Here is a 140,401-nt window from a genome sequence, read left to right as displayed (position 1 = left end):
ATCTGGTTACTGTATGGCAGTTATTAAATGTTTATTATTGTTCACTTATGCATGACTGGTCACAGTAATTTTGTTTAGCTTGTTTTGCCCTAAAACAGCTGAAAGCCTGAAGCCCTGTCATGTGATCACCATTCTAAATCTGATCAGCAACCATGTCGGATGTTGCCATGTGCCGATCGCTGTACCTACAGAGGACACTCCTAAATGAAGAACTCGATTTTCAGGCTGTGTAATAGCAATGAGGAGAAGGAACCGGACAAGGAACGAAGTGAAAGAACCCGCCCGACATGAGTGGAACCAAAGAGGAACTTATCACGCATACCGAAACAGGACGCGTTGCGCCCCGTGAGCTTATGGTCAGGGCTCGCAGGTGCACGCCTGTGATTCTCACACAAGTTAGACAACCTTTATTTAGCATGGATAAAAGTCAGACTTCATCTGTGCTGACACACTGCAGCCTCCGCTAAGTCAGACTGCCATCTGGCATTGATATGATGCTCAGCAGTGGTACGGTGCACCAAACTATGACATTAGGCAAAAGAATGGAGTTGTGGAGTCCTTAGTAACACTCCTTTATTATGGGGTGTTTACTTGGTAAGGAATGCTGTATAAGACTTCAACTGCGACAAAGCCACACCGAAACCAGGACGCCAGAGTGAGATAGGATGAAAACAGGAAGTGCTGGTTGTACGATAACCAAGATAAGCCAGAAAGAGCCAAAACTAAACAGAAAAGGGGTTAAAGAGGGTTATAAACGGTGTACACACATCTTTTTTTTGTTTGTTTTTTTGTCACTCCATCTAGCGTGACGGGGTGGTGGGCCGGGGGTGCCGTACCTTCCTCATAGCTTCCAGCTGCTTCTGCTTGTTCTCATTGGCCAGCTGCAGGTCCCTCATCCTGTTCTCCATGAGGTCCTGCTCAGCCTGCAGCCGAGCACGCAGCTCCTTGCGTCGTTGGCGGGCCTCCCGGTGCGGTTCTGACAGGCCCTGCCGCAAGCGGTTAATGCAGTCCTGGATGGCTGGAACACAAACATACAGACAGTCCTGGATGTCTGGACCACAAACATACAGACAGTTCTGGATATCTGGACCACAAACATACAGACAGTTCTGGATGTCTGGACCACAAACATACAGACAGTTCTGGATATCTGGACCACAAATATACAGACAGTCCTGGATGTCTGGACCACAAATATACAGACAGTCCTGGATATCTGGACCACAAACATACAGACAGTCCTGGATATCTGGACCACAAACATACAGACAGTCCTGGATATCTGGAACACAAACATATAGACAGTCCTGGATATCTGGACCACAAACATACAGACAGTTCTGGATGTCTGGACCACAAACATACAGACAGTCCTGGATGGAACAGAAACATACAGACAGTTCTGGATATCTGGACCACAAATATACAGACAGTTCTAGATGGAGCACAAACATACAGACAGTCCTGGATGTCTGGACCACAAACATACAGACAGTCCTGGGTATCTGGACCACAAACATACAGACAGTCCTGGATGGAACAGAAACATACAGACAGTTCTGGATGTCTGGAACACACACACACACACACACACACACACACACACACACACACACACAAATGCAGTCAGGCGGGTGGGGGGTGTTGCTTGTGGTCAGAGGGCACCATGTGTCTGTGTAGTACATCACTACCTTGCATCCACTCTTGCCGCTTCTTTTTGTCTGAAGCGCTGATCTCAAAACTTTTTTCCGGGCACTTGATGATAAAGAGGTTTTTCTTCCCTTCTTTGTCCGACAAAGACTGTGAAGAGAGAGTGTGTTAACCAGCCAGGCGCCACTAGCTCAGCGTTAAGTTTTGGACACAACTAGGCGTGCTTGGGTAACCTCTCACCTCGACACAACAGTGGCGATCAAGTGCGATACTGCCCTTCCGCTCGGTGAGGTCCTCGCTCACATAGTACAGGACTGAATCAAGATTCAGCTGAAACCAGCGCTCAGTCCAGTTCTTCCTTTTGTGACCTTTTTTCATCATATAGCCCTTTACACACACACACACACACACACACACACACACACACACACACACATAAATATGAACGGGTCATGGTGGTTTGCTCTTCTAGTAGTGCCTCTCTCTGAGTCATGCAGGCGTCTGCTCTTGCCTGTTTGAGGATGCCCAGAATGAGCTCCTGGAACACCTCCTGCAGGCCCATGCTCACGGCCTGCCGGTCCAGGCCCTTGGTGAAGTAGCCCATGCCCACCAGCTCAATCAGCTCCCAGACGTTTAAGCAGTTCCTCTTCAAGCTCAGCTGGGTCTTGTAGTCCACAAACCTTCCCTCATTCCAGCTGCCTCCTGCAGCATCTATAAGCTTTCGCAGGAAATACTCAATCTGATAGATAGATAGATAGATAGATAGATAGATAGATAGATAGATAGATAGATAGATAGATAGATAGATAGATAGATAGATAGATTCGTTCATTCATTCATTCATTCATTCATTCATTCATTCATTCATAGGAGTAACTGCAGTGTAACAGCCACAGAAGATATTATATATCTACACTGAAACTTGCTGTCAGGAATCTTCTCCAGACACGTGTAGGAAACCCTTGCAGTGAATTTGGAGTATAGTGTAGGCCTCACCTCTTCTGCGACAATGACGAGAGGATAATTGTCCTCAGACAGGAAGTTGAAAACACACCAGACTTTAAAGGCATCAGAGTCTGAGATCAGCAGACGGTTGTCTGTGATGTTCTTCCGAGCACACAGCGTCCAGCACATATTATTCAGCTTCATGAAGTCCCAGTTATCTTTAGCCTGCATTTGAAATGCTGTCAGTTTAAACTAATACTGGATACACAAGACAGCCAGTAAGCAAAAAACAGCTGGGGATGATTATGAAATGAATTAAATAAAACTTAATATATAACACAAAATACATGAAAGTACTAAATCAAATGCCAGCAAATAATGTGCATGCTCACATATGTTTAAAGAACTGAGTATTAATCTTTATACAGAAAACACCGCTCAAGTCTGGCACAAGCACAACCAAGGACTGTTCGCATAAATCATCTATTACTACACTATAATGGGACACAAGATAAGGTCAAACGTGTGGGTCACTTGTGGGGTATCAGAACACATTCTCAAGGCTGGTACACACACACCCCTTCATCAATAGAATCATGTTAAATCTCATATCATCAACGCATGAACTGCTTTAAAATTATGCTCATGTAACAAAAACGGTTGTTTGATTCAAACATGGGCAAAGTTTTCAACAGTGTCATTCAAAATGAACCTCTTCTCCAGATGTAGGTCAAAGGTGAAGAGACCTGCTTAAAGAGGAACTATCTGATGTCTCTGCAAATGGGAAATTAATTTGTTTTTACACCATTTTCAAATCACATAATAATCCCATTTTTTAATTATTATTTTAAGTCACATTATAGTTCTTATTGCTGCTGATATAGCAGATGTCCCATATTATTCCACTGTCAACATCTGATGTCCTCAACACCATCAGCACATCATTCCCTGATGAAAGGAGGAGGAAGAGGAAGAGGACATGGGTCTCTACCTTGTCCAGGATGAAGGTGTTCAGGAACGGCATATACCCTTGAGAGGACACGGGTCCCTCATCATCCTCCCTGAAATGTTGGTCCAGATCAGATGCTGTATATGGGATATTCAGGACTGTGCACAGGTTGTGAGACAGCACCTTTGGAGAATAGCAGATGGTCATTGGTGAACCAGGACTCGAAACATCAAAGTTGAAATCTTGAAACCCACTTCAATCACATGGAAAAATCATTTCATTTTTCATCATGCAGTTTTATTATTTACATTTATTTTGTTACAATGCCTATGCATGTTGGAAAGAAAGAAAGAAAGAAAGAAAGAAAGAAAGAAAGAACCCACAGCTTCTACAATTATATAAAAGCTATTCATTAAAATGCTCAGAAAAGCAGGGGTCATTTTCATAGTTTCCCGTCATCTCTGCAAGACTGCCCAAGTGGAAATCACACCTCTATAAATAAGCCGTTTTAGTTTCATGCATTTCATACATGGCGTACATTTTAACATCTGATAAGTGGTATGCGGTCAAGTTATTAAAGACATGCAGTTTACCATGCCAGTTAATTAATACACATTAACACCTCATTATTTACAATGCAATATTACATTTTATTACCATGGTCAGGTATTCTCTCAGAAGATAAGATTCGGTAAACCAAGCGTTAAAGGCGGTGTGAGCTTGTTAATGTCGTGAATAAACGTTTGCCTTTCTTTGGACCGTGTGCTCATCTATAGTGGGAACACCGTAAACAGCCTCGATCATCTTCCTTTTACGAGCACCACAAACACACCAAGTTTATTTCCTGACATCGACTAACGATCTTTAAACACTCAGTAAACTGCAACAAGAAACAAAACTCGATTCACCGTAAAAGTGTCGCGTACGTCGCTTAAAACGACGTGACTTATTCCAAGACAAGGAAATAAAGATGGTAAGACTCGTTTATAAAGTCGGAACTGCAGTTGTAGGATGTAGATTTGTTTTACCTTCAGCTGTGATTTGGACACTTTCCCACTTCGGTCTGCATCCAAGGCAGCAAACGCGTGCCAGATCGGCTTCAACATTTCGTCTCGAAGTGCCATTATACGTCGGTTGACTGTCCGTCCTGTCCGTCCTGTCAGTTGTAGAGGTGTCCCCGTGTCCCCGTGTCCTGCCTTAACATCGATCGTGTCACGTGACGTGTCGCGCAGCTCGAGACTTCTCTCAGTGCGCTCGTGCATCTCGTCTGCACAGATGAATTGTCACAAAACACATATATAGACTACATATAGCAAATAATTACATGTAGTCTGTAGGGCAAATGCACACTTTTGTACATGGGGTTTAGAATCAAAGTATGTATTTGTTATATAAACTCGAATAAAGTGCAATTTATATTAAGCAGTGTAGCCTACAATTTGTTTTACCAGAATAAAATGAAAAGAATAATCGTCGATTTGATCAGCAACATGCCATTTTAAATATAATAATGTACTATTATAAATATTTGCGGTATATATGTATTACCTTTGTTTTAATTAAAGCAATTTTTGATGTAGGCTATTGGAAGCGTGTATCTCAGTCAGGATAGTGGTTGTTTAAGTTGCTGAAATATCTAGTTCTCTTTCAACAGCAAAATATTAGGTACCAGTTATAAAAAGTTATGATGTACTTGGTCTGATATCCATGTGAACCAGGGATGCAGAGTGGACGTGTCTTATGTTCTGTGTGATAAGCTCTGAGACCGTGCCCACATTACAGGACTCTTTCTGTATCAATGTGCTCATCCTCAGACCCTGCAGAGTGACCGTTGGGGGGCGCTGTCCCAATGTCACATGGGCGCGCACTTCCCGCAACGCGCTTTGTCTGTTTGAGGAAGCACATTTCAACCAGTCAAGTTTCTGTTTACAAAGCTCAATTATCATGGCATGCAGCCAGCTATGTAAAAAATTCACGAAGACCCCATCTGTCAAGTTGTGCTGGTCATACAAGTTTCAATAAATGAAATCTTTACTCGTTCACAGCTTCCTGGAGCACCTGTTGGCATTGATGGTGTGTGAACCAAGTCTCCTCACACACTTGAAAAGCTCTCCAAACCCTCCCCGAACTGATCTTCTCCAGTTCATAGAAGACATGTGACCACTCACACAGCTCTTTCACCACGGTGATGGTGATCTTCTCATTTGTGATACGGTTAGTTTTATACTGCCCGTGGGTTGAACTATTAGCCTACCGAAAGTCCAGACATTTAGTCTCCTGTGCCAGACAGTCTAACGACATGGTCTCTCACTCGTCTCCCCTTTCTAATAGCGGTCAATGAACTTCGTCGCAACACCCAGATTTCCATCTTCGTGAAACATTCCTCATGCTGGGTATGTGAGGAATAAAAATAATTGAGGATTCCTTCAAGATTTGTGCAATAGCTAACGTGCAAATCCCCTTTAACGAACATTAAAATTACACCAACGTTAGCCGGACGCTATTTCACACGTGTTCACACCTCACCACTAGAGGTCGCCACCAGTACAATATAATATATTATAGAACTATAATGTGTCTCATAAGCGAGTCACAGTAGGCGCTAGTTTAATAGACCAGACTAGGGTGTTACATGTAATCAATCTGCAAAGGAATACATTTCCAGCAGGTCATTGCCCTTTAAAATTGTGCATTAAATTTTGTCATACCCAACATCTCAAATATTAGTGAACTTATACATTTCCTGTTCAGGAAAAAAAAATTACCAAGTTCATTATACCACAGGCAATTATACTAAAATGCAACTTATTAACATGTCTACGATGAAAAAATTATTAGCCAGTGAGTGTTAAATCACACAAGAGCCCATTTAATAAAGACCTTTATTGTAGAAATTCACAGGCCAACACTCTTTTTTAACAGCTGTACACACATGAAAAAAATATGAATGTAAACAAGATCTAGGAAATATTATAGCCAATGTTTTAACCTCTGATCAATAATTTGAAAACACTATTTTATATCATGTATGTCCCTATTTTCCAAGTCTTTTAATTTCCAAGTCCTGCCGTGTCTCCTTGTTGTATACTTGATGCTATCCTCAGCGCTTCCTCCAGTGAGGTTTGGTCACTGAGCTAAAGGAAAGAACAAAACTAAATGAAAATGACCAAAGCCCCAAAGTATTATTCTAAACACACACCTCTAATGAGACGCTGCGTGTTTGGCAGCAGTCTGAGATGAAAAACAGGCCGCTTGTTGAAGTTCAAAGCCTTTGAATGATCATTTTTGATTAGGTGTGACATTTTAAGCAGCCGCTAATATAATTGAGAAATCATCAATATGCCATCACCCTCTTTTTCACTAAAGAAACCCTGCAGAATCCAGAACTTTCTACTAAATTTGGCTAATTTATAACAGGATATGCTAATAAGCTGTAGCAGATGTGATTGAGGTCCCATGATGATGATGATGTGTGTGCTGCATCTGCAAACAGTAATCGTACCTGAACAGCGATCTGTGTACCATTAGACGTGGCGAGAAGGGTTACTGGGTGTGGAAGCAGATCCTCCTGTTTGGTCTGTAATGAAGCTAAATCCTGTGACATAATCGTCATCTGCAGACAGAGCAACACAGACACTTAATTCACACATCTGCTTGACAAAGATCAAACTACAGTTAAATGAGCACGGTAACTCAAGGCCTGTGTGCGTGTGCCGAGTGTGTGAAGTATGACGAGGGCGGGATACGCCCAGGAGGCCTCAAACCTGTCCCTCTGTGCCGTCAGCGTTCACCATCGTGATCTCCCCAGACGTCAGCAGGGACTCGCTAGCTGGGAGGGTGATCATATTGCCATCTTGTGTTACCATGGTGATGGTATTACCAATCGTCTGTAAAACAACATATCTCGCTGACGTCTTGACACTTCAGACGTCGTATTCACAAAAAAAGACCATCTTTGTAATCATTAACTGAACGCAAACCTGATGAATTCCATCTTGCGCAATAAGAGTGATTTCCTCTTGTCCCGTGACCTCAGAGGTCACAGGGGTCATCTCTGGGCAGGCTACTACACTCTTCACAGAGGCGGCACCCATCGAGGGATCGTCAATGGCTTCTAGGTAAAGGGAGAACGTCATTTCACAGCACACAGTCCTCAGCACCCTATTCTGTCTCTGATATGTAGTCATGCTTTGGTTGGTTGTTTCGTTTGTTGTGGAGCCTCAGTGACATTTCAGTTGTGCTCCACCATTACCCCATATTTCAAATAACTTGCAAATTTAACAAAGTCAAATCCTGCATTTTATATATCCCGTACGAGTCACTACATCGTATCACACACTGCGAAACGCTACTGGATTCTACTAAAAACATCCAATTGGGATTCTCAAAGACTACCTCCCCAGAAGGGAGTGGGGGGGGGGGGAGAGAAAAAAAATGAACACCAATAACTTAATGATGTGAGAGTCCTGATTAAGGAGTAATGTGTAGCCAAGCAGACCCCCCAACTCCACAGTGAGACTGTATCGGACCCGGGTGTCCGCGTTCACGCCGGCTGGACCTGCGTGGCCCACCAAGCTACTACTAACCCGTGGGAGGTTCGAAATAGCCGCCCTGCTCCTCCTCGATGGGCTCAGAGTCGTTGTGTGCCGTGCGCTTGTGCATGGCCAGCGTGGAGATCTGCTTGTAGGTTTTCCCGCAGTGGTTACAGCGGTAGGGTTTACAGGGCGTGTGAACCACGTGGTGCTTGTACAGGCTGGAGTATTCGGTGAAGCGCTTCTCACAGCCAGGCACGGTGCACACGTACGGCCTCTCCCCTGCGGATGAGGAGAAATCCTGGATTATGCCTTGGGGAGGTGTAGGCGAGAGCATTGGGTTGGCCTGCAGATTTGGCGCTGAAGCCAGAATACCTGTGTGGATCCTTATGTGGTTCTTGTAATTGGTGGCACTGGCAAAAGCCCGGTTGCAGCCCGGTTCGGGGCAATGGTAGGGCCTCTCTCCCGTGTGCGTTCGCACGTGCACCTTGCAGATGTTCGAGGTAGTGAAGGATCGGCCGCAGCCTTGGTAGGGACAGATAAAGGGCTTCTCTCCTGCGGATCAGAGACCAGATGCAGCGCTCACTCCAGTATTGGAGAGGGGCTTTGCAGCAGCGAGGCTGTGGTTGCGGTGGGTTACCTGTGTGGATCCTGGTGTGCTTCTGCAGGTCCCCTGAGGTCTTGAAAGATTTTTTGCAGTTGACTTCTTGACAGCAGTACGGTTTTTCACCAGTGTGTGTTCTAATGTGGCTTTTTAAGCCATAGCCTAAATTATTCAAGCAAAATGTTAAAAGCCTTGTTGAAGCATTTTTACAGCCATTATCTTCAGTGTCAAAGTAAAATCCAAGCCCCCTTTATCCTGGGAGGGAAACAGATCTTTGAAGGGGGTGGACAGGACCACAGGACCAGCTCCTAGAAGCTCTTACCTGTAGCGAACTTCTTCCCACAGCCTGGTTTATCACAGCAGTAAGGCTTATCACCTGTGTGCGCCCGTTCATGCACCTGATTAAACCCAGAAATCATTTAAGAGATATCAGACTTCCTCAGGAATCTTAAGTAGAAAGTGTTTGTGATTTTCATATGCAGAATGCATGTCACTGTAATGTCATCTTTTCTGGTAGCCAAAGGACTAATTTGTTTAGTAGTCGTCATATGTTTCAAATAGACTCTTTCTGTTTTTCCAAGTGTATTTATGACATAAAAACTGACTTGGACTTTTTACATTAGGATATTTTACTGCCAATTAGTGGCTGTTTACTTATCTTGGAAGATTTCTCCTTTAGTGACAAACATGTTTTCATTTTAACAGTACATACAATTCCATTACAGTGAAGACATCAGTGCAGCTAAAAAAAAACGCTCTACAGAAGATTTCCTTTATTACGTCAGTTCCACACAAACCTTGAGATGATGTGCTGTGGTGTAAAGTTTGCCACATCCCTCGTAGCCGCACTGGAAGGACTTCTCAGCAGGCTGGGGCAGCGAACGGCGCCCCCCCTGGCCCCGGAGGACTATCTGCAATTCAGTGCACTCAGCTTAGCATTTGCACCACATTTGGTATTTTCGGCACATTTTTAAACGCGGGATGGGAGATACCTGCATTTGTACCACATTCTCCTGGTCATTTGTGATCAGCTCCGAGTTTGAATACGGTTCCATTTCTTCTACCTGCAAAGACCGGTGCACGTGCAAGTAATTAGCATCACACCTTTATCATCTCACACACCTGGATAGGTGAACCCAACTTAGCAGTGAACACCATGATGATGATGTCATGTTCATAAATCAGAGCTTGAACTACAACGGCTGTGTTTTTATTTATTTATAAAGAACACCTTAGCAGTGTATTGTTCCAGCACACTGACGGTCTCTGGATCAATTGAGCCCTCCATATGCAGGTCGGTCCCCTTCTCCTGGATGGCCAGAATGGTGCCGGATTGTGGCACGTGAACAGCATGCTGGATGTAGGCGGTGGAGCCGTCCTCCAACTGCACCGCCTGGAGTGCACCAGGATCACAGGTCTCTAAAAACCAGGCAGAGGATGGACTCTCAGTCACTGCAGCGTGGCCCTCTCGGTCGGTGGCCCAACACAGGGGGCAGGCTGGTACCTTTTGGAGTGTGGTGGATGTAGGCGGTGGTGCCGTCCTCCAGCTGCACCGCCTGCCCGTCCTCCAGACTCAGGCTCTCTGCGGCGAGGACGTCGGACACGCCCTGGCCGGCCCACCCGTTCGTCTCACCTGAGGACATTGACAGGTAAGCCAGGAAGCCAGGTGATTACAGAACCTGGCACTAATGACACAGACAGGTTCAAAACGCATCTTAAATAAGGTGTATAGATAAATTAATGTTTACTGACCCCCTTTTGGGACGGCAATGTGCTGGACGTAAGCAGTGGAGCCGTCTTCTAGCTGAATCACCTGTCCTTCCATGATGTTGCCATCTTAGACAAGGCAGAAAACCTGACTCAGTAAGTAAAACAATGCTAAGAGACACACGATTTTACTGAATCGTACGATGGAAGTGCTCTTTACGGCGACAGATACCTTGAGCGTTATGCTGAATGTATGCAGTTGATCCATCTGCAAGAGTGACAGCTTGCAAACTGACCGTGTCTATGTTCTGATCGCTATCTGTGGTTGGATGACATGACATAAGCAGGAAACATAAACAAAGCATCCAAAACACAGTCCTAGACCTCTTACTCAAAACGACATATTTTACTATTATTCATGTTCTTTTTTCAACTCGTGGTGGACAGCCTGACCTGAAAGTCCAGTGAGGCACAGTGTGACCTCCTGGGCATCACCACCATGCTGGAATTCTGTACCTCTCTGGTTTATCTGTGCCACTATCATGGTAAGCCTGTGTAGGAGGTGAAGAGCAACGAGTTATCTGGAACTTTAGGTAATTCTGTCTTTAGTCACATTCAATTGTTCGAGAGTTCTGCACACTAGAGGTCACATCAGGAGATACCATAGCTATATGCGAGCTATATTCAACCTTACAACACATTCCAAATTATTATGCAAAATATATTTCCATATCTCTGATTTACCTAAATGGCCAAAACAGTTGCCAGTCAGTGCAATCTTGAAGTCATTAACTATTAGAGTATAATTTTATTGGACCTCCCAATTAACAGAATTTATTTCAAAAATAAAACTACAAATGCACTGTTCCAAAAAATGCACAACAGTTTCAAAACATTCAAAATGGTCATTTGTTGAATTTGCTGCCATTTCTTAACAGGCCAAGTTAAAGGTTTACACATGACTCCATCACATTCTTGCGACCATTGAACTTGAGTTTTGAGGGTTTCTGCTTGAATTTCTCTGCAGGATGTTAGAACAGCCTCTCACTAATGCTGCTTTGATGTGAACTGCCTCCCACCCTCATATATATTTTGATTGAGAATACGGATGCTTTGCTATAGAAGGAACAGTTCTTTTGTACCATGAAAAAGAGGTCAGTCAGAAACTCTATATAGGCTACTTAGCTGAGGTCATTTTCACACCTTCAGGGACCTTAAAGGCGCCTACCAGCTCCTCCCCCCCCCCCCCCCCCCCCCCCCAATCAACCAGGCCAAATCATGACTCCACTACCACCACCTTGCTGACATTAGAGTCATGTTTTGACATGGTGACTATCCATCATCCATCCTCTACTCCATCTAGGGTTGTACGGCATTCATCATTAAACAAGACTTAAATTAGTCTTCATGCACGTCCGGGCCCACTGCAACCATTTCTGCTTGTGAGCATTGGTTAGGGCAGTGGTTCCCAAAGTGGGGGGCGCGCCCCCTAGGTGGGGCGCGGAGCTATTGCAGGGGGGGCGCGGAGCTTGAAAGTAAAACGTGCACATGTTTAGGGATGCACCGATTCCGATATTAATATCTGAAAAAATTCTAGATCGGGTATCGGGGACAATGTGACCGATCCATAAAAACAGATCTATTCACTCTAATTCTATGCTTGTATTGCTTGCTTTTCGGAGTTAGTTCAACCCTAATACTCGCGCTGGTGGTATTCCACTTAGTCCGTGTATTTGCTGGTTGACCAAAATAAACCTGGGCTCCAGCAATACTTCACTGTTCATACATGAACTGGTGAGTTGTCCAAAGCTCATTTAATGCGTTACTTACAGAAATAAATTAAAGAGTAGTGGTCTGACTCGGTCTACGGCGGAAAGCTAAAAAAACAATATTCCATACGCACGCTCAACTCGCTCCCTTAAAGAGACAGTACACATATTTCTGGCCGTTACATGCTTTGTGCTCTGCGTGATGTCTGCGCTTGCAAACTAGCCGCATATGTATTGCTGTTTCTCTTATTTCATCTCCTTATTTATTTTAAATTACATTTAGAATTCTTGAACCATTTAAAATGTTTCTTGCAGTTAATTTTTTTCATGTTTGACCAAAGTTGTGAACCTATTGTTTTTGTAAGTTTTCAACACATCCCTAGTCAATATGGGGGGGGGGGGGGGGGGGGGGGGTGTAGGGGGGGCGCAAAAATATTCTCATCTACTAAAGGGGGGCACGGCAGAAAAAGTTTGGGAACCACTGGGTTAGGGGTTATAATTATGTTTAGTAGAGTTATGCACAAACGCAGGCTCTGGAGGATCCGACACCTCGATGTTCACAGGACTGCTTTCTTAAGTGGATGAATCTGTCTGGCAGAAACCTCTCATTATGCCTTGAACTGCACAAACCCATCTGTGTTCTGAATGAGTCACCAGTCTCTTCATAATGATCATGCTTTTGTGAAATATCTAATGTTTTCATACCTTGTCCTTTCCCCTATCGCTCGAGACCTGTGGCCAGTTTGATAATGTGGAACAGAAGTATTGTTCCTTTAATTGGGCTCACCTGAGACACTAAGAGACTTTGGTGATCCAAAGAGCCCTGATACAACAACCCACCCATGAGTTCAATTTAAAAAACAAGAAAATCAATCTTGACAAATCCAATTTGAATAATAATTTGGAATGCACTGTAAAGATGACCAGACTATGAAATATGATAGCTAATACATACCAGGCCTGTGGAATTATAACGAAACACACACTTATAAATATAAACACACGAATCACATGGAAAGTCTCCAGTCATGGGAAGCAGCAATTTGAGCCTTTCTGTTACTTTCAAAACGACACGTTACATCATTTATCATTAGGCTAGCCGGCTAATTCAGACACAAGTTTAAAAGTAGTCAGGTTTATGCAGTAGTTTTGAAGTATTAGATGGTTTAACCCAGCAAGTTTAAATGGTGTGAATGTTGAACTAGTTCACAACTTAGCACAGTAGCTACAGCGTTACACGTCCATATAAACAGCACGGTTAGCCAAGCTAGCTACTCACATACTGTCAGGCTGGGCCATAGTGTAGCAAGTGCAAATAAAGAAAACGCGTGAAACTTTGCCCACTAACCTCTAACAATATCAGAAGTTCTTTCATCGAACACGAAGCATCGGGGTATTAAATCTTCCTTCTAAAATGTTCCTTAGACTTAAAATCTGTATCATGCACCATGAAAGTGTTTTGTACGGTTCTTCTTTATGATCGTTCGCGGTTTGTGGGCCGTCACAGCGCCCCCTACAGAAAGGGAGTAACGGCGACGACGCGCCACTGCAGATTTTGGGAAATGTTAGTGGAGTGTAAGCTAGTAAACCAGGATTTCTGGATATTTTTTTAATGACAGATTTATGATAATTTACATGATCATGAACTGCTATAAATCTACATTTCCTCCTTTAATTTAAAAAAGGCGAAGCTATGTGAAGTAGCGCTATTTAGAGTCAACGTTTATCACAAATGTAGTCTGTAAGGCAGGGGTGGGCAATACATTTTTACAAGGGGCCACATGAGAAACATGTGTTTTTTTTGTCAGAATTGTGTCAGAAAGCCACACAAACGATAATTTGAACCCAATTATACTCAACTTTATTCCATTGTAAAATGCACCAAATTATATATTTTGAATAGCTGGTACTGGTAAAACTATTCTGAAAATATGTATAATTAGTGGTGAAATTGTGGTGTAGAGAAGTAAACACAAACAATCATTAAATCAGTGCAAATAATTTTTAATGTACTCATCATTCATCTCCACAAACAATGGAAATACAACAAACAGCTGAACAAACAAGTTTATAGGAATACAACAAACAAGAACCCCTCAAAAACAGGGGAAGGAACATTTACCTGACGAATTTTAATGTTGCTTTTTGTTTCAGATTTGAAAAGTGCTAGAATTTAGGCTAAAGTACTTGAAAATGCTTGAAATTGTAACTACTTCGTTTCACAACAAATAGCTGTTTAACCCCCATATTGACTAGGGATGTGTTGAAAACTTACAAAAACAATAGGTTCACAACTTTGGTCAAACATGAAAAAAATTAACTGCAAGAAACATTTTAAATGGTTCAAGAATTCTAAATGTAATTTAAAATAAATAAGGAGATGAAATAAGAGAAACAGCAATACATATGCGGCTAGTTTGCAAGCGCAGACATCACGCAGAGCACAAAGCATGTAACGGCCAGAAATATGTGTACTGTCTCTTTAAGGGAGCGAGTTGAGCGTGCGTATGGAATATTGTTTTTTTAGCTTTCCGCCGTAGACCGAGTCAGACCACTACTCTTTAATTTATTTCTGTAAGTAACGCATTAAATGAGCTTTGGACAACTCACCAGTTCATGTATGAACAGTGAAGTATTGCTGGAGCCCAGGTTTATTTTGGTCAACCAGCAAATACACGGACTAAGTGGAATACCACCAGCGCGAGTATTAGGGTTGAACTAACTCCGAAAAGCAAGCAATACAAGCATAGAATTAGAGTGAATAGATCTGTTTTTATGGATCGGTCACATTGTCCCCGATACCCGATCTAGAATTTTTTCAGATATTAATATCGGAATCGGTGCATCCCTAAACATGTGCACGTTTTACTTTCAAGCTCCGCGCCCCCCCTGCAATAGCTCCGCGCCCCACCTAGGGGGCGCGCCCCCCACTTTGGGAACCACTGCATTAAAGTCACAGATCCAGTTGGCAGCTGTCAGAATGGGTGACCCCTATGCCACGGTCAGTCTGTCCACTCCATTCATGAATGTTTTTCTTTGGCTAACAGGTGTAGGGATAGTAAGTCACCTGAAAACATTTGGTTGGGTTTTAACTAGTTTGTATGGAGATGGACAGCAGTCACATATTTAGACAGCAGCCGTCAGAATCGGTGACCCCTATTCCAAAGTGCACTTGTCCATTCCATTCATAATTTTTTTTTCTGTCTAATAAGGTGAAGGGATGGTAGGTCACCAGGAAAGACATGGCTGTTTTCAAAATGATTATAGGTGGAAATTCAGTGGGGTCACATATTAAGAACTGGTGACCCCATACCAAGGTACATCTGTCACATCTACCATGGAAACACATCACCCACTGTGACTCCACAATAACAGAAAACAGTGATAGCAAAAACGTTTTAGTAGACTATATTTAAACATTTTATTCAGAAGTGTATAATTACCATTCGGAATGAGGTCCAAATGACAGCAGCTTACATAACTTACTTATGAAAAGTTTGCTATTGTCAGGCGTATGTATTGGCTGACTTTACTTCTGTCGTCACGTGTAAAAATGTTGTAATGAAACATTCTTGTTAACAGACGACATAAAATGTAAATACACGCATCTCTCATATTTTGGCTCGTGGACAGCAGCAAAACGAGAAAAGAAAGCGCGTCGGCGTAGCTTACGCAGCATTCGTAAAGCGCTCGTGCCTGTGAACTGAAACTAACTGAAACTGCGAAATAGCGCCCTCTGCGGTCGCAAAATTCGACGGTCGCAGAATTCGGTGTAACACCTGTTGGCAGGGGCGGACTGGCATACATTGCTACCGGGGATTTCCCCGGTGGGCCGATGGGTTAGTGGGCCGGTGGGCCGCCGGTGGTTTAACTCAGCTCGTGGAGGAGCCACTGCCGCGCACTGCGTCCCCGGCCCGTAGTCACGCTGCTGTTTAACGGTGTTTAACGCCGCTCCAGTCAGACTAACCTGCTCAGCGCGGCCGCGGACTGATCCTGTAAACACATGAACGAGTTGGACCGGGCCGCGGACTGGGCCAGCTGATGCGGGCTGACGGTATGCAGCGGAGATCAGAAAAAAAAACAACTTGTCCCAGAAAATCCGGGCCGGACTACGAAAACATACAGCAGTTTAAATTGTAGATAACATGTTATTTTAAATGTACTGCTGTCGCCTCTGCAACGTCTAAGGCACCATGTACAAATTACCTTAACACGATTAACACGGACGCAAGTGGCGGTCTTAAAGGTTCCAGAGCACTGCGCACTGCGTTTTTTTTAAAGCTATTGAAATTCTTAGATTAAAACTAACCACCACAAATAGGTAAGAGTTGTAGGTTGTTCTTTAGGATGCACTTTGCGTAAAACAACTTGTTTGGTGGTCTTATGATGGACTATTTAAAAGCCACTATGTGGCTTTGTAATCATATTATTGCTGGAATTAATATTGTCCATATGACAATAAACGCCATCATATACACTACGTGCCATGCATAGATTCATATACAGTATACACACATATATATATATATATATATATATATATATATATATATATATATATATATATATATATATATATATATATATATATATATGTATATACAGGGCCGGCGCCAGAACATATACAGTGAGGGGGCGTCAGAAATTTTCGGGGGGGGCGAACGTAAGTTGTTGAGCGGGGGGGGGGGGGGGGGGGCGGTGCGTGTAACGATTGTCGAGCGGCCGAGGGGGCACCATGTAGCGATTGTTGTAAAATAAATGGGTCTTATTTTTTACATTGAGGGGGCGGGACACCTCGCCTGAGGGGGCGGTCTTAAAGGTTCCAGAGCACTGCGCACTGCGTTTTTTTAAAGCTATTGAAATTCTTAGATTAAAACTAACCACCACAAATAGGTAAGAGTTGTAGGTTGTTCTTTAGGATGCACTTTGCGTAAAACAACTTGTTTGGTGGTCTTATGATGGACTATTTAAAAGCCACTATGTATATATATATATATATATATATATATATATATATATATATATATATATATATATATATATATATATATATATATATATGTGTGTGTGTGTGTGTGTATACTGTATATGAATTTCTGTATGTGTGTGTGTATATATATATATATATATATATATATATATATATATATATATATATATATATATATATATAATTTCTGTATGTGTGTGTAAATATATATATATATATATATATATCAGTGGGGAACCGTCAGGGCCCTCTACGCCCTCTCAGAGGGCCTAAAATATTCTTAAAGCATTATATATATAATTATCCAATTTTATTTTATCTACTTACAGTTTGACATTCGACATCTAAACAATTACAAAAATATAAGCAAATAAAATATTCACCCGTGTCTATTCAATCTGTGTTGGAAGGTGAGGGGTTGAGTGGAAGCCTGTGAGCCTGTGTCTCCCCCTATCAGGACTGTGATGCCCGCTGTTCGTTTACAGAGGGCCTGGCAGTTATAATTCAGCGCAATACCAGTTTCAAATGACAGCAAAATTGACCAATCATATCTTCTCTCTTAGTGGGCGGGCTTAACTGTATGATAATTTCCGCCCGCTGTGGCGACGCTAGCTGTCGTTAGCACCATCGCTAGCTAGTTTCGATTCGTCCCTTTGACGTCCTCGTGCGCGTTGTTTACATATTCCGCTTCCGAGAACCACGGAGCTGTGAACCTTATTTTGTTTGGAAACTTATTTTGCTTAAGATGTTATTTAGTACAGATATTATTGTTTATTGCGTTTTTAAAGCTGTACTGTCGTCTCAGTTTTTCTTTATTTAGTTTATTAAGAAAGGAAAAAAAAATTTCGGGGGGGAGGGGGGGGGGGGGTAGCGGGCCCAGGTTTAAAGGTCACGGTTCGCTACTGATAGATATAGATCAGAGGTAAATAAACTAGATTTTTTTTCGGCGTGAGATATCGGAACTGTGGCGTGAGAGCGTGTAAAAACGTTCAAATGCGTGTGTCTCAGAGCTGGCAACCCTGGCATGCTCTTTTGCACCCATGGCCGTATCTCGACAAAATGTTCCAGTTTTCTGAACGGATAAATCATTCCTATCGTTTTAAATGCATGCTTTGTTTGCCAAAAACAAACTATATCACTGCATACCAAAATTCACCGTCCCACCTGAGGAAGTATATTACGGTATGCAGCCTAAATGTTTTGTTAAGTGACTATGTAGTCAGAGGAGCTTTGCAGTAAGGCTAGTGAAATGACTTTGCCTGCTCACTCCACTGCTAGGTCTGCTAGGATCACTATAAATAATGTTAACATTATATTGGCAAGTAATTCAAACTACGGAAACATCAATAAGGGAAACCGTGTGGGTTAATCGAATCTTGTCAAATAATGTTTCCATTCTAATGTCAGTGTAGAATTAATGTCAATAATTCTAATGTGGCTGTGATTTCTAGTTTGAAAAGAGTTTGTTAGCATGTTGGGTGGCATGGAGTTGGTGGGCTTTAGCCATACTGCAAAAGGTTGTAGCAAGGTTAGACTACCAAGATGCCACACTGCTAATTTTACTTTGTCTTTGTTTATATTGACTGTAGCATAATGTTGTATTGGATGACTGAATACCTAGCAAAGACTAGCAAACTAGCATAGAGTGAAAACCGTCATTTTATTATTGACTTTTAATATGGTAACATAATTTGCTTAAACAGGTTAGGCTAGGCTAATCAGTGAATTGTGGTTTTAGAAAATGTTTTTGTTCCTTAAACTAAAGTGTAGGTTAAACTTTTCTGCTACCACTACCTGAATGATGTACATCATTGGAATATGCCTTATGGATTATTATCAAAGACTGTATGAATATTATGCCCAAAGTGGATTTGGTAGGATGTATAATACTTTTAAACTATAACTTTTTTACAAATGTGACGGAAGGTGTACTTTAATACTTAAGTATTTTTAAAAGCAAGTACTTCAGTACTTTCACTTAAGTAAGTAATTTTGAACATGCAACTTTCACTTGTATCGGGAGTAGCATTTGACCAGTGGTATCTGTACTTTGACTCAAGTAATGAAATTGAGTACTTCGTCCGCCTCTGCTCCCGGGCAACTTTTTCCTCCCCAGTCCGCCCCTGCCTGTTGGTCCAAGCTAAAAAAGCTTAACGCGATTACCGGGCGGTGCTCCGAAGTGAAGTCGCTTCAACACAGACGTGGCCAGGGTTGCCAGGTCCTACAAAAGTATCCCGCACAAAGTTAGTGTAAAACCCGCCATTTGGAAGCCTAAACCTGGCCTAAACTAGCCCAAAGTCCAAAATTGTTGACGGGGGGTGGCGAGTGTGTAAAATGGAGACAAATTAAGTATTATATCGCGATCGATTCTTAGTGTTGACTTGTAACTCCCGCGGTAGCCCAACTCAAAAGTAGCCCAAAAAACCGCACCCGCGACCCCAGAATCCTCGAATTTTTACCCGCAGCCCAAATTTGGCGTGAAAACCGCGAACCTGGCAACTCTGGACGTGGCACACTTTCATTTCGCTCCAACGTCACGTTACCACAAGACAGTACCCGTCAGTGCGGTTTTACTGGAGTTCGGGATTCAACGACGCACCGCTGTGTTTTGTGTTTCTAAAATTATAGCATATCAATTTGTAGGTAAAATAGACTAGAATCGGCATTCTGTTTTTTATTAATATCGAAAATAGTTATACATGGTCATCAGCCGTTTCGGTCGACACACGCATAGTATCCGAGACCTTCTTCCAACTTTTTGGGCTGACTAACAGAGCACCATGCACGGAACTCAGGTCAACAGGAACAGCCGGAAACCGAAACCTCACGATTTTCAGATATATACAGGGACTGCGTCAGAAATTGTGAGACTTTTACATGTCATAGGTAAGAACGGAGTGACCTGTTAGAACATCTGACTAACACTGACATTTGACTCACACCATCGACGTGTTCAGTGGATTCACCAAACCCATTTTGTTTGATGAGAGTCTTTATGTTTTAATTAACACTTCATGTTTTTAACACTACAGTTGTAATATTCATACAAATGCGCCTTCTGTTAACATCAAAAACGTTAAACCAGGGTTGCCAACTTGGAGTGAGATTTGAACGGGGGGGGGGCGGCGAACGTAAATTGCTACCGGGGGGCGGGATGTAAAATGGACACAAATTAGGCATTATATCGCGATCTATCGATCACCGGTGGTTGGCGCCAGAGCGAACTAGTAACTCACTGAATCATAGATATGGATCAGAGGTAAATAAGCTAGATTTTTTTTTCGTCGTGTGAAGACGGTCAAATGCGCGTGTCTCTGCTCAATGAGTAAGAGTTGGCAACCCTGCTAATGCACACTTATGAAAGTTCCTCGTAGCCTGAGATCGATCTATACAATTTATATATTTATATACGGTGGACTTTGTGAAGGGAAAACCCGGGGGAAAGTATGGAGTGTCAGTGGGTATGGGTGTGGACACAAAATCAAAGTCAAATTTATTTGTATACCCGTTGGCACAAGTCCGTGGTGCGCAGGGTGGTTCTGCAGTTGTAGTTAAGGTTCTTGTTCCCCGGCCAGTAGTCACAGTCCCTTCAGTGCAGATAGTGAGCCTCTGATAAGAGCTAGCATCCGCACAACCTCTTTTTCTTATAAAGCTCCACAACTGTGGAATAATCTTCCTGTCTCTATTCGGGACTCAGACACGGTCTCAATGTTTAAATCTCGACTAAAGACTTATCTGTTTACTTTGGCCTTTGATTAGTCTGTTACATGTTTACCACATCACATATCTTCATTCTACCGTAGTTCAGCTGGGGAGTAACACTGCAGTCGGAGCCTACAATACAGTATCATTGCTCCGACACGGAATGAAAACCTGGCGTTCATCACAAGACATTTACACTGACAATATCAACACCCAAAATTTTCATTCTAGTTACCTTATACTTAGTCTGATTGTGTGATTTGTGTATTCGTCTGTATAATTTGAATTTGACACAAAATGTGGTCTAATGGATAAAAAGGTTTCCAGAATGTAGCTATCATATACTGATCATTACATGTACAGTATTTATTTACTTTGGGAACCCTTTTTGTCTCCATACAGGTGTTTATGCTGTACTCGCACATGGACACAAATGTGGTGAGAGTGAATATGTGTCAGCATCCGGAGAATGTTGTCATATGTGTAATATAGGTATGGTACACGGCTGCATTACTAATCGACTGAATCATATAGACATGTTAGACATGATAGGGACCCACCCCAAATGAATATTCTCACAATTTATTGATTTATTATTATTATTTATTATTATTATTATTATTATTATTATTATTATTATTATTATTATTATTGGCCACATGGAGAGTGGTTTATGGCCTTTCAAGTAGATTGTGGTGTTGGACATTTTTTTAAATCATGCTTTTAGAGTCTGTTAACTTCTGCATATTTTTACTTATTACTTAATAGGTTATTAAATAATTGTTAATTGTAAATAAATCTTACAAGTGCCAATAAATGAATTCATATATTATATTACATATTCATGAAACAGTGCAGTCAAAAGGCTTGTGATGATCAAGGCAATTTGTAGATAATTGTGAATTGTTGTTATTTATGACATTACATTTACGACATTACAAATTGCCAAATGAATTCTGGATTAATCTCACAGAATTACTAAATCGAAAAGGAAATAAAGACAAATTAAATTCAGACCTACAGTAGATATTAAGGACTAAGCTTATCTGATGTGTATAAAAAGTAAAAGTAGCTAAAACATTAAATTATTATAATCTGTTGAGCTGCAGATGTCATGAAATTAAGTTAAAAACACGTCAGATGTTACATTTCAGAGCTATTATAGAGAAATAATTTTAATGAAAATGTCACAAATGTGTAGCATAAATTCCACAAGTAGCTCTATAAATTAAATCAAACCATTAATACATTTTAAGAAATGAAAATTTGTTGTCCGTAGTTTTGACCTCAGTCTCACAACACTTGTGTCGTTTAGGGTCGATGGTTTTGAAAGACTGCAAAGGTGATTCAGACACCACTTGTATTCCCTGCAGTCCTGCCACCTACATGAATAAAGCCAACAGTCTTCAGAAATGCCTTCCATGTAAAATCTGTGATCATGGTACGATCTTTATCTTTTGCTTGTTTTCTATTATACTGTGCATTTTGTATATTTAATATTTGCAAATGTCTTGCTGTAGGACAAGGACTTTCTGTTTCAAAAGTCTGCTCAACTATACAAAATACAGTCTGTGGAGTCCTGAATGGTTTCTACTGTAGGGATTACACAGTTGATGAATGTACATTTGCCCTGAAACACAAAAAATGTCAACCAGGGCAAGAAGTTAAAGTTCAAGGTGGGTAGTAATGTCTCAACCTTTCTTTCTTTTTCTTTCTTATTTTTTAACATTTAACCAAATTATTTAATTAAAATCTTTTTATTTTTATTGTAATGGTTGCTGTTATTTAACTAGGTTATTTCCTTTATTTGTAAAGAGTCCTTGTTTCAAGTGTCTTGAAAGGCACTTATAAATAAAACTATTATTATTATGATTCTGAGCATAACTACATGTGCATAGAGCTTTGTTGACCATTTAGAACAATTAATAATAAATACATTTGTGACGGGCAGGGTGAGCGAAACAAAAAGGAAGCGATCATGCCAAGTCTCAGGGAAAATGTATGTTATGTTAATAGAAAAGTGCGCAAACCAAAAACCCGTGACTTAGATCCAAATGAAGTATATAATGTCCAGCGGTCAACTGGTACAAAGACAAGACATATATATACAAACAAACGACCCTCAGGTGAGACGGATCGCGGGCTCCGCCCACCTGAGGGACAAACACAACACCACAACTACAGGACAGCTGCCACTGTAGATGGAGGTGACCAGTAGGGGGCCCGCCGTACCGTGACAACATTTAAATAGACCGCCAAATTCATGGTACTAGCCCTATGATCAGGTACGTCAGGCCGATCTCTGGTCAGGAGAGTTGTGAGTGTAATCTTCTCCATCCTTCAACATGGTTCTGACCAATAAGGACGTCTGATTGCCAGTGTAGGGGAAGCAGGTGGTTGGTGTCCTTCTCCAAGCGTGTTGAGCCATCCAGTGGTGTGTCAGCTGAATAAAATGTGTTAGCTTTACCCTCCGGGCCTGGTGGTGTCATTATAAAGGGGAAGACTTGGTTACCTCATGTGTAGAATTGGACACTGTTAACATTTGGAGAAAATGTTAATGGTGTAGAGTGCCCTACAACCAGCCTCTTAGCAAGGCCCTTAATCAAATTGTACTTTGTCGCAATTCCGTGTTGCTTTGGACAAAAGCGTCCTCTTAATGTCATAAATGTAAAATGTCTCGAATTTCTTTCTAATTTCAAACGTTTCTTTGGATGCAAAGACTAAATATTCCTGATGTAATTTTTACAGGCACAACAATCTCAGATACAGTGTGTGAAGTCTGTCCACATGGATTTTATTCTACACTGGGTGTCAACTGCACTAAATGGACAGAGTGAGTGAAGCTTTGATCATGGAAGTCGTGCCATTTCATTTGTATGTTTATTGTTCATTTTTCTGAAAGATGTTTTGATATATTTACAGTCATTAAACAGTTTAAATGTTTTTGTAGCTGTTCATCCAGGAATGAAGATGTGTCTGAAGAAGGCAGTTCTGTACAAGATGTTAAATGCAAACCCATAAGATACAGACATGGGCTCACAGCTTTTTGTGTGGTAGCAGCATTTTTATTGTGTTTTGTGGTATTCCAGAAGGCTAAATATCAACTGCATAAAGGTGGGTTCTTTCACTATTGAGAGGCTGTTAACACCATGAATTAATGTGTGTTTTTTGATAATTGGATCACATTTCATTTATAATTGTAAGAGGAAATCAGATCTTATCTGGTCGCACTTTGCATTTTAATGAGAAGTATAAACAGAATCCACTTATTTTGTGCCTAGCACAGCAGATGTGTAAGTTATGACAAATGTTTTAACTATATGGGCATGTGTTGTTTTGCAGAGAAATGGACAGAAGCAAAGTAAGTGGGTACCAACATATCAGTAATGAAGTGATTGGTTTAGTTAATCTTGCTCATATTTTCATTTTTCAGTGGTAACAATAGATATGGATGGGGTGTTAATTTCATTAAACAAGATTATAAAATTGTAGGATTACAATGTAAACATTAGTTGCAAACACAAATTATAAGTGCCATTTTGTGACGTAACTGTTGTAGATCCAGTACCTTTAGTAAACTGTGAAGTGATTTGTAATAAAGACATTTGTTTGGTTAGGGAAGGATTTTTTGTTTTGTTTTTTAAATCCCCACACTGAAATAACTTGATTTCAGGCTTCATTGTAGATTATATCAAGTCCAACACTCGATAACTAGATTGTCTACAGAACTGCAGTTCTGAAGATCTACCATCCTTCTAAGATTTGTTCCTTTCCTAACCTGGACCAATTCATCATGGCCTCCAGAAGCATCTAATATCGGATCCAAGTGTGTAGAAGTAAACCACAGGATGGTTGATCTCCAGGACTGCGGCCAGACACCTCTTATCAACAATGAACAATATTCTCACTGTTTTACCAACTGCAAGAAGAGAATAAATGAAATGCAAAACATGACAGGCAAAACATTTCTTGGCAATTACCCCCTTTTGATGCATTTAATAATGTGTTTATATGTGTCCTGTTGATGGTGGTTTTACAGACTCCTGTGGAAGAAACCAATATTACAGTTAATGCCCCGTAAGAGCAACATTTCTGTTTTATTCTGTTTTACTGATGAAGACATAATGGATGTTTGCTCATGTTATAGCCATCAATGTTTGTTTTATTGCTTCCCTTTAGAGAGGAAAACAAGGAGGGGCAGTGAGCACCAGACACATAAAGAAGGAAAGACTCCTGCATTTACTAATAACAAGAATCGTGTGGTACGGCAGTTCGATTGCGAAGGACCGTAAACGCCTGGAGATAGTGATAAAAACTGCTACAAAAATCACCAGGATGGCACAGCCCTCTCTCCAGAGCATCTACCATCAAAGAGTTCGCAGGAGAGCTGCCTCCATCATCAAAGACCACACCCATCCCCAACATGGACTATTCACACTTCTACCTACAGGCCGGAGATACAGAAGTGTGAAGTGCAGGACAACTAGATTAAAGACTTCTTTCTTTCCAACAGCTATCAGACTCTTAAACAGCTGATCCGATTAATCATAGACTCCTGCACACAATATTTGCACTAAATTGCACATGACTGTTTACAGGTAAACATACAACTGCACATGTATGTTTACACTTTGTTGGACATTTTGTTTATACCTGCCTAACTAACTGCACATTGTAAAAAATTTTATTTCGGGGTGTATATATATAATTAGTAGTAGTATTTATTTTCTTTTCTTTTTGTAACTTTGTACTTTGTTACATCCTGTGTAGACAGCAAAAAAAGAATTTCATTGTACAGAGAAACCCGTTTTCTACTGTACATATGACAAGCTTTGAATCTTGAATCAGATCCACTTGGGGGAGCTAATTTAAATATTTTTTATATTTTGGAAAAGGGGGAAAATGTGGTTCTCTTATGTACATTGATATGAGAATCAGCAAATCGTTATTACATTCCACAGGTTAGCTTACTGTCCTGGGCCTGCATTTAGGACCAGTTCTGGTGGAAGTTCTGCTGTGTTCTTGGGTGATTCACACATTCTCTTTGTGTCCTTCTGGAGCTGGGCCAGCAACATTACCTGACTTGTATAGCATTAGCATTCCTGGTGTTGGATGAACCTTGCAGAGAGAAAATAAACACATTGTTCTGTGGGTAATGATGTGGGCAGGACTGAAAAGACTACATAAGAAAAGCCCACAATCTGTCACACAGTAAAACGGAGAAGAATCAGCCAACTTCAGGCACGGAAGGGAATACCACTAGAGCAGGGGTGGGCAATTAATTTTTACCAGGGGCCACATGAGAAACCTGAATTGTGTCAGAGGGCCACACAAACGATAACTTGAACTTAATTCTACTCAACTTTATTCCATTGTAAAATGCACCAAATTATATGTTTTGAATAGCTGGTACTGGTAAAACTATTCTGAAAATATGTATAATTAGTGGTGAAATTGTGGTGTAGAGAAGAAAACACAATCATTAAATCAGTGCAAATAATTTTTAACTTACTCATCATTCATCTCCACAAACAATGGAAATACAACAAACAGCTGAACAAGTTTATAGGAATACAACAAACAAGAACCCCTCAAAAACATTTACCTGATGAATTTTAATGTTGCTTTTTGTTTCAGATTTGAAAAGTGCTGGAATTAGGCTAAAGTACTTGAAAATGCTTGAATTGGTAACTACTTCACAACAAATAGCTGTCTGACTGAACGGTCTTAGCTTCACTTCATTGGCTCCCTGTTGCTTTTAGAATAGATTTTAAAATTTTACTGTTTGTTTTTAAAGCTCTTAATGGCTTAGCTCCTCAATATTTGACAGAGCTCCTTCATATATACTCTCCCGCCAGATCACTGAGATCATCAAATCAGCGCCTACTGGTCCCCCCCTCTAACAAAACCTTCTTTAAAAATCTTCTTTAAAAACTCATTTATTCTCCATGGCTTTTAATTATAGTTAAATAAACTTTTTTGCTGATAACTTTGCTGAAAACTCCCTATGATGGTGGGGAATAGGAAGAAACCTTGGGAGGACCAAGACTCAAAAGGGAACCCATCCTCCATTGGGCAGCCCATTAACACACAAATTACACAAAAACAAATTATACAGACGAATACACAAGTCACAAACAAATCACACAATCAGGCTAAGTATAAGGTAACTAGAATGAAAGTTCTGAATTAATTAATAATAATAAATTAATGAATGAATAAATACAATACTAGCCAAGCATGCAGTCTGCCAGAAAAACAACACCACTAAAACAATATTTATGTTGTTTCAAACATTTGTCTTACAAACTATTTAACATTTGGATATCTTGCTGTAGGTTATACAGGTAGTTTATAAGTTCTGATCTGTTCATTAGTGAGAAAATTATGTAAACAATAAAAATCTAACACTAGCATTAATATTAAACAGGGAAAAGTTGTTAAAAGATACCGTTTTCCTTCTGATAAAAAATCTCCCTGTCCTTTACTGACACACAATGAGCCTCCATTAAGATCTTGTTTAAACAGGAGAGCAGACCATTAATAGCGCACCGGGAGGGATTAGTCATTTGAGGGATGACTGGTGCTGTATAAATGGGGAGAAACAACTGCCTGCAGTAGTGTGTGGATGAGTGGTAGTGAAGATGTTCAGACTCAGCCTCTCCACACTGCTGTTTGGGTTGGTCCTCAGTGCCACTGCCGTGTGCGGTGAAGAAGACCCAGAGGGTCTGTCCTGCCCTGAGCACCAGCAGGCCTTCGAGGGTTCCTGCTACGAGTTTGTGCACCTGCAGCAGAGTTTCCTCAGTTCTCAGAGCTGGTGTGAACGTGGCGGTGGACACCTGGCCTTCGTCCAGAACGACGAGACCCAGCAGTTCCTGCAGAGGCACCTGCAGCCCGAGCAGAACTGGTGGCTGGGACTGGCGCCTGCTTTCTTCAACCTTTCCCTGGATTTTATGGAGGGTAAGTTACTGTTCTGGTCACAGAGGTGGAGGAAAGTGAGTCCGAGGTTTGACGCCGGATCAAAAAAGTGAAATTAATCATGCTCCAGAAATGCTTATCTACACTTTTGCCACAGTATCCTTTTATTATTAATATTGTATTAGGACAGAACTTTCTGATATCTGACTCACTATTTATGTGGTGCCTGAGCAAAAATAATAACAAATATGATATAATACATTTATGGAATTAACATAGAAAATATGAAAATATATCACACATTAGATAAGAAAATTAAATTTGTTTAAAATAAAAAATGCAAAAACACTGAATATGCTTTGAAGGCAAAATGATGAACTCCAACTATGTGGAGAGTGGATAAGTATCACAAAGTACATTATACACGTTATTCAGAGAGTTCAGGTGTGTGTACATAATCAGAATGGATTTACCAAGACATAGGCTTAGCTGGAATATTTATTATTTTCACTATTCTGTTTGCAGCTCCCTTGTCCTGGTTGGATGGCTCCAATGTGAGTTACTCTAACTGGCTGGGTGATCCAGTACCAGATACAGACTGTGGCTACATTTCAGCGTCTGGATTTCAGTGGGTGACGACCACCAACTGCAGCCAGGAATTCTACTTCATCTGCCAGTTTGGTCGGTTCTATTCTTCTTAACTTTTCATAGGTTATAGCATACAGATTTATGGTTGTGGAATTACAAAACATGTATTTTGCACTTTTTTTTAGAGCTGGGACACTCCCTAGTCTGTCCGGATTACAATGTCACACTGCAGTGTGACTACGGTTATGTGATACAGATTGATCATAGCTTCTATGGCAGGAAGACACCTTATTACTGCCAGGTCAATGAATCTGTCTCTCCCACACCCTTCAAGGAGGAGTGCACCTGGGTGGACGTGGGGGATTTGATATCAGGTAGGAAAAATATACTGCGACAGTCAGCCATTTGCGGTTATGACATTATACTCAAAAGAAATGCATTCATTTTCTGTTGAATGGACCTGGTCACAACCAGTAGTGAGTTCAAAATAAACATAGCTGAAATACATAAGATGAAGATGCTTTATCAGTATTCATCAGATAAGCTGTCTTTCCACAAAAATGATAAGCAAATAAATCTGCTACCCTGTCAACACATTAATCCTTTTGTAGTCCAATGCTTTAGGGGGTAGATGAGTTGCACACATAATGTAAATATTTACCTATGCTATTTGGCTTTACATAATGCCTTTGTTTGAGCAACTGGAGTTTCGTGCTATATTGTATTCTGTAGAATCTATTGTGGTTATAATCCTATAAAGAAATGTAATATAATTCACATTTTTTAAAGGTCACCAAAAGCATAACCGTTGCCTATTTTACATTGTGACAGAAGAACATCTATATCTGCTCTAATAATTGCCTCTAATTCTAATATTTTGAGATGAGAATGTTTATTTTATTCACAGCCTTCTGTGGTGGGCTTGGAGTTTGTGAGGTGGCAACAAATACATCATTTGGAGAGCCTTGTCCAGTACTGGGAAGTTACCTGTCAATAAAGTATCACTGCACAAACGGTTAGACTTCTATTTTGTCTTAATTCAGCTTATTTAGGTTATGTCATTGGACATCATTTAGACAACAAATAGTGAGTTAACTTGTATTTAACATTTTGTCAGTATCTACCATGGTTATTAAGGCTGAGGTGAGGTTTCCATGAGAAAACTTTAATGATGATTGTGAAAGATATTGTACAAAACAAAGACTTGGAATCTTGGTTCACAGCAAACCCTCACTCCTTGGCCGAAATGGACATTTCAGGTTCAGAAAATAAGAGTCCCCCCTGGGGCATTTCCTCAAACAATTCCCCACAGGAGCATTTCCTCTGAAAATGTTCCCCACATGAGCACTTCCTTGAGCATACTTTTGCATACATACATTTTGACATTTTTTGTTCCATGGGATTGCTAAGACTGCAGAAAGAATTAACAGAGAAATCAATGACCTGATACAATGTCAATGGAGGAACATATGCCTTTTGATCCTGAACCTCTACACCTCTGATGTAATGTAAGAAATAACTTTAGATGTAGTGACACATTACTGTTCATGCATGTGCAAAACCTGTTGCTACGTGCTAAGCATAGCATCCCAGCAAATTATTTTTCTTCTTTCTTCATGGTTGGGCTAATGGGCGTGGTTGGGGCTAATGGGCGTGGTTGTGGCTAATGGGCGTGGTTGGGGCTAATGGGCATGGTTGGGGCTAATGGGCATGGTTGGGGCTAATGGGCGTGGTTGGGCTAATGGGCGTGGTTGTGGCTAATGGGCATGGTTAGGGCTAATGGGCGTGGTTGTGGCTAATGGGCGTGGTTGGGGCTAATGGGTGTGGTTAAATATATGGCAACGGGTGCAAAGTGACTGAAGTTATTAAAGTGATTTAAAAAATTTATTTTAAAATGTTTTCACAATAAGATTCATAATTAAGATATGTGTGCATTTCTGAGCACACATATTAATTACAGTGATATGTAATAACATATGATTTAGGATGTTACAAAATATGGCCCTAAGACCTGCCCATAGGTTGCCAAATACACAAACAGATTGTCTTTCTTCTAATACATCAAATGGATATTTCAAAGTGGCTGATGTTAATATCGGCTTTAACAACACAAAATGTGAAAGAAACTACTGAACTGTCACCAGTATCATCTGAATATATTAGACCAGAGGACGAAATAGCTAATCCAAGGCATAGAAGTGAACAAAAAAACTAAAGGAGAACCCTAATCCTAAATTATATGTAACTCAGGACTCAGCATCCTTGGCAGACCACTTAATTTATCTCTGTCTTCCCTTCTAAATTACAGTGACTGGCCATGGTAATAGTTCTACCACTGATGATAATTCTTCATGGACCCACCATGATCGTAGTTCTGCTTCTGACACCAGTTCCCCAAAGATCCAAGACCCCGGGGAAACACCAGGCTCTGCTTATCTTGAAAGGCAGCTCCATGAAAACCAAATTTCTCCCATTGACACCAATTCACCAAGGACCCCTGCACCCAGGACAACACCAAACGATATTAATCATGGTAGGGATTCTGAACATGACCACACCCCCTCTACTGACATCCATTCACCAAGGACCCCTGCACCCAAGACAACACCAAGCGATACTAATCATGGTAGAGATCATGAAAATGACCACACCCCCTCTACTGACCATTCACCAAAGACCCCTGCACCCAAGACAACACCAAGCGATACTAATCATGGTAGAGATCATGAACATGACCACACCCCCTCTACTGACCATTCACCAAAGACCCCTGCACCCAGGACAACTCCAAACGATATTAATCATGGTAGGGATTCTGAACATGACCACACCCCCTCTACTGACATCCATTCACCAAGGACCCCTGCACCCAAGACAACACCAAGCGATATTAATCATGGTAGGGATCATGAACATGACCACACCCCCTCTACTGACATCCATTCACCAAGGACCCCTGCACCCAGGACAACTCCAAGTCATACTAATCATGGTAGGGATCATGAACATGACCACACCCCCTCTAGTGACCATTCACCAAGGACCCCTGCACCCAGGACAACTCCAAACGATATTAATCATGGTAGGGATCATGAACATGACCACACCCCCTCTACTGACATCCATTCACCAAGGACCCCTGCACCCAGGACAACTCCAAGTCATACTAATCATGGTAGGGATCATGAACATGACCACACCCCCTCTAGTGACCATTCACCAAGGACCCCTGCACCCAGGACAACTCCAAACGATATTAATCATGGTAGGGATCATGAACATGACCACACCCCCTCTACTGACATCCATTCACCAAGGACCCCTGCACCCAGGACAACACCAAGTGATACTAATCATAGTAGGGATCATGAACATGACCACACCCCCTCTAGTGACCATTCACCAAGGACCCCTGCACCCAGGACAACTCCAAATAATATTAATCATGGTAGGGATCATGAACATGACCACACCCCCTCTACTGACATCCATTCACCAAGGAACCCTGCACCCAGGACAACACCAAACGATATTAATCATGGTAGAGATCATGAAAATGACCACACCCCCTCTACTGACCATTCACCAAAGACCCCTGCACCCAGGACTCCTGAAAATGGAAGTGGAGCCCACCATGGTCATACCTCTCCCACTACCAAATATGTATCCACTGCTCATCTCGTCATCCCAATACCAGACACCACTACAGCACAACTCAGCTGTGCCATTGACCCTCCCATGGGGGATGTCCTGACTCCCTTCCAAATCACCTGCACTACAGTCAAGCCTTTCTGCTGTTCTGGCTCCTGCTTGTTCTGCCTAGCCACCTTTGAAGGTGAGAGTGAACATTCCTACAGCCTTAGAGACCAGTTATTATGATTGTAAGAATTAATCATTGTCAGACCATCCCTCTCTGCAGGTGATTTTGTGCTTTGTGGCAGTGATCTTGGGATGAAGTTCCTGTTTCTCCCTCTTGGTAATAAAAGCAATCATTACAGTCTTGGGCTAAAAGTCACAGTTAAGAATGTGGATGGTCAGGCAATCAGCACTGCACTATTTACTCAGGTTAGTTAGTAGTATAAATAATAATTATTTTGTTATAAAAAGATTTTATATGGACTTACAGAGATTACCTTTAAACCTAATTACATATAAATGTATAATGGCCAGTGATGCCGGTAACGCGTTACTTAGTAACGCGTTACTGTAGTCGGACTACTTTTTTCAGTAACGAGTAGTCTAACGCAACTACTATTTAAAAACTAGTAGTCAGATTAAAGTTACTTATCTAAAGCATCGTGCGTTACTATTTCTGCATTTCGGGGGAACGTAGGTTATATTTATTCATTCTTATTTTTTGGCTACACGTTTCTTACGCGGTTACGTCATCTCTGCTCTGCGGCGCCAAAGTCAGACGTAAGGAGAGGTTCGCCTTTAGCAGCTGGAAATACAGGCATTATTTTGATTTTATTTCGGCTAAGGAAGACAACATTAAGGTCCGTTGTACACTCTGTCCTGGCGACAGAGTGCTGTCTACTTTCAAAAACACAACGTCAAACCTGAAATAAAAAACCGGGGCTTGGCGGCGAACGTAAATTGTTACTGGGCGGGGTGTAAAATGGACTAAATTCAGTATTATATCGCGATCGATCGATCGCCGGTGTTTGGCGCCAGATCGAACTAGTAACTCATTGAATCATAGATGTGGATCAGAGTTAAATAAACTAGATTTTTTTTCGGCGTGAGATATCGGAAGTGTGGCGTGTAAGCGTGTGAAGACAGTCAAATGCGTGTGTCTCAATGCGTGAGAGTTGGCAACCCTGTAAGTGGGCGGAGTTGAACAGAGACTGTCTTATTTATTTATTTAAAAAACATGTAAGCCTATTTCAAGAAAAAGTTTACAAATGCCAGTGTCATTTTTGATGTTCCGGTTAAAATACATGTCAATAAAGTGAGTATTGGCAGAACTGGTAGTCATTTTCATGTTATAGGGGCGGGGGATCAGCCTCTGCTGAAAGTAACTAAAAGTAATCTAACTTAGTTACTTTTAAAAGCAAGTAGTCAGTAACTTAACTGAATTACTTTTTAAAGAAGTAGTCAGTAGTCAGTAGTCGGATTACTGTTTCAAAGTAACTATGGCAACACTGATAATGGCCTTTGCAAGTGTGTATTATTCTTTTGAAATGCAAGATGTGCTCACTTTACACACTTATGTTACAGGTTATAGACATCAGCTGTGACTCCACTGTGCAGGATCTGCAGTCTGTCGTGTTAAATTACGTGACACAGCTGCAACACAACGGGCAGTTCTCAGCCACTGCACTAGCGCCATTGTTCCTCTCCGTTTCCAACAGTCTGAACAGAGATTTGAATGATGATCTGATGAAGAGTGCTAGGAGGAAGGTAACTCCTGCATTTAGAATAACAGGGATTGATATGTGGGACTTTTATTTTAGAAGATTGTGTTGTTAACTCCTTACCTTGGGAGGATATTTGTGTCCTTTTGTAGCTACGGGAGGTGTTGTTAGCAGATATGTGTGCAGCTTTGACCTACGGAGAGCCTCTCACATTTCTGACAGAGGTTCAGATGACTGCTAGCACTGTCTTGAGCCTCGTCACAGCGGGAGATGAATTGACCTACAATGCTCAGGTACCGAGGCAACGCAAAAAAAAAAAAAACAATATGCACCCAGTAATGGTTACCTCGGTACATCTGACAGCCAGTAACGGTTACCTCAGTATATCTGACACCCAGTAACGGTTACCTCGGTACATCTGACAGCATCATGGCTTCTTCTCAACAGGTCCAGGCATGTTGTGTTCTAATGAGCATTAGTAAATCCCAAATCTCCATGTTATCCGACGGGGAAAATGCTACTGTACAGATAATACAGACAGCCGCAACTATCGTCCAGGCAACCAGCAACATTCTCCAAGCTTCAACCAATACTGAGCAGGTGCTTTGCTCCGAGGTGTCAACACTGACTCCCTTAATCCCCCAAACGTAGAGACCCTTTCTAATCTTTATGTATTATCTTTCAGGATGGTATCACCAGTCTGGTATTCAGCATACTTGACAATGTACAGAGTTCCCTGCTGACCAATAAAGAACCAGACCAGGAGCCAATATTTTTCAGTTTTCCCCCAATTAGTCTGTATGTAAACAGGTAGGAACATAACATGAGAAATAAAAGACTGCAAAGTTTGAGCATCTATTATGGATTTTGTTCTTACACAAACAAAAGTATTTATTTGAATACTTCCTTGGATACTGCACAACTTTCCGTCGCCTTGTCCTGCAGAATATCAACATATGTATCACGTCAGATCAAACAGCAAGTGTGGCGTGGTTTTGAGGTGTTTCTTTGAGGTGTGTGTTCCGTTTCCTCTTGCAGGCTTTCACCAGGTGAGCTTCCCAATCAGACCTTCAGTTTTGGGAACAGAAGCCTAGCTGCCTTCACACTGCCACCGTTGATCTCCAATGTCCTACCTTCAGAGAAGGTCGTGGATGTGCGAGTAAGCCATGCTTTACATATCCTACAATGGCCACCTCATTTACTCTCCATTTATATATCCTGTGTTCTTTAAAGCTGTTTCCACATGTATAAAATGGCATCTTCAGTAAGTGCATTCATCAAGCAAAGAAAACTCAATGGCTCTCAAATGCTGTTCCTGATACTATCCCTTAAAATTCTGAGGTGAGTCCTGCTCATTTTATTTGGTTACAGATGCTGAGTTTTGAGCAAAACCCTTTCTCAACAAACAAAGGTTTGCCCATAAACGGCACAGTGGGATCTCTGTCCATCACCAGAGTCAACGGCTCAGTTATCCCAGTGTCGAACCTGAATGAAGAGATAGAGGTATAAGGCGTTGTGGAAACCACTTTAATGTCATGTTCTGGACATTAATTAATATTTGTCATGGTTTATGTGTTTTAGCATAGCTGGGCTAAGAACATCATGTCTGTTCTGTTCATAGATTCTCTTACCATTGGTGGTAGCTGTACATTTAAATAGTACACATCTGGACCTAAGAAACTACAGTACACTGGCTATCAACATGACTACTGGCAATACATCTCTAGTTTTGAAGCTGGACCCCTCAAGCAATATATCTTTGCAGTTACTATTGGGCTTTCAAATGTACCCAAACGACACCAATTACAAAGCTAAACTGCAGCTTCCTCAAGCAGGGAAGTCAACAGGTAACCCTTCTGATAACATAGAAGACCCTAGCGATGATAAAAATCTAAAACAGGTATGTATTTATACATGTATTTTCATGCAGAGGAGAGGTACACATGGGTTCTGGGCCCCAGGGATATTGCACTAGAAGAAGGGGTTTACTATCTTCTAGTGAGACCAGTTGTAGGAGCAGGTGTGAACTCCTCAAATGCTTCAGTGTTTGTCACATCAATTGCTGCCCATTGCTTGTACTGGGATGAAACTAAGACCAACTGGAGTGACTATGGCTGTAGGGTGAGTGACATTTAAGTGCCCTCATTTAAGAATGCACATTTAAGTACCCTCATTTAAGACCACTAATTTAAGTACCCTCATTTTGGAATTTAATAAGGCTGTATGAGAGTTCCTTCAACTGTGATTGTAAATTAGCTTATTATCAACTGTCAATTAATATTCTTTGTTAGAAGTGGTTGAGGTCAAGTCCTCACAATGCTGTTTAATCTTAAGGTGGGTTACGGGAATGTGTGTTTGCAGGTGGGTCCTCGCACCTCGGCGTCGGTCACTCAGTGCCTCTGCACACATCTGACATTTTTTGGGAGCTCTTTCTTTGTGATGCCCAACAAGGTGGACGTGTCCCGCACAGCCGAGCTCTTCGCCACGTTCTTCAACAACCCTGTGGTGGTGTGTTTCGTCGGTGCCGTATTCCTGGTCTACATTTTAGTAGTGATATGGGCACGCTGGAAGGACCTTCAGGACAAAATAAAGGCGAGTCGAATTCAAGTGCCTGAATGTAATAATATCTTTAGACTGGATCTGTGAAGCAAGAAGTGGAACAAAGTTAGCACAAAAAAGTGAAATATTATATACATTTTGTTCATATATTTAAAAGGTAAAGATCATGGTACTGGAGGATAACGATCCGCTCTCTGAATATCGCTACCTTTTGACTGTCAGCACTGGGCATCGTCATGGGGCCTCTACATCATCTCAGGTGAGTAATACCCAGCCCAGAACGCTCTTGCTAAGGAGAGCTCTGTGATTGTATTGTCATGGCACTTCTGCTGTGCTCTTTACAACTGCAGGTCACGGTGACACTTACAGGCTCAGTCTGGGAGACTGAACCCCATCATTTGACGGACCCAGACAAGCTGCTCTTTGAGAGGGGTGCTGTGGACATGTTCCTCCTCACCACTCCGTTCTCTCTCGGAGAGCTTCAGAGCATCAGGCTGTGGCATGACAACTCTGGGAAACATCCTGCTTGGTACTGTGTCCTGTCTGGTACTGTGTTCAGCCTGGCACTGTGAACAATGCATAGGTCTAAGTTTCAGACAGTAAATTCCAAATGCGCTTTTTTAATACAGTACAAATCTGTATGTATTTTGTACTACATTTAGTTTTGGGCTTGGCTCTTTTAGCCCAGGATTGTACACTGTATGAAATCTTATGTTCAGTAGATTCTGTACATTTATCAGGTACATTAACAAGGTGATGGTGCAGGACCTGGAGACTGGACAGAAGTGGCACTTCTTGTGTAGTTCATGGCTGGCCATCGATATAGGAGAGTGCACACTGGATAAAGTGTTCCCTGTGGCAACAGAGAAGGACTTAAAAGGGTTTAGGTGAGTAACCCAGGCAACAGAGAAAGACTTAAAAGGGTTTAGATGAGAAACTCTGCAAAAAAATTGGAACATTTTTGCTCCCCTAATAAAATAGGTGAATTTTATAATATTTGTTTTATGTTGAATGTTTTTTTTTTAAATAAATTTACTATCATATTTAAATAAGCAGGGCTATTACATTCTACATTATTATATATAATAATTAGGTGGTTATTACACTTAAAGTGTGAACAAACATACTTCTAAAAGCAAAGAAATTTGCTCCTATTTGGCCTCAGGTACATCCCAACATAGAGTGGATCCACTTTAACTAGTATTCCGCACTATACATATACAAAAAAATTTTATTCAGTGTTCAAACAAACATAACAAGCAAGATTGTTCTGGATTGTTGACCAGTGATTACACCTTCTGTATTTCTCCAGAAACCTGTTCTTCATGAAGACAGCAAAAGACCTGTGTGATGGTCACATCTGGTACTCTGTAGTTAGTCGGCCCCCCAGTAGCAACTTCACTTGTGTGCAGCGAGTTTCCTGCTGTTTCTCCCTGCTACTCTGCACCATGCTGACCAGTATCATGTTCTGGGGTATTCCTACAAACCCCTCCGAGCAGACCATGGAGATGGGTACTAATATAATACTAATCTACTGATATCTACTAACGCAGTAGACTTCCAATTCTAGTCTAGCAACATCGTCAAGATAATTGTGGAAATGTTGTTGAAGAAATGTATTTGAAGTCTCTATTTCTCCATTTGTAGGCAGCATCAAGTTCACCTGGCAGCAGGTGATGATCGGTATCCAGAGCTCCATCATCATGTTCCCCATCAACCTCCTCATCGTCAGCATCTTCAGGTTCACCCGCCCTCGAAAGAAGATCCAGGAGGAAGAATCAGATGAGCAGCATAAGCCTGAGACTCCACCGCAGGAGAAAGGTCCCTGCGACAGCTTCCCGCAATGGTGTCCGCAGACAGACATTACTGTGGCGCTTATCGTGAGAGTGAGTGCATTTGTAATAATTACCAATAGCTTAATCTTAGGAAGAAATTCTGCTATTGATTTCTGAGTACTGTCTGACTGTGCATTATACAGTGTATTCAAAATGATTGCTCCTCAGGACTTAAAAAGAATAGTTCGCTCACTTGCTAAGGCAACGAGGACGCCTATTCCAAAGGAAGTGTTGGGATCAGGCAAAACAGACATCAGCACCCTGTTGTCTCTGGTGGATGACATCATACGACAGCAGGACTTCTCGTCTGGCAGGTTCTGGGTTGGAGATGCCCAAAACGAACGCTTTTCATTGTACAGCGTCTACCAGCATTACCTCTACAAGCAGCTCCAGAATGTGGAAAAGGAGCTGAGGCTGCTGGGTCCTTCACGATTCTCCAGTCCAGAGGGCTACGGTCAGGCCGTGCAGCAGGTCCGGGGTATGAAGGGACTTCTAGAGCCCCACCTCCCCTCCAGCTCCACGAGGGACCAGTCGTCCTGCGGCTCCGGCCCTGCCGAGGACAGCGGAGGAGGCGGGAGGAAGTGCTGTCAGGGGGGCCTGCCCTGGTGGTTTGTGATCGTGGGCTGGATTCTTGTTGCAGCCACTAGCGGAGTGTCTGCATACTTCACCATGATGTATGGGCTGACCTATGGGAAAGATCGCTCCATTAGCTGGCTCATTTCTACAATGGTGTCCTTCTTTGAGAGTCTTCTCATCACTCAGCCTATAAAAGTAAGAGATGTTTAGCAAAACACCATGAGTTCCAGAAGATGTGTTGATCTTTTTTTAACTGTGAGGTTCCTTTGCTAGGTACTTGGATTCGCAATCTTTTTTGCTTTAGTGGTGAAGGCTGTTGATAATGACGATGATGATGATTATATTAACATGGCCAGAGACAAAGCACTTACATACTCAGGTAGGTCCAGTGCTCCTTTAATGCCTCATGACAGTTGTGTATGAATCATATAGCAGAAAAGGATATCGTGCTCCTGTCTAGATGATCCCGATGATGTGCGCATTTCGAGAAGGGACAGTACCTGCAGCTTCTACCAGCCCCCTCCCTCTTCTGATGTTGAGAAGATGATGGACAACATGATCAAAGAAAAGAAAGTTTTTGCATTAATCAAGGAGATTCTCAGTAAGGCAAAATGATCATTATAGTTTCTTCTAATAAATAATAAAAAGGGCAAATTCTAAAAATACATGTTTTCCTTGCAGTATATGTGGGGTTTCTATGTACGTTACTCATCACTGCGTATGGTCAGCGTGATCCAAACGCTTACTTCCTCACTCAGCACATAGAGCAGACCTTCAGCAGTGGCATCTCGGACAGCATGAGCATCAAAGATGTCCTTACATGGGCAAACTTCAATCTCCTTGACAACCTCTTTGGACAACGTCCAGGTCCTTCTTCAACCATGACACATGACTATCACATGCAGTGGAAGGAAAATAGAATAGAAACACTGAAGCTGATGATTCTGTGGTTGTTATCAGAGCCTGGGTTGAATCCCTGAAGAGGTCCGTTTCTGCCTTCTCAGGGTTCATCACAGACGGGAAGTCGAAGCTGGTGGGCAGCGCTCGTCTGCGGCAGGTCAGAGTGCAGAAGGGCTCCTGTCAGACGGCCGCTTGCATGCGCAGCTCTGTTCCCGACTGCAACGCTCCGTACTCTTGGGAGGCGGAGGACACGGGCTCCTACGGCCCAGGCTGGAGCCGCTCTACGTACAGCAGCGGGGCCGAGAGCCGGCTGACACCGTGGCAGTACCAAAGCCAGTCTAGTCTCAGAGCTCATCCTGTCTGGGGGAGTGTGGCCATGTACAGAGGTGGAGGCTTTGTGGTTGACCTAGGCTCCGACCTGCAAAATGCAAGCAGGTAACTATTTTGGTGAGATAGAAATTGCTATATTGACACAGGAACATTTCATACTTGTGTGTGTGTATTTATTATGGAATTGTAGTGATATTGGGCACTTATTTTGGAATTGTGGGTTATGTTCTAAGCCAGTGAAACTGAGGCAAAATTGTGTTTGTCCTGCTTTGCAACATGCATAAGCATCTTTATCTGGTGAGTGATAAATAAAAACTCCAAATGCTGCAATGCATGGGGTGTTTGAACATGCCCACCTTCTCTCTTTAGTGTGCTACAGGACCTGTTTGAATCCATGTGGTTGGATGTCTATACACGGGCAGTCTTCGTGGAGTTCACTGTATACAACGCCAACGTTAACCTGTTCTGTATTGTGACACTGATGTTGGAGACCTCTGCAGTAGGTGAGGAAAATGTTGCACTGTAGTTTTAAAGATGATTCAACAATCTTTGTCACAGGATGATGGGAATTCTCATTGTTCTCCATAGGTGCATTTCAGTATCGCAGTGAACTGCAGAATGTTCGTATTTATCAGACAACAGACAGCACTTATGTACTGGTCTTCGAGGTGTTTTATTTCCTTTTCATTCTCTACTATATGTTCTTGCAGGTAGGTCCTTTACAGGTGCTCCATTATGTTATCAGATTATAGCTTGCCTTAGACAATTATTGGCTAAAAACAATCAAGCTTTTGGCATTTTAACAGTGCAAGAGACTGAAGCAGCATAAATGGAAATACTTCAAGAGCAAAGGGAATCTTCTAGAATTGACCATCATTCTTTTAAGTTGGAGCGCCTTATCCATGTTCATCAAGAAGACAGTACAGGGAGAACAGGAACTGAAGTATTATCAGGGCCACAAAGACCAGTGAGTGGACAAAAAGTTTCACATGCACTACACACCATTTCAACAACTAAGCGACAATCCATCTGTAATGTTCTGCACCAGGTTCCCGAGCTTCTACGAGACTGCTTCAGCAGATGCCGTCCTGGGCTACATCGTAGCGTTCCTTGTTCTGCTGGCCTCCATAAAGTTGTGCCACCTTCTGCGCTTCAACTCCAGGCTGAAGTGGTTCACTTCGACGCTGTGGCGGGCGTGGAATGACATCGCCAACTTATTTGTGATCATAATAGTTGTACTGTTGGCCTATTCCCTTGCTGTAAGGGTCTATTCTGAGGGTTTGATCGCCGTAGCTCAATTTAATGGTGCATTCACTTTGTGATTATTATAACTGAACTAGCATTTATGACATCTTTTAAATCACTGCTTTTCTTATAGTGTAACTTACTCTTTGGTTGGAAGCTGTATACGTACAAGACTCTTATAGATGCCATTATGGCCATGGTCAGCTTACAGCTTGGAATGTTCAATTACGATGAGGTAGGTGACACTTATCAACTCTAAACTAACTCACTGCTGAACGACTCCATATAAACTTTGCTGTTGTGTCACTTTCTGCAGGTTTTGGATTTGAGCCCAGTGCTCGGCACTTTCATCATTGTCTCCTTTGTCACCTTCATGACCTTTATTGTGCTGAACATCTTCATCTCGGTCATCCTTAAAGCCTTCAGCCTGGAGCGACAGAACCATGAGGTACAATGAAATTTGCTGCATTTAGTTTTCCAACAGAACTTTTCACCGAGTGTAAATGCATGGAAAAGTAGCTTTTTGTTTTCCGAGTATGCTTCTAAATAAATTATCACAAACCATGATCCATTTAGATTTGTATTAAATTTTACAGTCAACTTTGTGTTGTCAAGAGAGGCTTTAAGAACTTACTGTCACAGTGATAAATCTCTCTCATCACCAGCCTTCTGAAGAGGAGGAAGTGGTGGACTTGATGCTAAAAAAGACCTCCAACTTTTTTGGGATCAAGACTCAGAAGAAATAATAACAATCATCAAGTATAAAACACTTGGCCTTATGGTACATGGTTAAGATTTTAACTGTTTAAAACATGAGTTTGTATGTAGGTCTAGAGTGGATCAGTGGAATCAATGCTGATAATCTGAACTAAGCTGCACTCTCCTGCAACACTCCTCTCACACTCCCAAAAAACATCAAGATTTTTACTGGGAAACGTCTGTCTTTAATTTCTACAAATAAAATACAAGTGTGAAGGAAAACAGTTCAATTACATGGTTTACTTGTGTTTTTTTGCATTTCTTGGAAATGTATTTTCAACCAATAGCCAAGACAAACGTTCTTTTGGGGCAAATCTTAATAGATGTTTAGTATAATGAGATTTTAGCAAAACTGCACAATTTAGTCAACATGTAGTGGAGAAAAAAATAGTCTGACTACACTTGGACCTTGCTTTGGGCTGTAACCTTGGACCGATGTATTTTGCTGGTCTTTTAACAGTGATACAATACAGATGCAAACAAGCAGAGCAAGTGTCAGTTCAGGACACAGAGACAAAAATCATCCTTTAAATGCCCTTCCTGCTTTCAATCAAATGCAAGATGAGAATACATTCTCTATATCAAAAAAGACACAGACAATGTCTGACTAAACCTGCAGGCTGAAACCCACTTTGGCCAAGATTATGTCAGTCCATGCCACAATTTACTGTTCATTTTTTCTCCTTTTTGTCATCTTTCTTTGCTGCTGCATCACCCTTGTCTTTGTCCTTGTCTTTTTCGTCCCTCTTCTCTTTCTTGCTGTCGTCCTTCTCCTGGCCTTCTTTCTTCTCTGCGTCACGATTGGCGATTTTGTTGTTGATGAGATTGTGGAGGGCCACAACTGAGCGGATGAGTGAGGCCAGATACACCACCAGCATCTGATCGTTGGTCTTGAGGTAGAAGGCCTTGATGAACTCCTGCAGGTTCACGTCAGGCAGCAGGTTGAACACATCCTGCAGCTGGTAGATGATCTGATGATTAATGGGCAGCTTGCCTGTGGCGACTTTCTCTAGGTAGTTCTTGATATCCAGCAGTTTTGAGTTTAGACCCTTCAGACCATGAACCTGATTGGTGATGCGCTGAGACAGCGTGCCTACAGTCGTGTCTTTGATATCCCTGTAAAACACCACAAGTCTCTCACTAAGCTAGACGTAAGGATTTAAAAGCTTTAAATCCGACCAAGTAGTAAATAACCAAGAATGTCAGGGCTTAAGATGTCTCACCGAAGCAAATGTTCAACACCAACTTCTTCCGCCTCCTCCGCTCCAATTTCACTAGTAACATGTTCAAATGTTTTAGATGTAGGAGTTCCATCCTATTGCAAGAAAGGGAGTCAACAGGGAAAAATACATCAATAGGCTTAAAACTACAAAAATAAGTGCAATGTTTGTTTAGCACCAAGGTAATGTTGGAAAACTACAGTTTTACTGTTTCAGACCTCAGGAATTTCACAACAGGTGTCCTACATGGTGAATTCACTCATTCTAGTAAGATACCACAGCTGCTTTTGGACTAAATTATTATCGAACACTCACATATTCCCACTTGTTGAAATAAATCACTGTATGTGCCTTACTAAGGCCAGAACTTACATCGTGCACCTCCTCCACAGAGATGTAGGCTTCTGTTGGTAGTCCCAAGTCTTTAGGTTTCACGTCAATAATGACTAAAACCTGGAAAATCAGAACAGGTACAGTCTCTGAATCATGTGAAAAACATGACTGCATGATATATGTTTAATATTCTGTATGTCAGTTTCAGAAACACTTTATTACATACCGAGTTTGCACAGTACTGCTTCATAAGTTCATTGATGGCGATATCATTTTTGTGCAGTTTTGGGCCAGTGTGATACCAGCCAACTATTCTTTCTCTGGCTGAAACACAACATGTAATACTACGTAAGGTATATGGGTAATTCAGTAATCTTAAAAAAATAAATAAATAAAATCGCCCAAAGTAGGAAAATGTTTAGTATAGAGCATTATTATTTTACAAATACATTACCATTGACTTTTTTGAACATGCCGTACATATTCTCCAAATAGTCGTGGTCCAGGAACCATACAGAATCATCCTTGTCATCCTCATCAAAGGGCACTGTCAAAACAGGTAGAATTTACTTTTTTTTATCTTTAAACAAAGAAGATGATACAACACACATGATGCAGCACACGCCAACTTGCCTGCAAAACTGTTGGACACATCAAGAACTTTCTTGTGCCAAGAGCCAAGTAGTACTCCCACAACGCGCTTCTGGCTTCCAACTTTTCCAATTCTACACGTCAAAAGTAGGTAAACATTTTTATTAAACAAACCCACACCTGTCAGTGTCAAACCCACTGTATTTTATGCTACAATAAACATATATCAGTGATATGCATCAGTTAGCTAGCTATATGAAATGTCTGTAGTCCTAGTCGTGATTAGGCTCTTAACTAGTTACAATTAATCCAGTTGAATTATTTCAAAAATACACTCAGTCAAACCACAATAATTCATGAATGAGAGGTGTATTGGTTTTGCTTAACCTGCTTTCACTAACCTAGCCTTAGCCAGCTAGGTAATTACCTAGATGAGACACCCAGACTAATATACTTATATACTTGGAACAAATACAGAACAAATGTTGCCAAACCTCTAATCCGGCTAGTGAGATTACACACGTTGAGCTAGAGAGAACTAACAGGCTGTACAACTGCTAGCCCACTGTTAGCCAGCTAGCCCACTCAGACCGTTAGCCTGCTAGCTTGCTAAGAGTGAGTTAACAAAAAAATGTCTTGATAACCAAAAGACAGCTGTAATTTACCTGTTAAAATGATCAACTACGCTCAGCAGCACCAGGGGATGGACGACGACCTTTTCTACAGCCAAATCCGGCATTGTGGCCACTGTGATTTAAAGCGCTTCTATAAAAGAAATAACAGGAGAGTTTCTCTAGTTGTGGACGTTGGGTTGATGTGAGCTGTTCGCCGACGCTCGTTCCGCTTCCTTATCCACGACTGGTAGTAGTTTGAGAACACGGAGCATCGCCACCTACCGTTCTGGAGTGTCAACGACAGTGAAAACAAAAACGGAATTAAAAGACACTAGAGGCCAGTGTTGACGGTATTATACTGCTGAAATATATTATTAAACAACCTATTATGAAATGATTCATCCCATTTAATATCCACTTTATGGTAATAATTCTGTAATTAATGGATTATATAGCTGATTATCAGCTAATACATAGACTGACCATGAAATAATCATGCTCAAAGGCAAGTTGGTAAATAGCAAACATTTTTGTCTGTTAATGTATCTTTATTAAGTTTCATTTTTATTGTGTGTGACACCATGACTGTGACACCATGACTGATCCATGTGCGACTAATCACACACACACACACACACACACACACACACACACACACACACACACACACACACACACACACACACACACACAGACCATTGTAATTTTTGCAACAGCTGAAAGAACACTTGTTCAATAACACAAGACTAAACTGACTGAGATGGTGTAAAATATGAAGCTATTTTAGGTGTCTGTGAAACTGTATCATTGTCCTAAATCTGGATATTTTTGTGTGGGTGGGACCAATCATGTTCACTGCCAAATAATAGTTAAAGAGTGCAACACTGAAACATTAACTTTTCTTTTGCCAAGAACAACAGTGAGAGGTCCAGTTACAGTTCTTAGAAAATATATAGCCTATTTTTCTCAGTATATGCTATATTAGGAAGTGAACAGGTGTGTGTGTGTGTGTGTGTGTGTGTGTGTGTGTGTGTGTGTGTGTGTGTGTGTGTGTGTGTGTGTGTGTGTGTGTGTGTGTGTGTGTGTGTGTGTGTGTGAGGGAGAGAGAGAGAGAGAGAGAGACAGAGAGACAGAGATGGATAAATAGAGATAGAGAGAGAGACAGAGAGAAAGCAGACACAATTGAGTCATGTCTTTGTTAAAGGAATGTAAACATTAATATATTAAACATAAATGAATGCAAACATTAATATATTTAAACATATTTTGACACTGCCTCTTTTCTTTAAGTAATTATCTGTGTTACATTCATTGTCCGAATAAAGCTGAGAGCTCAGTCAACCATTGTACTAATATAATACAAATATAATACCAATATAATATGAATATAATATGAATATAATATGAATATAATACGAATATAATGAAAGAAAAATTATGCAGGTGCATTACAATGTGATCAGTACATCAGGATTTACTTACTCTGTTTACTTTGAGACACTTTAAAATACAGTTGACAATATCAAACCGGTCATGCGAGTCATTTTCTGCTAACCTAAGTGAAAGCACTCAGCTGTTTAAACATACTTCTTGCAACAATATAATCTAGTCCTAAGATTACATCAGTGGTGACAGTCTACATATTGTGGCACATTTCTACTGTTACGTACAGAGCCTATGCTGGTCATTTGTGATGATAACATGTTTCTGTTGAATGAAATCCTGGATGCCTTATAAATCTGCATCTATCTGCACCTGAATCATCTCAGTGGACCATCATAGCGCTGTTGAAGCCTTGAATGAATGCAAGAGGAGTGGAAAATAGAGATAAAAAGATAACAAATATTACTAATGAAAGATACGGAGGTTGTGTAGGGCCCTCTGGATATTGTGCATTTCTCTAGTTCATAATTACTCTAATAATCTTTATGTGCACAACTGTGTGCCATTATCAGATTTAACTAGTAATAGAGGTTTTCACTGTATCTTTTCACAGTTGTACATAATGCTTTTATTATATTTATTATAGTATGCTAATTATATGAGAGGGAATACAGCACTGAACATGCTATATTAAAGTTGCTTGAAGAACATTCTTCTGTGAATAGTGCATTAACAGAATCTTTCCTAACAACTAATAGCATTTGATAAAAAATTAATAAATTCTTTAAAACATGTTTAGGCCTATATTTCGAACAGGGACGTTGTTATAACAAAAATAAACAATCATAGTAAACAATTGTCTCAATTAGTTCTCTTTCAAATACTCAGTGAGTTATCTGTCAAAAACTTATGCAATACCACTCGCAGCCAGCAGCGAAGAAATCTGTTAGTCGTGAGTTAACTGCCCCTAACCACCTAACAATGTTTCAACTGTCAGAGTGACGAACTATGTGCCTTTATGTTCCTCTCTGACATGGAATGTTGCTGTCAACACACACACACACACACACACACACACACACACACACACACACACACACACACACACACATACACACATCGAGAGAGAGAGAGAGAGAGAGAGAGAGAGAGAGAGAGAGAGAGAGTTGCTCTGGGAAAGTTTGTTTGCAATTAACAACAAACGTAGTACTAAATACATAAACCTTAGACACAGTGCATTGACAAGCCTTCGTCTTATTGGTTTTGTTAATAAAATCGATTATTTGAATGGACCGTGATCTTTTACGGACTCCTATTTCATCTCGCCACGTAGATCACGTGACTGGTGTCTGTCCCCCGGTCGTGCTCGCTGGCGCGCCTGCGTGAAGTGGGAGGGGCACACCGCACAAACTCAACACACTCTCGGCTCAGCCAAGTGACTAAAGTCGGAGACGCACCAACGCGAGGAGCCTTTTTTATCAATGATTAAGAACACTTCTCTCGTTTACTGCTGTTTTCCTGCTCGGTTTTTTCTTCGCCGAATAAAGAACGAGTGTTCCCTCCAGCGCAGAGAGGCACTGAGATGCCCTCTGATTTAATTTCGCTCTTCAGCACGGAGATCGACATCAGCTCCCCCAAGTGTGTTTACTCCAAAGGTAACTTTGTGCTCACTTTCAGCTGCACTCCGACACGGTAACACACGTTTAAGGGGTTATTAGTGCGCGTTTGTGGACTCGTGTCTCTGTTGTTGAGCTAGTTTGGCTGTTATGACATATTAATGAAGACACTAGTTAGCTAGATATATTTATTGTACATGAGAAATGGGGCAGGTAGACACCGGGCCGGTCGTTAGTGGGTATGAAGGGGGTATTTACGGTGAGAGTAACCGCTGTCATTCTTCGGTAGGTCGCTCCTACTTTATGCATCGCGTGGCTCGATTTGTTTGAGAACGGGGGGAGGAAGGGGAGGGGCGCAGAGAGGGGAGGGGGGCGGGATCGGGTAGAGGGGCGGGGTCGGGGGATTGGTTGTAGTTAGTCAACAAAACCAGCTATTTTCCCCCCTCTGGCCTCCGCGGGTTTCCTTGCTTGACAGGCCCAACAGCTTTCTGTAACTTTCTGTAACATGTTACAGCATTTTTTAGCGGCAGTGTACACGGGTTTAAGTGTACACGGGGTTAAGTGTACACGGGGTTAGTGTACGGGGTTAGTGTACCCCAGTTCCGTGTGTGTTGAAGGGCGAGCAAGAGCCACAGATAGATAGATGTCGACGCCAAATCCCTTCGGTGCTGGAGACGTTGCGCAGCTTTTTACATAATGGACCGGCTGGCTGCTGCCTGTCCAGCGGGGCGAACCTTTAGGTCAACCAGACAGTAATGTCCTGTGATATGGAAGTTCATACAATCTACAAAACCCTCTGCTGAAGTAGAGGAGGGTAGTGAAAGTTCCTTCCCTGTTTTAACGCATATTCATGTAAACTCGATGTACGTTGTCGTGGCTTAAAATGATATACACTAATATGAATTATATGTAGTTTCACCGATCCTGGGAGAAGATAGTGTGGTGAGACCTCGGTGCTCATAAATTCATGAAATACTTTAAATTCATGAAATATTGGGCACAATTTTGGCAATGTGAAAGTCATATTTAAACCTTGTCATCGAAATATTCTTAAATGCATGGACACTCTGAGCTAAATAGTGCCATTTATTTCAGTCATTCTGCAACAGTTGTCATAATTCTGGATTTTCTTTACCCAATGTAACCATGCAATACCTCCTAAAATCCATTTAGGAAAGTTCTTTATGCAATTTCAATTTCCTGTATATTAGTTGTTCTTTAACCAGCTTATAAAGACTTTATGGATGGAGGTCTACTGTAAGTTTTAGGGCAAGACTAGAACTTTACAATTAGTTCTTGTGTTTTTATAAAATGTTCAGCATTGGGTTTCAGACTTCTCTCGTTTACTTTTTAACTGTATCTGGGTGGGATAGAATCGTGGGTCAGTGTGATGTAGCATTGCAGTACTCAGATTACATAAGAAATAATCTTGTTGGTAATCCTAGTTCAGCTAGCTGGCTGGCCTCTGTTATCGCTGATGTTATTACTGGGTATTTCAAGCATAGCTTAGACTAAGCCTGACATTAAGCCGAATGGTACCCATATTCAGTTTCCATCTACCTTCTGTACATCTGCTTTATGTGTTGAAGCAGTTGTAGGTCTCGCAGGTTGAGGTGGGGCTCTCTTCCTCGCGTCCTATTGGCTACTTGAGCAGTGGTCTGTGAATATGCCTTTCTATGCAGAGTTTGCCATCCATTACCTGCCGCAGTGGTCCAAGGAATGAACAAACAAACGCCCGCTCTGTTTCCCCAGCAAGCTTCATCGCGGGATAAATGTCCGTATTTTGGAGGTTGGTGGCCAGGAGGCCAGAACGAGCCCCTCACTGGGGGTAACAAACTGCTTGTTGTTTGCCACTTCGTCAAAAAACGAAGTAAAGCAAAATGTCGTGAAAACTGACTGGACCTCTAAGGTTAATTTCACCTCTTCCTGATTCTATGAATCCTGTTGTTTATAGATGGGGTCCTGGGCAGTATTGGTCAGAATCATTTCACCATTGGGCCCTTCAAATACGGTGTAGATGTTTTCCTTGCTTTCTGGCCTGAATAGTTTAACCTGTTCCTCAGATCAAGGCAGAAATGTATTATACCTTGGACTGTTTTTGAAGTGTCAGATAAAGGTGAATTTTTGGCTTGTTTTGGAAATGTTATGGATCTGAAACTTGATCCACTGTAATTAAAGTATATTATTATAAGCAGGTGAGGAGTTTTTCAGGTACAATCCATTTGCTGTTGGAGGAAGTCTTCTTGGCTAGCCTAATGAGGTGGCATCAATTTATATAGCCATAAATGCTGGATAAACAATGCTCAGAGGAGCATTAATGTAATCTGCATTGCTTGGGCATCATTACAACATCTTTATTTTACAGGTCTTGGTTGTGTCATTCAGTGATGCAATTGAGAATTAGTTTGGATAGAATTTGAAAATATGGTAATGTGATGTAGTCCAGGTCACATAGCACATAACGGGACACGGCCTTGGACATCCTGCGCGTCTTGTTCAGATACTTTGTTCAGGACTTGGCCTTGGCACCTTTGATGTCTTTCACTGTAGAGGTGCTGCAATATGATTAGAATATGCATAACATTTCTTATATTGAGGCTTAAGGCAAACTTATTGGTCTACTTAATTACGTATAAGCCTATATGTATTTAACTGAACACTACAGGGCAAGTGAAACAAACTGCACCATATGAGAGTTAAGAAGCTAAACTGACCCTTATAAATTAGGTATGCTAAGTCCTGCACTGAGATTAGTTCTCAAAATCTGTATTGTTTTGTAAAAGGGAATCTAGGCACTAATCCCTTCTCCCTAACCTAAAATCCTGCATCATTCCAATATGTTTCTTTATACTGCTCTGACTTTTGTACCAGCTGTTTTGAGCGTCGCACTGAAGCCTGGAAATGAAGCAGCTTCAAATGAACACAATCTGACTTGGTTTCATCTCAGCTGAGCCTCTGTGGGTGTTGCCATGGTGCCATATACTGCCTGAAACTGGCAGGCTCGCTCGTGCCAATTTAGGGGATAGAGTGTGTGCAGGTCTTCAGGCATTATTTAGTGTTGTGTAACTTTTAAGTCTTGTAGTCTGACTACAGGTGTATGTCTCTCAGTGGAGTTTGGCCTTGAAGTTGGAATAAACATGGTTAGATGGTAGTGAGTAGAACTGAATTATGCTGTCAGCATTAAACAAAAGCCACTACATTTGTTGAAAAATTTTTGTGTCTGACCATTTACATAATCGTAATCCAGCAAATGTTGCAAAAGCCCTGAGAATCTCCTTCTGGACGTGGGCATAGACAGTCTGGGCACCTAAAGGAAGCCTCTGTCCAGAAAAGCTCGCTGTCCAAAATGTGCTTCAAAGAAGCCTGGGCTCCCCCTAAGGCAAAGTTGGAGCTGCTCATGTTAATTGGCTATATGCTGCTTTCCTCCATACTCCACTGTTCCAGACACAGCTGAGCTCCAGTGTCTCTCATTTTCCCAGGCAAGGGTTCAGCGTGCAGGTCTCCGAGGGCAGGGGAGCGCTAACGATGCCCGAGTGTCGTGTGACGGCCAGTGGAAACAGCAACGATGCGAGCATATGGTTGTGCGTTCCCAGAAGGATGGCAAAATGCCCTGGAAACGAGGCATGTGTGTGTATTTTTAGTGGAACTTAGCTTGGCGTGTGTGTGACAGAGAAATGCATTACTTTAAAAGCACATTGTGCAGACTAAGTGATGGCACTGCAATACGGCATTGATTTCTTATTTTGGACGCCCAGCTTTATTTATTCCGATATCATCTGTGGTTGGTTAATTCAGTAGTCCTGTCGAATAATGCTGTTCAGCATTAATGAAAGATTACACGTGCCCCATTGAAAGACCTGTTTCTTCTTGTAAAAGTTTGAAAGCCACCTTTGACCCAATTTCTCAAACTACATCCTCATTTTAAATGTCATCCCAAGACAAATAAACCGTTCACAGAAAAAGGATTCTCTTTTTCTGTCAACACTCTTAGCCTTTTGAAGATTGTAGTGTATGATCCCACAGGAACCCTACAAGACGAGTGAAATATGCTAGGGGAAGACACTTCTGATTTAGTGAATTTCAGTTAAACTTGAGTTAACCTAGCTGGATTTTTAGGTAATTTTCTGATCAAAACATACAGCTCTTGAATTTTTGAATAATTTTACTTAGGTAGTCTATATAATTAAGCATAATGAAGGTTTTTGGAGCTTACTGTAATGGGACAAGACTGGCTAAGACAGCATGCAGCAGACACAAGCAGCCTCAAGCAGGAATAAGAGTCAAGTTATGACTAGCATTTATTTGTAGACAAGATCAAGTGAAAATCAACTTGAAAATCAGCATGAGACTTTTGAACTTTGCTGAAGCATTTTTAGTTTAACACTAGGCATTAACATTAGGCTTTTGTTAATGACAGACGAGTAATATTTGCAAGAACACCGCTTTGTTTGGGACACCTCCCTCTGATCTTTCATATGAACCTACAACCACTTGAGCTGTTCCTTTGGTTTAATGGGTCTTTCTTTGACATGGGAGACCCAAAAATCTCAAACAAAAGTAGCTAAGATGTTTACAAATGTTATGCTCATTGCAAATGTTACGCAGAGTGAGTTGGTTTCCCTATAGGGATCATCATTCTTATCGTGTCATTCCTGCTTAGAAGTTGGTAAACAGTGTAAACTGTATGTTGTGACCACTGTACCCCTGTTTCATCTACCCTATCTAGGTTAAGAAATGCGAAATCACTTTGTCTCAGCCTGCAGTGCAGTTGTGTGGGCCTAGCCATTGTGAATTTACATGGTGTGAGCATTGCCTAGCCCAAACAACTTTCACGTTAAAACTCTGGGGTGGTTAATGGTTAATACTAGAGTAGCTGTTACCTCTTGGCATATTTGCTACGCGCTCACGCTCCCAGTGTACTGCATGAGTGGCTAAACCCTCAGCCCCTGGCAACTGTCAGACCAAACCATGCACATCAAGCAGGGGTGGAGAGTAACAAATGATAGTGTTATATTAAAGAAATGAAGCTTAGCCCATTTTAGGATAACCTAGATAGTATTTCTGGCAATGCCGAGCTATTTTAAAAGATCGTTTTCCAGTTTTGTAACATGCTTTCAATACCTGTAATACAGTCTTGTGCTGGTCTTTATTAAGATAAGTGGGACTTGTTCTGGGAGCAGTGAAAAAATGAACTTCAAAGTTCATGTAAACTGATCATCTCTATTAAAGCAAAGCATGTATGAGGAACAATTTTCAAGTTTGGATGTCTTTTATGCACACATATTTGTCATAATTGTCACAGGTCGTCTCTATTAATCCCCTCTGGCATAGCCTGAAAGAAGTGTGAGATTTGTAACGAAACTGTTGCTGCCTGTTTTATATTCCCATGTTTATTTTCAAAAATGTTTACCTAATTCAATCATTCCTGGCACATGAGCGTGTTTGTGGATTTGTGGATGCCTGGCTTTGACCTGCAGTGGCGTTGTTCTTTGTAGTAACACTACAATAGTGTTATAACATGGAAGAGGTGAGGAGTATTTCACTAGTGATGCAGCTGGATCATCGCTGTCAGACTCCCGCTTTAAATAATTTTTGCTAAACTTATTACCTATACGAGCCTAGACCTGAAGTCCTACATATTTAGGACTCTACAGTTTTGACATGTTAATATCACCAAGGCTCTCACAAACATAGTGAAAATAGATGACATTGGTACCACAACAGTTAATCATAATTTTACTGCTGCGTTCATCAGTACATTTTCCAGATGAGACTTATGACTGCTCACAGAATTAACTTCACTTGTTCCAAGTAAAGGAGAGAAATGAGTTGATCTCTTTCCATAGTGTGATGGAACACTGCATTTGCCAATAGAGTTTATTTTCCATTACAGTAAACACTGCTCATCCTTTATGGTGTCTTTCTTTTTATAACTGACCTTTAAGAGGGCCAGTCAAGGAAAACCCATTGTGCTCAGTCCATTATTACTGTAAGCATTCTTATCCTTTTGCTATTTTTGCTGCAGACTCTTAAAGCCTGGTTACAGTTATTGTTGCCATTATGACTGTTGCGCTAAGATTTTTTTCTTTTTCGTAGTTACAGGTGTTCTTCAGTGGAAGGGTGAAGGAAAGTGATGTAGGGTTGACACTCTTATGCCATGTGTCGGCTTCAGAAAGGCCCGATTTGTTACGGTGTTGTGTGAAAAGCCGGTCTCTGATATGTCGCCTCTCCTGCCCCGGAGGGAGCCGTCTGTGCCGAGACCCAGTTGTTAAATATTTAGGGATTTAATCAGAGCATCCAGCAGTTTGATCTGTGTTGGCTGTTGAAGAGCGCTCGGGTTACCGGTGTCAGCTTTCTGATTGAGCTGCAGCGTCTTCTGACAAGCCTACCTTCCAGCGTGTGGCTTTCTGATCCAGCTCACTGGTTCTGCCATGTTCAGTGTGCTGGTGCTTAGAAAGAGATTCTCAAGCAGCCATCTTGACCCCATAACACAGAGTTTAAAGCTCCAATCAACTTGGTATCACATGGTTAAATAAATCATATCAATACTAAATATATGCATTGGAATACGCATTTCGTTATATTCACGAAATATATACATAGTAATACAATTTAATAGTAAGAGCGTTGCCTATTTCAGATGCAGAACTGTTAGGTGTGCAAGATCGTGTGATGATTAACTGTTGCGTTTCCTTGGAAACATAAACAACCTGGCAATGGTGGCGGTGGTGAGTGAGACAGCCGGACCAGTGTGGTTTAGCAGTACGTTTGAGCCCTCTGAATATGAACGTCTACGGTGCAGCAAAGTAAAACACTACAAAACTTGTACAAGACCAGAATGCTAGCTGGTTTAACTACAATGTGAGGTTTGTTCAGTCATAATGAGAATTAGGTGCAGGAAAGCAGTCATTTTGTGAGAGGCTGCTTTCAGATGGGAGAGTGAAGTCATATAGTGAATCTGTGTAAAGCAGTGTACATGATGTCCGTGATGAATGTATATGTACTTTTGAACTGATGCAGTTGCAGTTTTGTGAATTGCAAAGCAAATTGTCACTCACATTTTTAGACCGCTATCTCATTAAAAGTGACACGTGATGAGTGCAGGTGCTTCTGGTAGTTAGACTGAGCAGACTCCCTGGAATACGTGAGCTAACCAAATACAGAGGGTAGCTGATGTAAACATTTGGCTCTGATTGGTGCTTTGGCAGACTTGACATCACAGTCACCAAAGTTAGCCCAGCCCAACTCAAATCCAACAGAACCAAACTAAAAAATGTCTCGGCAGAAAAAAAACATCATTATTCTTTGTCTACCGCTTTATCATTAATTACTCACCATTATTACATATTATGGTTAGAAGATAATCATCAAAACGAGTAGATGGGAACTTATTTATTTCAGCGGCTCACAGCGGTGACCCTTTGACTACCTCTGTAATAATGCCTTGGAATCCCAAAGCAAAAAAAAAAAAAAAAAAGAAGACTGTCTGTGCAATGTTAATTTCCTGTTACCATTTCTGCACTATGAGTCACCTGTGATTGTGGTGATGGTGGGCAGCCTGTCCCCAACTAGGAGGGTTGAGTGCAAATGTGAGCTGCATTCTTGTTGAATTAAGGACTTTGTATGGGTTCCCCAGGACCTGCTCTTTGGCAGTAATATCTTATTCACATAGAACTGCAGCATCCTCACTGAGACGTGATACCCAGTGACTATGCTCAGGTTGCCACGCAGTGCACCTCTGTGGACTCACCAGAAATTGTAATAAAACTTTAATGCAGTTGTTAACGTCTTAGTAAATTAGCAGAGCTGTCCAAAAGTTTGGTTTCTGAGAGACATATTTAATAGTTGGTCTAAACCTTATTTTAGCTATTCAGAGTGATTTATCTGTTATTATGTAAGAGCTGGGTCACTTAGCATAGAGACATCATCTGTGTAGAGTGGTAATCTAAGAGTTAGTGTTCGAGTGTTAATCTAAGGAGACAGAGTGTTAATATAAGGAGTTAGGGGGTTTGGAAGGCTAGTCACTCACCTGTGAATTAACTCCATTGACGTCTTCCTAAACTAGTGCTGGTGCATCAGTTTTGTCTCTTGAAAAGCGTACTGAGTGACGCTTCAGTAAACCTGCCAAATGATTGGATGGGCAGGACTGTGATGTTTTTGATTGGATGGGCAGGACTGTGATGTTTTTGATTGGATGGGCAGGACTGTGGTGTTTTTGATTGAATGGGTAGGACTGTGCTGTTTTTCATGAAACATGGACTTTATTAATCAGCCAGTGGGCTATGTTTAGTACTGACCTCATTGTTAAGTGCTGCTTTTGGGCAGGGCTCTTAATAACAAATACATTACCCATGCGCATCTCTAATTAATCAGCAGATGTTCCCAAGCCCTAATTAGATTACCTGTTGAGTCCACTTATGTGATTAATGTACTCAAGGTGCCACCTCAGTTGACAGAGGGGCTGACGACAAAGTGGCCGACAGTCATCAACACAGTTCTGTTTTCTGACTTTCACAATAATTAGGCAATTTTTTAGGAGCAAGCTTCGGCACACCAAAATGAAAATCTTTATGGTGTTGTTCTGAAATGATGAAACTTGAACTCATAATAATAATTTGTGCAGATGTATTTCATCATATAAGTTGCTGTTACATTTTCATTTTGACTAGCATGTATTTGATTGCTTGATTTCCACATTCCAGTGTCTGACTCGCAAAGCGTCATCCAAAAGCCCCATAATCCTGTGAGGTCAAGACCTGTAGTCCTGTGACCCCAGCAACTGTTTTCAAAACAACTCACTCTGAAGTTATAGACGGATGACTTCATTTGTGTCAGCGTGTGGACTAAAGGTGATGTTTAGTCATAATTTTCCTTCACTGATGGGCAAATGTCAAAGCTTTTTTTTATGTGTTCTACAAACACATCTAACACATGTTTTGGCTCATCAGATATTCACCTAGGGGAGAGATTCACTTTTATTTTTACCCTGATATTTTGAGTTCCTTGTGCACACGCAACAAACCACCACTGGGCCACCTTGATGATGTCACATTTTGAAGGCCTGCTTGGCCACAGTGGGTCTCTCTCATCTGACTTTCATTGCTGATGGGTATTTAAAACATGGCTGATTACACTGTCCGCCAAATGTGTATTTGTGACCTCATGCCTGTGAATGAGTGACTGTACAGTGGTCCTGTGATCTGTGAATCATCAAGTCTGTTTTTTTTTTTTTGTTGCATGTGTGAGCTTCTATACAAAGAAGCTCACACATGCAACAAAAAAAAAACAGACTTGATGATTCTGTATCTGTGTGTGTAGAAGTGTAAGTGTTTGCAAGAGAGTGTATGTGTGTGTGTGTGTGTGTTTGTTCAGTGGTGGGACTTGTAAATAGCTGGAATTCCACAGCGCTCTGAGGTCCCACTTTCATCTGAGCCCACTGTCTGTCCCTCTCCATGCTCCTCCTCTGTCTGAGTCTCCTACTAAACACGGAGGACATGAATGCAGCTCAGGACACACACACACACTGTCCACGTGCACGAGCCTGTACACATTCGTACAATAGTCAGAAACATTCTGATTGGTTTGAAAGATTTACATACTTGCATGGAACTCTGGTTGATGGAGTCTTTCGGAGTACCTTGGAGTTCACATCTTGGAGGACCGGTCTGGGTCCTGCCATACCACCTCCATGGCAAAGACATGACAGCAAAGAAGGCATGACGGGCATGTAGGCATAAGAGACTTCAGACTGCCCTCCAAGGTGTTGCAGAACCTCCACACCTGCATCATTGAGAGCATCTTCACGGGGAGCATAACAGCCTGTCTCGGGACGGAACCTTCTGACCTGCAGTCCATCTCATCGCAGTGCTGCCAGACCTGGGCCAGGAAGGTTGTGCAGGAACCCAGCCATCCCAACAATGGACTCTTCTCTCTCTTGAGGTCTGGGAAGAGCTTTCACTCCCCTGAAGGCCAACACAGAGGGAGGAGCTTCATCTCCAAGGACACTCCAACTCTAAACCAGGACAGCTGATGTGATGCGATCAGCTGACCAGAAGGTCTCAGGTCTCAGTGGACAAGCATTGCATGCAGGGATGCGGCCTGTGTTCTGATCTCTGATGTCATGACTTTCGCTTCCTGGATCCCAGGGGTGTTTTACGTCGTTTCCTTGCCTTCCACAAGGAAGTTGTTGCTGGAAATCCACTACTCATGTCAGTAATGTGTGGAATAGATTACACATAATAGCAAACGAAGAATGGCGTAAACGTACTCTCCGCTGCCACCCAGCTCTTGTTGGCCTGTTGGACAAAAGCTCTCCGCTTCCTTTACGTAGTGCAGTGTTGTCGGTTCATTGTTTATTTAGTGGACAGTGACACTAGGGTATCCCACCAGTGCCTGCTGACATGGAGTCCCTCCTGAGACAGCTTAAAAAAAAACAACACAAACCCTTTTCTGTCTTCTGTGTGAAGAGGCTTTCTGCTTCCCGAGTAGCTCCTGTGAAATACGTTTCCAGTTACCTCTATATTGAGAAATTTGCAGTTGTAGTTTTATAACATGCAGGTAAGACAAAACATCTGTGATTTCCTTATATGTTCTATTACTTGGAGAATGTAAGGTTTAATTAACTCTATTTATTTCAACAGTGTTAATGTACTAGTAATATATTATTAATATCAATAATATTAATTTATATGACTCATTGCACTTATTTCAAAAGTTAAAAATCACATTACATGAATTATCTCCCCTCATGCAGTCTGATCTTGAACGGGTTTTTTTTCTGTGTGCGCACACACGTTTTGCATGTTGTTTTTATTGCAAAGTATATACGGCACACCCTATTCTGGAATCTACGAAATTGCACATCTTTGATTTTGAAAGAATTTGTTCTATGTCTAATCACCCTCAGGATCTATTAACTAATATCGCTGCTGGACTTATATTTAAATTTATTTAAATTAGGTGTCCACAGTCATAAGCTGACTGTGTACCTGGGCAGCGTGTGGCATGATGGCTGCATCTGTCTTTGATGGTGTCACCCGAGTCGACAATGTACCACAGTTGTAATACGTCATTGTTGACTCCCTCAAGACTGCTGGCACTATGGTGTGATCATGTGACCACACATCCTTGAATAGGCAATTAAAGGTCACTGTGTGTGTATAGAGGTGCACCGTGAGTCTACCTTGTCCTGGTTTAGGGCATTTAGGACATAGTTATTTTATCAGAACTATGGGGGTAGTGTTTTGAAGGAGGGACAAGGTATTCACTAGTCTCTGAGAACAATGGGACACTGAAGACAACGGCCTTATTAATAACGGGAAAATACCGTTAGCTCTTAAGTATTCTGCATTTCCAGCTGAAACTGGAATATTTCTCATCTTTTAAACAGTTGACATTGCAAGGGGATGCTGTACTGATTCACATCTGAAAGACACTATGAATCTAGACAGTCTTTTAAGCTAAATGTGTTATTTTAACTGCAGCTAATCAAGGTGTTGGCGGCCCTTGCTTGGTTTGGCTTAACTCTTACTGTGGTTTAGCAGTAAATGCCATTAATGCAACTTCACAAAAGCCACCCAATCAGAGTTAACGCTGAACTTGAAATGCCTCATGCTGGAAGACATTGATTTCTCAGAGGTGAGTGAAGAATGGCCAAACCCGTCCCATTGGCTGAAGCCCAGCTGCTCCTGGGTATATGCCCACATCTCTAAAGAATCACTCTAAGAAAGTAAACCAACAGCTAAAACGTATTTTTACCTCCTTTAATTTGTTTAATCGATTTAGAAATTTGAGGAGTTTCAGTTCATGCAGTGAAGAAATCTGTTACACATTCCAGCTCTTAAAGTACAAATATTTATAGGCTAAATATTTGTACCGAGTCCACACAGGAAGAGTCTTGGTTTATTATCATTTTTTTGAGGATCAAAATATGGGACATCAGTTTCAACAATATTCCCCACCCAATTTTCTTCTTGGACCATAAGAACATCATAGCAGTGCCTCTAGCTCTTTTCCACTTAGTTAAATTTTGCTCTAATATCGACGAGGAGTAAAGCAACATACAATTTCAATGCGCTACGTATTAGGACTGACAAAAACGCTCTTCTCGCTGGCACTGTGTGTCTGGCTACAGGGGAAAGAAACCAGAGCTGAAGACTGAATGTGTGGTCGCTGACAGGGTTTGGGATGGCAGCGAGCGCTGTTGTTCTACGGGCCTTGTAAGGGGCTCTGCTTTTGAAAACTTCTTTCAGCCTGTTGGTGAAAGCCTAGCAGGCTAACAGATGCCTACTGCCCTTTCTTCTGTGTTGCTATGGTGTCTTCGGCTGCGCTTTCGCAGACGCAGCCCTAAACGTTTGGGCGGCAGCGCCATAAACGAGCGTTCCCTTCAGTCTCCACCGCTGTGTGAGCAGCGATCCCTTTCGCCCCACTAAACCCTTAAAGCCGCTGCCTGCATCGTTCCTGCTGTTTTTTCCACCCCCTTGTCTTGTCCAATATTGCGATTTATAAATCCTCAGTTGTCAGCCAGCGTTGCTGTACCGGTTTGTGTCACATAGGGGCCGTGGTTTGGACTGGTGATAGTGTTCGACTGGGTTCTGTTTGTGACAGCCTTTTATTTATCAACGGCACAAACCTCTCATGCAAGTTACCAAAGCCATAGGGGTCCACTAACATATGTAAAAAAAAAAAAAAACAATGAATGAGGTCGTGGGGTCAATGAAGCAAGGGGTTGACAGGACCTCGGGCACAAAATTGTACCACACCCCAGGTGCCAGGTTTAGTAAGAGGAAGCAGAAAGATGAAAATGACCTGTCACATGGTGACTGTGTTTTGGTAAACATCACCACCAATATCACCACCAACAACACCACCACCACCACCTTGCTACGCTTCAGGTAGTAATGCACTCTCTGTGAGGTTTTTTAAATCTGTACTCGTTATCTGGAATAGAAAAGAGGGATTTTCTGCTGCAGGGATGTTTGGGGGGTGGGATCTATGCTGGATTAATATTTTCACTGACCACGGGTGCATGAACCTGGTCAACACTGGGCAAAGAAAGAAATTTTAATTTGAAGCCATGTTTTGTAAAACCAATGAAATCTCCCTCTCTGCTTCAAGAATGACGTTTTGTTTTTATCCTGCTCGGTGCGAGACAGTCCTGCGACATGAACAGCAGCCGCTGTGTCTTGTTTGTGTTTGAGGAAAGTATGAAGCGAAATACGATTTTTGTTTTTCCGTCTCGCCTTAAAATGGGTGGGAACACTTAGAAACAGGCCAGGTACTGATCCAGTGTAGCCACAGCTGGAAAGCTGAGTGCATATTTTCTGTGTGTGTGGTTGGCAGCGTGGTTGCTGGACGGGTCCGGAGTTCTTTGCACGTTTTCTTGCATGTGCAGCTCAGACTGGGAAGTGAAGAGGTGAATAGGATTCTCCAATGGGATTTTTTTCCACTTGCCAAATATCTTTTTCGTTCAACTAGTTATTAAGGGCAAAGTATGTCTGCTAGACACAGCCTGATTGTAAGGAACAGGAATGGCAGAAAAGCATTTGGAATTCATACTACGGCAGAATTTATCACATAATAATCACATTATTAAATGAATAGGACTGTAAACTCGTAGCACCTTGACATAGTTGCTCTCCCATTTAAAGTCAGTCTGCAGAGGCATGGCTGACATAGAAACAACATGGAAGGCTTGTAATAGTTTCCTGAGCGCTCGAAATAAACAGGTCAGGTATATATATATGCATATATTACAGTAGACCGTACTGTTTCTGATGGTCTTTCCCTGTTAGATGAGGAATTCTAGGTATTTTCCTTTCCTTTAAGCGTTGGTGGCAGTGAAGGTGTGATGACTCATTCCTGTGTTGTTTTGGTTTGAGAAACAGTGCAACATGCAGATGATCCCTGGCCCAATCACAGTCAGGGTGAGGTTCTCATGCAGATGATCCCTGGCCCAATCACAGTCAGGGTGAGGTTCTCATGCAGATGATCCCTGGCCCAATCACAGTCAGGGTGAGGTGAACATACTGGTCTCTTACATCCTTGGTGATGGAAGCAGGTTTTCCAAGATACAATATTTCCAGACATATCACATCTGAAGAGTATAACAGTGTACATCAAGTGTGAATATTTTGTTCATAGCAATCAGCTCTATCATTAAATATTATTTAAAACATTTTTTCTTTTTAATTAGCTTCTTACAATTGGCACAGAATAACCCAGATGAGACATTCAGCACTCTGTAAAGATGATGCTAGCTCACCTCACTGGAGTGCATTTGTGTATATCTGATATTGCATTACTGAAAGCAAATTAGATTTTGGTAGCAAATAAGATTTTTTTGGTCACCTGAAAGCCACAGGAGCAGCATCATAACATCTGGGAACAGGAGTACGTATTTTTATGGGATCCTGCTGTGAGTAATTGCAGCTGGCAGCTGGTGGTCTGGGGACTGCAGCCTGTCGGCCATGAAGCTGTTCTCATGTATTTTCAGGATGTTCATGTCTCCTGTGTGGGTCCTGCTCACCCAGATGGGCACATGAACAGAAAGCACAGTTCAAACGGTGCTGACCCTTAACCTGCTGACCGTTAACACCATATGAAAGGTGGTTTTGTTTCTCAAATATATGACACAACAATGATCAGACTGAAATAATCAGACTGAAATACCTTGTTGAAGCTTAATGGAGGTGCATTAGCAAATTTGTTTTCTTAGGCAGTAGGACCAGTTCTTCAACTATAACAGACAAACTAACAGCCACATGTGGGACTTCAGAAGAAATAAACAAACAACAACAACAAAAAACCCTGAACACAAACCAACAATCAAAAGCCCACATTGTTGGCAATCCAAGAACTATGATCATCGGCCAAGGGGAATCGGGTTGATTAATTGAGCTTTCCAGGTAGCTGTTCCTGCCACAAACCCACTGAAACCACTAATTGGCTTTGCTTATATATTAAGAAGAGGAACTCATTAGTGTAGTCAGGTGTGGCTGTGTAAACACCAGACATACCTGTCCCATTCATTGCATGCACTTTCTCTAGTCAGGCACAGATCTGTGGTCTGGATAAATATGCTAATGCACTTCACAATACTGGCATGAGTGACATCAAGTGCTTCATGTAAACTTTACATCTTTACATCAAGGATTTCAAGCTTTATGTGTCTGAATATCCTCAAGCTCTCATGCAGTTGACGTTTTGAGCCCGTGTGCTCATCATTCTATGGCCTGTATCAGTCCAGGTCACATTGCCACTTCTACAACTACCACATGTGCACTTGTGTAGTCTGCTTCCACAGTGGAGATGGGGCTTCATATCACCACCTTCTGAAATGTGTCAAACTGACGATCACGCCAAAGTGTTGGTGTGATCGCCGAGAACGTTCTACCAATTTCCATTAGAAACAAAATGAAAACAGTGAACAGTGTGAATGATGTATCTCTCAATTAACAGCGCACATTTGCTGTTATTTGCATATTATTATTATTATTATTATTATTGTATTTATTGCTTGTTGCCTTTCTAGGCAGGACCATGCCAGTGCAGCATGTGCTACGTCTTGGGCACAGTGAGCGTTTGGAAGATTACATCTCAGGCATGGCTGATTGAAACTGACTGATGCAATATCCTGATAACTATCAGTGGAGTAGCTAGGTATACTGATCTAATTGTTGTGCTTCTAACGAGGACGCCCTGAAATGAGCAGCGTCACTGGCTAGATTCATGGCTTTTCTCGTGACACTAAGTGCGTAAAGCCGTCCTTTAAAATGGCAGCGTGGTGCTCAGGAGAACTCCCCCCGTCAGCAGCCTACACTTTAGAGCAGCATGCTCATTGGCATGCTAAACATGGCATGAGGGCATTGTGCTCTTGCCTGCTCAGAATAGTCTGCTGCCATCTCGGAGCAGGACACCACGCCTGCTGCCATCTCGGAGCAGGATACCATTTCTGCTGCCATCTCGGAGCAGGACACCACGCCTGCTGCCATCACAGAGCAGGGCTACAGGCTTGCAGTCTCAGTCTTCTGATTCTTTAAATATCAGTGCTCATTACTGCTTGCAAGGGATGTCTGTTTCCTGTTTGAACACGTGCTTTGGCACTGCACTGTGTCAGAGTTAACACTGTGTCTTAAATGGGTGTTCAGGGTTGACAAAACAGGCATGTCAGACTTGGACTCTTGAAATCAGGCAGTACTTGTTAATTCAGCAACTTGTAAAATTAGTCCTTCAGTTAGTGATGAAATGTTTTTATTGAAAAAGCAATACCTTAGAAAACTTTTGTAAAACTGTTTCTGTGTGTCAGAGCTATGTGTGAACAACTGCTATGCTTAAGAATCAAGCTCCAGAAGCCTCAGGGGAAAAAAATATTAGCTGATGCAGAACACTATATGATATTTTTAATTGGGGATGTTGATGTGTATTACCTGACTAAGTAATCTGTCTAGTAAAAACAATATAATGCACTTTCTGGTGACATGCAATTTCACATGACACAGTGAAATCACCATTGCCGGACAACCTGGTAACCGTCTTCTCTGGTTTCTCTTTCAGAATCAGTGTATGATCTTCTCCCCAGAGAGCTGCGTTTGCCACCCTATGCTGAGCAGAACAGTGCAGCGATGAGTCAGAAAAGTGGCGGAGAGACCGGGTCTTCTCCCCCAACGGCGCTTGCTTCAGGTAAAGCTCCAATCAGTTTCATGCCCCGCTTTCTCCACCTCGCCGGTGTTGTTCCAAAAATATTGGTGAGCAGTGCTGCCCCGGTGGCCTTTCGGGCTGGCCGTGAACATCAGGGCTTGGCTACAGAACATGTCGCCACGGTTCCCGTTTAATCATCAGGTGCCGGTTGCTCTCCCTTGACCTTGCCCCATGCGGTCGGTGCGGAACATCTCACCACATGCTTAATGTCAGCTTCAGCGGGCCCTCGAGAGGCGCGCAAACCGTTTAATGTTTATGTTGGTATTACTTGCTTCCAGAGTTATTTCTCCTGAGGTAACTGATAAACACGTTTTGTTTAGGTCTGACGCACCAGCTCCAGCTGCTCGGGCTTTTTGAGCTCTGAGAACAAGTAGAACATGACTGGAGGCTGTTTTTGTTTTTAAATATGGCTCAAAATGTTTGAAAACATTAGATCAGAAATAATCCAGGTCAGCGGTGGCCTAAAAATATAATTAGACATGAGAAAAAAATTATTTTCATCAAAAAACAGGAGCAATAAGAGAGTTAACCTTATTTCTCAAAATAATCCTTTCTTACACCTTGAGATATTTGTTGCTTTGAAATGTGTGAGGTAATCTAGTCCATAGATGATTCATTTTATTGAAATGCTTCCTCATTCTTCTTCAGACTGGTCTGCAGAAGCATTCAAACATGAGCACTTGGGTTAAGGTTCACTCTAGTTGACTCGTCCTAGGCTAAGATTCACTCTAGTTGATTCACTCTAGGCTAACACTTTTTTGTGTGTTGTTTGGTCTTTCGGGCCGCTCAGCTTTAGGGAGAGTTGCAGTGATCCAACTGTGTGTCTCCTTCGGACATCGCAGTGCCGGGTCAGAGCACACTCACTGCTGCTGTACGATTGCAGTAAATCCAGGATTAGAGCGCGTTTAAGATGGAATTAGCTGACAAAGTGGCCCTGCATCCTTCCTTCTGATTATTATTACAAATGTATTTGTTTTGCAAAATATTTGCAAAAAAAAAAAACAAAAAAACATGGCATTTATATCCACTGCTCGTGGTTCTCTAAGGAAGACCGTACTATGACAGAATGAGCTTACAGTATTGCAAGCACAGCGTTCCTCTCCCCTCCTTTCTGTCTTCTTGTTTTGACAGATTTGGTCACACAGTAGTGGTGAGTGTTGTCTGTCACTGAGTGTTCATTCACTCCCCCGCGGTGCACAGAGCCTACACAATGTGGCCCTGTTCTTTCTGCACAGCCGCTATCTCTGGAGCTGTGGTCCGGGTTGTAACCATGCTACGCTCTCTCAGCAGCACATGTGCTATATGCAGCTGCCCCCCCCCCCCCCCCTCCCGCATGGCCTCTCCCCCTGTGCTAATCCTAGCCCTGTTTGTCATCACATGCTTGTAGCCAGTGTCGGAGCTTGGCATGAACCACCCTGTATCTCTTGTGCCATGTGTAACTCGCCAACTTGACTCTAATCTTGGTCTCTCAGTGAGTTCTATTTGCTCTTTGCATGCTGCCAATCTTAATGGTTAGTTTAATGGGGGGGGGCGGATGAGTGGGATGGTTTTATGTGTGCCTGTGAGGCGACCCCTAGTCAGCACAAGCCATTGAAAGGATTTATTTTACTTTGTCTTGTATTACTGCAAACTCTTTCTATATGTTTCAGTAATTCAGCCTGCTAAGCAATGTTTATGGGAGGTGTGGATAAACTAGGTTCTTGAACTATGGAGTGATTCTTTCCCTCCCCTTACAGTTTGTCCATTTTAAGACTTAAGTGGAAAACATGTCAATATTTGGAGAGGTGGTTTGGTCAGGTGTAGGTCTGGCCAGAGGGGCACGGTGGGGTGTGGGATGCCCCCTAGTGGGCTGAATGGGAGGGTAAGTTAGTCTCTCCCCAACCCCCAAGATCTGCAGAAAAGGAATAGATCAGATTCAATATCAAAGACAAGCTGGACTTTTTTCATTGGTTCTGTAATTGCCAAGTTTGGAACTAAGTCAGTGGTGCACAGCTATAATGCTGTGCATTGTATGTGGAAATGTAAATAAAAAAGCTAATGGCTGATTAGAATCCCTAGCACAACAAGGGAAAATTCAGTGAGCAATCATGAATTTGACTTTTGCCAAACCATTACCAAATTTATTCAAATATTCAGAGATGGCACAAACACACCCATTTAAATCTGGCCTTAAGATGGCCTCAATGGGTTTGTAAGCACACTTGTTGATTTCTTAACTTTTAATATATTACTTTTTCAATATGTCTTGATTGTAATGCAATGTTTAGTATGCAACGTTGCTTATTGGAAAAATAATTTTACAACCATTTATTCTAACACACCAGTCTTTGCAAACTTGAGTGTACAGTCTAAATCCCCAAGTCAAACTGTGCAGACATTGAAGTCAGATGAGTGGATCATAGAAATACAGTTTTTGTACAGTTGTGATTGTGAGGTAATAGTGTTAATAATGCTGAAGGAACAAACTTACATATGCGTTTACAATCATGTAGCCCCCTACCTAGACTGTGATAAATTAAGGAAATATATTGGCCTGGAGTTACAGATTTATGTCATTTATAGATTAATGGCAGGACATACGATAGCAGTGCTTCTTCTTGTCGGACAGTCATCTATGAAATGAATGACTTCCTAAATGAAATTGTTTGTATATTGGAAACGTGCATTTCCTGTGTCTCTAAACTGCATAAATATATGTTGCATTTGTGATCAAAACTATTCTGCTGTAAGCTGACATTAAAAATGTAGATAAATCGTAGGTCAGAATACATGGACAGTGTCATGTGTCGGATTAAGTTTGCTCTGGCTGGACCAGATATATCAGATTTACTACTATGTATCCTTTAGGGCAAAGGTGTTTTGAGACTGGACCAAATCATCCTTGTGGGTATTTAGGATCAGTACGAATTAACGTTTGAAAATGTGTGAAAAATGTTTAAAATAAGTAACATCCAGATATGTGGTAAGCGCAGCCTACACAACATTTATCCTGTCCAGACATTTTTCCATCTCACTTTGAGTCACGAGTTTCTCGTCTCTCAGGTGGAAGTCTGAGTCAAGAGTCGAGTCTCCGGATAACAATCCATGTCGAGTCTGAAGTCACATGAACCAAAAAATAATGAGGTTGCTGGTTGTACAAGCGTGCACGTCAGAAGTGTGACTTGAGTTGCTGACGGTCCCCATCTCTGTCAATGGCAACCCTGGTTTCTTGCCATTTTCAGAAGTGATTTTGTTTTAGTACTGATGATGATGATGAACAATATTAAACAATATTAAAAACTATACCAAACTGTTTGTTCTTTCCTCATCTCGCTTCCGAAAGTATGTTTTGTTGTAACACAAGCACAGCCAACAATTCTGCCACAAAGTTTGCTATTAATGTTTTTCTTTGTTTGTTTGTTTAAAAACAAACAAATAGCATATACCCTCCTGTATAACCGTAGTAACAGTATTTCTATGTTGCAATACTGTTTGAGTACAGTCCTCCTACTCTGTGTTATATCAGGGCATTATCTCCACGTATTTGAGCATGTGGAATGGCTATGCCACACTGGGGGATGAACAGAATCTGGCTAGATTGGAGTGACTGGAATTCATTTACAGACAATGCGTTGCTTTGACATGCATTGTAAGTATGAAAAGTATCAGCAGGTTTGGTTTGTTGCTCATCCACCAGTTTTCTACAAAAGAACTTGCTTGTTTTCATCCATGTCCTCCCATGCTGGTGTGCGGAGCTCTGTCTGATCATTGGTGTTTTTAGGCAGTAGTAGTTTTTAAAAATGTTAATAAAAAAAAAAAAAAAGATGACCATGGATGTAGATGTATGTGTTTTATTCCATGGTTGCCAGATTTGCCAAGGCTGTCCTTACTAACGCAGGATGCCTCAAACCGCCATCAACCCCTGTACCTACAGGAATGCTCTCCAAATGTAATGTCATGTAGAGATTCACCACTGTGTTTACCTCGATCCTCGAATAGGGCCCAAGCTACACTCGAGGGTCATGGCAATTTCGATTTTGAAATCTCATTACTGATGAGTTCCATTTTTATAATTGATTTAAGCCTTTGAAACCAAATCCTTTCTTCTTTTAAAAGTAAATTTTTATGGTCAGCTTTTATTACTCATGCGTTGTCTCATTTTTATTACAGGAATTTCCCCTCTGAAGCAGGGAGTGTCTGCATATAAAAATGGTCTGCAGTTCTCTGCTTCATAGGTCAGAAGCTGGTTTATTATGTTTCTGAGGCTATGCACAGTCCCAACGCAATTGAATCTGACAAAAGAACCCAGCATTTGGAATGCATCATTTGACACATATTTCTAATTTGGCCTTAAAAACGTTTGCAATTAATCTTTATTTGGCTCAAATAGACAAGAATCATTGCATATCAGAAGTACTTAATGTAATACTACATGCTAATAATAATAATAATTATTATTATTAAAGAAGATCAGCTTTGTTATGAAAGCTGCTAATAGGTAAAAAGAGAGTAAAGATTTTCCAATTTCATAATGAAAGCCCAGATTTGCTTTTAGCAATATTTCCTAGCACATGTGATGGTATTTACCTCACACATTGGAGGAAATTGCTCCATACGAATACATTAGACAATATTGTTTTCCTTCTTGCACAATAACAACTAATTTCCTGGAATACACAATCTATCTTCATGACTATATACATCTATATATATATATCTATACATCTATATGCCTATATATGTAGATATATAGATATAGATAGATAGATATGCACACTCACACATATACACTTATAGACATGCTCCCACCATGATGCATAAATTGAAAACAAATTATAATTTGGAATTTGAACCATGAAAAAAAAGAGAAGCAGTCGTACTGAAATTTCGCTGCTTGACTGGGACTGCTAGCCAGTGTAGGTGGAGAAGCCTTTATTTACTGTCTAATTGTACACACTACAGATGCCTCCTCCGTCACCTCTGCTATGACCATGGGAAGTCCCAGCAGTGCTTTTCCCACCTCTTCCAGCTTCACCACCCACCCCTCCGCCGCCGAGCCGTCCCCGGTGCCCGAAAGCAGCGCTCCAGATGAAACAAGCGGCCGGTGGAAATCAGAAATGCTGGCCGTGGAAGGGAGGCCGTTGACCGGTGGTAGTGGGTGTGGCAGAGCATGTGGCGACAAGAGCGTCGGAGGCCCGCTGCAACACCACCACCAGATGGCGCACTCCAAACGGGCCGTCCTCAACATCTCGCCGCCTCCGGAGGACCTGTTTGACGACAGCCAGATGTCGGAATGCCAGGAGGACCTGAGCCTGGACCCAGAGCAGAGCGCCAGCATCTGGACGGAGAACTCGGCCTCCAACTTCAGCCTCGTGAGCTCTAGCTCGTACAACGACAACACGGAGGTCCCCCGTAAGGCACGCAAGCGCACGCCACGTCAGCGGCCCGGACCGAAGCCCGTGGCCGCAGAGGAGGCCAGCATGGACGTCTTCGATGCAGACAGTGCCAAAGGTCCCCACTTTGTGCTCTCACAGCTTGGCCTGGACAACAAGACCTGTTCCAAAGCCAGGTGAGCCATCCCACTGCACTGGTGTCTGGGTTTCACCACACACGTAGACACCTCCTGACCTTCGCCACACACATACACGCCTCTAACCTGAAGCGTCTGTGCTCAGGGTAGGAGTGTCAGGTGACAGATGGTCAGATGACAGTTACAAACATCTTCAAAACATGATGTAAGCTTTCCAACAATGCAGTGTATACAGAGTCTGCATCAGAATTGTGTGCACATTCATATCCAGAGTGACTTGCATGTTAATCAGAATAACAGCACATGTGCTCCCTGGGAATCGAACCCATAACCGTGGTGCTATTAGCACCTTGTGCCATCTGCTCTACTATGTGAGCTAAGGTTTTGTTTGCCTGTTCTGTCAGTTCAAAATATTTCAGTGTAATCACTGGTAAAATATGTGAAAATAATACTATCAACACTACACAATAAGAAACTTTGAATGGTAGCCAAAATCCTCTGTTCTCCTGTGGATAGGTGACAGGATCTAAACTTGGATGGGTCTGGGCTCGGCAATATAAATAATAGTTCTTCACTCTGAATCTCACTCAGCCTCTTCATGACAGTGAGTCACAGGTCTGTGAGCACGTCCGACATATCCAGGCCCTGATGAAAAGGTTACAATTGCTCCTGAAACAAATCGAGGACCATATGGAGTCTTTGCACATGCTCTTAACATTCTGATTGTTCTCCAAAGAGAAAACCTCATGCTAGCACTGTGCCATGGGGCCTCCCCTCTCGTGATGAACACACAAAGTCTTGCCATAGTTTAGAGGCCGCTTGAATGTTTGGTTACAGCCGGCTTGTGGCTGGCCCGTCCTCTGTGGCCCAGCTGGGCCCGGGACCTCATTCTGTGCATACTTTCTGTAGGAAGCCAAGGGCGTTCAGCCTGGTGTGGCTTCTTGTTACTACACTAGTCTCGCTTGTTATTTTCATCTTGTTTCAAGTTGCCAGATATTGAACGGAAGGCCGCAGTATGCGTAACCGGATAGCTATGACCCTGAAGTTTGATGCTCACTAGAACGATGCAACCACTGCTTTCTAGCTCTGAGGGAAACCAGGCATCCAGTCCAAAAGGCGGGATCTTGTCTGGCCAGTACCCGCACAAGAGTGAAGGAAAGGAGTTGAAGATCCTGGTCCAGCCTGAGAGTCAGCACCGAGCCCGGTACCTAACGGAGGGTAGTCGGGGCTCTGTAAAGGACCGCACCCAGCAAGGCTTTCCTACTGTCAAGGTGGGTTAAAAATAGTATTGGCATCCTGTTGTGCATTGTGGGTACTGCTGGGCTCTTTCAGGAATCACCAACAGCAGTTGACTCTGTGTATGTTGTAGCCTAGTTCAGCTTCCTGCTTAAGTAGTCCTCCATTCTTAGCCGGTGGCTGTTTAACCTGTGCTATGAAACATTACGTGGTTACGTACCTGCTGATCCAAGGCCCTTTGCTTCCACTGCATAGTAATGGATTCCTTTAATAAAGTCAAATGCAATTAACGGTTCTGTCGATTCTCTGGTTGGGCGTTCATATTCACCAGCTGTTCCTTTGCCTAATCCTCACAGCTCGAAGGAGTGAATGAACCCGTGGTCCTGCAGGTGTTTGTGGGTAACGATGCAGGCCGCGTGAAGCCTCATGGTTTTTACCAGGCCTGTAGGGTGACTGGCCGAAACACCACGGCCTGCAGAGAAGTGGATATTGAGGGCACGACTGTCATCGAAGTGTCTCTGGACCCCAGCAGTAATATGACCCTCGCGTATGTATTATTTGTGCCCTTGCACTGAAAAATCATTCATATGCAGTTCTAGATTCTACAGTTTCCCTTTATTTTAAATCAGATATTTGGTAATGGTTTGTCAATATCGATTCTGAAAGAGCAGTATTCATTGTTTTTGGGTTTTAACGTTGACCCAAAAATATTCTAGCCAAATGCATCAGATTTGATGCTGAACTGACAGATGATGACTATGGTGAGGAAGATGAGGTCTGACTGCTGGCTGTCATTGCAGAGTGGACTGCGTGGGCATCCTCAAACTCCGAAATGCCGACGTGGAAGCTCGTATCGGGCTAGCCGGATCCAAGAAGAAAAGCACTCGGGCCAGGCTGGTGTTCCGGGCGAACATCTCTCGGCCCGACGGGACAGTACTCACACTCCAGACGCCATCCTCTCCCATTCTCTGCAGTGAGTGGCTTTGGGTTATTCATAGCATCCGTCCACCAGAGAGTCCAGCTGGTGCCCTCTTTAGATAGGAGATGAAGGGATTAGTGAAGGAGGATGATGGTGATTCATATTATTAGGGCTAGCACACACAAAAACCACACCACACACACACACACACTAGAATCTAATCTAGTGTGTGAACGCTTGTGTCCCTCAATTGTGCATCACTTAGTTCTTGTTGCGGTATTTCAGCTCATTCACTTGTAAGGAATGAAGTAGTCACAGATGTTTGCAGGTGTGTAAAACAAGGTTTTATATAGAAAAGGACAAATCCAGTCTCAAAATTGCAGAACAAGCAGAGGTAACAAATATTTCTACACAAAGGTACATTAGGGTAATCTGACAACACGTGGTCACTAGAGAGTATCATATTCAAAACCAGAAACAGCAATGCACATTTAAACAGGCTTGGTATGCTTGAGGATAAACTGTGGCAATGCTTCACAATGTGCTGTGAGAATATATAGAGTCTAATTAACCATAGTCAGGTGGAAGTGATAAGAATTCTGGGGAGGCTGATGTGTTGAGCCTTTGCTGAGAATGCTGGGAAGTGTAGTTCTTGTGTGTGAGCGTCAGAGGGTATCCTGCCACCCAAGATGTCTCCACGGGTCCGTAGCCCTCCCAGTCCACTAGATAATGGAGTACCCCATTCCTTCGTCGTGAATCCATTAGTTACCTCACCGCATACACAGGAGAGCCCTCCAGCATCATCAGAGGCGGCAGTGGGGGTGGAGGTGGGTCAGCAGTAGAATGGTCATAGAGGAATCCTGAAACCACAGGCTTAAGCAGAGACACATGAAACGTATGTGACACACGATATTGGGGTGGAAAGTCCAATTGGTATGAAACCTCACTGATTTGTTTCAATACCTTAAAAGGGCCAATGTATTTTGGACCAAGCTTCTTGGAAAGAACCATGAAATCCTTGCTGGAGGGCCATACCCGATCATCTTGCTGGTACATCTGTGTGGGTCCCCAATGACGAAACTCCTGGTGACACTGCAGCATCGTCTCAGTCGTTAGATGAGTCTTCTCTCATGCACGTTCACTGTGGTTCATCCACTTGTCTTCCATCAGAATTCCTGAAATCTGGGCAGTCCATGGTGCCATGGGAGGTCGAGTTATCCCCGTTGTAGGGCTCCCCAAAGAATTATGAGCCTTTTCGGCCCAGAATAAAAACTGAAACCAATCTGAGGGGTTGTTGTGACAGATTTCTTTAAAACTTTCCAAGTTCTTGATTAGTCCGATTTGTTCAAAGAAGGCCTTTCGCACTTGGTACGTAAATTGTGGACCTCTGTCAGAGAAGATATCCTCTGGTAACCCAAACATTCTAAACACGTCAGCCATCTTTAATGTAGCAAAAGGAATTAATCTGACTCCCCCTTCACTGTCACTGATCCAGTGGTTACCTAGAGGGTTATTGTTCCTCCTGGTTCCTTCTCCATGTAGTCCTTCTCTTGACATTCTTGGATCCAGGATGGTATGTGATTTTGAAGACGAACCTGGAAAAGATTAATGACGCATCGTGCTAAAACCTTATATAAAGTGATAATAACATTCAGCAACACCCAGGAACCTCTGTAGGTCCTTTACAATTTTAGGCGTAGGCCAGTAACTTACTGCCTCCACCTTGTTGTCATGCATGGTAATCCCATTCGCACCGATATAGTATCTACTAAATAGTTTCACAATGAAATTAAAATTTCTCATCCTTCGTGTCCAATTTGTTCTCCAACAGCCTCCCCAAGACTCGCTTCACCTGATCCACGCATGATTCATAATCTGGAGAGTATATGAAAATGTCATTCATGTATGCTATGACAAATCGTCCGATCATATCTCCTAAGACGTCATTAACAAATGCCTGGAAAACAGATGATGCTATGTTGAGTCCATATGGCACAACGGTATACTCACCGTGCCCTCTAGTGGTCAAAATGCAGTTTTCCATTTGTCACCTTTTCAATTTCTAATATGATTGTATGGACCAACGTACTACTTCCTGTGTACTTAACCATGATATGTAAGTATAATTTTTTTTAAAGCCATGGCATATCCAACACTATTGGGTATCTAGCCTTGGACATTCTCAAGGAAAGGTCCCTTCTCACCACGTCACCAATCTCACTCCTTCCTCTGTCATCATTCTCTCTCTGCAGATTTGATAGTGGTACAATCACATTCCATAGGCTCATAGCTTTTTCTGGTTCCCCACATGGCTAGTTTATCTCCTGGTATCGAGCCTTCTTGGACTAGTACTCCCTCATGATTTTTTTTTTTTTGCGTTCTCAACTGATCCATATGGATATCAAACGATCTAGAGTCATTCCTTCATCTCTACATGCTAATTCAATAAGCCCTTCATCATTCAAATCATTATGAAAACCAATACCCGGAGAGCTTACTCGGTCCACCCGTAACTGGATGCTGGGGTTTTAAACTCTCTTGCGTAATCCTCTACTGATCTCTTGCCTGTAAAGTAACTCACAGCTGGCCTTTCCCTGACGTGGATGTTCAAACACCCGTTTAGAAGGCCTCTTCGGATTGCTCATATGACGGGAGATATACACGTTACCACACTGCCGTTGCATGTTCCGAGGCTTGGATCTGTGAGCCGAGACAGCAGGGAGGAAATCTTGGCTTGGATCCTGACTAGGAGGGGATTTTAAAAAATATATAGCACATTGTAGGAGAAAACCCTGATATAGTTACCGTCACACTTGTCTGGTTTGCTAACTGGGAATATTACCTCCTGTCTCTGAATGAACGGATACAGGGTTATTAGGTGCCAGTGACTGAAGTCTATTTTTTTTGTTGAAGTCTGAGTTTCTTCATATTAACTATTAGTTGTCATAGTAACTGACCTTGGTGAGATATACATTGTAAAGTGACCTTGGGTATCTTGAAAGGTGCTATATAAATTGAACATTCATTCATTCATTCATTCATATAACCATTGCCAGATAATAAGATTCTGCCATCTGCATATTGAGTCAAAGTATTTTGGAATGAAGGAATGAAGTAGTTACAGATGTTTGCAGGTATGTATAACAAGGTTTTATATAGAAAAGGACAAATTAGTTGTAGAACAGGCAGAGGTAATATTCAGTAGCAAATATTTCCACACAAAGGTACATTAGGGTAATCTGACAACACGTGGTCACTAGAGAGTATCATAGTCAAATCCAGAAACCAGAGTCAGTTGGAATTGATTAGAAATCTGGGGAGGCTGATCTGTTCAGCCTTTGCTGAGGATGCTGGGAAGTGTAGTCTTTGTTTGTGAGCATCACCTAGTGATGTCTAGGTATCCTGACATCACTATTCATCTTGTAATGCATCCAGCGCTGCTTTAATCTTTTCATCTTACGGTGAACTGGTCATCATCATTGTACCATAATTACCCAAATACTAACATGCCCACACAATAGAACATATGAGAAGAGGAACGGTATTGTGATGCACTGGCAGCTGACACGAGTGTTCGTTGTTGTGGTTGTACCGTTGGTAAATATGAGATGTGCAAAAGCATAAACCAAAGGGGGCAAAAGGTGAAGGCTGGATGCTTACTAAATGTTTCAGCCCGAGACTTAGATTTGTTAACTGAAATGCTTTGACATTTATTCTGTAGTGGTGAGATGACTACCATGACTGTGTTCCCCCTGGAGGTCCTCACTGGTTGTTTGGTTCTGTCTGCGTAGCCCAGCCGGCTGGAGTACCCGAGATCCTGAAGAAGAGTCTGCACAGCAGCTCGGTGCGAGGTGGCGAGGAGCTCTTCATCATTGGAAAGAACTTTCTCAAGGGAACCAAAGTCATATTTCAGGAGAATGTCTCAGGTGCATCGCCAGACACTCCGTCGCCCGTTCTCCTGTAATCTGAGTGTATTAATTCAAGCCGGAGCCTTTATACATAAGTGCATAGGCTAATTCTGACTGTGTCTTCCATGTAGATGATACTTGCTGGAAGGCAGAGGCGGAGATTGATATGGAGCTTTTCCACCAGGTACATATGAGAATGCTGGAGGTCACCAGTAAGGCCTGGTGTGTGCTGTCCTCTGACACCATTGTCTTCAATGTTTCCACTGCTGATGCTGGCCAAGCCTACACTTTACTGACCTGGTTACTCAAATAGAATGTGATAACAGGCCTGGGTATTTTGGGGAAAACTCTGTTCGCACCAGACTTGAGGTGTTGAAGACGGCATCTGTTTTCACCATGAATAACTTTCTGGTGTCAACATTGCTCAGATTTCTTGGACACCTTTCAATAGTTAAGCCCCATCACAGAAACATAGACATGCTCTAACTAGTACATGTGCACTCACGCTTTGTGTTTGCTGGAGTGGTTTTAAAGATATTAAATTCAATTTCAATTTAATTTATTTATAAAGCACATTTAAAGCCTTTGCTGACCAAAGTGCTGTACAGCAGAATAACAAATAGCAAAACTAGAACAGCAAGATATAAATAAAAGAACATATTACAATAAGAAGTGAATGATTACAAGGAATACAAGTAATTAAGGATCACTGGGTTAACTCCCTTCATAAGACAAAGAAAAAATTGAATTCCTCAATGGATGTTAACAACCTAATATCCATGGGGTAATGAATTCCACATATAGTGACAGAGAAGTTTATTTTCATACACTCTGTGGTGGTTTCATACACTTGCACTTGCATCTCTAAAGATAACTTTGTACCTACTCTCCTGCATTTATTGGGTACATCTTATAAATCTCCTGGTTGAATTTTATAGGTGCGGGTACAGAATGCAATGGTTGTATCTGTTATTATGTACAATTTGTCAGCCACACTATTCCCTGTTAAAGACCGAACAGTTCCTGACAATATCACAACTTCTGACCAGGTATTATTTGGATGACGGACCATGTGTATTATAGACACACCACTATATCTGAGGGTGTTTGTTCTTGGGGTTGTCATCAAAATAGATGATGGCTCACACATACAGTTGCACTAACAGCACATCAGCGAGGTGTTCACAACACCTCAATAAGTCACATGTACTCACACTCTTCTTTGTGCAGTTGGAACCCCTGTTTATAATCACATGTGCATAGATATCTATCTGCCATCTATAACATTTAGTGTGTATCTTTGTCCTTTTGTGTCTTTGAAGAATCATCTCATAGTGAAAGTTCCTCCATATCAAAACCTGGCCATCACCTCTCCTGTGTCTGCTGGGATCTACGTGGTCACTAATGCTGGACGTTCTCACGATGTGCAACAATTTACATACAATCCAGAGCCAGGTCTGTAAACTCATCTGATACTGGCCATAAGCCCCACACACTTACCTTTCCCTGACTTCCATTTTAAATATTGTGGTTCTTGTTTATTTGTGTCCTTGTACACAAATAGGTACAAATGAAGTTAAGACTTCTATAGAAAAAATCTTCTATATATAATATGTAGGGCAGCCCAAACTAACATCTTATTTAAAAATATTCATGTTTACAGTCATGGATGTGTCTGTGAAAAAAGAGATATCATCTACAGTCAAGCCCTGTTCCTTTGAACAGATAAAAGGTAAAAAAAAATATGTTATTAGAATATTATAAAATAAATATTAGCATTTCAGACTAATAAGACATAATTATGTCTTAATAACAAATGTTGATGAATCTAACTTGGATAAGACAAAGTAAGGTGTGAAACCAGTAAGATCTGAGGTTCACCAGAATATATGAACCTATGCTTCTTACCTGGAAATGTCACTGTTACTGGTGTCTTATAACAACTTATTGATGATTTTAAAGTTTGAATCTCCTTAATAACCATTATAACAATTTGTTATAACTTCTGAAACCTTTTAAATGGACTTATGATGCAATACCAAATAAATGCTATCAGCTGTCATAGATTTTGCAACTGTTGTTTTGAACAGCAATGGATAGTGCCTTGATGGTCCCAGTTTTACCTCTTGTTAAAAGTGAAGAAGTCACTCCAATGGAAGTCTCAAGTAACTCTACAACCTTTAAGGTTTGTACACAAAATTTTTTATTTTTTTTCCCCAAAGTATTTTCTAAGGAAAATAGTGAAGAATAATAATACTAATTAGTGCTGTCAATTCCAGGTGCCGCGATTAAAAGGCCTCACCAGGATTTTGCTCAGGCTTCCTGGATGGTGTTGATTCCACTCATTTTACCTGGATTGCTAATTAGAAAATCTAGCAAGCTTGAGCAAAATCCTGGTGAGGACTTTTAATCGCAGCACCTGGAATTGATAGCACTAATAATAATACGTTATGCAGTAATATGTAGTAAATGCAGTTCGGTATAATACCATAATTCATTCCCTGTATGATTGTTTTTTTTCCTCAGCAGACCTCTGATCTCATGAACTCACCCCCACAGACCTTAGAAATGAGCAACAGCATCTCGGCCAGTAGCCACACATTCCCTAGCGCCCTGACCCATCAGACAGGAGAGCTGGACGCACCTCAGGGTTCCGTCTTCTCCGGCGAAGAACCGCTCAACCCCGTTCAGAAGCTGGACGTAGCGCCCAGCCCGCCTTTCCACGTGCCTGCCAAACCTCTGCTCCAGCAAGCGGCTCAGCAGTTCTTGTCGGACGCTGACGGCCTGGCCCAGGAGCGGTCTGGCGGTGGGGGCGGCCCGTTGGCGAGGATGCCCCAGATGGACGACGGCTCACAGCACCAGCTCTCCCTCCTGCCTCCCGACGAGGTGGCTCAACTGGAGCAGGCCGTGCGGCAGCTGCAGGCAAAGGGTTTCTGCAGTCTCCCGCTCCCAGCGGAGGACTCGGTGGCCACGAAGCAACAGCAGCAGATTCAACAGCAGCAGCAGATTCAACAGCAGCAGCAGATTCAACAGCAGCAGCAGATTCAACAGCAGCAGCAGATTCAACAGCAGCAGCAGATTCAGCAACAGCAGCAGATTCAGCAACAGCAGCAGATTCAGCAACAGCAGCAGATTCAGCAACAACAGCAGATTCAGCAACAACAGCAGATTCAGCAACAACAACAGATTCAGCAGCAGCAGATTCAGCAGCAGCAGATTCAACAACAACAGATTCAGCAACAGCAACAGATTCAACAGCAGCAGATTCAGCAACAACAACAGCAGGTTCTGGAGAACCTGCAACACCAGCTTTTCCATCCCCAGGCTCAAATGCAGTGTGGCCCGGAGCAGCAGAACTCGGCCCAAAGCCTGGTAGAGAACAGCAGCGCCATGTTCCCGCAGACGTCAGCCCAGCCGTCACCAGCCCAGCAGCAGGCCGCTCTGTTTCAGCAAGCCAAAGAGCTCATCTCCATTCAGACTGGCTTCCTTCAGCAGACACCGTCCCACTCCTCTACGCTCCTCTTCCACACCTCCACTCCTCTGGCCGAAGGACGAGCCCAGCAGGAGGCGCTCTATCACGCTCAGAAGCCCTCGCCCACCCAGGAGCAGGTCCAAGCCTCCCTGTTCCAGGGCACCATGAACGTTCTCGATGGGTCCAGCTTGTCTACAGAGCCTCGGCCCTCAGCGACCAACATGTTCCTCACCCAGAACGTCTTGCCAGGCCAGCTCGCAGTAAACAACAACCACTCGCAGCAGTTGGCGTTCCTCAGTTCCATGCAGACGTCGTCTCTGGAGCCTCAGCCTGTGTTCCAGTCCTCCACACAGCTGCCTCCGGTTCAGCACAGCACACCCATGGAGCAGCAATCACCACCACCGCCGGCCTCCCAACCCCAACCAGGCTCTCTGTTTCAGGGCATCTCCCAGTCACCAAACAACAAGCTGACCTCTAATCAGCAACAAGCCGAGCTGCTCTTCAACTCCTTGAGCTCGGCACTGGCCCCAGATCAGCCCTCAGGGCTCTTGTTCACTGGGCAGGCTCAAATGCAATCAATAAACAACACCAGCCTTTTATCCCCTGAGCAGCAGAGTCCGTCTCTGCCCTTTGCCCAGGGAAGCATGGTCACGGTCAGACAGGAGGAACCATCTGAGCCCATGTCCTTCCAGGACCAGAGTACTGTCGCGGCTAACCGAGCTGCAAGCAAGCAAACCCTGTTCCATGAAGAGCAGCCCATGCAACTTGCCCCAAGTTCAAGCTCGGGCTCTCAGGGCGCCGTGGACCTCTTCATGGGCCCGGGCGGCATGCAGAGGAGCATGGCCTCTCAGGAGTCGCTTTTTGCCACACAGAACGGCGTGGCAGGACTTCAGACCACCACCTCCTCACCCGTTCAGCAGCCCGCCTCCCTGTTTCAGACCACAGTGAGCGGAAGCCACAGCCAACCCAGCCAGAACCAGCAGGCTAGCATCTTCCTTTATGACATGCAGAATGGTAAAGATGACCAACATGCTACATCCTGTTAGTGTTTCACCCCTGGTAGGAGGGTAAATGGTGGACTGTTTTGTGCTGAACGTATCCATTTTGTCCCCTTGTTCTAGAGTGCGGTCAGCTAATGAACCCTCAAAGAACCACGCTCTCTGATCAGATCATTGCCATCAGCCAGTCGAGTCAGAACCAGAGGGAGAATGATGGACAGATCCATTCCTTGATCACCCAGTCCATGTCTGAAACTGGTAATGCACTCACCGCATCCCAGAACATGGAGAAGATTGATGACCTCCTTGAGAGTCTCCAGGAACAAGGCAGTAGTCTTGCTCACTCCTACTAGCGACTTGCAGACTAAGGTAAATACCCATCACACTGTAACTGTTTAGTATTGAAGATGGAATGTAAAAATGTTTCATATGACAGAATTTAAAAAATATATTCTGAAAACTGTGGAGTAGCATGCAAAACATTTTCACCAGCAAACAGTCAATAAATAAAATAGCATAGATAGCCAGGATACATTCCATTAAACTGGGCTTAACTGAAATACCTCAGCGTGATGCTTTGAATTGGGTCTAATTGTCATTCATATTTACAGAATAGAAACAGCTTTTAAAATGAGCTTTCTTTTGGCAAGATTAATGTTGATTTGGCTTGTGAAAATTCTTCATTCTCCTTTATTTTCCTCGGACAGGCTTTGGGGCAGAGTCCTCATATTTGTGTCATGAGATGTATGAATGTATCGTTTTGAGAACATCCTGGGGTAAAAGACATAGATGTGGACATCAAGGAGTTCCACATATCGTAGTTGGACAGCATCACTACAAACAGAAGATTTCTATGAAATGTCTGTCAAAAGAAGGAGTCTTTTGCAGTTTGTCTTCAGCTGTGAATGAAACATATCATTAAAGATGGAATGTTCGCTATTTTGGTCAGTTCTCAATGCAGGCACTTTGCTGTGTGATTTTTATACGTTCGTATGAGTGAGCACACACAGTTCCCTGTTTTGTGTGCACTTGGGACTGAAGCATTGGTCATGTGTTTTTATTTTTATTTTACATTAGTCAAATCATAAAATAAAAGTTGAAATGATAACAAGGAAAGAAATGTGTAACACGTTGACATTTGGTCCTGTCAGTACTATTTGTTTAGGATTTTGCTTGTTTAGCACAGTTGTTTATCTCTCAATCCTTCCTTGTACTGTCAGTCTGATTCAATATGTAGATTAATGCTAAAATGAGATATATAATCTACGTTTTAATTTGGGTTATGTGTCCTCTGTAATGTCTAATTTTCTCTCTCATGCTTTTCTCTCCATCTTAATCCCCCCATCTCTGTATACACTCCCCAAAATGTGTATGTTGTTGTGAAAATGAATATGTTGTTCTGTGAATTCTCAAAATTTTGACATATCTTTCGAAGCCTCTGTGCTTGATTTTACTGTTGACTGGTATGCGTCTGGTACGCTGATACTGGGCTGTTATTGATGTGATTGGCACACGGAGCACGGCTCCAATTACCAGACAGTTTTTACAACATACTGCCCCTTTATCATCATTCTGTTTCTACCAGCGTATCTTGCCATGGTGCTATATGCCTTTTAACATGTCTTTAATCTTCTCATAATAACATTGTACATGAAATCATATTCCTGCTGCAGAATATTAACATTGTTGATAGTAGAGGACCAGTCCATGAGTCAGCACCACCTTTTCCAGACTTTGTGAAAAAAAAAGTGGCCAGTTTTATGGCTCAGGTGGTTTGGTAATGGTAGGTCAGGCGGTTTTGCTATGAACGGAAAAGCAGAATGTGAAGTGATTAGTGCAGTAGTGCTTGTTGTAAAGCTGCCAAACGTTCTTTATTTTGTGGTAGATTTCACACAGTATGAATATCTGGTTGGTGAGAGGTAGCTGGCAGATCGTTGTTGGTATGAATATATTTGCATACATTACAAGGGCTCTGCTCCTTGTAATATTAAAAGCAATAGCTCATTTGAGCTTTTATTGAGATAATTACCATCAGTTTAATTGTTTGCTTCCTTTGTGCCCATTTATGCCTAGTTTTGAATAGTGACTATTCTGACCTCTGTTAGGTGGAAGGGTGCTGTTTTAGATCTTTAAAGCAATGCCCTGCATTGGAATGAGCTGTGAACTCCAACTGGTGATAGAACTGTGTGATTGCCCTTTGTGTCTATACAATACTGAGTTTAATTTTGTGTGTTTCCATCTGTCATTTAATACTTATGTGAATATATACAAATATATTCGGTCTTGTCATTTTGCAGACTTTACTAGTACATAAACCAGTATGTAATTTATTTTTGTTGTGTCTCAAGAAATATTGTCTCAAAAAACATCAAATGAATTAACTGTGTTACATTACAGCTAAAAAAAAAAAACGAGGAATAAAATAATAGCTTCACATTGCGTGGTCATCCACGGTCACCGACATCTATACTGTATATTTGATGTGTACAAGTTTTGTAAAGAAAAAAAAAATCCCATATAAGGCTGTTCAGATTCCTGATCATTTACTTTTTGCTTTTTGTAACTTTGTGACTCTTAATGCACAAGATGTAAAGGTCCGAACTCATAGTTTAGATTTTATTGTAATTGGAAATGAAAAGCAATTATTATAAATAGGAGAGGTGGTATAGGACTTAGAAAGTTCATGTAAACAACCAAAACATAATCTATCAAAATATAGCATGACATAACCTCATCTGAATTTGGACCAATAATCATTGTTTTGTTAATTGTTTAATTGTTAATTTTGTTAATTGTTTAACCAATGTGTGTTAAAAATGATCCCATGAACCTCATAAGTAGTGTACTGGCCTATTTTTATTTTTGGGTCTCTGTATTGTCCTTATGAATGTGTACCTGTACACCTGTATGTACCTGTACACATGTATGTATCTAAATTCAGTAGACTGGGCCAGACTTTTGGAACCAAGGAGCCAATCCCAAAATATTTAAAGAAGTGGGCAACAGCATTTTTCACTCATGACAATAAATTGCCTTGTGGTTTTAGTCTCCACTCTATTTGTAATTTAATAGAAGCTCATCTTCTCAAAAAGTGTGTCTCAAAAGTTGATGTTTTAAAGTAAATGTTACTACAACAACTGACTGACAACATGACTGACAACTGTCATGAATAGCTCTTATTAACTTGTAAATGAATTAAAGTCATCAGTTGTGCTTTTGAATGGAAATTGTAATTGAAAGTTTATTTTCTAACTACTATTTTTTTTAAAAGACCAATGAGACTTAAGGCTGTGTTTCGGACTACCTGAAGGGTAAAAATGTCTAGTTTATCTTGTAAAGAAAATGTGCAATTTGGTTGTACATAATCAGATATATTTTAATAAAAATATATACTGTGTTTTTAACACTTTTTGTTCAATCGAGATATCAAGCTGCTATGCAGTCTGATTCATTTATTCTCATTATAAATGTTCCTGCTGCTTTGTCTTCATTTTTAACAAATGGGAACTTAATGTATAATTATTTTCCGTAGTTTTTAATTAATTCTTTGTGTCACCATAGTTATTGCAATATTGTAGTTCCTGGTCAACTGGAAAAAAAAACATGTATTTTCATTTATTTTTCTTTCATTTAACTGTTTTCTTGTTTGATTCACTCACACCCAAATGCAGTTGTTATAGTCTACTATAATAATCTTTTTGCTTTGTGGTTAAGCAACGGGCATCAGAAATGCACTGACAGGTAGTGTATTTGTTGTGGGGGAAAAGTGGGAACTTACAGGTTTGAGCATCTTTCAAATAACTCTGTAAAAGGTAGCCTAGACAGCATATGAATATTCTATGTTCCTCTAGGCATTTGTAGTCTTGCATATATTTTTCTGTAAACTTGCTGTTATCAATAAAAATGGATAATATATTTATTCTTTGAAATGTGTTATGTTCAGAATATATAAAAATTACAAGATTTATAAATAAGAATACATTATAAAACAGAAGAATATAAAGGCTCTGTTAACGCTTTTAAATTTGTCCTTGGTAAGTAGCCTATGGAGAGGAAACAGTGCCAATTCGAAATGTAATCGTTACTAGGCAAAAATGGAAATGCAATCCACAAAATGCATTGCTTTTCCATACAAACATGCAGAATACGTGCCAAAATGAAATGCAAAAGCACTATTACATTACATTTCAATGCACTTTATCTCTTTATTGAAAAACAATACACACGAATTTGCATTCAAAACCAAAACGCTGAATTTGTGCCAGAATTGCATATAATACAGCTCGAAATGTAATCACGGCACAGAAGTATTGCTTTTCACCGTACGGTATTTTAGACATAAATGTCTCCTTTAAATGTAATGATCACGAGATTGATTTAAACACTGATGTGATGAAAACATGCCACAATGAAAAGTAAAAGCTTGAGTGAGATGTTGTCGCAATTGTCGTCGTCAACCCCCCCCCCCCCCCCCCCCCCCCCCCCCCCCGTGACTTTCGTCCGTCTGTTCACCCCGGTCCCCGCTTTAGAGTTATCTTTGGTGCGGACCGCTCACACAAGTCAAGTTGCTCATGTGGACCCTTAATTTTCGACCCCTGAGTTATCACATCCCAGCTAGCTAGCTAACCGTTATAGCATTATGTGAAATATACATAGCAGAGACTTACTTTTGTTTGTGCAGCCTCAAATGTCAAGCAAAGTTTGAAGTGGTTGCATATCCATCTCTTATCCTGACTCCACATGTCTTGCATGTTGCAGTTCTTATTTTATTCACAACAGCATAATCTTTATAATTGAACAGGATCATTTTTGGGAGCATGTTGCTTGTCCTCTCCGCACAAATTCAACGCTGCTGCCCCCCTTTCCCCTCTCCCCCGATTGGTTATGGATAAACTGAGCTGAGCAGTTCACATTTTACGGCACCATTTAATACAAAATGATCCAGTTATGTGATGCTATATTACTTATTTATTATGTTAAAATAAGGATTTCAAGTCTTAAAGCTCAAGTCTGATTCCAAGTCCAAGTCAGTAAAGGTAAAGTCTAAGTCAAGTCGCAAGTCTTCAGTGATGTTGTCGAGTCAAGTCACAAGTCATCAGTTTAGTGACTCGAGTCCAAGTCATGTGACTCGAGTCCACACGTCTGGTGATTACTTTTCCAATTGGCACTGAATCCTCTCCATAGTTTCCTCTCCATAGATTTAAAGATGTTAATGTTAGAAAATTAATCTGAATTTCTCACCCCTTCCTGTCCCTCTAAATATATAAATGAACGTAATATATAACAGTTATAAAACAATCAAAGCATTAAACAGCAATGTGATCTAACATTAGCCTAAAGTTGGTCGCTATATGTTCACAATAATCCTCAAATCGCAGTTCTGTCTCTGTTTATGCGCTCAAATTAAACTTCCTGGAACTAATCACGTGACCATCAAGCGTTTTGAACAGAGCCTCTGGTTTTGAACTGCCCAGACCATGCGGATTCTCACGCATGCGTAGTACTGTGCGTGTGTAATACGTAATCCAAAACGTCGTGCACGTTCTTACATGCGCAGTTGGCGGAGACTCGGAGAAGATGGCAGACGGGGTCTTGGATGAGGAGAAACTCAGTAAAAAGTAGGCGAATTTTTCGTCCGGTATTTACAGAGATACATTTTTGACGGAGACATTATATTTACTGAGTCGTTTTTTTAAGCTTGTTTTGATAGAGTTGCCTGCTTTTCAGCAAGGGAAACTGCTTTTGGTTTTAGTCATTTGGAGAAGCGTGATGCAACGTGGTCAGGCTGGCCGTGGTCGAGACGCTGGGGAAGGGAAGCCTGGGGGGACATACTTGTACAATCAGATATAAACTATGGTGCAGAGTGCGCGGTGGACAGCTAGATAACTGCATGCATCGGGCAACATTTGCACGATGAAGATCACTACCTCATTCGTGTTGCGGAGTGTTTGACTGAGAAATATGACGTTAAACCCGGTGTTGTGTCGGTATTTTCTTACTTGTCCGAGGGCATCGCGTATTTGTAGACGTATCTCTGTAGAGTCTGTTTACCTTATGGAAAGGTCATAATGTAGCGCAAATCGGCGTTTAAAATGTAGGATAATCTTTAAAGTTTTATTTTGCGTATTAATGTATTGTTATTAATATTAATACAAGCAAATTGGATTGTTTACATCTTTGTATGAACATGTTTTTAGGCTGTGTGTCATAAACCAGCGTTAAGTTCATTAACACTATAGTTAGGAAATTTCGACAGCCTAAATGTCATTATAAAACATTATGCCACCAAAATCATGACGTAATGACTTGCGCATGCGCAGTAAGCCTAGGTAGGAATTTTCGACGGGTAGGAAAATTCGACAAAACACCTGTTGTTGGGTTTAACGTTGTGTTTTTGGTTTTAAGAGGAGCACATGCTGGTGCGGAAAAGCGACGGGAGACGCGTGTGACATGTCGTTTTCTTGGTTTATTAACTAGGACACACTCGACATGCTGACCTTGGTCAGGCATCAGGTGTGCCGCGCCGTTGGGTTGGGGGCTCCGCGAACCTTTCCCTTACTTTTTCAAGGATGTCGCTGGAGAGGTGACAAAAGGTTGGTGTCCTCGGCCTTCATCTAGCTCACCTTTGGTGGAAGCGCCCAACCTTTTGTCACCCCAATAGTTTTAACACCACGTCCTGTGGGTCTGTAGGTCTGTTGAACACGGGTCCCTCTTTCGTTCGCAGTGAGCTGAAGAGACGCCAGAAGGCGGAGAAGAAGGCCGCCGAGAAGGAAGCGAAGATCAAGGACCTGCAGTCAAACAAGGAGACCAACCACCAGCCTCAGCAGAACGTCTGCGGAGATGATGAGGAAACTCTTGATCCCACTGTAAGCCAAATGTTGCTGCCGTTGCTTTGCTGTTGTGCCGTCCAGGTCTAGGACGTCAACGGCGTACACTTTGGCTTTAGTCTGAATTGTGGTTTTATGCTTTGCATGCATTGTGTTTGTACTATTCTGTACGTTCTTGGACCATGTAGAGACTGCACATGTTCTAATATGCTGATGTCAATATAGCAATACTTCAAGATCCGCACACAAGCCATTCAGGCTCTGAAGGGAACCGCGGAAGACCCTTATCCTCACAAGTTTTGTGTGGATGTATCACTTTCTGAGTTCGTTGAAAAATACAGTCACCTAGAGGCTGGGGACCACTTAACAGATGTCATTAGTGTTTCAGGTATGTGTCTTGAGATTTTAAAAGAATTTTGACTAAGCTAAATGTGATTTGATAATGTTTTCATCCCTGTAAAGTCTTTTTAAACTTAAAACTTTAAAAATGTTCCTTGTTTATCAGGTCGTGTTCACGCTAAGAGGTCCTCAGGAGCTAAATTGCTTTTCTATGACCTACGAGGAGATGGGGTGAAGTTGCAGGTCATGGCAAACTCTAGGTCTGATTTACATACTATCCTTATAAAATAAACCCAATGAACTGGTCAAGCAAGTATATTTGCTTCACACTTGGTATCTCATATATGTGTGTGTGTGTGTGTGTGTGTGTGTGTGTGTGTGTATGCACGCGTGCCTTCTCAGGAACTACAAATCGGAGGCAGAGTTTGTTCACATCAACAATAAACTGAGACGCGGGGACATCGTTGGGGTCCGTGGTAACCCTGGGAAGACCAAGAAAGGGGAGTTAAGCATCATCCCCGTGGAGATGACCCTGCTGTCGCCCTGTCTGCACATGCTTCCCCACCTCCACTTTGGCCTGAAGGACAAGGTCAGGTCCTGCTCCCAGAATCCCCGTGGAACACACTTCCATCAGTCTGACACCAGGTTGCGGTTCAGCCTGAGGGGTTGCTCAAGTTTGGTTACTTCTGCTCTGGGGATGAAAGAGTTGCATCATCAGTGGTGTCAGATGCCTGTGGTTCCAGGCTCTCTTCACCATTCAGTAATCTGGGTGTGTCTTTGTGGTAGGAAACGCGGTTCCGTCAGAGATACCTGGACTTGATTCTCAACGACTACGTCCGGCAGAAGTTCGTCACTCGTGCCAAGATCATAACGTACCTGCGTAGCTTTTTAGACCAGCTTGGCTTCCTTGAGGTGAGCTGGCGGTCCGTGAGAGAAACGCAGAGTGCTCGTGAACACGATGCTCCAAATTCAAAGTCGTGGGTTGATTGTTGCATGAGGCGTTGCTGACTTTCTCTGCTTCAGATCGAAACACCGATGATGAACCAGATTGCTGGAGGGGCGGTGGCTAAGCCTTTCGTGACCTATCACAACGAACTAGATATGAACCTCTACATGAGGATCGCCCCTGAGCTTTACCACAAGGTACAGGGTCGTGCCCTCCGTACACAAAATGACCTTAAACTGCTAGAATGATGCTTATGGTGGCTGTTTCTTTAGATGTTGGTGGTCGGGGGAATCGACCGTGTCTATGAGATTGGTCGTCAGTTTAGAAATGAAGGCATTGACCTCACCCACAACCCCGAGTTCACCACGTGTGAGTTTTACATGGCCTATGCTGACTATCATGACCTCATGGAGATCACAGAGAAGCTCCTCTCAGGTTTGTTCTTTTGTTTTCTTCGCCCACCTTTCTTTCGTTGTGATTACCTTGAAATAAAAGTGGGTAATGCCTGCAATTATGTGAGCTTGTCATTCATGGACTTGTGTTTATGTGGCAGGGTGAAAGTCTTGTTTTTATGTTTGGCCAGGGTGGAGTAAAATTCCCATGTCTATATTTACAACAATTATTGATATTTCTTAAGACGGAGATGTGCGTGTTCTTGTTTTTCACGTTTGCCTTGTTTGCATCTTAATGAATTCTGTATATGCCAGAGTTCCTTTACACCAAAGCTGTGACGTATAGTTCGTCTACGTTTATTTATACATGTACTCGTCCTGTATCGGTGGAAACCTTGTGCGTGTGCTCACGCTCTCTTTTTTATATATATATATATATATATATATATCTTGTCATGTTCTTAAACTATTTTGTGTCTAAATTAGTAATAACGTAGCTGTTTGATTCCAAGCTTAAAACTCAGTGAACATTTGCTTTCCTCTTAGGCTCGTAACAGTTCTCTCCTTGTTTGTCAGGAATGGTGAAGCACATCACGGGGGGTTACAAGGTCAGCTACCACCCTGAAGGACCAGAAGGACAGGCCTATGACATCGACTTCACTCCTCCTTTCAGAAGACTCAGCATGACCCATGACCTAGAGAAGCAAATGGGAGTGAGGTTTCCCACCCCTGACACTTACGATACTGATGGTAAAACTGAAAGTCATACACACCATAGCATGCCACCTGTCAAAGTGACCCAAAAAAAATGTATTCTTGTCCACGATAAACAGCCTGTCATTTGTAATCCAAGCTCTAGGAAACTTGGTGATGAACTCTAGTATGTAATAGGCAACATCTGGTTAAGTAGCAAAATATCTATGTGGCTTCAGCTTAACATCTGTGTTAAACATTAACATTCTTTCTGCACAGAAACTCGCAAGTTCTTTGATGATCTGTGCGTCCAGAAAGGAGTGGAGTGCCCACCTCCTAGAACAACTGCACGTCTTCTTGATAAGGTAATCTTACCATGGTCTTGTGTAATCCAGCTTTTTTGCATAGAAATGTTGGTCATCATAAAGATCTCTGTCTAAGGACCTTTGTCTGCCACATTGGAAATGCATGTGAACTGAGCTTAGCTGTGTGTGTCTATGGTTGTCAGTTCTGAACAGGCATTTCTTGTCATATCTGTAGTGCTGTAGTCTTGATTGTCTGGTCTTCTGCTTTGTTACAGTTGGTTGGAGAGTTTTTGGAGGTCACGTGCATCAATCCAACGTTCATTTGTGACCATCCCCAGATCATGAGTCCACTAGCCAAATGGTTAGGACTTTGCCGACACACCAGACAACCCCGTCACTGCCTCTTTGGGTTTCTGTGCTGTTCTTTACTGAACTTGGTCGCAATTCTGATTCTCACCTTCTCACCTGCTTAGGCACCGATCACAGAAGGGGCTGACTGAACGCTTTGAGCTCTTTGTCATGAAGAAGGAGATATGCAACGCGTATACCGAGCTGAACGACCCCATTCGTCAGCGTGAGCTGTTTGAGCAGCAGGCTATGGTGAGATACTTCACGCTGCATCAGGAGTTTCGATGTGTACGTAAACCGGCTTGTGTGTGAATTGCTCTCCGTGTGTCATTCGCAGGCCAAAGCGGAAGGTGACGACGAGGCCATGGTCGTGGATGAGACATTTTGCACGGCGTTGGAATACGGCCTTCCTCCGACCGCAGGGTGGGGCATGGGTATCGACCGCCTCACCATGTTCCTCACCGACTCCAACAACATCAAGGTACTTGCTCCTGCCATGGCACTAGACTTCAACCGCTACGTTTATTACAGTTTCCTGAAACCGACTATCGCTAAAATTCAACTGCAGGGGCCATTACAGTTGTTTTTTTTACAATTTTGACTTTGGCTGACCGACGTCAGGAATTGTATTGCAAAGATCAATAATGATCAGTAAATAAACTGATGTGCAAAAATGGGCACTTGGTAATGGAAATGGTCAAGGCTCTCTGTTGTGAGGCACTGGGGAATACAGTGTCAGATTTCATACACTTGGGAGGATGTGTGTCAGATCATGGTTCTCCGTGCATCTTTTTTTAGACCACAGTACTGCAGAATTATTATAGTATCAAAAATAAGTCTACACATCAATAGGCCAGTGAACATTTGTTGCGCTCTGTTGCTGTGCAGACATGTATTCACATTAAACTTGCACCCCGGTACATTTCTCTTGTGATTGTGTTGCAGGAGGTCCTTCTCTTCCCTGCCATGAAGCCCGACGATAATAAAGCTCCCCGTCCAGCAGAGGGCACTTCAGTTTAACACTGTGACTTGATGTCATCCACTTAGAAATCCATGACTTGAAACACAGATGGTTGGGGTTGGTGTTAATACTGATGTTTAAATCTTGAAGGTGAAAGGCTTTGAAACTTGAGTAAAAGAGAAGAGTGGCACCAGGATTGGTTTTTATGTCTAGTGTAAAACTGTGCACCCCATTTATGGTTGTTTTTGCCTTTGGTATCTTCCTGACATCGATTTGAAGCCTGAATCAGTGAAGCAGAACGATTCAAATTCAGCTGTAATTTTGGTGTTATGCTGGTTTTAATAACTCCACTGCACTGTATTTTTAATAATACCAAAATTGACCACCGAAATAAATCTTTATGCCGGTAATTAATCCGGCGTGTTTCTGTGGTGGTGGGTGTGTTTATCAGTATTTTGGATTCACCGGTATGTTGCTACCTGTGTGGACAGTGACTGCATTTTTAAGGTTATAGTAATAGAACCGTGACCAGATTAGCCATGTCATTTTTGGTAATGAAGAAAATGGTTGAGAAGAAACCAGTAATCCGACTCCAACTGAAGCTGCCCCGTGTCTCCAGACAGGTCAATAAACGTACAAACGAGGCGAGTCCATATTACTACGTTTCTAAGGGTACCCTGGGCTCACCTGAGAACTCTTTCCCCCTACCTGCTTACCAGCTCATTCAGGATGTTGAGTGTGAGTGGAGAAACGGAGAGCACTTCACTTCAAATTTTTCGCAGTGAGGGCCAGATTTTGTGAGGTGAAAATGTGTGGGGGCCGACCATTCGGCCTGGGACTGCAGTACAGAATAGGTCTACTGCCATCTTCTGGTGAAATATAAAATAGCTTTTTTGGAGTCTACTGCCATCTTGTGGTGAAATATAAAATAGTTTTTTTGGAGTCTACTGCCATCTTGTGGTGAAATATAAAATGCTTTTGTGAACAGAGGCTGCGGGCAGGTGAAAATTTGAACGTGGGCCGCACTTTGGACACCCCAGCTCTACAGCTCTAAAGGAAAACGGTCTGAGCATTCATTTGAGGTTGCTGGTAACTTATAGTAACGACGGAGTCTCCAATTTACTTGACATGCGTTATTCGACCGAAGATCGCATTAATATGACCTTAAGCGCGTTTGAAATGACGCACAGGTCAGCATTACGAGTCTGTTTTCAAACCCGACTCGACTTTCTAACCGGTTCTTATTCTATTCGTCTTTCTTGTGTCATCCAGCAAGTTAAAAGTTCCTTGTCCCCGGTGTGAGTTGCTTTGTAAGCGATTATTTCTTTATTCATTGACCCATGCACTTAAGCACTGTTCTCGACTATCAAGCACGGGGATGCCCGCCGCCGCTTTTGTTCACCCGGGAGCGCGCGTTCTCGGCCGCGCGCGTTTCGCACGGTCAAGCGCACCAGCCTGTTACTTCATTCAAGCCGAAAATAATGAAGATGGCGATGTGCGCGGTGCTCCGCTTCACGTCCAACTTTCCATCAGTTTTGCCTTTGCTCGCAAGAACCGCGCAAAATTCTTCGTGCCAAATCCCGAGGAGGCCCAATATTTTAAGGACGTTCAGTACGGGGTCGCGACTCGCGGAAGGTAAAACGTTTTTACTCTAATTCAGTCCAGGAGCTTAACTGGACCCCGAACTCACCAACACGCCGAACCTGCAGGGACCGAACCCGCAGTCTGTCACTTTCATGCTGTTTCAACCCTTCTGGTATCGTTTGTAACCGAGTTTGGAGCTCTAAAACAAGATATTTTAAACTCTGGTAAACTTGTATTTGCTGATGTTGCCCCGGTACTCCAACATTATCTGTAGGTGACGTCACGGCAAATCACTTGTAGCCTGAACATTTTATTTGCCTTCCGTGTATCTGCTATAGATATGTTACTTTTAAAACGGATTTTTAATTGCCTGCGTTAAATTATGGATTTGCAGTCAATTGAAATGAATACGAAAACGGTTTGGACGCAATAAACTTTAGGCCAAGATAAAAAAAAACTTGAATAACGTTAACAGCGTGCAGCGTTTGCGTTAATTGCCTGCAAATATCCGATGCATTAAAATGAAGTTGACAGGTTGACGTTTCATTTCGTTTCCACTAAAATAAAGCCTTAGGCAAAAGGAAAAACTTAAAAATTCGTTGCATGTCGGTGTGAGACCGGCAGCCTATATCGGTATATTAAATAACTCGAACGGATATTGAGTTTAATCGTCTTGAAGGCATGCCTTAAAATAAGATTATGTAGGTGGGTTACGCTGTTTAGGGTAACTAACGTCTGTAAAATAAAAGAAAAGAAGAGTACAGTTGGGCTTAAAGGCATAAAAGGGCTGTTGGACAAAGGTTAGCCATGTCCCAGTCTGCTGCACAGTCCACAGTCTGGTTTAAACCTGAATGTTTCTGCATGGGTTGATGATGTTAGGGACTGTGGAGGCATTGAGTTGGTCCTCAGGGAACCCTAAACATGCCTTCAGTTGGTGTTTTTTCATGTCAGTAATATCTTATCATTGAGATATGGAAGAGGAAAGATTACACATCTAGTCTCTGGGCATTTTCTTCGTGTGACCCTTACTTGTACTAAGGAGATCAGAATGTTCAGTTTATTGTAAAATGTTTTTTTGGTAAATGCCATGACATTTACCTTGGGGAAGCACTTGTGCTTGCAGCAGCGCGTGGCTAATTCACCTGTAGCTTCTGGAAATCCAGTGAGATCACACCAAAAAACAGTTGTTTAGTTTTTTGGTGTGATCTCACTGGACACTGGAGAATGTGCTGCACTGTAAGCCGAGTTGCACAAGACCTTCTGACCTGCCGTTCAAAACAGTACATCAAGCTTTCTTTGAACTGTCATACACTTTGCTAGCACTTAATATGAGCAACATATTCAGCATTTCCTCAAACTCCCTTTTTTTGGTCTTTTGTCCTGGTTTGGTGGCACTGTAGTTTCAAAAGGTTGTGGAAAATCTGTTTATACAAGCAGCTTTCCAAGACCTCTGTGTTTCACCACAGCGAAGCATTTCTGTAGTAGTGACAGCCCACTAATGGCACCTGACTAATCGTGAAACTGTGGTGTTTGGTTAAAGCTCCGGTGTGTTTTAGATATCTGCTGGACAGGTGTTGTTTTTTTAACCAGCATCTGGCCAAAGGAATGTAAAAGCAAGCAAATGCAACTCTGTCCTCACTTGGGTTTCATCCCAAACCGAGGATCCACATTTTGTGGTATTTTGCACAATATAGGAGATTGATATTGTTTAAGTCTTGCCGTTGTAAGAGTATACAACAACAACAATAATAATGTTCTAGTTTAGTTCACAAACACCCGTGTGGTCTTTTTTCTGCAGCACTCAGATTTACAGACAAACACGAGTGGGTGCGAGTGGAGGGCCCGATGGGTACAGTGGGCATCAGCAGCTTTGCTCAGGTACGTTACCCCATCAATAATTACTCAACACTTACCAGGATACTTCTGGCTGTCTGGATTTCTTCTGTTCTGTGACCTCTCAGGCATGTGACCGTCTTTGTTCAAGTTCTTAAGTTTTGTTCTTCATCCCTGCCTCTGTGTACTGTGAGGACTGTAGATCAGCTAAAAACACCCCAGACCAGTATTGGTTTAAACCAAAAAAAAAAAAAAAAGGAAATTTCAAATTAATTAGGTTCAGTCCAGGTCTAGAAGAATTAGCTGTTTAAAACGGACCCTTAAATATGTCATAACAGTGACATCTTATAAAGTGCACATCTTTCATTAACCACAGGAAGCTTTAGGTGATGTTGTATACTGTGGGCTGCCAGAAGTCGGGAAAAAGCTTCAACCAATGGGTGAGTGCTGTTTAAAAGTCATTCCTGTTTTACCACTCTCTGTCATCACTAGACAACTCTCTCTCCTCCTCGCCTTTTAGACGAGTTTGGTGCTTTAGAAAGTGTGAAGGCAGCTAGTGAGTTGTATTCGCCGTTGACTGGAGAAGTAACTGAAATCAACACAGAGCTGACGGACAACCCTGGACTTATCAATTCATCCTGCTATGAACATGGTAAGTGTACCTTACAGTGGGCCACAACTAACAAAGCAACTAGCCACCTCAACCTGAGAGACCCTCATCTGATTACCTGAAGCACTCTTCATTTCCCTCTCCCGTCTTTTAGGGTGGTTGATTAAGATGACCATAGAAAACCCTGGAGAACTTGAAGCACTCATGGATGAAGCTGCTTATGAAAAATACATCAAATCACTTGAGTAATCTGTTGTATTTACTTTGCTTTATTAATCCTGAAGAAACATTAGTGCTCACCTGTATGTTTCTGACATTAGAGACTCTACCAATAAATCTCTTTGAAGTATATTTAACTTGATTTTGTAATAGTTTCATCAAAGTAGTAGTTATTTTGTTAGTGTGACAAATGTCTTGTAGCATCTTTTACTTTTGCTTACTATCTCTAATAAAACTGAGGGCCAATCTCAGGTTATTTGGCTCAGTTGCTAACGTTGCTAAATGCTTCTTAATGACGTGTTTTTTTTATCAAAACCATGATTGTATAGTAAAGATCTTCAGTTTTTCCAGTGGATCCAAATATGTTTCCAGAGAAGTCTTTTTCATTATTTTATTTTCAGGGTAAGACTCCAGGTAGCCTGTCGTTGTCATTGTCATTAGTTAGCTCCCCCTATAAAAAAAGGTGGTATTTATTTTAAATATTCATGTGTCCATCATTAACACCTTCTTAATGCAAAGGTCCTCTCTGGTTTAAACAGTTTGTTTAACAGGTCCATAAAGAAAATTTAAATGTGAAATAACATTGTGTAGATTTTTAGCACTTCAAGAGAAACAAATTCAAATGAAGCAAGAAAATGAACTGAAACATATCCGTACACAAGGAGCAGTGTGAGGAACACATGGATGAAGATGAGCAATATGGCTGATGTAGTGTCCCTTCTATGAAATAACTTTGCTGAAGTTGCTTTTCACAGTACTGCAGTGTCACCGTGCACTTAATAATCTAGCCTAATTGCATAACTGAATCTTCTGTCAGTCATTCACTAGGATTGTCAATGAATCAGGGATCTTAATTTTACTTAATTTAAACTAATAAATGTGTTACAACCAATTAAAAGTGTATGATTTGCAGGAGGGATCTTTTATTTGGATATGTACTGGTACATTTGATTCCAAATATTGCACATTAATTTCACCTGTGCTCTGAATTAGTTCAGAGTAGGTGGATTGGCATCTTGAAAATGGTATTGTATCTACATTTGTGTTAAAGATTAGAAGGGTCTAGGACCAACTTGCTTGTGTTTGAGACGGTTTGTACTCTCACTTCTACTGTAAAGGTTTATATGACCCTGAACATAGAAACTATGACCGCTCCTTCACTCAAGCACTATGCACTTTGACCTTTGCCCTTGGATTAAGACACAGATGAGTTGTAGTGTAAGTATTATCAATGATTAATGAAGCAGTGATCATAGTTGCAGTTTCAGTCCAAGAACATATTGCTAGTTATGTTCTTGCTAGTTTCTGAAACAGCACACTATAGAAAAAAACAAAGAAATAAACTTTAAAAGTATATAAAATGTGATATCAGAATGTTTCATCTGAAAATATACACTAGAGAAATGTTAGAAGTTTATATACCAATAAAATAAAATAAAAAATTATAAAAGTGCTGTTGTTGAGTCATCATATGTAACTCTCAGCTATCATAAGGGAGAACCAGATGATGCTGCTTGTTGGTCCTCAAATGTATACAATTGTAGTACAAGACTAAAATTTGTTGAAGCCTAAAATATTTCTTGTGAAAATAAACATTTTTGATACCTATACTAGTGATACCTATACTATATACCTATACTATACGATACCTATACTATATTGTGGGTATTGTTTGAAATATTGCTGTCATCAAGGAACTGAGATAGATTAAAGATGGTATAAATCAGTGCTTCATGCAGTCTTAAGGTGTTTATTTCCATTACACATGCTGAACTGTACAAACTTCACTAAGGTTGATTTTTAAAAGAAATAAAAAAATTGACATTAATTAATATTTAATTAACACTGACACTTCTCAGTGCTGGGATGTTTTTAATGTTCCCTAACAATCTCCCTTCAGCTTTTCTCAGTTGTCTACGTTTGTACATCCCTGTTACAAAATAGAAATTCAGAGAAAATAAACCCTGCTGAGGCACTGGAATATAGGATAGTGACAATAATTTAAATATTCGCTTTCCAGTGAATTAAGAAGTTTGAACATATAGGCCAGGAGTCATTAACCAACCTAATTCAATATTTTTTACTGTGTGCTGAGGAAAGAATGATATAAAGATATGTAGAAGTGCCAGAAAGATTGCTAAGCATTTTTAAAATGAGTAATTGAAGATATTAAGTATGCAACTAAATAAAAGTACTTTTTCGGCTCTATTTCAGTGTGGCTTCACATATCCGGCAAAAGATTGGACGTGCCGCTCGCCATTGGTCGGTCTCTTCATATCCCATAATGCACTAGTTTGCCGCTTCCTTTTTCTTTTCGGCCATATTCCGCCCAGGACGGTACGTGTATTTGTGTTTCCAAGTCATCGAGTTTATCCACTTGAATCCTCGTTACACGTTCATCAAATTGCGTTTGGATTTTCTCGAATGAGCAGCGAAACTTGCTGTTTATAAGAACTTGTGATTATTAATCCATGAGCTGTAAAAAGTACACCATTGATGTGTTTGGCTCGTTGACGACACGCATGCGTAGACATGTTCGCTGAGCTAATCGCATAATTCACTGTTCCCATAAAGTCGTTTTCGCCTTTCTCAGGGTTATAAGCAGACATGGCCCCCAGTCGGAATGGCATGATCCTGAACCCCCACTTCCACAAGGACTGGCAGAGGAGAGTCCGCACCTGGTTCAACCAGCCAGCCAGGAAGCTCCGCAGGTAAGTCCTGCCCACGTGAGATGCGCCTTATACACCGACGTGCCGCTCCAAGCGGCTCCACGTGTGTGTGGTGGTTCAACGCTGTTCGTCCCGCAGGCGCAAGGCTCGCCAGGCCAAGGCCCGTCGCATCGCTCCCCGGCCGGTGTCTGGACCCCTGCGCCCCGTGGTGCGGTGTCCGACCATCAGGTACCATAACAAGGTCCGTGCCGGACGCGGCTTCTCCCTGGAAGAGCTGAAGGTAAATACACGTTTGTGCAGTGATCTCACCATGACGTGCTCCAGGGTTCGTCCAGATCCGATATAGAGGAGAGAACAGCCTTGCGTGGAGCTGTAGATGTAGGTGTACGATATCCAGAGGTTCTAATGCTAATATCACAATCAGATATTGACACTTATCTGTACTGTGTGGGACCTTATAGTTGTTTAGCAGAAATATCTTGTACATTTTCTGGTGGTGTCTGTCTAAATGTTTGTGAAAAGTGCTTCAGACAGAATTCATGTGTTTTAATTATTTCCTATGGCCATCGTAGCTGTTGTCCATATGAAGACTCTTTGTCTCAAGAATGTAGCACCTTAGAGAGAAAAAGAGAACCCAGGACATGTGTGGAAAAACAGAATTTATTTCAAATAGCAGGGAATGGAAGCCTCAGTTTTCAAATTGTAAATTTGGATAGCAAAGAACCTGGTAGTTTTCAACTAAATAAATAGGTTATAAATAAACTGACATCTTGAAAAACGTATTCAGATCATGAGTAGGGGCTCGTTTGTTTGCTTTTGAAACACAATATTTAAATGTGGTCATTTGTGTGTTGAAGCAACAGTCAGATGATGACAAATTCTCCGGAATCTCTGCACATCTTTGATGACTCTCTTTGAACCTTTTTTGCTGATGACTGTTGCGCCTCGCTTAAATGGTCCCTGTGTGCTGAATCACTGTTCCCGGGCCCAAGTGTATTAACTCCCAAATTCGTGTGTATGCGTTTGTTTGCATCTCTCAGGCTGCCGGCATCAACAAGAGGGTGGCCCGCACCATCGGCATCGCTGTTGACCCTCGTCGCCGCAACAGATCCACAGAGTCGCTGCAGACCAACGTGCAGAGGCTGAAGGAGTATCGCTCCAAGCTCATCCTGTTCCCCAGGAAGGCCACCGCACCCAAGAAGGGAGACAGCACTGTGAGTAGCTCGCCGCGTGCTGCTCCGTGATTGGCCCGGCCTCCGTTTGGGCTCTCGAACCGATCGCTTGGTTAGTTTCTTCTGGCAAGTGCAGAGAGCTTTTAATTTAATGTGAGTCATGGCTCTCTGTTGCTGGGTGGACCTCGGTCCTGCCAGTGACTTGCTAGCTTCTGTTGCATAGAAACTGCCGGTGACTTGAACAGCACCGCGCCGAAGGGCCTGCATGTTTTCAGTCTGCTGTAAATTAAATCGGCCCATGCTGACGAGCGTTAAGGAACCTGAACCACCGTTGCTCACAACCCGAGCTGCCTGGTTCGTACGCGTGACCCGAGACGTCACCGTTGGCTCTGTGTAACAACTCAAAACGAACTCAAAAGAATAAATGAAATGGGTGAACCATGTGCTACACAGCATCTATAAGAACTTCTAGTTCGGTTTTTGCAGTCAGATGATGACAATTTCTCCGGAATCTCTGCACACCCTTGATGATCCTCCTTTGAACCCTTTTCCAGCTGATGACTGCACTAAATTATTTTAAATTCGTGCTTCGTTGTTGAGCATGTGCGTTTCCCAACATCTCACCCGGTTCTTCCTTTTCCAGGAGGAAGAGCTCAAGATGGCCACGCAGCTCACTGGACCAGTCATGCCCATTAAAAACGTACGTATTATTCAATGAAGACACTTAGCCTTCGGACTAGTGGGAAAGGATTTATCCGTAATCCATAATATCGGCGTTTTAGATTTGACAAAATAAAAGTCCTGTCAGAAAAGGCTAGTTAATTGTGATTAACATGAAAACTACATTCATGAATCATTCATTTATCAATATCGTAACACGCATGCACGTGTGCGTTAATCACGTTAACTAGCTGTTCTGATGGGGCTTTTAAATTGTCGTGTCTATTTGTCGGTTTCTGACAGATCCGTGATCTTGCTTGTCCTGTTGCTCCCACAGGTGTACAAGAAGGAGAAGGCCCGCATGATCTCGGAGGACGAGAAGAAGTTCAAGGCCTTTGCCAGCCTGCGCATGGCCCGTGCCAACGCTCGTCTCTTTGGCATTCGTGCCAAGAGGGCAAAGGAGGCTGCAGAACAGGAAGTAGAGAAGAAGAAATAGTGTATGAAACTCCAAATAAAGTCTCTAACACAATCTTGCGCATCAGTCTGTTTGATCAGATGCATCAATTTGCAGATTCAAAATACATTTCACCACCAGATGGCAGCATATAATAACATCTCTGAGGATTTGGATTTGGTCTTGGTTTGATTTCCATGATCGGTTTAAGGTTTTTGTATTTCTACGAATACTTTTGCAATATGTTTTAGATGTTAAAGGGGTGTGGAACATTTCTCCTCTGATAAAAGCCTGATGTGCTGCCTTGACCCCTTGTTAAGAACCCACCACTGGTTCTTCTGGTTCAGGTTCTTTCTGCTGTGAATGAATTTGGGGGCACCTGGAGGAAACCATGCATAGTAGAAACGCTCATGACCGTACAGGAGGCACCATACAATAGCTTCCAAAACACTGCAAATGATGCTGCTTTTGTGCTGTAAAATCCAGTGTATGTTTAATTTAATGCAAGGCTATAGATGAACCTACTGGACACCTGGGCGGAGGTTTGGGAAGCAGAGAGGATGGTGGGTGTGTTATGCAAACATTCCTCCCTCTCCACCCAGCCTCTCTATTTGTGGTGAGTTCATGTTGCCTGTAGGCCCGTGTTGGAGAATTAAAAGCAAGTATGTAGGCCTTGTGTGTCAAACCTGCATTATTTTTCCATATTATGAAATGGCTTCCATTTTGACATTCTTGTCTTACACACAAAGGGATTAAATGCGTTTGCGCGAGAGGACATGGTTGATTAAAACAGACTCTGGGATGTCAGCAGATCTTTTCTAAGGGGGACATCTGACAAGGATATGTAAATCACGTATGGATTTATTTTCTTTGTGGGGAGTAGTGGAGGTGCTATTACCACTAGGGGGAGCTTTGAGTCATATAGGCACCAAGACCTTTGCCTTCAAAATGCATGTAAATCCACGAGGCCAAGAATATCTCAATACAGGGGAGTGAAGCTGAGAATTAGCCTACATATGGGTTTATGTAAGTAGTCCAAAATAGGCTTTGATTCTCATGTTCACTCAAACGTTATGAATGGCTTCCGTCACGCTGTTCAATGATAATATTTTAACTCGTCACAATAATACAGTATCATGGGGAATTACAGGCCTTCGCTACAAGTAGCTTTAATTACAGGCTCTGTCGCTTTGGCAAATACCTTTCTTGTTGCGAAGTGGTATCTTGTCTATATGTACCAGTGAGTCGCTCTAATAATGGTCTTCTTGCAGCTTAAGCTGTGAATGTATTCTCACATACTGTCGACTGTAGTGTCTGCATCGCTCGTTGTGCACGCGGCAGCCAAGGGAACAGGAGCTCAGGTGTAGTCGCGCGAGCCCTGGTGCTCCTCGAGCGCGCGGAATCCCCACGTGAGATCCGCGGCTTCCAGTTGAACGTGAGACTTGACGGCGGCAAGTCTTTGACTAGTCTATTACGTATCCAGTTTTTTTGGCAAACGGACCGATGCCTGAGAGTTTAGTCTTTATAATAGCACTCAGCCTGACTCACGTCTAGTGGGGTAAGTAATCCAAGTAATATGAAACCTGCAAAACTCGAAGAGTTGTGAACTGACCAGAGACCTCTGAGAAACAGGTTTACGCACATGCTTGCAAATATTAGGATTATCACAATTTCCCCTCTTGGAAAGTAAATAAACAAAGATTGACTGAAATCAGCAACCGCATAGTAGCCTCAACAAACACCTCTCCTGTGCTGAGCAAACAGAACAGTTAAGCGAGGATGGAGGAAAGGTGCCCAGCAGCCTTGGGGGAGGAATGCATCGTTTTAACATCTTGTTATCTAAGAGAAGGATGTGGGCCGTGATGTGAAATACAGTAGTAAGGTACTTGAACAGGTCATGTACAAATGCACTTGACACGAGAAAGCGCACATACAACGGAGCGAGTGATGGTTACATAAGCACCGGATTACTCAGTGGGTAGTGTGTTTAAACCGGAGTTGTACGGTACCGAGCCGCACTTACAGTCCCGTGTGGCGCGTGACTGTGCAAGTGTGTCATTTGTTGATGTATTCGGGGTTGTTTTAGTGTTAAACGTTAATGTGTATTTATAATGCACGTGGACTGTTTAAATAAAACCGAAATGTTGACGCCTCCCACGCCTTTCTTGTCTTCTTCCGCATTACTCAGACCTTAACTAGCTCGCAGTGTGTCTCTCACAGTGCCCGAAGTGCTTGAAATCGTTTCCAACTGTCTCCTCTCCCAAATTTGACTCGTAACGAGATATCTTGGATGTTTCCCCCACAGTGCGGCGTGGTCCAGAAATGAAAACGAAGGCCTTTTACCGAGGCAACTTTTAGTGTGATAGATAAGCACGGTTTCCTCTTCATCTAACCTTCCCTTCTTCATAAGGAATGCATCTGACCTCGACGGGAAGATTTAGCATTTTAATAACAAATTTTATTCGTGCTACCTGCATATAGTGACATTGTACACTGCACTCAAAAGACCAAGCAATTAATTTACCACCGCAGCATGCAACGTTTGGCTTCAACCAGCCTTGTGGCTGTGATAACCCAGTACGTGGAGACTAAAACAACATATGCCGTGCTGAATTAACACCTACGTTGCTCATTTAAGTCCACAAATGTGCACTAGAAGAGTTAATTCATCATTTGAGATGTACATTCTGCTGTGTACATATAGGTACTGCAGGCATCTCACGCATGATTGTCTTTTTACGTGCACGCTCCTGTCGACTCCTCTAAATTGACGTCAGTTAGGGGAGTTTTTTTCTGTTCACGCGAAGGCTGTCAGATAAGTGGCAGTCAGACGCGCCTTTGTGGTCCTCGAGTGGAATATGACGGCACGACATCCTCCTCCTCCTCCTCATCAGCAGAAGCGCTTTGGGGCACATCTCACTCCCTCTCACACCCTCTCACTCCCTCTCACACCCTTCGTCCCCAGCGCCGCTCTCAACTGCGCCCGAGTTTCGGAAAATTTAACGGCGGTGGAGGAAAGATTTAAATAAATATAGAGCGTCAACAGGAGGTAAGAGCCATTTCCCATTAACATAATAGTAGATCTAATAGACAACAATTACTCGCCTTTTAAATTCTGTTTCGTTTGTTATATGTGTGTTGAGGAGGCAGTGAGCGCACTGGCTAAATGTTTGTTTAATAAATATTAGTGATTTAGGCTGCTGAGGTTTCGTGGCACCATAGTGCTGTTTAACTCACCGCTAAATTACTTTTCACTTGGCCACGAATAAGAAGCCAAGTTAAAAGAGGAACCAGACTCTAGGCTCAGACCCAGGCGTTCGTGGTTCCGAACCGTCACATAGGCTGGTGCCGCAGGGATTTTATTTCATTCCGTACCGGAGTTGCGGTTGTGAGTAGTGTTGAAGAAAGACCCAACACGAGTATGGTATGTGTGCATTGCCATCATTTGCTAATTAGCTATTACTGCCTTGACAGCTTCGCAAGGAATAAACGCGTGAATCCTTCAGCAGTTTGTTTTAAGGTGGCTATAAATGTTATATGTTAATTTTCGACGAATACACAAACTTTCAGAATACATACTGAATATCTAGTATTTATTTCTGTTGTGTTTGGTAATGAAATTTAAGGCGAATCTGAAATTTCTCGTGCTATTTCCCGCGGTTTTTCAAAACATCAAAACCCCGACAGATGAAAACTTGGATTACTGGATTTCTCGGTAACCCAAATGAACTCGCGCAACTCCAGCCGAGAAGCGAAAGTAGCTGTCCACGAGGCGTGGTGCTGAAAACTAATTATGCGCAATAGTGCGCGTTTTGTGGCTGTTTTATGGTTTTGTCTTTGCCACGACCGAATTGTTGACATTATCTGTAAGGAGACGCAACATTTAATGGTTAATCGTTAAGGTTGTTGTTTAGCAGACATGGCAACCAGCATTGTCAAGTGAAACAGCATTTTGGCATTTGTTGTCGGTACTAAACGGAGCCGCCCAGGCGACCAAGGGACTGGTTAAGACACTTTGCTTTTTCTTCTTTGAGACACCTCTATGTGGTCATACATTGAAATATAACGTAATCTGTCTGCAATCAAATTTTGTTTCCCCCAAAGTATCATTTTTACACGATTGAGTAGATATTATTAATATGACAGCATCTCATTAAACCATATCGTTTATATTTTACCTTTTAATCAAGAGTTTTGCGATGAGCTCTTTTGCATGCAAATGAGAACAAATATTTTATCTGAAAGAAACTGTTTTTTAATAGAAATAGTAGTTTAATATTGAATTATGAATTATTTGTCAAAGCAGAAAGCTCTGGTACTTTGAGATAGCATACAGTATGACACTTTTCTTCCTCCTTAGGGGTTCTCTGTGGAGGGTAGCTTTAGCTACCTCCCCATTCATCTCTGAGGTCCAAGACTCCATACGTGGTAGTTCTGAGTCCATTCATCTCAACCGCTGCAACTCTGAGAAAGAGATGACCTCACCTCTGGCTTGCTTACCAAGTGAAGATCTTTGAATTGGCTCCACAGCGGTTTCCTCTCAGAAGATCCATACAGCTGCATCTTCTCCTACTGATTGTACTCCATCCACGTGCAGCCACCATGAGCGAGTCTCAGGAAGCCACGTCTCCCGTGGCCGGCATCGGCGGACCCGTAGCCTGCGTTACCAAAGTGGAGCTGCGGGTGTCCTGCAAGTCCTTGCTGGACAGAGACACGCTCAACAAGTCTGACCCCTGTGTCGTCCTCATGGTCCAGGCCCAGGGGCAGTGGACTGAGGTGAGTGTGAGATCTTCCTCTTTGTGAAGAATGTATGGACAGCTCAAGGAAACTGAGGTCTTGATAAACTCATGCAGCCATAGGTTCTAGTTTTAATATCAGTTTAATTAGCCAAGGGTATAAGAAATTTCAACCCCTGATGTATGGGTCTCTAAAATGGCTAAAAGATGTGGTTTGCCTTAATAATTAATTCATGTAATGGATTTAGCTGCTCTACACAGCATGGTTCTTCTTAGTATGGTTTTTCTTCTGATCTTTTGAGTATTTCGAAGGCAGACTTCATGTGCATGGATGTGTGTGTGTGCGTGTGTGTGTGTGTGTGTGTGTGTGTGTGTGTGTGTGTGTACACGTTTTCTGTGAATGAACCTGGAGGGGGAACTGAGACTGCAGGAGCGGAACTGAGAGCCCCACCTCCTTCATGCATATCCACATAAGTTGGGTTAAGGAGAACATTATCGCCAACCACAGTCTCAGTTTGGAGACATCCCTGCGAGTTAAAGAGGGAGCTGTCTGCAGACGCACGTCAGGCTGAGGGATGACACCTTAATCCCGGCCCCATTATTCCAACAGCTGTGTCATGTAGCCCATCCAAGAGAGCTGCGTGACGGCCCTGGAAGACAGCAACCTGTTTTCACCCACAGCAGAACCGCTCTGTCTCCATTTCCATTCGATACCAATTCCATTTGGTGAAGTGCCTGTGTGAAACGTGGTCTGTGCAGCAGCAGATTGGCCACAACTATGTTTACTTGCGCCTCGATTTGTCTGACAGCATTTGTCTGCTGCGCTGCCGTTTTGAATTTGCCGTTCGTGTCAGTGAAATGTCACTAAGTGTCAAATCAAGCTGTCACTACGAGTCATGTCACTCGCCCCCATCGTGAGTGTGATGAGGACGTGCAGACAAGTTAAGGCTTGACCGGTGAAGAGGTCAGCTTGATTTTCTACGCAGTGTCCCTGTCCGGCCAGCAACACATGACATTCTCAGCGACTTCGCTCTCACTAGCACTTCAAATTTCGTTCCAGTGCCTAATGTATTTCAGTCATTCCAGTTCCAAGCTAATAAAACCGTATGGAACTGTGACTAAAATGGGAACAATGTTAATTGTGTAGAACAACTCCTTCTCGGCTTATAACTGAATTCATTATCTTCTCTCCACTGTATGAGGATGATTAATTATGACAGTGCCAACACAGTTGTTAAAAAGTGGTGGGTTGAAATCTTTTATAATGGATGCAAATTACCTCCCAGTAGAGTGCAGTGTTCTGCAGGAATATATGCGAGATATAACACAAAAAGTCCACGATAGCAACCTTTTATGTAATGACTTCCTATGGCTTCCAGGTTTTACATAGCAGAAGATAATGTTGATGGTTAACTAATGGGAACAGCCAATTATGCAGTTCCTTTGTGCAGGTCTAAAGTCTGACTATTGAAAAACCGTGAAGTAAAAGAGCACCAGTTGGCTAACCAGGTTTAGATGTACATCTACTTCACTCACAAATAACATTTTCTTTCTCTGGAAAGATGTTTGAATTACTGTCAATAATCCATTTTCAAACCTTTCATCTCCAATCATACTCTTACTAGATTCAAGAGACAGGTTTGCAATATTCATTGCACGAATATTGCACGAATATTTCCATAGGTAAACTTTTAACATTGGTACGTAAATGCTTTGTTGTATCACCCACTTAAAATACAGCGATGGCAAAGTAACAAGCCCATGTCATTATTTGGTCAGGACAACAACATGCCTTGTTAGACAGAAATCACAAACAGGGGAATAGCTTCAGCTAATTGTGCCACAGCAGAACAATAAGTGGCCAGCTAGCCAATATCCAATCTAGTAGACAAACTCTCCTGAACAAAAAATAACTCAGAAAGCCACGTGGGAATCGCTTGTGCAACAAATTATGTGGATACTGCACCATCATTTATAATTTAAGCGGCTCAGGCGTAATTGTGAGAGTGAAAAGTGTTTTGGGAAATTCTAGATTATTACTTCTTTCCAGAGCTGCAAAATAGCGGAAATATGAGTAAATGTCAGATGCTTCTTAATTTCCTGAGTCTGGTAATACAACATTGCCCTCTCAGCCACAACATTTCGGTCCAGCTCTAAACAATGTTGGAAATTCATAGGAGAATATAAAGAAGTCAGTAAAAGGCTTCCATATAAAGCACTTTTGTCTGCCATCATCAGTAAAACATCAAATGATGACATTTCTCACTTCATGTCAGTCTTTTACTAACACACCATTCTTGACAATGTCAATCTTCCCCCAGACATTCTGGTGTTTACTTGGTGATGTTGGAAACCATCGTTTAGGAATGCTGAGGAAACAGATTGGATATTATTACAGTATATTCTCTTTCCCGTCCTGCTGGGCACAGCACGGTACAGTTTAGTGCTTTGCTTTGTTTATAACACGTAATGCAACTTATCACATAATCAAACCCCTCAGGTGTTGAATTAGGTGTGATAGAAATAAAGGAACGGTAAACTGTTGATAGTGCCGGACCCATCAGCTAATAGCTTATATAAATGATCTCTAGTGAATGTCTTTCTTTATTGGAATAAGCAGGGAATTTGATTAAAATAAAATAAATAAAGAATTCTGTAGCAAACAGCCTCATTGTTGGTAGCTCCGAGTTAAGAAGTGTTTCACTGATGTATTTCTTTAACCTTTATCATTTATTCTACCTAGTGCAAGAACAGATGACTTATTATTTTGCAGCAAGGCTTTGTTTTCTTCCAAGCTTTTGATCTGGTGCGATTTGAGGATAGAATCCTGTGTAGAAATCAGGGGACTGTGGGTTTGTGGGGGGTGTAGTCTGAAACAGGGCGGCACAGCAGTGCTCCCTGAACACGCTCCTAAAGCCCTATTAGTGGAGTCATTGCAGAGATAACTGCCTTGTGAAACAGGAATGAGAGGGGTTGTGTGGTTAGTGTCACTAGTATTATACGCATTTATTTACTTGTCTATTTATTTCTTTGTTTGGTTGTTGTTTTTATAGCTGCTTTCTTAGCAGGAGGACAGAGTGTGTGTATGTGTTTCGCTGATTAAAAGAGTGGTTCATTTCTCTTATCCCCCATGTTACAATGCACCACTTTACATGTCTATGGACTGGTGTATCGGTTTACAGTGGAGAGACAGTTCAATGAATCTGCTCTATGTAGAAATGTATGGCTGTTTATTTTGGTCATGATGTACATTCTCTTGTTACCTGGGATCAGGATGCTGGTGCTCCTATGGAATATACTGTATATAAAAGTACTATACTATACTATACTATACTATACTATACTATACTATACTATACTTTGTACATTCTGCATGAGAGAGTGTTGATGCTCTCACCCATCCGGTTCTGTACATCCTAATATATTATTTTCTCTGCAGACAAGCAGAAGAGCTTTGTGCTGGTTTTTCTATATGGTGAAATGTTCATGCTACTGTATATAGTCCAAAGAAAAAAGCCTGAGCTTCAGTGCATGTAGGCGTTGTTTAGGTGTCGCCCGACTAGTCGGCTCAGTGTGAAATGTGGTGCTTTGGGTGATTTAAAATCCATGATTATGCCATCATAGGCCTACAGTTGCTGTGTGTGAACATCCAGGTCTGGATGCTGAGCGTGTCTCATCCACACGATCATCCCCCACGTGAGTCATGGCGGGACTCCTGTGGCGTGGCCAATCGCTGGTAGTGGCAGATAACGTTGTGTTTAGGCAGCGTCCAGGTGCTGTAAAGGTATCGGCGAGCAGAACGCAGCGGAGATGGCAGGCGGGAAGGAGCTGAGCGGCATTAGTGAGCGATGAACGCCACCCGGGACCGATCGGAGCGGCTCCTTCTTCTACGGTCCCCCGAGTGGACCGAGTGGTTTCAGGACGTGGGCTCATTGCCCCTGGCTGGGGGGCGGGATGGTGTGCACAGAGAGGATAGGGACCATTAGGTGGGTCACCCTTGGCTCTCACACCCTCTCGCAGGGGAAGTGCCATTGTCATGCAAATCAATACTGAATGCTAAATTGAGTGAGAGCTAAACCCACTCAAATCTCATTTTCTGTAAACAACTCACATCCCTCTCTTTCTCTCTCTCTCTTTTCTCCAACTCTCTCTCTTCTTCTCTTCTCTCTTATATTCCCTCTTCCCTCCACTATTTATACATTTGTGTCAGCGCGAGCATCCTACAGGACTTTGACAAAGGCTTCTGACTCTTCTACTCATGTTGTGCCCCATTAAAGCTGTAGTCATTCGTTCCTATAGTGCTGTGCACAGCCCTTGCAGCACATGTGACTACTCCGTCTGAGATCTCGCCAACCCGCTGCTGGCCTGTGCGTGTCAAGTCCTTCCAACTACGACCCCTTCAGCACTGCACAAACATGTCAGGGGTGGCGAAAGCCTTCCGGCTCGAGTCCTGGCCCTGGCCAACGAACGCTGGGTGATTTAGCGGCTCCGTTCCTTGAAGCGGCTACCCTGAGTGAGGTTTTGAAATAGCAGTCATTTCTTTAGCCATCTTCTTTCAGGCTTAGATGTTCTACTCGTGTTCTTTTGGGAATGCACCCGGTTGAACTGCAGGGTCCTAATTTGCATTCCTGCACTTTGTTTAACTTCAGATGGTAGGACTCCGTACACCAGAGATCTGACCAGATCTGACCAGATCTGACCAGATCTGACCAGATTACCCTTTTGCTCTCATGCGTGTCTCTTCTCCTGTCTGTGTGCTCTTTTGCAGAAGCCAAAAACCCTGTGTGTACTGGAAATATCGCTCCTGAGTTCTGCATAGTTAACACGAAGCCGTAATCAGCAGGCTTGGAGCTCCACATAATATGGATGCTGCATGTATCTGAAGGTCCAGATGATGCCAGCAGTGGCATTGTGGAAGTGGGTCTCTAACAGGCTTGATGGAGAGGTGTCATTTCTCTTGATGTGTGTAATACAGAGGCATTGAGGCTTCGACACTGTCACTGTCCTACAGTTAGCGAGATTGATCAGCCTGCCAAGCATGCAGGAAGTGCAGCTTTCCCTCACTGCTGTGAAGGTGCTAAATGACCCTTTCAAACAGCCTTTTTGGATTTTGATGGCTAAGCTCACTTGCCTCTCTCTATCCTGTGTGCAGATTTTCAAAACGAATAGAGGCTGGAGCACAGATGGCAGGGATTCTTCCTTCTCCCCCTCTCTCTCTCTCTTTCTCTCTCTCTCCCCCTCTCTCTGTCTCCCTCTTTCTCCCTCTCTGTATCTCTCCATCTTTCTCTCTCTCTCTCGCTCTCTCTCTCTCTCTCTCTCCTGCTATGTCTCTCTCACCCTCTCTCTCTCCCCCTCTCTGCCTCTCTCCCTATCTCTGTCTCCCTCTCTCTCCCTCTCTGTATCTCTCCATCTTTCTCTCTCTCTCTCTCCCCTGCTATGCCTCTCTCCCTCCCTCTCTGTCCCTCTCTCTCCCTCTCTGTATCTCTCCATATCTCTCTCTCTCTCTCTCTCTCTCTCCCTCTTTGCCTCTCTCTGTCTCTCTCTCTCTCCCTCTCTGCATCTCTGCATCTCTCTCTCTATCTTTCTCTCTCTCCCTCTCTATATATATATATATATCTCTCCCTCTCTCTCTCTCTCTCTCTCTCCATGTGCTGTTCCAACACTGGTTTAACTACATTTCAGCTGTAATAAGGTCTGTCTGCTAATGTTACAAATGGCTCACGATATTCAGTCTATTTTCATTCCTCAGATTACATTTCTCTTATTGTGACGAATTGCATGGTCACTCGGAGTGCAGGAGTATCTTTGTGGTCAGATTCCCTCTCCGAGTAAGGTCAGGGTAAGGTCAGAGTAATGTCAGTGTGAGCGTAGAATAAGGATTTGAGCATAACACGTTTATTTGAACACGATAGCATGCTTCGGTGATTTTTCCATATGCTCATGTGAACAATGGTGGAGGTGAGGGAGGAGGGGAGAGGGGGATGAGGTGAGGGAGGAGGGTGGGGGGAGATGGAGGAGAGGGAGGAGGGGAGAGGGGGATGGAGGAGGGTGGGGGGAGATGGAGGTGAGGGAGGAGGGGAGAGGGGGATGGAGGAGAGGGAGGAGGGTGGGGGGAGATGGAGGAGAGGGAGGAGGGGAGAGGGGGATGGAGGAGGGTGGGGGGAGATGGAGGTGAGGGAAGAGGGGAGAGGGGGATGGAGGAGGGTGGGGGGAGATGGAGGTGAGGGAAGAGGGGAGAGGGGGATGGAGGAGGGTGGGGGGAGATGGAGGTGAGGGAAGAGGGGAGAGGGAGATGGAGGTGAGGGAGGAGGCTTGATGCATGAATGAACCCATCGGGAGAGCAAGGGCACGATCTGCTCAGCTGGGTGTGTGTTTGTGTACGAGCATGTCTGTGTGTGGCACGCACATGTGTGTATGTGTGTGTGTGTGTGTGTGTGTGTGTGTGTGTGTGTGTGTGTGTGTGTGCGCGCGAGAGAAAGACCTTAACAGTCAAGCCTCAGTGCCAGCGTTACAAAACCATTAGACCATAAATAAATAGAAATAATTGTAAGGCATTTATGGTGTTATCATATTTAAGAATGATGAGAAATATTTATCATGCATGTAAGAGACATGAAACCATCATTCTTCCTGGTGTTCCATATGTCCACCATTTATGCACGCTGCCTTAAAACTGTCCGGTTATCTTTATATCTTTATGGACGGATCAGGTCTGAGTGGCAGTGGAGCAGTAGGTGTGGCCCTGGAGCAGTAGGTGTGGCGATGGGGCAGTAGGTGTGGCCCTGGAGCAGTAGGTGTGGCGATGGGGCAGTAGGTGTGGCCCTGGAGCAGTAGGTGTGGCGATGGGGCAGTAGGTGTGGTGATGGGGCAGTAGGTGTGGCCCTGGAGCAGTAGGTGTGGCGATGGGGCAGTAGGTGTGGCGATGGGGCAGTAGGTGTGGTGATGGGGCAGTAGGTGTGGTGATGGGGCAGTAGGTGTGGCGATGGGGCAGTAGGTGTGGTGATGGGGCAGTAGGTGTGGTGATGGGGCAGTAGGTGTGGCGATGGGGCAGTAGGTGTGGCGATGGGGCAGTAGGCGTGGCCATGGGGCAGTAGGCGTGGCCCTGGAGCAGTAGGTGTGGCGATGGAGCAGTAGGTGTGGCGATGGGGCAGTAGGTGTGGCGATGGGGCAGTAGGTGTGGTGATGGGGCAGTAGGTGTGGCGATGGGGCAGTAGGTGTGGCCATGGGGCAGTAGGTGTGGCCCTGGAGCAGTAGGTGAGGCGATGGGGCAGTAGGTGTGGCGATGGAGCAGTAGGTGTGGCGATGGGGCAGTAGGTGTGGCGATGGGGCAGTAGGTGTGGCGATGGGGCAGTATGTGTAGTGTTGGGCAGTAGGTGTGTCGATGGGGCAGTAGGTGTGGTGATGGGGCAGTAGGTGTGGCGATGGGGCAGTAGGTGTGGCGATAGGGCAGTAGGCGTGGCCCTGGAGCAGTAGGTGTGGCGATGGGGCAGTAGGTGTGGCGATGGGGCAGTATGTGTGGCGATGGGGCAGTAGGTGTGGTGATGGGGCAGTAGGTGTGGCGATGGGGCAGTAGGTGTGGCCATGGGGCAGTAGGTGTGGCCCTGGAGCAGTAGGTGCGGCGATGGGGCAGTAGGTGTGGCGATGGAGCAGTGGGTGTGGCCCTGGAGCAGTAGGTGTGGCGATGGGGCAGTAGGTGTGGCCATGGGGCAGTAGGTGTGGCCCTGGAGCAGTAGGTGCGGCGATGGGGCAGTAGGTGTGGCCATGGGGCAGTAGGTGTGGCCCTGGAGCAGTAGGTGTGGCGATGGGGCAGTAGGTGTGGCGATGGGGCAGTAGGTGCGGCGATGGGGCAGTAGGTGTGGCGATGGAGCAGTAGGTGTGGCCCTGGAGCAGTAGGTGTGGCGATGGGGCAGTAGGTGTGGCCCTGGAGCAGTAGGTGTGGCGATGGGGCAGTAGGTGTGGTGATGGGGCAGTAGGTGTGGTGATGGGGCAGTAGGTGTGGCCCTGGAGCAGTAGGTGTGGCGATGGGGCAGTAGGTGTGGTGATGGGGCAGTAGGTGTGGTGATGGGGCAGTAGGTGTGGCGATGGGGCAGTAGGTGTGGTGATGGGGCAGTAGGTGTGGTGATGAGGCAGTAGGTGTGGCGATGGGGCAGTAGGTGTGGCGATGGGGCAGTAGGCGTGGCGATGGGGCAGTAGGCGTGGCCCTGGAGCAGTAGGTGTGGCGATGGAGCAGTAGGTGTGGCGATGGGGCAGTAGGTGTGGCGATGGGGCAGTAGGTGTGGCGATGGGGCAGTAGGTGTGGTGATGGGGCAGTAGGTGTGGCGATGGGGCAGTAGGTGTGGTCATGGGGCAGTAGGTGTGGCCCTGGAGCAGTAGGTGAGGCGATGGGGCAGTAGGTGTGGCGATGGAGCAGTAGGTGTGGCGATGGGGCAGTAGGTGTGGCGATGGGGCAGTAGGTGTGGCGATGGGGCAGTATGTGTAGTGTTGGGCAGTAGGTGTGGCGATGGGGCAGTAGGTGTGGTGATGGGGCAGTAGGTGTGGCGATGGGGCAGTAGGTGTGGCGATAGGGCAGTAGGCGTGGCCCTGGAGCAGTAGGTGTGGCGATGGGGCAGTAGGTGTGGCGATGGGGCAGTATGTGTGGCGATGGGGCAGTAGGTGTGGTGATGGGGCAGTAGGTGTGGCGATGGGGCAGTAGGTGTGGCCATGGGGCAGTAGGTGTGGCCCTGGAGCAGTAGGTGCGGCGATGGGGCAGTAGGTGTGGCGATGGAGCAGTGGGTGTGGCCCTGGAGCAGTAGGTGTGGCGATGGGGCAGTAGGTGTGGCCATGGGGCAGTAGGTGTGGCCCTGGAGCAGTAGGTGCGGCGATGGGGCAGTAGGTGTGGCCATGGGGCAGTAGGTGTGGCCCTGGAGCAGTAGGTGTGGCGATGGGGCAGTAGGTGTGGCGATGGGGCAGTAGGTGTGGCGATGGAGCAGTGTGGAGCCCTGTGTCCAGTGTTCTCCTCTCTGTTCCTCAGCTGGATCGCACAGAGGTGATCAAGAGCAACCTGAACCCAGTCTTCGCCAAGGTGTTGCTGCTAGACTACTACTTTGAGGAGGTTCAGAAACTCCGTTTCGAGGTCTACGACATACATGGCACCCACAGCATTGGAACACGTGATGATGACTTCCTGGGTGGTGTGGAATGCACCCTTGGTCAGGTGAGAAGGTGTTCTCCTTTTTTACATGTATGGTGTCAGGAAACTCTCACCATGGATATGAATGTGAACCATAATTAAGTGCTTTTAAAAACCTGCCCAACAGATTGTAGCACAAAAGAAGATGACGAAACCTTTGTTACTGAAATATGGAAAATATGCGGGGAAATCTACGATTACAGTAAGTTAAAGCTCTAGATTTATATCAGTTATGATATAAGATATATAGGATATATATGCTATACAATATATACAAATGTAATTACAATGAAATAAGTGTATGTTACCATTATAGTCACCAACATACACTGAGCAGTCTCTGTAATTTCACTCTGTTTCAGAGGTAAAACTATTTTCTGCAGGCAATGTGTCAGATGTAATTATATTTTACTCTGCTTTGATTTACTAATTCATGCAAGCAGATTACTGTGAATGGCTGAAAGACAAAAACAAAATAATTGATAAGGATGCCATGAGAGGAAGTACCTCATCTAGTCAGAGAAAGATGAAGAGGAGGTTGGGACGTGGAGTACACGCCACCTCTCAGGCTAGTGCTCTGTTTAAATGCGAGCATGGCTGGCAGAGATGCACCTTCTGGGACCCTCACGTAATGTGTTCATATGTTTGAATGGGAGTTCGAGTCTTCGGGGTGTGTGGCAGAGAAGCTGAATTGCTGTAATTATTTCAGACTCAGTATCTTTCCCTAGATGTTACAAGATTCCATGCATAAAAAATGTCCTGCTCCAACATCAGGAAAAGTATCATAGTGTGGATTGTTGCTGGCCGTCTTGTGGCCGTTTTTTTTTTTTTTTACATGTTCTGGCCCTGCCATGAGTGCGACTCTGCACTGATTTATAACTAAGGTTGCGGTGTTGGTGAGTTCACTCTCCGACTTATTGGATGCGAGAGACAGGGAGTGGCGGATATGACACGCTAGTCCTTGTGATGGCAGCTGCTATAAATGATGTTACTGCAGATTTATGACTCTTCAGGCCAGAGGCCTTGTTTGTTTACAAAAGAAATATATTTCTTTAACACTTGCCTCTTAAGACATCTTCACCTTCAGGCAGATGGAAAACAAAAGGATATTTACTCTATAATATAATTTTATTTTACTTCCAAAAATGGAAAATATCAATTCTGACCAAAACTGCAGACAGTAGTTCCAAATGTCTTCCATCAGCATTGTCCGATTTTTCTGTAACCAAAGCTTACAATCATTTAAGTATAAAAAACTGTAAAAAGTATAGAAAGTTATTTTTCTCATTTTCTGCTTGGAAGTCGCTGCCTGCTAACCCTGCCACACTGCACTGTGGGCTCGGCCAATCACAGCGCTTACACTTGACGTTTCTGAGACAGTTGGCTTTTTCTGACTTTTGAACACCCATGTTAATGACGTATAGACTCGAAAGTCTTCCTCATTAAATGTCACCAAGCCATAAAAGAGTGTTTTTTAAAATGACTGCTCACAAAATTACTTTCTTGCTTTAACATTCCACTCTGCACATCTATTAATAGGTTACAAAAGTAGATTAGACATTCACACAGGGGAAGCTGTGGTCCTAAAGAGTCTGATGATTGTCAAGAGTCTGATGGTTCTAAAGAGTCTGATGATTGTCAAGAGTCTGATGGTCCTAAAGAGGCTGTTGATCCTACCTGTGTGATCCTACAGGATTGTACCTGTGACGGGCGAGGGAATGCAAAAAAAGAAGGAAGCGATCACGATAGTCTCAGTGAAAATGGAGGATATAATGAATAATGTGCATCAACGCAAAACCTCTGACATAATCCAAATGAAGGATACAATAACTAGCAGTCAACTGATACAAAGACAAGACATATAAGGACAGACAAATGACCCTCAGGTGTCGGGTTCCCTAAATGGGCCACGCCCACCTGAGAGACAAACACAACGTCACAACGACAGGACAAACATGAAATACATGCCACTGCTTACGGGGCCGGTCGGCCTCCGTACTGTGATATTACCTGTTGATTAATTGTTGATGTAAATAATTTTTTACTAATTTTAGGAGTTTGTAATTGTTATAATCTGTAATCTATTCCAGTTATTTTACATCTTAATAGCACAGTTACATCCAAGTCCCCATATCACAGTCATATTGTTACGCCATGACTTGTTTTGCTGCAGTTAGTGTGGATCCAATGGAAATAGACCCTCTCAACTGGAGTATTAATGCGGTTGTGTTAATGAACACTTGCCTTACACAATTGCTGTTTTAGCATATGTTTCACTCTTCTGAAAAAAAATCTATAGTTAATATATTCATGCATAATACAGACTATGAGTGTAGGCTATGTTAATCCGTTCAAAGGAATTCCATTTGTGTTTGGGAACCCAGTGGTGAACCCTTGTTAACTAAAGCTAGCTCTCTCACAATGTATCTGCAGTTTGATCAAAGTTACATCTCCACTACATGACTTACAACAAATCAGAAGCCCAATGCATATCAAATATATATATATATATATATATATATATATATATATATATATATATATATATATATATATATATATATATATATATATTTGTTGTTGTTGTTTGTTTTTTTTTTTTACAAAGATTCACGCAGAAGAAATTTCTGGAAACAATGGATACGTTGAACTCTCCTTTTGCGCCAAGAAGTTGGATGATAAGGTAAGAAAATAAGTTTCTCAAATTGACTTTAAATCTGATTGGGTGAGCACCCACTCACTGCACTGTCTTCATCATCCTTTGTCATTTAGTTGGAGGGAGTTGATCTTCCCCTCATTATTGATGTCTACGGTGGTTGCACTGCCTTTTCATTCATCTGCTAGGAAGCCTACTGAGCTCTGATTGATGTTTATGATACTCCAAATTATTAGCCATTAGGACTGCTGTATTGCCTAGAAATAGAAAGGTATCTGTGGCTGCTGTGCTGGACAATGCTAAAGGCTTGGAGCTCTGGTGCAGCCCTGTGGTCACGGTGAATTGTCTCCCCAGGGCATCAGAGCAGGGAGCAGGGGGGCCTTATGTGTACCATGTGCGTGCCGTGTTGGGGGTGACAGGCTGACAGGGTGCTGTCTGATGCTGCTTGATGCTATATGATGTTGTCTGATCCTGTCTGATGTGTGTCTGATGCTTTCTGATGTTGTCTGATGCTGTCTGATGTGTGTCTGATGCTGTGTGCGACCCCCTCTATCCCTCTTTCTCTCACTTGCTCTGCTCAGGTCGTGTCTCCCTCTCTCTCCTCCCTCTGTTGCTCTCTCCCTGCTCACTTGTTTTCCACCTCTCTCTCTCTCTCTCTCTCTCTCTCCATCCTTCTCTCTCTCTCTGTGTGTCTCTGTTTTACGCCAGCATGCTCTTGCACTCACATTTTGCCATTTCGCACTCGATTTGCCTGGGGTCATGTTTGCGTGGGAGAGAGGGGTTGGGGTTTGGGTTGGGGGGGGGTGTTGTTCAGCAAAGTGCAACATTTTGTTTATCCGTGTAAGCGTTGCACAGGTCTGAATTCATGCATCTGAAACAGTCTGGAGTGACAGCAGGCTGAAAACCTTGCAAAATCGCTAATCAGTTCACATCGTGCTCCAAGATCTCATGGAGATATGTCTAGTGGTGATTTCCCTCCAAGCCAGGATGTTCTATTTGAAATTTATGGCATGGCTGTGGGAGCACGTCATGCCCTCATTGGTCAGAGGAGTGGTTGAGGCATGCCCTCATTGGTTGGAAGAGTGGTTGAAGCATGGCCTCATTGGTGAGAGGAGTGGTTGAAGCATGCGTTTCGTGCGCCCACGTAAGCCTTCAGGCAGTTCAGGCTTTCACGGCGGGGGGACGGTGCTCACATGCAAACGCCTGCCAGGATAAAGAAAGAACAACATGCTGCTTCTGATTCTGAATCTGATCCAGCCTGGCATCCACCTCTCGGTCTCCAGAGCCTCTGGACATGTACCGAGCTGTGGCCCCATTCTCCAGCGGAGACACCTCACGGCTCCTGGGTGTGTGTCAGTGCTCCCTGCAGCCTTTGTGTGGTCTACTTCCCTCTGACTGCTGAGTGGATCAGCTTGGCTGACCGAGGACGTGGTGCCCAAAATCTGTGAGGCAAATCACAGCACGTTTCAGGAAACAAAAATAAACGCATGTCCTCCTGTGACCTTAACTGTCAGCCGTGTTATTTTAATGATGCTTTTGCAGGACGGATGGAGTTCATTGTTACTTTTCACTATGAGCTTCTTTTTTTTAGCATCATGGCTGAAGCCAGCATTACTTCTGATGATGTGATTTATCACACCACTTCCCCCATGATTACTGTCTGTAGTCTATGGACTGTTCATTAGGAGTCATTCACTATGTTTATTGCTGCTGATCAATCTCCTTTAGTGGTAGCTCCGTGAAACAGTAATGACTCGGCTAAACATAATAGAGATGACTCAGTGGAACCCCGTTATGTGTGGTGTGCTGCTCACACCTTTCATGACATCGCAGATTCAACAGAACAGGATACGAGCTGTAGTTGGACTCGAGATGGCGCCTTTTCATGTGCACTCAGAAGAATGGCTCAGGTGTAATCCTTGGATCAGATCTGTCTGATCTGAGTCGTGGTTCTCCCTCCAGCTCAAACAGAATGGACAAATAAAGGGTTCAGTTTTAAATGGACACGATTATTGCTTCCCCAACATGTTAGTTTTGTTTTGATGCACATTAATCCGATTTGAATTCTATTAGCAGACAGTGAAATTAAACAGTAACAGTTGGGGGGCGTCAACTTTTTCCAAGGGAAATTTACTCCTGTGATTACAATTACAGGGGCATGAATAAATATTTCAGTTGTTTAAAATGGCGCAATGACCTCTAACACTGTCCAAGTGTTAATTAGGAGGGTTAGATCATCCGTCTTTCTCTGATTGAGGTTTTTTGTATGTACCTTAGACGGAGAGAATCTGCATTTTGTCACGTTTGGCATTTTTCTTAATAAAAGATGTTTGGCTCTTGTTGCTTCGATTGCAATGATGCATCTCTGTCACCTAAATGAAGCCCCATGTCTGTAGAGACCGTGCTGAGGACTATATCATCAGACCACGGAGAAGATAAGAAGACAAATGAGCCGTTAAATTCTCCCCTAATGATGTCGTTATGGCTTCCGGGATTTTTGGGGTTAATGCTGTGCGAGACCTTCTGATCAGACGAAGGCTGATGGATGAACTCTAAATCCTGTGATGAACTTGCAGCGTGTCAGAAGACGGTTCTTTGCATCCTGGCACTAGCCACTCATCTAGATCGGTCTGCACACTGACGAGACGTTTCCTTGACAACCGGATAGCGAGGGCCACTTCCTTCTATGCTGTCCCTGGGGAGACATATCAGGCTAATGCAGTGAAAAAGGGGGCATTAAATGGCTCATTCACACTCACCTTGTCCTTCCTGTCTCTCTGTCTCATTCTGCCTCTGTCTCTCTGACTGTCTGTCTCTCACCTCGCCTTCTCCAGTGCTTTGTCAAACACTTATGGCCATGCGCCCCGTGCTTTCTAGAATCAATTGCCCCAGGCTTGCAATTGATTACCAAGGCTATGCTCGGAGCCCTTGCTGAAAACCTCATGTCAAATGATTGCTTTGCATCAGTTTTCCTGATTTGATTGGTCACAGCTGTGAGTGAAAAACAGAGCCAGCGCACCAGGGAATGAGCTGTGACAAATACGAGCAGACGATATTCAATTTCCAGCCACGCCAGGTCCGAGCCGACGAGCCTCCTGTTGTGCGCTTCCATTTTATTCGCACCGCTCAATTCTGGCCGAACCGCTGCGCACTGATGGGTACAACTGTGTTTCAGGACCTCTTCAGCAAGTCCGACCCGTTCTTGGAGATTTACCGGGTCAACGATGACGGCACAGAGCAGCTCATACACAGAACGGAAGTGAGTGGCACTGCTTTGCTGAAAAATTGGTTGTGTTCCTTAGCATCGATCAGCTTCCTACATGCACTTAATATATAATATGTTCATATTTCTGGCAGGTGATTAAGAACAATCTGAATCCCGTTTGGGAACCATTTAAAGTCTCCCTCATCTCCCTGTGCAGCTGTGACGAGGACCGCCAGCTCAGGGTGTGTGAATGTGAACGCAAACCGTCCTGAATGAACTAGCAGCAATTAAGAGAAAGAAAGATGAATGACAGTTCATTAAAGGTTGTTTCTGAATGGCCTGCTCTGGGTTCGACTCGCAGTGCCTGGTGTGGGACTATGATTCCAGGGGGAAGCATGACTTCATCGGCGAGTTCTGTGCTACGTTCAAAGAAATGCAGAAAGTTTCAGCAGGAAACAAGGTCAGTGAGAGAGTGGCCTAGTGTTGATGTGCGTCACAGATGGAACTTTCTTTCTTACAGGGAGGAAAAAGTGGATGGAAAAAATGGTGTGTGTGCGTGTGTGTGTGTGTGTGTGTGTGTGTGTGTGTGTGTGTGTGTGTGTGAATTCACTGCAGTATCCCTGAGAACACTTAGCCTGTCTTTCGATTCTCTCCCTTCCAAGGTCACATGGGAATGTGTCAATCCGAAATACAAATTAAAGAAGAAGAATTATAAGAACTCTGGCCTGGTCATCCTCACCGATCTCAAGGTAGGAGCCATGGTTAGTGTCACCCAGTGGAGAGAGAGCTTTGTACAGGGCTAACCAATTATGGTATTGCCAGGGGATGTGTAAATATTAAAGTGGCTATAGTGTTATTAATATGTAGGTGTGTGGTGGACATCTCTTCAGAAATGGTTTTAGAAATCAGCAAGGGGCTGTTGAATGTAGTCTCTCTTCATGCCATTTTAAAAAGAAGCACTTTTAATTCACGGAGCTGCTTCACTCTTCTACGACCTTGCTGTTGTGCTAGACTGTCGATTTTCTTCTTTTGGCTTCAGTTAAAAATGAATACATGCTCATTTGTATGATGTCTGAGAACCAAGAGCTCTGTTTAAAGTTTCTGTGTGGGTGGGTATGTGTGTGTGTGTGTGTGTGTGTGTGTGTAGGTGTGTGCCAGAGAGCCAGTATGTACCTGGATGTGTGTCGAGAGTGTATGTTTGTGCGGGGGTGTAAACAAAAAAGATGGGTTTTTTTATTTTTCTGCTGTATTATGACAAATACTTCAGGAGTGTTACACTAACATTGTATTAACATCACCCTCATTTTTCCTGGGTTCCTGTCACATGTTAACACCTTCTCTTTCCCGGCTCCTGTTAACTTATTCCAACTGAAATCTTCCCTAGAGATTTAAACCAGTCGGAGATGAATGTCCAAAGCAAAGTCATGTACAAATAGTTGTGTCTGTGGATTGCATCACTTAGCCATTATCTGTGTGACTAGGCATACCTGCTTTTCATGTTCGTTCTTAGATCCATTTTTTTCCCTCTGTAGCTGCATCTTACCTATGTTGACTACATTTTCTTAACCAAATGTTGGCAAGTATCAGTGAAAGTCAGAGAAACGGTTCACACCTTAATGAGCTCCGAGGGTTTGAGAGAACATTGTATAAATGAGAGATTGTGTGGCGTGTGTGCCTCAGCTGGATGGATCATTCTGTTCTCTCTGTGTGCGTCTGCTCTGGTCTGAACTGTCCTACCCACAGCTCCACAGGGTCTACTCCTTCCTGGACTACATTATGGGAGGGTGCCAGATCCATTTTACAGTAAGTTGGGACCCAGAATATTGCATCCTTGGTGTAAACTCACCCCCCCCAAGTTATTTGCAAGCCATTCACTATATTCCAAAGTATGCATAGTACTGCTCTGCCACTCTGGTTTGTGTGTGCACTACAAAATACGGCTGCTTTAGACTCAACGAAAGCACTTATGAATCACTGGTGTCCACAGTACACGCTGCCTTATATCGCGATGTGCATGATATGTTGATTCATTGTTATCGCGTTTGCTCAGTCACTTTAGTCTGTTTTCCGTGGTCTCTGGTGACTTTTGCTACCGCTTAATGTTTCCCCACCGAGTGTGACTGTGAATCTCTGCTGCACAGCAGCGTTCTGCTCCAGGCGGGCGTCTCGAATGAATTAAAATCTCAACCAGATCCTCTCCTCGTCATCCTTCAGCTCAAACATCCACATGCCAGGAGGAGCTAACTAGATATGAATATTAATAAGCAAGTATTCATAAGCGGTGGAAGACGTGGCCGATGTAATTCATCACATTGTTCGTAGTCTGTTGTGTCAAGAGGTTGCAAATAATGATAGTGACGCTACTTTATAGCAGGCACTGAGGGACCCTCCACAGTAACGGGTGATTTAATGAGGTTAGCACCTAAGATTGATGTGCATATACACAGTAGTTCTTCCAAGCATTCTGGGCCATTGGGTGTACATAAATTTTGCATCAGTGCATTACTTTATATTTAGATCAAGTGCTAATCTGATACTTAGAAATGGTACATCTCCTGAGCAGGGTTATTTTCACGTAGAACGCATTTGGCAATGCTTGAGTGTGTCATGTGGGTTTTCCTGAAGGCATTCAGTCTGACTGCTGACTAATTTGAGTCTGGAAACAGCAGTGATGCTTATTAGCTGTGATGCTTATTAGTACATATTTACTAAGCTGGAGTGCTAAAAATATAACTCTGGCATGTACACAGGCGGGCACCAACTCGTTATGTCCCTTTATATTTTAACAATGTGTCTGGTGACGCGTCTCTTCCTCTAGGTTGCCATTGACTTCACGGCGTCGAACGGCGACCCCCGCAATAGTTGCTCCCTGCACTACATCAACCCGTACCAGCCAAACGAATACCTGAAGGCTCTGATAGCTGTGGGGGAGATATGCCAGGACTATGACAGGTGAGTTCTAGATGGCGTTCAGCGAAGAACTGATCCCTCTCGCAGGAGTTCTTTTTTCTGACATTGGAAAATTGAACCGTGTGCAGAGTCCTTTTGCACTGATCCCAGATCTGTCTGAAGGAGAGGCTGCTGGTGTTTTAGCTTCGGATAACAGATAACGGCACCGCTGGCCATGGCGGACCTCCGTGGCGGTTGGAGGGTCGGAGCGGCCCGGCTCCAGTCGACACTCGGTGTCAGGGCGGCGAGGTGTTTGTTGCTGACAGAGCCAGACGAAGTGAACCAGCCCAGGCACATGGCGAACGAGAGAGAAGACTCTGGGGAGCTCTCCAGTTAGCTTGGCTGGAGGCCCCTGTTGGTATTTGAGACACTGTTTGCCTCTACACCACACTGCTGTTAGTGCTGCCTTCGACACGTCTGTTGGAGCTGCAACTCGATGAGCTCCGAGCTCCCTCACAGCTTTGGAAGGTGTTGGCGGGCTGTCTTGTCAGATGACAGAGGGGGGCACGAGCGCCTGTCTGTCCCCTTCGGCCAGGTCCTAACAACCAATAGCGTGACACGCACTGCTGGGTGCCTGGCTCCCCGAGCTAGACCTTGTGCCGGCAGACCGGAGCTTATTAGAGACTTCCGAACCAGACAGCACCTGGCCCAGGAGGAAATGGGAAAGATAAGAGCAAGGTATCCGTAACGACTACATCGCTGGTTTAGTGTCTCACACGGGAATGTTGCTTATCGAGGCTGACATGGTAATCTGTGTTAGGGCCACCCAAAGCAGATGTGAACTTCACAATGCCCTAAACTCAGCATGTGGACTGATTATTACTCTGTGTGTGGTGCCTTTCGACTTATGGGTTTTTCTGTCTTGATTTCCCCTGACCTCCTCTGTTTTGATTTACACGGTGGTGGTGCTGGTCTCAGAGTGCCTAATTTAATATTATCTTACTTTGTGTTGAGGTTCTTTAAATCGATCTCAATGGAGCCAGCTAATTAGCGTCTTACACGGCCGTAATGAGATCTGTCTCGGTGAGATGGGGCTGGACGAAAGCACTCTGCTATTATAGTAGAGCCAAACACATGCCTGTTAATGGACAGAAACCAAAACATGGGCTCATTCAGGTCACCTGTCTTTCTGAACTTTTATACATTGCTGATACATATACTGATACATTGCCCGACAGCTTCGCCCACACCCCAGGTGATCACCTGGCTTGAGTTACGCTGATGCTTCTGGATTGGAAGTAACTTTCTTGTTGTTTTGTTTTCTCCCAACCTCACTCACACTCTCTTGAGCCACCCACGCACAAGTGAGAAATAAGTGAGAATGAGATGTCACTGTGTCCAGTCAAATCTCCATATTTCTCAGGTTCTCATTAGCAGCTCTCTTACAGGTCTTCACAGCTGTCTCCTGCTCCTCAGCTTTAGCACAGCAGGATGTCGTCTTGTGGACGGCCACTCCACACACTTCAGTGTTGCTATATGAACCAGTTTTAATTGGCTATTGATCATATATTAGTAGATTCACAAATCAGTGAAAGAAACTTCAAAAACATGACAAGTTTTTGTCTACTAAAAGTAAGATTGATTCTGGGTTTGTTGTACAATAAAGTTAATTAAAAACATAAAATGTGGCTAGAAAGATTGTACATGAAATCATTGCTATCTAACATGAAGACATTTTTATGGACAGATACACACAGATACATTAAACACACACGTTATGCACAAAATAACTTAAAAACTCATAGTCCCTCTGGAATACTCATGTGCTCTCTTGCTCCACTCTTGGCAGTTTCTCCACCCTTCCTCTCTTCTCCCTCCCTCCCTCCCTCTTCTCCATCTTTCCTCTCTTCTGCTCCCTTCCTCTCTTCTCCACCCTTCCTCTCTTCTCCTCCCTCCATCTCTTTTCCACCCTCCATCTATTCTCCCTTCCTCTCTTCTCCTCCCTCCCTGTCTTCTCCACCCTCCCTCTCTTCTCCTCCCTCCATCTTGCCTCCTCTCTTCTCCATCTTGCCTCTCTTCTCCTCCCTCCATCTCTTTTCCACCCTCCATCTATTCTCCCTTCCTCTGTTCTCCACCTTTCCTCTCTTCTGCTCCCTTCCTCTCTTCTCCTCCATCCCTCTCCTTCACCTTTCCTCTCTTCTCCTCCCTCTCTCTTTTCTCCACCTTTCCTCTCTTCTCCTCCCTCCCTCTCTTCTCTACCCTCTCTCTTTTCTCCACCCTTCCTCTGGTCCTGGGGCTCCAGTTCTGAAGGTTGACGATCAGCCTTTTACCACAATGCTGTGCCTTTTTCTTCTTTCTTTATATTTGGACAGTGCTGGTGGAAATATCGATCAAATCTCATCTAATTAATGCACTCTGTGCTCTGTGCATGTGGGAAGGCAACAAAAGAAACCACCACAAATAGCCTTTGTGCTTTAGGGTCTTACTGCATTAATGAACACAAATGATAGTCTGACGTGTAAGATATGAGTGTGCACTGATTATTGTTATTATTTCATATTTCATTTCTTCATGATTTATTGTGCACATAAGTGTGTGTGTGTGTGTGTGTGTGTGTGTGTGTTAACAGCCCATCAGCCCCCTGACACGATGACTCACCTACTGGACTGAAAATAATTAACTGATCTAGATGTGCTGGTGTTACTCCTGCTTTTAGTTTTGCAGTGGCTCTGCTGTGTTGTCAGAGTACGTGTCTTCCTGCTAGCCTCCCCCTCGGCCCCGCGGTGGGTCACCCCCCTGCCCCGAGGGTTTCGTTAGAGGCCGTATCGGCCCTTTTAGAGCAGAGAGTCACACCCACTCCTGTGGGGACGCTGCAGTGCTGTGGCCCCCTCCTGTGACTGTCACTAGCTACTCCACGCTGCGTTTCCCTCTGAGGAACCATGGAAAGTGCTGTTGAGGAAAAGATGAGTGTATGTTGTGTGAGTAAAGTCTCAGGCAGAAGAGAGGAGCGTGAAAAGCTCTTGTGTTTCTCTTCTTAATTGACCAAAGGCTTTTAAATCCACTTCTGTTTCCTGTCTTGGAGACAGTGATGTCCTCTAGAGTGCCTGTGCCTGGAGACGTTGTGACTCAACAGTGTTTCTTTTGTGTCTGACAGTGATGGGATGAGCTTTTATTTGTTTGTGTGTGTGTGTCTCTTGTGTGAAGAAAAAAGCTAAACGGTTCAAAAATCAAAATTAGTCGGACATTTAGCTAGAACACATTGTGATTGCCTTCTAAATGACACTTACTGAATATTTGTTCAAACCCCCTTGAACAAATGGATTATAGGCCATCAAATAAGAGTTTAGTTCTGGTGAACCGTTTTGACACCAGACTCTTAAAAGGCAGAGATGGCAACAGTTCGTTGCCTTTCGGAAAGTCCATGATGGCATAGGGAAGTATTCTCAGTTGTCAGAAGAGCTGGCCTCTCAGCAGAGGTTGGCAGAGTATTCAACAGTTTTACTCAAGTACTGTTACTTGAACCAAATTTTACTCAAGTAAAAGTATGCATCCAAAAATGTACTTGAGTAAAAGTGAAAAAGTACTTTGATTATAAGCTACTCAAGTAGTGAATAAATGCAGAGTATCTCATGTCAATAAATTAAATCATGGAAAATTTAATTTCTGGAAACAATTCGTTAATGATAACGAAAATCATTATTATAAATAAATATAATATATAAGTATAAATATTATTTATTATAAATGTTACGGTGGGACGAGGAAGGCACAACGAGTAGGCACGGTGACAGAAAACGCTTCTTTAATGAAGAAAGTGAAAGTGCTGCACTAATAGCGCGAGCACTTGAACATGTAACACTCACACTGACACAAGCTTTAGACAAAGACGAGCACAAGACACTGCGCGAACGCACATTAAATAGGTGTTTAACTCATACCCTCGTGATCTCGATACAAGGCACAGGTGCGACAACGAACACGCTCACAAACAACCCACACCCACGGAACTACTAATATGGACATAACAGCATGCAGACAACATAGCGGCACGCCCACAGGGAAGGGTCCGGAGCTGTGACCGTGACAGAACCCTCCACCAGGGGCTTGCTACTCCCGGAGCGTCCCGCGCAGCTGGAAAAGCCCCGAACCTACACCGACGGGCAGGTCCGGAGCCGCCGGGTTCATGAGCCTCCGAGAGCCGTCTCCCCCGATGTTGGGAACCGCCGCGAACAGCTCTAGAACACCCACCCTGGGAAGACAAGGGAACACACATTGAACACGGGCACGCTTATAGACACACACACAGGTACATGGACAACAAGAGGCACAAGTGGGAAAAAGAGATTGGGAATACACACCGGGACTAACATACACACAGGAACGAACGCGCGCCCGCTGGCTTCGTTCTGGGTGCGTCTGGCTTCTTCCTGGGCGCTGGCGGAGGGTCTGCCTGACGCCGCTCACTGGCCAGGGTACCAGGCGCCTCGGGGGGCACCCCGAAACACCACCTCGGGCTGCGCGTCTCCTGCGCTCTCCGGGGCAGCACCTCCTCACCCCCTGACATCTCCATCTCCTCCTCCGAGACTCCTGGGCTCTGGGACATCGCCTCTTCGGAGGGGATGTAGGGCGAGCACTCCATCCTGCTTACCCCAGAGCCAGAACGCGCCTCTTTCTCCGCTCTCTCCCTCTTCTCGGACCGTATGGTCTCCTCGGACCGCACAGAGGGGGGAGAGCTAGCCGCTTCCTCGCCCTCGCTGTAGGACTGGGCAAGGGGCACGCACACAGACGGCAGAGGGCTGACGTCGGGCTCCTTTGCGCAATACTCGGTCATATCCGAGCAGACTGATGGCGGAGGACTGACGTCTGGATCTCCTCCGTAATACTCGGTTGGTGCCGAGTAAATGGATGGCGGAGCACTGACGTCTGGATCTCCCTCTCCGTAATACTCGGTTGGTACCGAGTAAACGGACGGAGAGGGACTGATGTTCTCAGTTGCGAGGGGAGCTTCTCTCTCCGTCTCTTCCTCCGAGTCTTCGGAAGGGGAAGGACTCCCCTCCTCTTCGGACTCCCCACTCCCAAACTCGACCTCGGGGGGGAGCGAATGCCCACGCAGCCGAGCTCACAAAAAACGGCCCTTCCTCTTCCAGGTCTGCCGGGGGGAAGGTCCCCTCCACCATCAACGCTCCTCGGGCAGGTGCAGGGACGGACGAAGGGCGGCGCTTGCCCTTCTTCTTCCCCATCTTCTTCCGAGGAGCGTATCCCGGTGGGACGAGGAAGGCACAACGAGTAGGCACGGTGACAGAAAACGCTTCTTTAATGAAGAAAGTGAAAGTGCTGCACTAATAGCGCGAGCACTTGAACATGTAACACTCACACTGACACAAGCTTTAGACAAAGACGAGCACAAGACACTGCGCGAACGCACATTAAATAGGTGTTTAACTCATACCCTCGTGATCTCGAGACAAGGCACAGGTGCGACAACGAACACGCTCACAAACAACCCACACCCACGGAACTACTAATATGGACATAACAGCACGCAGACAACATAGCGGCACGCCCACAGGGAAGGGTCCGGAGCTGTGACCGTGACAATAAATATGTATTTTTGTTTGGTTGCTAATTCTAAGGCCTGTGTAACTTCAATGTGTTCCACAAAGACACACTTATTGGAGGTCTGTGATTTTCAAAATCTATCTCAGGAGACTCAGCCATTACTTGTAGCTACAACTTGCCGCCAAATTATCCCAATTTGTAGCAAACTTTGGTTCAACTCAATCATCATATATTGCTATTGTGTACACTCAAAATTTGAACTGGTTTTTAGTCTTACACTGCGTTACATTTAATAATTACATCATATAAAATTTATGCTTCCAGTTGTAACAGAGATAGCATTACACAAAAGTCAAAATTATATATACGGCAAACTTACCGCAACGTGTTTCCTCAAATTTTACGTCGAGTTCTTGTAGGCTGAAATGTCCACACGTTTTGGCAGACACAACTGACAGCGCATTATATAACTGTCCTTTTACACGTTTGTAATGTGAACGTTGGCTGTATGTGAGGCCAGGGATGCTCGGTAGGTTTTTTTTGTCATACTTTCTTGCTACCGGTGGAGAAAGTTTGTGTATGTGATCATGTGACTGATTGGGTTCATTTAATTGGTCACACATACTCGGGTGACAAGACATTGGTCAGTCTTCCCACTGACAAAACGAATTATTTACAAAACTAAAGTTTTTCTCACCACATATTTACTCATGTAAAAGTAGCAAAGTAGAAGTTTTATATTAAAACTACTCTCACCAAGTACATTTTTCCATTTTTCCCAAAAAGCTACTTGAGTAAATGTAACTGAGTAAATGTAACGCATTCCTACCCACCTATGCCTCTCGGTCATGCGTGTGAGAATGCTTTAATACGTGGAGCGCGTCTCTGACGTGAGCTGTCCTGCTGCTCATCCTCACGCCTCTAGAGCATCAGACAGAAGTGTTCAGAGTGCTGCGTGGTGCAGGGAACAGGTTCTCCTGTCCCTGGGAATGTGGGCATGGTGGTGAGGTTTGTGGGATTCGTTTTAGCCATTATCTTTGGCTGCATCTGATATGGGAGCAGTGGGAAGAGAAAGTGGATTATAGCAAGCGGCAGAGAATTGTTGGAGGAAGAAAAACAGCTGAAGTTCTGAACAATGGTTGTTTCTATGGTTCTCTTCTTGGTAGAGTATCTCATTATCTGCTACGGTAAACGAATTAGCACAGCTAATTACTCGTTAACATCCGCTGCTAAGATGATGCTATGATGACTGAAGTTGAGATGTGTCAGAGATGGATGGCTTCTAAACTTATAAATGGCTGAAACCTCGCCCTGACTGAGGGAAGACATACTACTGAGAAGAATCAGTTCATCTGCAAGACTCCTGCTACCACTTCAGAAACTGTGAAGAATGTTCATTTCATTCAGATCAGAAAGATACACCAGATGCCTTCGTTCTAATCATGTCTCATGTGCTGGTGAGGTAGATGATGGCACTGAGAGATTTAAGGCCTGCCGTGAATTTTATACCATGAGAGGTCTCGGGCAATAGGTGTGTGCTCTGTACCAGAATACTGATGGGACTCCAAGCCTTCGTTAGGCTGTTGGAAGACGTGTTGTGTCCCGCCGGAACTTCTTCATCCGTCTGGTGGTGTGGAAGTCTCATCCCTGAACATGTTCCATGGCGACCGCCTCCGTGTTGTCCTCCCCCCTCAACCCTCACCTCCCTGTGGGCCTGAGCTTTGTCCTCTCAGCCCGGTCTTACTGGCTGGGGAGTGACAGACTGCTAAGGGAATCCCGCCCAACACACACACACACACACAACCCTGTTGCTCATCAGGCTTCTCTACGTATCCTCAGGGGTGGCCAATATGCACCACACACGTGACGTCTCCTGCCCGAGCCGTGCAAGTAGATGAAGTACGTAGTACGTAGTATGTAGTATGTAGTATGTAGTATGTAGTATGCGCTGAAGTGGAATCAGTGGTTTTGCAGTGGAGACCAATTCTATAAGTCACAGCCTATTGTGTTCTGTGGGAGGGGGTCAAATGTTTCAGTGGAACCTGAGAGAAGGTTAATGAGTGTCAAAATACCCTTTTCTTTCTTCCTCACAGTGACAAGAGATTTTCAGCTTTGGGCTTTGGCGCAAGAATTCCTCCAAACTATGAGGTAAAGAGCGTCTGTTCCTTCACTGGTAGACTGGCCTGTGCTCTTCTGACTGTTTGGTCTGTGTGTCTGGCCTTGGCGGTGATCTGTTATTAGTGTTTGTGTGTTCATGGCCAAATCTCTGCATTTACCACCAGGCCGAGTCTGAGGTGATGACACCACAGTCCACATTCAGCATATTGGAAACTCGCATTACAGTTAATTATTTTTTCCCCAGCTCTTTTTTTTTTTTGGTCCCTTGCTGTAGCCACCTAACCAGGCAAACGAAAGCAGGTGGAAGATAAGCCAGCCTAGTTGTTGACGGCGTAATGTCACCACACCTCTGTTTCCCCCCCCCAAGCAAGTTTGTTTAGGCAGATTGGACACTGAGAGCAGACAGACGTTTTAACAGGCACCCTGGAGGAAGCGTCTGAACTACAAGGCAACAACGTGCTGTGGGCATTACTGCTGAGACAGGAGAGCGTGAATGGAGATGTAAAAACGGAAGGGCCAATGAAGTATAATGCAATAAAAAATACGCCATTCTCCACATATACCAGCCGGCTTCTCTGTTGTTCTAGCTGTAGATGGAGACATGGGTGGTATGGTCTAATTTTACAGTACAATAAGGTATTTTTTTTTGCTTTAGATTGCAGAAAGTTTTTAAGCATGCACACAAGCACTGCAAAATTTGTTGGGAACTGCTGTGTTTCTGTGTTAACTAAAGTTTTGACCTTGAAACCTCTGTTATGGAAAATGAGTTTGTTGATGTGATGTTTCTGAGTGTGGTGGTCTTTAGGTTTAACTGTAGTGCGGACTTGCAAAAGCCTCGTAGGTGTGTAACCGTGCCTTTTTGTCCTGTTCTCAGGTATCTCATGACTTTGCCATCAACTTCAACCCAGAAGATGATGAATGTGAAGGTACACGTAAAACGGTCTCTGATCAATGAGCTGCAAACTCATTCATGACCAAATAAACCCACAGAGAACAAACAAGTTTTTCTAACTTATAATAAACTTTTAAGGCTCGAGTTGGGGTTATGGGGTTGCAGTAACAATAGCTACAAATTTTTACAAGTATTCGTTTTATGTGAATGCTTAAAAAAATGTGCATAATTTTGGTTGCACTAAGTGGCAAGAGGAGGAATCTTCTCTCTCTGGATCTTTTGAATCTGTTGAGAAATCAGGGTGAATCCAGTGAGTTTGGGGGAGGGGGCTCCTCTACCCCCCCCCACAATACCGTACAGGGACACATCACATCCCTCTTTTCCACTTGGGTTCAGTGACTTTAGCCTTGCTGCCAAAAACCCAGTGCACCTTTGAGAGAGCAACAAACCCTGGACTGATGCCTATTCCCTCTCTGATCCCCCCCCCCCCTCTCTCTCTCTCTCTCTCTCTCTCTCTCTCTCTCCCCTGCCCTCCCCCACCCCTCCCTTGTCTCTCATCTCTAATCAGAGATTCAGGGGGTGGTAGAGGCCTACCAGAACTGTCTGCCCAAGATCCAACTCTACGGCCCCACTAATGTGGCCCCCATAATCAGCCGAATAGCCAAACAGGCAGCTGGGAAGGAGCCCATCAAAGATGCCTCCGTGAGTGTCTCGCCCTCCGTCAGTGCCTTGTCTGGGCCTGGGTATCTACTCATGTTGCTGCTTCCTTCTTATAAGCTTCTTGGACTCTTTCACCATTTCAATTACGGTTCAATGACAGTATAAAGCAGTACATTTTTGCATTTAAACTGATTGGCTTTAGGGTATATCTTTTTAGCTTTTAAATATCACCAAATCAATTTAGACCTTCGTTAAATCATCTAATATAACCCCAACGTATGAACAGAAGGTCAAATGCATGTCCTTGGGCTTCTCTCAAAAGCCAAACTACACAGTCTTTGGGCTGCGTTTCCAACCATTTTGCCCTTGCTGTGATCTTCATTTATTATTTAATCTCTGCAATCACTCTCACTCTTTAGGTGATCAGGTTTCAGCACATGAGCTCTGTGAAGAATTCACACTGCCTTTCCATGTTCAATACTGGCTGGACCCCAGGGATATTTGGGCCAGTAATCTAACCAGCACATCTTCTCTTAGCTCATTGGCTGGCAGCATGCTGGGTTCATACCCTGACTGATAAGCCCCTCCTCCTCTTCTAGCGCTACCATATCCTGCTGATCCTCACGGATGGGGTGGTGACCGACATGGCGGACACGCGAGAGGCTATTGTGCGCGCCTCCTACCAGCCCCTGTCAATCATTATTGTGGGGGTGGGGAACGCCGACTTCACCGATATGCAGATCCTGGACGGGGACGACGGCGTCCTGCGCTCGCCCAAAGGCGAGCCGGTCCTGAGGGACATCGTGCAGTTTGTGCCGTTCAGAGACTTCAAAACGGTGAGTCCCACCACTCAATCGGGCAGCAGTTGGGTGCAGATGAAAGGTGAAGAAGTGTTTACCGTGCAGGCCAGTCTCCTGGCACACTTCTGAAACAGCAACACCCTCGAGTGGGGCCGTGTGGGTGCAGGCAGACGGCCAGCGTGTCTGCAGGCAGACGAGCCTTTGCTAGCACTACAGATGGGTTCCAAAGGCTCGTGGGGCTCACGGTTTTCCTCAGATGAAGCTCATTTTCCTCCCTTTGTTTTGTGTAGCTTCAGTTTTTGAGTGCTGAGAATATGCGAACATTATACAGGTCCTCGTTATAAACTCAAGGTGGTGTTTTTTGCAGTGTTTTGCAACATTCGCGGGACTAACATTTGCTACCCTGATGATGGCAGGTGATGTCCAGTGTTTGCATCCATACAACAGCTCTTCATTTATATTTCACAGTGTTTGTTTGTTTGTTTGTTTGTTTGTTTCAGGCCCCTCCCGCTGCCCTGGCAAAATGTGTCCTGGCTGAGGTGCCCAAGCAGGTCGTGGAGTACTTCAGTCATAAGGTCATTCCACCCATGAGTCCCGTCGTGGACTCCACGCCCAACTCCATCGCCAACACCCCAGATTAACCCTTCTACTCAAGCCCCGCCCTCTGCATGGCCCTTGCTCACCACCCCCCCGGCCCTGGATGGGCAAGAGCGAGTCCGCCACAGGGGGGCGCCACAAACACCACATTGTTGTTTAATTCCTAATTTTTCCCTTTTCATACATCATGCATTTACACAAATGGGGTCAGGGGTCGAAGGGATGAGTCTGGGTCATGTCCTGGGTCATGACCTGTAGCGGATGCAATGGGCTGGATCTTGCTGCATGAGATCCAGGCACACACGCTGTCCCCATGTGCTCCCCGACCTCTGACCTCCACCAGCTCCGCACAGCAACTCTGCAAAAGCAGAGTTTTTATATGCTGGTCCTTTCCGGACTCTTCCGGATTCTTCTGTCTGGACACGGCGCTCACCTCTGCTCACCGCCCTGTCTCCTCCCGTCTTCTCGCTGGACTCCCGTCTCACTGACTTTGGCGCCTACTGACAAGATTATGTGTGAACAGACGTGTGCAATCTTGATCATTACTGGAAATTATGTAAAGATATATGAAGAAAAAATATTTTAAGAGGGTCCATAATGTGATATGTAAATGTGTCTCACTGATGATAGCATGTTCATTAGCTCTGAAAGGTTCAGTATGCCTGTCTGAGGCCACTATGCATATTTCATATTAAGGATCGCTGTTTGATCTTAGTTCTGCTGTTATGAGAAAGACAAGCCTACAGATGGGTCTTAATGGGCCCAAAGTTTATTTTAAAATATGTAATGAGCTGTTCATTCAGTCCTTCCGTTGTATAGCTACATTGGGTTTGGATTCCAGACATCTGACATGAATATCACTCATCATAGCCACACAGTTGTTCCTCAGTGAGTATACACACCTCAACCATTTTTACCCAAAACTTCAGTGAACTTGGTGTTATCGTGCTGCCAGGTCACCTGTCTGACTAAATTGACTGTTTCCTGTGCTGGCCAAGGTAATCTATGCATGGTATTAAGTGACCGCAAAAAGTGGGTATGAGCGCTGCCAAATTAATGTTCCTGTTGTATACGTGTGGGCACAGGAGTTAAAAACAGGAGTTAAAAACAGGAGTTAAAAACAGGAGTTAAAAACAGGAGGTAGAACACAGGATTAAAACACAGGAGTAAAACACACAGCTACTATCCCAGTGTCATTTAGGGGCCGACCGATACAGCACATTTAGCTTTTCAGGTCAGTTCACATAACAGTGGACATTTCTATTTGTCACCAAAATATGTAATAATAATAATTGCATTTACAGTGGAACTTCAGGCACGGCCAAATGTGGAATAGATGTGGCATTAAAATGATTTTTTAAAGTGGAATTTTACTAGCACACTATCTCTGCAAATGTCCAACAGTACAATAATATCAGTAAAAAGTGCCATTAAGATAATAAAAAGCAAGTTACAGTCTTTCCCTCCCACACAGCTCAACTCACACATGACCGATGTTTTCTAGTAGTGTTGGTAAGAAGGAAATCGTAATGCATTAAGGATTTATGCTGCTGTTACCCTGTTATTGACCGTCAGGTGTAATAGTCAGGTCTGCATACGCCCATATGGAGACAATTGGATCAGGTTGTGGAAACACCAGTGACACTAGCAAAGTGCTGTGTTGCAATAACACGGTCAAGGAAAAGACTTGACAGGAAATAAGGAAGCAGTATGCCTCTCCTTCCTGGAAAAGCTGGGAATGATTTGACACTTTGGATTTTCTGTGAAGTCACACTATATAAGAATAATGCAGAGGAAATTCTGATGCCTGGAAAATCAAATGTGTGAACCCATAGTGAGTGTAATGAATTCACCATCATGGAAAAGTTCATCTGGTGTGTTTTCCATGGAACCCAAGCAAGTAACATGTGGCATCGCAGAGTCGAGGTTCGTCAGTAAAGGGGCTCAACATTTGTTTTGTTTTTATTGTTGTTTTGTGTCTGTTTGTTTATTTAAACTGGAATTTCCCATTAAAGGTAAAAACCATGTTACTTTATTAATAATCAACCATTTCCTGTGAATACGCTTTATTGCTTACCTTTTGAGCCCATAATCATATAGCACAATCGTAAAATATTCATGCCACATGATTATTATCCTAAGCTGGTGGCCCAGATGGCAGAGACCTGGGGCGGCATCATCATATCTTTGTAAACCAGGCTTTGCTTTAATACATGCGAAATACGTTCTGTGAAACGCCATGATGAGACGTCTGCCTTCGTGGTGCCTGGGGCTGCCTTAACCTCGCTCTCTGGATGACGAAACGCGCCACAGTGACACCGCCGTGCCGTCCCGCTTAACCCAGCTCCGAGTAGGACTACAAGTAGGCGGGGCTTCCTGGCTCCTCCCCCTCCATGGTGCTTTGCTCTTATTTGAAGCACAGTGTGTTCATGTCCAAGTATTTCTGAATGTAAACGGTCAGGTAGGCTTGGAGCCCTGCACAAAAGCTTAACTGTTGTGTGGAACATCGGTGTCTATGCTAGCATCTCCGCTCGAGTGGTTTGTAATGAAACTTAAGCTCAGACTAGATATTCATTTGAAACGCATCTCTGTTGGCGAACAGACTTGTACAGTACATTTCATTTTTATTTAAAATTTTCACGTTTTTTTTGTTTATTTGTTTACTTGCATTGCCAATGTATTCTAATGAGTTTGTGTATGTTATTAATTTTTTTTGGCTATGCCTTTTGTCGATGGCATAGGCCATCATTAATAATCTTATGCACATCATTAATAATTGTCTGCGCACACACACACACACATCCACACATAGATACATACAGACACACCCACACATCAGGAGTGGTACAAGCAAGACTTTTCTTTTAGTGTCTCTGTGGTATACGGGCTGGATGTGATGTGACCCTTGCATACGGCACCCTATTAGACCCACAACAGAGACCCACAGAGAGAGACACGGAGTCGCAGAGTTCAGAGTCGAGCCCCTGAAATCAATCGCAAGATGTTGTGGACAAACTCTGCTCGAGCCAACACATTTGCACGGATAAAGTTACGGGGCAGAATCTTCTGCAGAAATGACAAAGACTTCCATTGTATTTCTGTGTATGCTTCCTGCTCTTGATGTCCCTCTTATTGGATTATCAGCAGTCAGGAAATCATCCTGCCAGTTGGACACACCCCCAGTGTCGCTGTGGGGAGGATGCAGGGTGGGTTTTTGGGGGCGGTCCTCGCAGGCAAACTGATGGTATCTCCTTTTTGAACGCTGTAATATACTGCATGCATTGTTCTGTGTTGAAATGTGTTTTTTTTTGTTTGTTTTGGAGTATTACGTGGTGTGAATGGAGCCCATCTTCGCCTCCTCTCCCCTAATCGTGTAGTGTGTGCTCCTAACTACAACAAGGCCAATAAACCGTACAGTAAACTGCGCTGCAGAGTCTGGTGTGGTGCATATGTGTGCATGGAGACAGATGAGAAGTAATGAATGATTTGTAGCTTATCTTCCCTTGTCAGAGTTTCTTATGATTGCATGTTCCATTCTGAAGGGATTACAGGGGGGTTTATGGAATGGCTTTTTGACGCGAGTTAGCAGATCATGTCCAGCAGGTCCGGACCAACGTGTACGCATGTTCGTTCACCTCTTGTTATTTGCAGAGGTCACAGCAATCATCAGACAGCAGACTGCGTCTCCGTCGAAGTCTCCATGTTACAGCTTCTCACCAGCTGGACTGAAGCTCGCTGATTATTCCTGGCAGGTTAAGGACTCTCATCTTTCACTTTTAGAACATTTCCCATTGAAATGTTATGTGGGGCTTTGTAAAAAAATATATATAAACTTTTTCCCTCAAAAACATTCAGAACGATCACTGTCTCAGCTGTCTTCGGAGGACATTGCTTGTGTTACAAACATTAAGGTGGAAATGGATTTTGTTTTTCCACATTTATCCCAGACTTCCTCAGTTTTCCTGCTGTGTCCTTAGCAGCGTTTATCATTTTCCTCTACAAGGAGAATCAACAAGGAAGACGGCAGAGAGCCGCTTGACAGGACTTCACACTTGGAACACTAGAGTTCCCTGCAAAGACCAGGAGGACACACAGGATTCCCTGTGGTGTCCTTAGACAGCCGGGTTAGGACCACACCACCACCCCCCCCCCCCCCCCCCTTCAACCCCCCCCCAAGCCTCCAATGGCCTCGGACCATTTACCTGCCGTAAAGAGAATGCATCAAATAATGGTTGTTGCCATGGAGACAGTGAAAGGCATATGCAGGGAAAAGCGCAGAGAGATGCAGCAAGATGAGGTCTCGGTGGGGGCGGGTGGGGGCTGAACAGGCCTAAGTGATTGTCAAGAGAAACAAACAGCCTTGATTGTGAAGCTCCAGGCTTTGAGGGGCCATGAGGAGGAGGTAAACACAAGGTCTGCGTGCAGCACAGGGAATAATGGCTGTGCTCTCAAACACCAGTGACGCCCAAGTGACGCCTTTGTCCGTGCCCTGCGCCGATTCGTCACGGACCTCCCGGCGCTGATGTCATCGGAGCACCCAGTACTGCACGCAGCAACGACGAGAACGTCTGCGGTGAGACTTGCTTTCTGCCTCTGTACCTTTCACTGTGCAGCAGTGCAGTCACTGGTTGTTGAGCCACCAGTCAACGAGGATGAGTAGACCCAGACCACCTGGGGGAAACACTGAAGAACAGGAATGCTAAAGGAATGTGTTCTGTTCACTCTTAAATGTACTGACCAGTATAGAGCTGTTTCTGCTTCAGGGCCATGTGTTGTTTGGTTGTTGAAGCAGCTCCTTTTTGCTGTAAGTTCTACACTAGCAAATTACTTGACCAGATCACCAGTTTGTTGTTCAGAAATCATAGAACCGCTTAGCTTCTTTCTTTTGACTGGGAGAGTATTTGTGCTTATCATTCTGTTTTATTTGCAAAAAAAAAAAAGTTTGTTTGTTGTTCATCACAGTGATCTACATTAAGCCAAGTGCTCTGCATCTTGTTAATGTTTCAATTTAAATTTTTAATCTCTCTGTTTTATGATGTTTTATTTGTAAGCACTACATTGTACATCAAACTGTGTACATTAAACTATATTTATTACTTCCACCCATTATTGCAGAACATGCTACAAAAACGCGTCTGCTGCTATCTGACTACCAAATGATTTTTAATTGATTAAGCTCTACAAGATGAGCCAACCGGGCCTTTTCATGAGGTTCTGGGCGTCTGCCACGCAAGCTCTCTGTGTGCCAACCACCTGATTTACAGCCTCAATTAAATACTGCTCAGTCCCCCAACTGCATGCACAGGCAATACACACCGGCTACAGACTGGAGTCCAGGGAGCGTGTGGTGTTTAACAAGCCGTCCCGCTGTCGGTCGTGCCGATCAGACTGCACTTATCACACACTAGCTCAGGTAAGCCTGGCTATTGATTGGTGTGAGGTTCACCCCCCCTCTCCGCGTCCGTGAGGAGATGCTCGTTCTCAGTGAGTGGAGAAGGGGGGTGTGATTGGGTGGTGCTGTCTTCTCCTCCCAGTTGGAACGGATGGACTCACCTGGATTCACGTTTGCCCTCCTGGGTCTGAGCTCTCATACGGGCCAGCTTCTCTGATAGGTCTGTCTTGCCGAGACAAAGCTGTGGATTTGTGCTGCGTGTTTTCAGTAGCGGCTAAAGAGAGACTGTAGAAATGATGCAGACGTTGTTGCTTTGCATTAATAAGAGAAAATGCACCGAAGACGAGAAATGGTTTAGCAGGAAGTTTTCCCATTCCGTGACTGTGGTATTATGGGATACTGATGAACTGTAGACTGAGTTTCCATGTGTGATTCAACACTGACACTGCCAGACTGGTCCTGAGTTTGTGTCTAGGACATCTGCACTGAATACCTCACTCCAGTTTCTATGATTACTTTCTCAGATTGTCAAATTATTTTGAGTTTTTGCCTCTCGAAAAAAGCATAAGACATAATAATTTTCTTATGTGCACCTCAGATACCAGGATAGAAAAAAAAACATTTTCAAGGCATTGTACTATTAAGGTATAGCTTTTTTGCTATTTATCTCTTTCGTATGGACAAAGTGTGGAGATTACTGTGTGTGAGCACAGAGCTTGACTCATTCATTTTGCATTTCCTGTCATTTCCAGTTTGGAAAGCCATAGCTAGTTTTGATCTCCAGAAGTGCCTTCAGATTGACATAAGCCATAGCAATAACACCAGTGGCCCTCAAACATGGTCTCACAAGTGTAGGCAGAAATAAAAAAATCTATACTGTCTCTGAGCTTCTCCCCTGGGTTCGGTGGGGATGTGTGTACAGAAGAGGAATCTCTCTCAGGATTTTCATTAAGTCTCATTGATTGTTGCTGGAGTTCTTTGTTTTGTTGGCTACAATAATAATACAATAGTATTATGAGCTAAAGTTCTTTTGTTAGAGTAAGAAACAAATGCAGTTTGTTTACTAATGTGAATGAACTCAAGTGTAAATTTGGCTTTTAAAATGACTTAAGTTAACAATAACTGTGGCACTGTGTGTTTGTTTAGAGGAGTAGTCCTACACATTTATAGCTGATTGCTTCACTTATCTGTGTAGTGCATTTCTGCACAAACTGAAGGAAACTTAGGAAGTATATTTCCCTCCCAGTGTCCACCACCTCATAAGTGAATACTGTGGTCCAGAGAACACACGGCTTAACCAGGAC

General features: G+C 43.2%; 10 protein-coding genes and 2 non-coding genes across 19 annotated transcripts in view; 9 read left to right on the top strand and 3 right to left on the bottom strand.

Moving 5' to 3' along the window:
- The window catches only part of swap70a (switching B cell complex subunit SWAP70a), a 12,315-nt gene extending 7,527 nt beyond the window's left edge, over positions 1-4,788 (bottom strand). Inside the window, exons 1-7 of the mRNA XM_077023618.1 lie at positions 4,573-4,788; positions 3,587-3,727; positions 2,647-2,820; positions 2,162-2,389; positions 1,891-2,037; positions 1,692-1,800; positions 837-1,018 (exon numbers count right to left, since the gene is read on the bottom strand). Coding sequence (XP_076879733.1) covers positions 837-1,018; positions 1,692-1,800; positions 1,891-2,037; positions 2,162-2,389; positions 2,647-2,820; positions 3,587-3,727; positions 4,573-4,668 — 1,077 coding nt within the window. The 5' untranslated portion in view covers positions 4,669-4,788. The remainder of the gene's footprint in view (positions 1-836; positions 1,019-1,691; positions 1,801-1,890; positions 2,038-2,161; positions 2,390-2,646; positions 2,821-3,586; positions 3,728-4,572) is intronic.
- A 1,620-nt stretch (positions 4,789-6,408) lies between these two features.
- On the bottom strand, positions 6,409-13,658 carry znf143a (zinc finger protein 143a). Of its 2 annotated transcripts, none has more exons than XM_077023616.1 (16): positions 13,505-13,658; positions 10,841-10,938; positions 10,620-10,706; positions 10,433-10,516; positions 10,185-10,313; positions 9,912-10,099; positions 9,673-9,744; positions 9,478-9,591; positions 9,003-9,078; positions 8,717-8,842; positions 8,452-8,631; positions 8,131-8,358; positions 7,525-7,658; positions 7,309-7,431; positions 7,047-7,157; positions 6,409-6,678 (listed from the first exon to the last, which is right to left on the bottom strand). In XM_077023616.1, exons 2-16 carry the CDS (start codon positions 10,929-10,931, stop codon positions 6,595-6,597), a joined length of 1,827 nt encoding a protein of 608 aa, XP_076879731.1. In that variant the 5' UTR covers positions 10,932-10,938; positions 13,505-13,658; the 3' UTR covers positions 6,409-6,594. The 2 variants fall into 2 exon arrangements, with proteins under 2 accessions (XP_076879731.1, XP_076879732.1); XM_077023617.1 differs by having other exon boundaries at positions 7,525-7,655.
- A 6,027-nt stretch (positions 13,659-19,685) lies between these two features.
- LOC143528101 (tumor necrosis factor receptor superfamily member 14-like) lies at positions 19,686-26,361 on the top strand. Its single transcript, XM_077023615.1, has 9 exons — positions 19,686-20,032; positions 21,251-21,340; positions 22,164-22,289; positions 22,369-22,524; positions 23,597-23,681; positions 23,799-23,962; positions 24,191-24,209; positions 24,888-24,925; positions 25,028-26,361. Exons 1-9 carry the CDS (start codon positions 19,927-19,929, stop codon positions 25,138-25,140), a joined length of 897 nt encoding a protein of 298 aa, XP_076879730.1. The 5' UTR covers positions 19,686-19,926; the 3' UTR covers positions 25,141-26,361.
- Positions 26,362-27,492: 1,131 nt separating this feature from the next.
- On the top strand, positions 27,493-42,139 carry pkd1l2b (polycystic kidney disease 1 like 2b). The gene is made up of 33 exons (XM_077023297.1): positions 27,493-27,808; positions 28,292-28,447; positions 28,540-28,728; positions 29,262-29,369; positions 30,663-31,070; positions 32,052-32,189; positions 32,274-32,419; positions 33,575-33,757; positions 33,864-34,004; positions 34,159-34,311; positions 34,397-34,521; positions 34,750-34,870; positions 35,083-35,214; positions 35,333-35,558; positions 35,642-35,832; positions 36,073-36,303; positions 36,428-36,529; positions 36,621-36,799; positions 37,011-37,157; positions 37,583-37,782; positions 37,918-38,156; positions 38,274-38,876; positions 38,955-39,060; positions 39,142-39,282; positions 39,363-39,548; positions 39,686-40,016; positions 40,281-40,414; positions 40,500-40,621; positions 40,718-40,878; positions 40,960-41,170; positions 41,290-41,391; positions 41,473-41,604; positions 41,822-42,139. Exons 1-33 carry the CDS (start codon positions 27,493-27,495, stop codon positions 41,900-41,902), a joined length of 6,141 nt encoding a protein of 2,046 aa, XP_076879412.1. The 3' UTR covers positions 41,903-42,139.
- Positions 42,140-42,399: 260 nt separating this feature from the next.
- psmd7 (proteasome 26S subunit, non-ATPase 7) lies at positions 42,400-44,909 on the bottom strand. The gene is made up of 7 exons (XM_077023614.1): positions 44,725-44,909; positions 44,102-44,193; positions 43,923-44,015; positions 43,695-43,792; positions 43,508-43,588; positions 43,139-43,230; positions 42,400-43,031 (listed from the first exon to the last, which is right to left on the bottom strand). The coding sequence occupies exons 1-7, from the start codon at positions 44,796-44,798 to the stop codon at positions 42,587-42,589; spliced, it is 975 nt and encodes a 324-aa protein (XP_076879729.1). The 5' UTR covers positions 44,799-44,909; the 3' UTR covers positions 42,400-42,586.
- A 2,548-nt stretch (positions 44,910-47,457) lies between these two features.
- nfat5b (nuclear factor of activated T cells 5b) lies at positions 47,458-84,327 on the top strand. Of its 6 annotated transcripts, XM_077023611.1 has the most exons (15): positions 47,458-47,711; positions 56,375-56,521; positions 64,227-64,352; positions 69,312-69,918; positions 70,964-71,150; positions 71,472-71,662; positions 71,916-72,088; positions 75,826-75,960; positions 76,074-76,126; positions 77,265-77,397; positions 77,606-77,674; positions 78,033-78,127; positions 78,469-80,428; positions 80,536-80,781; positions 81,120-84,327. In XM_077023611.1, exons 3-14 carry the CDS (start codon positions 64,295-64,297, stop codon positions 80,763-80,765), a joined length of 3,891 nt encoding a protein of 1,296 aa, XP_076879726.1. In that variant the 5' UTR covers positions 47,458-47,711; positions 56,375-56,521; positions 64,227-64,294; the 3' UTR covers positions 80,766-80,781; positions 81,120-84,327. The 6 variants fall into 6 exon arrangements, with proteins under 6 accessions (XP_076879726.1, XP_076879724.1, XP_076879723.1 ...); XM_077023609.1 differs by lacking the exon at positions 56,375-56,521 and having other exon boundaries at positions 78,472-80,428; XM_077023608.1 differs by lacking the exon at positions 56,375-56,521.
- Positions 84,328-85,893: 1,566 nt separating this feature from the next.
- kars1 (lysyl-tRNA synthetase 1) lies at positions 85,894-91,654 on the top strand. 2 transcript variants are annotated; one of them, XM_077023605.1, is made up of 15 exons: positions 85,919-86,030; positions 86,890-87,005; positions 87,137-87,278; positions 87,465-87,627; positions 87,745-87,838; positions 87,981-88,167; positions 88,365-88,490; positions 88,602-88,721; positions 88,797-88,959; positions 89,493-89,666; positions 89,889-89,974; positions 90,190-90,275; positions 90,388-90,514; positions 90,600-90,743; positions 91,208-91,654. In XM_077023605.1, the coding sequence occupies exons 2-15, from the start codon at positions 86,902-86,904 to the stop codon at positions 91,280-91,282; spliced, it is 1,791 nt and encodes a 596-aa protein (XP_076879720.1). In that variant the 5' UTR covers positions 85,919-86,030; positions 86,890-86,901; the 3' UTR covers positions 91,283-91,654. The 2 variants fall into 2 exon arrangements, with proteins under 2 accessions (XP_076879721.1, XP_076879720.1); XM_077023606.1 differs by lacking the exon at positions 86,890-87,005 and having other exon boundaries at positions 85,894-86,030.
- Positions 91,655-92,581: 927 nt separating this feature from the next.
- Positions 92,582-97,079, top strand: gcshb (glycine cleavage system protein H (aminomethyl carrier), b). Its single transcript, XM_077023607.1, has 5 exons — positions 92,582-92,858; positions 94,606-94,685; positions 95,017-95,080; positions 95,161-95,292; positions 95,405-97,079. Exons 1-5 carry the CDS (start codon positions 92,705-92,707, stop codon positions 95,497-95,499), a joined length of 525 nt encoding a protein of 174 aa, XP_076879722.1. The 5' UTR covers positions 92,582-92,704; the 3' UTR covers positions 95,500-97,079.
- A 700-nt stretch (positions 97,080-97,779) lies between these two features.
- On the top strand, positions 97,780-100,499 carry rpl13 (ribosomal protein L13). Its single transcript, XM_077023604.1, has 6 exons — positions 97,780-97,806; positions 98,063-98,180; positions 98,277-98,418; positions 99,179-99,352; positions 99,954-100,010; positions 100,308-100,499. Exons 2-6 carry the CDS (start codon positions 98,077-98,079, stop codon positions 100,464-100,466), a joined length of 636 nt encoding a protein of 211 aa, XP_076879719.1. The 5' UTR covers positions 97,780-97,806; positions 98,063-98,076; the 3' UTR covers positions 100,467-100,499.
- Positions 99,007-99,088, top strand: LOC143528954 (small nucleolar RNA MBII-202). The gene has a single exon (XR_013134561.1). It is a non-coding gene; the product is annotated as a small nucleolar RNA MBII-202 (small nucleolar RNA).
- On the top strand, positions 99,802-99,886 carry LOC143528953 (small nucleolar RNA MBII-202). The gene has a single exon (XR_013134560.1). It is a non-coding gene; the product is annotated as a small nucleolar RNA MBII-202 (small nucleolar RNA).
- Positions 100,500-103,257: 2,758 nt separating the features above from the next.
- Positions 103,258-137,136, top strand: cpne7 (copine VII). Its single transcript, XM_077023603.1, has 16 exons — positions 103,258-103,473; positions 104,785-105,200; positions 114,171-114,353; positions 114,457-114,531; positions 116,938-117,012; positions 120,161-120,244; positions 120,343-120,432; positions 120,552-120,650; positions 120,853-120,939; positions 121,934-121,993; positions 123,009-123,142; positions 130,732-130,786; positions 131,631-131,682; positions 132,217-132,350; positions 132,908-133,144; positions 133,609-137,136. Exons 2-16 carry the CDS (start codon positions 105,027-105,029, stop codon positions 133,747-133,749), a joined length of 1,680 nt encoding a protein of 559 aa, XP_076879718.1. The 5' UTR covers positions 103,258-103,473; positions 104,785-105,026; the 3' UTR covers positions 133,750-137,136.
- The last annotated feature ends 3,265 nt before the right edge of the window (positions 137,137-140,401 follow it).

The sequence above is a fragment of the Brachyhypopomus gauderio genome, chromosome 12 (genome assembly GCF_052324685.1).
Source record: "Brachyhypopomus gauderio isolate BG-103 chromosome 12, BGAUD_0.2, whole genome shotgun sequence".
Taxonomy (NCBI): Eukaryota; Metazoa; Chordata; class Actinopteri; order Gymnotiformes; family Hypopomidae; genus Brachyhypopomus; species Brachyhypopomus gauderio.
This window is presented reverse-complemented; position numbering and strand designations above follow the sequence as displayed.

What these genes read in the sequence shown, in the direction of transcription:
- znf143a (XM_077023616.1), bottom strand. Translation starts at nt 10,931, where the DNA reads ATGATAGTGGCACAGATAAACCAGAGAGGTACAGAATTCCAGCATGGT. An exon ending in CATTCAGCATAACGCTCAAG is followed by an intron (nt 10,517 to 10,619) that starts GTATCTGTCGCC and finishes GCCTTGTCTAAG; the next exon opens with ATGGCAACATCATGGAAGGA. An exon ending in GTACACAGATCGCTGTTCAG is followed by an intron (nt 6,679 to 7,046) that starts GTACGATTACTG and finishes TCTTTCCTTTAG; the next exon opens with CTCAGTGACCAAACCTCACT.
- LOC143528101 (XM_077023615.1), top strand. Translation starts at nt 19,927, where the DNA reads ATGCACGGAACTCAGGTCAACAGGAACAGCCGGAAACCGAAACCTCAC. An exon ending in TTGTCATATGTGTAATATAG is followed by an intron (nt 21,341 to 22,163) that starts GTATGGTACACG and finishes TGTGTCGTTTAG; the next exon opens with GGTCGATGGTTTTGAAAGAC. An exon ending in AACTGCACTAAATGGACAGA is followed by an intron (nt 23,682 to 23,798) that starts GTGAGTGAAGCT and finishes ATGTTTTTGTAG; the next exon opens with CTGTTCATCCAGGAATGAAG.
- pkd1l2b (XM_077023297.1), top strand. Translation starts at nt 27,493, where the DNA reads ATGTTCAGACTCAGCCTCTCCACACTGCTGTTTGGGTTGGTCCTCAGT. An exon ending in CTGCCTAGCCACCTTTGAAG is followed by an intron (nt 32,190 to 32,273) that starts GTGAGAGTGAAC and finishes CCCTCTCTGCAG; the next exon opens with GTGATTTTGTGCTTTGTGGC. An exon ending in ATTAGTCTGTATGTAAACAG is followed by an intron (nt 34,522 to 34,749) that starts GTAGGAACATAA and finishes TTCCTCTTGCAG; the next exon opens with GCTTTCACCAGGTGAGCTTC.
- psmd7 (XM_077023614.1), bottom strand. Translation starts at nt 44,798, where the DNA reads ATGCCGGATTTGGCTGTAGAAAAGGTCGTCGTCCATCCCCTGGTGCTG. An exon ending in GTAGTTGATCATTTTAACAG is followed by an intron (nt 44,194 to 44,724) that starts GTAAATTACAGC and finishes TTTGACGTGTAG; the next exon opens with AATTGGAAAAGTTGGAAGCC. An exon ending in TGTGTCCAACAGTTTTGCAG is followed by an intron (nt 44,016 to 44,101) that starts GCAAGTTGGCGT and finishes CTGTTTTGACAG; the next exon opens with TGCCCTTTGATGAGGATGAC.
- nfat5b (XM_077023608.1), top strand. Translation starts at nt 47,639, where the DNA reads ATGCCCTCTGATTTAATTTCGCTCTTCAGCACGGAGATCGACATCAGC. An exon ending in ATCCTCTCCCATTCTCTGCA is followed by an intron (nt 72,089 to 75,825) that starts GTGAGTGGCTTT and finishes CTGTCTGCGTAG; the next exon opens with CCCAGCCGGCTGGAGTACCC. An exon ending in GTAACTCTACAACCTTTAAG is followed by an intron (nt 78,128 to 78,468) that starts GTTTGTACACAA and finishes TTTTTTCCTCAG; the next exon opens with CAGACCTCTGATCTCATGAA.
- kars1 (XM_077023605.1), top strand. Translation starts at nt 86,902, where the DNA reads ATGCTGACCTTGGTCAGGCATCAGGTGTGCCGCGCCGTTGGGTTGGGG. An exon ending in CGCTGGAGAGGTGACAAAAG is followed by an intron (nt 87,006 to 87,136) that starts GTTGGTGTCCTC and finishes TTTCGTTCGCAG; the next exon opens with TGAGCTGAAGAGACGCCAGA. An exon ending in CCGACTCCAACAACATCAAG is followed by an intron (nt 90,744 to 91,207) that starts GTACTTGCTCCT and finishes ATTGTGTTGCAG; the next exon opens with GAGGTCCTTCTCTTCCCTGC.
- gcshb (XM_077023607.1), top strand. Translation starts at nt 92,705, where the DNA reads ATGAAGATGGCGATGTGCGCGGTGCTCCGCTTCACGTCCAACTTTCCA. An exon ending in GGGGTCGCGACTCGCGGAAG is followed by an intron (nt 92,859 to 94,605) that starts GTAAAACGTTTT and finishes TTTTTTCTGCAG; the next exon opens with CACTCAGATTTACAGACAAA. An exon ending in TTCATCCTGCTATGAACATG is followed by an intron (nt 95,293 to 95,404) that starts GTAAGTGTACCT and finishes CCCGTCTTTTAG; the next exon opens with GGTGGTTGATTAAGATGACC.
- rpl13 (XM_077023604.1), top strand. Translation starts at nt 98,077, where the DNA reads ATGGCCCCCAGTCGGAATGGCATGATCCTGAACCCCCACTTCCACAAG. An exon ending in CCAGCCAGGAAGCTCCGCAG is followed by an intron (nt 98,181 to 98,276) that starts GTAAGTCCTGCC and finishes TTCGTCCCGCAG; the next exon opens with GCGCAAGGCTCGCCAGGCCA. An exon ending in CCAAGAAGGGAGACAGCACT is followed by an intron (nt 99,353 to 99,953) that starts GTGAGTAGCTCG and finishes TTCCTTTTCCAG; the next exon opens with GAGGAAGAGCTCAAGATGGC.
- cpne7 (XM_077023603.1), top strand. Translation starts at nt 105,027, where the DNA reads ATGAGCGAGTCTCAGGAAGCCACGTCTCCCGTGGCCGGCATCGGCGGA. An exon ending in AAGTTTCAGCAGGAAACAAG is followed by an intron (nt 120,651 to 120,852) that starts GTCAGTGAGAGA and finishes CTCCCTTCCAAG; the next exon opens with GTCACATGGGAATGTGTCAA. An exon ending in AGCCCATCAAAGATGCCTCC is followed by an intron (nt 132,351 to 132,907) that starts GTGAGTGTCTCG and finishes CTCCTCTTCTAG; the next exon opens with CGCTACCATATCCTGCTGAT.